Consider the following 120,508-nt stretch of genomic DNA (forward strand, 5'->3'; position numbering starts at 1 on the left):
CATACAAAGGGCATCTGCAAGAAAAAATGTCATATGATCACATATCCTAATATTCTTTCAGCAGTACGACCTATCCCACACTCTGAGACACTCCTGGTTCCAGTTTTCAATGGTTTTATTTCTTCTAAGGATGAAGAAAGTGAACATGGTGATCAAGTGTATTTTGATAAGATGCATGAGGAAATGGTTGTAGAATCTGAAGGCATCTGACTACTTGATGCCAAGTAGTCATTAACCCCTCAGCAGTTTAGCCAACCTGAATTGAATGACTTAGTAAGAATGACATAAAAATTGTCCTTGACTTTCTGAAGTATGAGGAGCATAACTGGATCATTTGTGTGGATCTTAAAATGGTAAATTTCCTGCTAGGACAACAGAGAGGTTTCACAAAGTATCCTTGCTTTCTGTGTTTGTGGGACAGCCGAGCTTGGGAGAAACACTAGACACAGAAGGAGTGGCCGAAATGTGAAGCTCTGGAAGTAGGGATGCAAAATATTGTGAATGAACCTGTAGTTAATCGAGACAGGATCATTTTTCCCCCACTTCACATCAAACTTGGCTAAATGAAGCAGTTTGTTCATGATTTGAATAGAGAGAGTGAATGCTTTCAACATATTATTTCTGCTTTTCCTGCCTTGTCTTTTGAGAAGATAAAAGCAGGTGTATTTGATGGACCTCAAATTTGAACCCTCATACGTGATGAAGAATTTGCCAGGAAGATGAATAAGGAGGAGAAAGCAGCATGGCAGTCTTTTGTGGCAGTTACAAAGAACTTCCTTGGCAACAAAAAAGCAGAAAAATATGAACTTCTGGTTCAAAGGATGCTGTTGGCTTTCCGTGACATTGGATGTAACATGAGCATTAAGATTCACTTCCTGAACAGACACCTTGATAAGTTTCCCAAAAATCTTGGAACTGTTAGTGATGAGCAGACTACTGCTGGAGCATCAAACAAGATTGTCCTCAACAAGTACACAAACGCAAGAGCTACAAATACAAATTTTTGCCTGAATAAAATTTAAATAAGTTTTTCCCAAATTTTATGACTAAAGTAAGTGTTTTAATATGTTCTATTTTGAAAATGTAGACAAATTCTGATGCAGTCATATCTTTTAGTGTATTAGTGTATTTACCACATTATATAAATTATTATATTTTCACAAAGATGATGCTCAAGAAGACATTCTACTTCATTATGTTAAACTAAATGTTGAAAATTTTACAGTAAGATGAAAACCTAAAATCTTGAATTGCAAAAAAACTGTAGCTTAAAAAGAAAAACTAATGTCAGATTTGAGATCAGCACACTTGAATTAGTAAGAACAAGTGTTTTTGTGGATTCAACAAAAATTTTGTTCCCCAGTGATATGGGTCCTTTTACTTTTATAACTTTATGAAACTGAAGTGTCAGTTGTCCAGCACAAACAGATTGAGAATGTATGTATAGTTTTATTCAAACCCTCAACCACATGGTATAATCTTGAGGTAGCACTTGCATCAGTGAGAAACCACTGTGGGGTCTCCAGGGCCATCTCAGATAGGCATCTATACTCAACAGAGTTTTTGGCCCTAATCTTTCTTCAACCTGATGTGGTCTTTGCCACAGCTGATATTCTCTTTACTCTTTAATCCTAGTTGAACAATACACGTGGATTCTCTCTTGAAATGTCAGAGTGTGACATTTTGTTTGTTTAAAAAGGTTTGTTTTATGTGTGTTTCCTAATATTTCTCTTATAGTGAACATGTTAAACTCACAGTCCTGTGCTGCATCTTATCACAGACCCCCTTTTAAAAGGCTACACATAGCAGATGTTAAACTGTCAGTGATTGGTTTAGGGGTGGACACATGACCTGCTTTCTGGCTAGGATGTTGAGGCTTTGACTGACTCTAGAACTGAATCAGTTCACTCCTTTACTTGTGAGTTTCAGATTCTTTCTCTGCAAAAGGTGGAGATTAATGACAGCCTCTGGCAGGTTTGTGGTGCTGAGGCTTGACAGACTTGAGGTATGTAACAACATCAATGTATTAAAAAGAAAGGCCGGAGGTTTGAAGTGTAAGCAAGTATACCATCACCACCACTTCACCTTTTACATTTTCACTTAAAAAGTAGAATCATATCATTACAGCTTTTCTTGTCTAAATCTTATCTCTAATGTATTGTGGGAAAGTTTTTGTTTCTGTAAAGTGGGAGTAAAAACCTAAAGGCATGTTTTAAAGCATTTTGAGTGTTGAGAGTTTTATGACACCCCCTCCACTTCCCCACATGTGGTTTGACATATTTTATAGTGCTATACATTTATTCTTTCTCTCTCTCTCTCTCTTTTTTTTTTTTGTGGGAGAGACAGAGAGAGTAAGAGAGAGGGACAGATAGGGACAGACAGACAGGAAGGGAGAAAGATGAGAAACATCAACTCTTCGTTGTGGCACCTTAGTTGTTCATTGATTGATTTCTCATATGTGCCTTTACCGGGGGGCTACAGCAGACTGAGTGACCCCTTGCTTGAACCAGAGACCTTGGGCTCAAGCTGGTGAGCCTTGCTCAAACCAGATGAGCTCATGCTCAAGCTGGCGACCTCGGGGTCTCGAACCTGGGTCCTCCACATCCCAGTTCGACGCTTTATCCACTGCGCCACCGCCTGGTCAGGCTATTCTCTCTTCTTAAGCCACTGACTTAATTTTCATCAGAACTCTGTGTTTTTCTTTGCACTTATATTTAATTGGTTTAAATAATTGACTTCATCATATGATTAGAAAAGTACAGCTTGCATTCTCTTGGGAACAGATCCCACTGAGTTAATTCACTTGGTGAGAGGAGAAGTGAATGACATACTACCAGTCGTGACTGCTCAGCAGACCCTCGGCACCTGTCAAGAAATGTTGTTACAAAGGACCGCACAGAGTAAGGAAGTTAGTTAGGGGCAGGTCCGTTAAAGGAGCCTCTTGTGTGCCAATCAAATATATCCCCTTTAAAGTGGTCCTCTAGCACCTGGCTGCTCAAAGCGTGGTCTGGGGACCAACAGCATCACCTCATCTGGAGCAGAAATCAGGATCTTTATTTTAACAAAAACTTAGGTGATTCAAAATCACGGCAAAGTCTGCAAATCACCGCTCTAGATGCATGTTAGAGCCATTGTTCTTCCCACGGCACACACTCTTCCTTCCTGGGCCCCATCTACTTTTGAACTAGGTACAAAATAGGTATGTCATAAATATGTGATAATCTCGTTCTGAAAAAAATAAGAAATCCTGTTTTGGTGGAAATTGCATCCAGAGCCACTTCATGGGTCACCCAAGGAACTCAGTTTCATAATCTTTGTATGCTTTTCTGCTTGCTGCTATAATAAAGTACCACACACCCAGTGACTTGAAAAACAGAAATGGATTCTCTGACATTTCTGGAGGTAAAATCCAAATTGGTTGCACTGGGTGAAAGTCAAGGTGTTAACAGGGCTGGCTCCCTCTTAAGTGTCAGAGGGAGGATCTGTTTGTGTCTCTTCCAGGTTCCAGATGACATCTGCACTACTTGGCTGGTGGGTCCCTTTCTCATATGACTCTAACCTGTGCTCCTATAGTCATAGCAGTCTCCCTGCCTCCCCTTCACAGAGCCCCATGTGATTGCTCTGGGCCACCCGGGTAACCCAGGATAGTGTCTTCATCTCAAGATCATCCTGTCTGTGGATGAGGGGCCTGGGGTTCAGAAATCACAGGGACCAGTAACCCATACTTCATAAATCCAGGCTTACTGGGTACCTCTTGGTACCTGGCTCACATCATCAACAGAATCACCTGATTTTATTCCCAAACTCAGCACAAGTGATGTCAGGATAGTCCAGAGTTGTTCAGTTACCTGTTATGTTCACTGATCCAAAGCCCATGCTTATTTTGAGAAGGATCTTTTTCAAGGTTCTGCAAAGACCAGAGTGATGGTTTTGCTAGATCAAAGCCCTAGCTACTTCCTGTGCACTATCAGCTGACTGATCATTTCTAGAAATCACACACCCAGACAAGGAAGGTCCCATCTTTAAAAAATCACAGGAGTTAGACACAAATGCTGTCCTTTGGCAGAAGGTATCCTCAGAGACATGTTACTCTGACAAGCTGCCAGAATAAACTGTGGCTCAAACATTTGGTGGGCAGAGCGATGGAGCTGGGACCGAATAGCGATTGCAGATGCAGAAACATTTCAAGCAGGGTTTTATAAAAATAGCTTCTATACTTGCCCTGGAAGCTTTGCTTTCTACAGAGATCAAATTCCCCTCAATTATGTGGCTATATTCACTTTGTTACTGGAATCGTCCAAAAGGGTAAGCTCTTTGTGCACAGGACCGCAGTCCGCTCTCAGCATTTCCTCACCTCCCAGATTCAAATGTCCCTAGCAAGGGAGGCAAACTCTGTGTGGTTTAAAAAACTGTATGCTATTTTCTGCTATGCTCCCCACCCCCCAGGGGTTTTGGAATATTTGAAGGTGACCCTAACAGACTCCTCTGCTTGACCAATATTATCTTCAAAACTGAAATAAATTTTGTAGAAATCCACTTGTACTCACAGAGGTGACTGGATACAGAAACACTTAAGACGCCCCAGACTCCAGAGCTGTCTATATTCTTGTTCTTTTTTCCAGCCCCATGGGCCTGGAACCACATAGGAAACTTCTTGGGGACAACTTTTCCTAATACTGTTTCTACATTAACATCAGAAAGAGTTACGTTTCAAATGAAAACACATACAATTTTTCATTGCCTTGGCTACTTAAAATTTCATTAACAAAGCATTTTTTTTTTTAGAATAATAGAGGAAACACACTCCATTTATGAAACTGGCTCAAACTTACCTCTCCTTGTTGCCATCAGAACTAACAATCAGAAGTTAATTCCTTGCTTTAATTTGATTTTTATACTTTATTTTAAGGATTATGTTGTATATTTCCTAAGTTTTACAACAACTCATGGACAAAATATAGATTTCTGATCTGACCTTTAAGCACATTTCCTCTCCAGTCCTTGCCTCAGTTTTCTTATCTGTAAAATGGGAAGAGTAATATCTGCCCTATTTAAATACAGAATGATGATGAAAGTCATGAGAGAAAGATAGATTTGCAGTGGGCGTGATAGGCAAGGGTTCTCTTTGCCAATGTGTGGAATTAGTTTCCAGTGAAGTTATAGACCCTCCCCCAGCAGGGTCTGGCTCTTCTCTGTGTAATTACTCAGTGTGAACCGTGGGTTTTCATATCACTGGTAATATCAGCTGCCTTTGTCACTTCCTGTTCTGGCCATGCCCTGCTGAACACCTTGTGATCTCAGGGGAGTAGAAGCTGGCTGACGGAGCAGTTCAGGTTTGGCTTAAAGATACAGTTCTTGAACTGTTGGATTCAATTCCCTCTCAGCATGACAAATTTCCTTTATTTGGGTAGCTCACCACTGCCCACAACACCACTTCCTTGCCCGTAAAATGTCCAGGCCGATAAAACCGGTGTGTCATTGTTTGCACTTGTGCTGGGGCCACTGGGCAGGCAAGAACGAGCTCTTGAAACCACACCACTGGTTTGTGGTCCAGAATCAGCCCCCCACCCCACCCCAGCACCTCAACACTGCAGTGCTTTGTGGGCAGACATCTCCCTTTCTCACTCCTTTCTGTGCCTCTCTCCAGTGGGCCCAGTGGGCTTTGTCACTTGATAAGCCTTTTGAACAAGAATGGCAGGACCCTTCTGTTCCCTAGGTTGGAGCCAATACAGCATACTTTAACCTGTTAGCCATTAGCTTACTTTCTTATTAAGTCATATGAAATGGAGCTTGGAGGGCTCTTCAGGGCACACTACTTCACCCAAATGAAATTTTCTTCTCTAACATGAAAAAAATTTTTTTTCTTAAGTGAGAAACTGGATGGCAGAGAGACAGACTCCCATATGCTCCCCAACTGAAATCCATCCAGCAAGGCCCTTACTAGGCGATGCTCTGCCCATCTGGGGCGTTGCTCTGTTGCTTGGCAACCGAGCTATTTTAGCTCCTGAGGTGAGGCCATGAAGCCATCCTCAGTGCCCAGGACCAACTTGCTCCAACCGAGCCATGGCTGCAGGAGGGGAAGAGAAAGATAGAGAGAAAGAAGAGGGGAGAGCGTGGAGAAGCAGACAGTTGCTTCTCCTGTGTGCCCTGACGGAATCAAACCTGGGATGTCCACACACCAGGCCAACACTCTACCATTTGAGCCAACTGGCTAGGGCCCTCTAACATTTTTAAAGAACTTGCTACATGCCAGATACTGACTTTGAGTGTTTTGGATGTATTATCTCATCTGATCTTATCAGCTCTATGAAATAGATATAATAATTACCCTCATTTTGCACATGAGAGAAGTAAAGCTTAGAGATGTCCATTAACATGCCCACCAGCAGCTGAGGAAGCAAGACTCAAACCCAGGGCATCTGTCTCCCAGGTGAACCCTAGAGTGCTCCTCACCCCAGCTCCAACTCCAGACCCTTCCACAGTATGTGAGTGGTCAAGGACAACTATGTACAGCACTGTGCAAAGGATGTGTGCAAACGAGCTAGTGTCACCTGGTACAGATGTCTTAGGCAGATGGTCAACAGGTGCCCCGTTTCCCCATCTCTAGCCTGGGGGGAAGTGTGTTGGCCTGGGGCTCAACTGGGTACAGCTGGGCCTGTGCTCCAGCTGAAGAGCTCCAGCAAAGGCATCTCTTTGCTCTCCATTTTTATGGGGCAAATGTAACTGGCTATTATTTGCACTTGAGCTGGCCACTCCAGCGCTCATTTACATGCACTGGCTGTGGTCGGTAAGGCATGTGGAATAGCCAGCAACTTCCATGACTCTGGCCAGGCCTTCTGGGAGGCAGTGGTCATAAATGAACTTCTTATAGTCAGAGCTTCCCAGCACATGACAAAAAAGGGTGTTTATAATCTAACAGTCTGTAGTCATCCATTCAGTAGAGGTGGACTTCATGTCCTGAGAATTTGTTCGAGAAGGTGAAGCCCTACATTCAGAAAAAGGGGTCTGTAAAGTTACTTGTGGGCCAGGCTAGACCTTCAGGGGGTTGATTCCTGCTTACTTAGCTGTTAGACAGTGCAGCTCTGTGTCCAAGATTCCCTGTTGACCTGTCCTTGGGGACAGTTGTGTCCTAGTGCTGGTTGGGGTTGGCTGTGGGTGTGCTGTAATAGCTGCCACATCCATAGGCTCCTTGGGGTTTTTCATTCCAAATGCTTTTCTCAGAAGTGGGCACACAACATAATCAACTGCTATAGAATGTTTGCCTGAAACCTATGTACTCTTGTGGATCAACGTCACCCTGTTAAATTTAATTTTCTAAAGAAAAAGAAAATAAAAAGAAGACGGCTCTTCAGTGGAGCACACGACACATGTATGTCCTCGAGGAAGGGGACAATGGGTGCCCACTGACCCTCCCGCCCGTGGCCTCAGCTTGCACGAGTGACAGCCACTGTGTTTTCTCTGGCAGAGTGTGCTGTTGTGGGATGAATGGCACCCAACTAGACACACAGAAAGGGGTCGACAGGGTCCTCTAGGGTAGAAGATAGTTCTGCCCCAAGGGCAATAGCAGGTCAGGAGAGAGGGTGACCACAGTGTCTGCGGGCCAGAAAGCTCCCTGAGAGAGTGGGCCACTAACCCTAAAAATGATTGGTGACCTGGTGGCCATGCTGTCAGCTCTCAGAAGCCACGTGTGTGGATTACCCATGTGGGGGTATTGGGGCCATGTGGCTGCTGCCTTCAGTCCTTTGATGCCTACTCATAGCTGTGAAGGACTAGGGGAAGAATGGAATAAAAGATGTTCTCAGGGAGAAGGTGCTGTAGAGATATACCTTGGAGTCTTGTGGGGCAGGAGTACTAGGCTCCCTGAGACCCATACCATAAGCATGCCTAGACAGAATCAATACGCAGCTGAGTAAGGTCAGTGACAGGCAGTAGAAGGTTAAGGCAGAGCCTTTTGTTGTAGAGGTGGGTATGCAGACTGGCCAGTGCAGAGAGGCAGACCCAACCACTTTAGTCTTGCGCTGGACTCTCAGTGAATGAGTTTACATAGGCGTATGGGGCAGACAACTTCCCAGAGGCTCCGAAGCCAGGTTGAACACCTCTGCCAGGACCGCCAGCACCGCTGAGCTCAGCTTGCCTTGGCGTGGACTGTGAAATCCCAGGCAGCGTAGGGACAGCTCCTGGGTTCCATCCAGGAAAGAGTTAGGTCAGAGAAAGGGTAGTGGAAGCCCAGAAAGAGAAAAGTGGTGAGCTGAATCTGCTGTGAAAGCCCTTCACCTGGGGCAAGATGGCTAACAGCTTTTTTGTTGAAGGAGAAATGGAGGAGTTTCTCATTCTTAATTGTGGGGAGAATAGTGAAAGCCTAAATGGGAAAGCCAGGCTCAGCAGTCATAGGAGAACCCAGGCTTGTGTTCAAGGCCAAGAGAACAAGCCTGGGCTTAAGAGAGCCTCGAGGCAGCTGTCCCAGGTGAGGGAAGAGGTGGTCAGCAGAGGGAGGGTGTTCTGGTGGACTTGCTCACCCTGGGCTCTGGGCAGCCAACCCAGGCCTCTAGACCTACTGTGGGACCAATTGTGAAACAGAATGCTCAATAACTAACCTAAAACCTGGGGGTGGAGCTGTGGAAAACTATAAGAATAGGCTACGTTTATTGGGAACCTCCTTGTGGCTGTTTGTATACAGTTGGGACTGAGTAAGAAGGGGCAGATAAAAGCCTAGAGCAGCTATGAGAAGGTTGGGGATCATCAGAGCATGGTCAAGGGGGGAGAAGGGCAAGAAGAGTTCCCTTTTGCTCTAGGGCTCCCTCTAGGGATCAGTGAATAAGCCCCCACCCCCCACTGGGTCTAAGGACTTGGAGGAGAAAGAAAAGGGCATTGAATCACGGCATCTTGACCATATCAATCCATCTTTGTGGTCTGGTGTGAGCCAAGTGCTTGGGAAATCCTGGTCTGGAGGGGCACCAAGGTGGCCATCATGAAGCCCAGGCTCCCCTGTTGTGGGGAGACTCCTGGACCTCTGAGAGATGGGGGACGAGAGGTTATCCTGTCACCTCGTGGCTTACCTGGCCTGCTGGCCTGGTTGTCCTGCAAGTTGTTCTGACCTGTCTTGGGGGTTAGTGCTCACAGCTGCAGGACACTTTAAAAAAGCAGTATTAAAAGGGTTTGGGGGAGGGGGAGCTGAAGGGGGAGGAGACAGGCCCTCCCCCTGCCTACAGGCAGTCAGTGTGGAATGGATACAAACTGAACATATAAATGTGGCTTGGTGATTTTACTAACACACTCTCTGGTCCTGAAGGTCACCTATGATGGCAAGATGGAGATTCCTAGAGCTTATTGCTCAAAGAAATGAATAAATAATTCGGCTCACTTTGGAAGGAGAGAAAAAGCCCATTTGGTAGGGCACGAACATGTCCGACATTGGGCTGTGGGAAGGGTGGGGTAATCGTCTCCCTCCTCCAGGCACAGCAGAGCTATACCCCTGATTGGTAAGCCTCCGAGGTCTGTGGGCAGAGCTCAAGCTGAGCAAGACCATCTGATGAGTGACCTAAGGAGTTTTCTGTGTGGCTGAGAAGCCTGGCTTCCCTCTTCCAGTGAGGAAGGTTGAAACCCTCCTGGACTCAGCATCCCACTGGACTGGGGTCCCCCACTCTCCAGGTGATAGAGAGTTGATAATTCCCCCAACTGCCATAAACCCCTGGCCTGTCATTCAGACTGCTTGACATCTGAGCCTATAATGTTCATTTCTCCTGGGCAAAACCTCTCTCATACCAGCCCCATAAAGGGGAGAATAACCCTGGGCATCCCTGCAGTGCCCAGCCTCTGCAAGGTGCTGAGAGAGTGGGGTGCACATGGGGGACCATACAGGTTGTCACCGATTATACTGGCTGATGTTCCTCCTGAGCCACATTGGGGAACCAAAAAAGCATAAGGCCAAAGAAATGCCTTTATAAATGATCTAAAGAACCATCTCCACTTATATGTTTACTAAATATCTTTAGCTCACTATGTGTCAACCGCCACCCCTCTCCCCAGCCCGCTCCTTCCCGGCCTTTCCTGTCTCAGCAACAGGGAATCCATTGCTCCATTTCTTGGAATTTCACTTGGTTTCCTCACACCCCTCTTCCAATCTATTAACAGAGTTGAAAGGACTGATCCAGGATCTCGGCACTTCTCAACAACTCGCTGACTATGACCAGAGCCTGTGCTGGTCCATATGGTGTTGCTTTTGTAAAATTTAGAAAAACATCGTCCCCATGATTAATGGGAATTCAGAGCCTTTGTGCAGAAAAAGGTGCCCCTTCCTCTAGAGCAGGGGTCCCCAAACTTTTTACACAGGGGGCCAGTTCACTGTCCCTCAGACTGTTGGAGGGCCAGACTATAAAAAAAAACTATGAACAAATCCCCCCACACACTGCACATATCTTATTTTAAAGTAAAAAACAAAACAGGAACAAATACAATATTTAAAATAAAAAACAAGTAAATTTAAATCAACAAACTGACCAGTATTTCAATGGGAACTATGCTCCTCTCACTGACCACCAATGAAAGATGTGCCCCTTCTGGAAGTGCGGCGGGGCCGGATAAATGGCCTAGTTTGGGGACCCCTGCTCTAGAGGGATGTGGCCCCACATTACGCTCTGGGTCATGGCTAGGCTCCAGCCCCCTGGGAGCCTGTGCGCCGGCCGTGTATCAACGGCACGGCCGTGGGCGGCGGCGGTGTGCTGGCTGCTCCGCACTGGTGCAGACCCACTGTCCCCTCTCACGTGCCCTGTTGCACTGCCTGCTTCAGCTGAGACCCCTCTTCTCATCTCTTTTGGTCCTCGACATGGATGCCACAGTGATCTAAAAGCACAGGTCAAGTCAAGTCACTCTTCTGTTCAAAACCTCACTCCAAGTAAAAGCAAATCATGGACAGGCCCTAGAGAGCCCTGTACAGTTTGTCTCCGGTGACATCATCAGGTCTGTTCCGAACAACCTCTTCCTTCTTTCCTTTGCTCCAGGCTCACGGTCTCCCCGCTGAGAGTGGTCCTTGGCTTGCTCCCACCCCTCATGGGGCTGTTGTACTCACTCTCCCTTCTGCTTGAAGGTTCTTTCACAGATATTTACCTGGCTTACTCCTCACTTTCTCCAGGTCTTTACCTAAATGTCACACTGTCCAACCATTTAAAACTGGAGCCACCCCTTCTGAATCCTAGAACTCTTGATCCCTTTCCACAGCACGTTCACTTTTCTCCATGGCACTCACTGTCGAACATATCACACTGGTTTACTGTGTGTATGTCTGTTGCTTCTCACTAGAATAATCCTCAGAAAGCAGGATTTTTTTTGTCTGTCTTGCCTTTGGCCATATTCCCAACTCCTAGAACAGTGCTTGGTACGTAATAGGTAAACGGTTTATTTGACATTCATGGAGTAAACGAGTGGCAGAAAGCAGAATGAGCACCTTATGTTGAATCATATAAAATTGTTCTTATAGCTTGAAAGCACTCAAGTATCAGCAACCTCACCTAATATAATGTAATCTGTAAGAGTGGCTCAAAGGAGGTATTATGGGGGGAGGGACACTTGCCCCTGATTTGCTGTGGTTCTTTCCTGGTTATTATCCTTTGGAAACAAATTTTTCATTTAGATAGACATTTCTCTCTCTAATCCCATGATCCACAGAATAGCTTTCCTCCAGGAAATAACCAGGGAATTGTTTGGTACTGTGAGGGATAGAAAAGCTTCCACCCACAGCTCCTTTCAGGGCTCCTAAAACTTTATTTCCAGTCGAAGTTCTGGCAAGCCCAGCATCCAAACAGCAGGCGAAGGTACCGGTTGACCATCGGTGCTTTTCACATTGTATTCCTCACCAGTCATTTTCACAGGCCTTCATCGATCTTGTCCATGCCAAACCTGTGGAGAAGCCTGTGGACCAGCAGCAGGCCAGTACGACGAGCTGCAGCATAATTTATCAGGCCAACCTTCACACCATACTTTGGCAGATCATGAGCATAAGCTGTACAAACCATCACATCTTCTATGTGCACATAAGTAATCTGACAAATGATATCTCTGTTGGTCACACTAACTATCACTCTGTATTTGGGTGTGTTGCACTTATTTTTATCCTGGATTACCAGTGTTTCTGGACATAGTAATCAGTTTTACCCTCTCATCGTCTTCTAAATTTCACTTGGTATCTCTGGAAGTAGGCCTTATTTTTCACAGCTTTAACAAATCCCATCATGTGGAGCAGAGAAACGCGTCTGCAGCTCTCGGCAGCCCCCACCGCAAAGCTCCGGTGGGGGTAAGGGCCGGAGCCCGTGCACGAGTCTTTACATTTACTTAGTCCATGTTCCCACATTTCCACCTCTAGGAATTCACCTGGGGGTGCGGAGGGGAAGAATGAATTAACCTCGATATGTATAAGAATATTATGAAAATTTGTACACATTGCAAATGCTCAGTGATAACAGATTTGTTGGTTATATTTGGCTCTCACCATATAATTAAAAACCATGAAGTCCTTCATAATGATGTTTTAGAAAATGTTTCATGACATCTGTTTCTTGGTCAAGAAAACTTAACAGCTTATAACATAACATACACTATTTTTTTATTTTAAAATACATGCATATGGAATGTAATGTACAGTATGGTGACTATAGTTAATAAATAATATGGTACTGTGTACATAAAGTTGCCTAAGGTAGAGTGGATTTTAAGGATTCTCATCATACACACAAGAAAAAGGTAACTGATAACTCTATGAAGTGATGATGTGTTACTTGCCTTGGTTTTGGTAATCATTCTGCAATGTATATGTGTATCAAATTATTACATTGTATACTTTAAATATACACGGGGTCTTTGGTTGCAACACAGTTCCTTTCCTATCACAGTGATGTACCCAAATTTTAATGTAAGTCAAAATACATCCTATCCTAACACAAAGGGAACACTTGCACTTTTAACAGTCCAAAATGGCGTAGGTAAGCGTGCTGGGAAACGACAACTCCCTCACTCGTATGCTGTATTACTGCGTATTCTTCTGCCAGACACAACCAAACTAGTTTGCCTATGTAGTTCGTAAGTATGATGCGAGTAGCGTAAGCTGAAACACTCATGTCTCATTTTTTAAAAGTTTTTATGGGAAGGAGCATCATAAACTTGAAACATCATATGTCAAGACTGTTCTAACCCGAGGACCTCCTGTATAAAATTACACTCTTCAATTATTCTTTAATAAAGTTAAAAAATACATATAACTGTATATGCATACACATACTACATATGCACGCAAACAGAAAGAGTAAGAGAGATGAAGACTGGGAATGAGAAAATCTTTCTTTACATATTAAATGGTAACAGTGATTTTTATTTTTTTAATGCCTATTTAAAAGTTATACAGACTTCTAAAATGGCAAAAAGAACACAAAAAGAGATGTTTAAAAAGTCCTCCAATGACTGTCACTTCAGGGTAGAGTCCAACCCCTCAGCCCAGCGGCCCTGCCACCTCTGCAGCTCCCTCCTCCAGTCTTACCCCAGAATCCTTATCCACACACCCTTCCTGGTACTTCCCCAAACGGACTCATTATTGTAGCAGCTGTCTGCTATTTCATCTGCCCGAACAGCCTCTTCCATGCCCCCACCTTGCTTCCTGCCTGCCTGCTCTCTCCTGGGTCCCCCTCCCTGGGAAGCCCTCCCTGGCCACTCAGACAGAACTTGCCATTCCCTGCTCTCTCCCTACCCTGCGCGTGCACTACTTTTGTACCTTGAACAGCATCGCTGTTATGTTTACCCTTCGCTCCCATGGCTCATTCCAGGGTTAGGTTCTTAATCATCCTTGTTTACTAACATCCAGCATAGTCCTGGAGAAATGTTTATGGAGTGAATGAATAAATAAATCTGTCTACTGAGCACTAGGCTCACGCACCTGCCGGACATCTGTACTCAAGTCTCTAAACACAGCATTCCCTCAGCTGAGCCCAACATCCTCTCTCTGGGGCACTTCAACACCCTCCCCACTCCTCATCAGCAGCCCTTGATGTTGTGCACTCCCCGTCTATAGGACTGTAGACTCCAGCCCTCAAGGGACTGGAGCCAGACAGTGTGCATCTCTTTTCCTCCCGTAGAAATTCTCCGGGACTCTAAGTCCTACCGCCTGAATGGCCCTTGTGCTGTTTTCCCTTCTTTCCCTGCACACTGCTGCAGAGCTTCTCCCTCACGCGCACTCTCACCTGGGTATCTGCTACAGCCCCATCATCCCGACCCCAATAAAAACCTCGTTGGCTTCTGTTTCCTCTAGGGTAAAGTCTAAACCCTCCACCAAGGCTTACCAGGGACCCTGCCCCAGCCCAGCCGTGTCTGTCTCTTCAGCTTCATCTCTCCTCCATCCCAACCCTTTCATCCTTTCCAGAAGCAGCCTGATGAGTTCTTTCCTGCCTCTGTAACTCTTGAATGCTGTTTGCTTTGGTTGGAAGACCTTTTCCGACCTCTTGTTCCCATAACTCATTCATTAAGCCTTAATTTAAAAGACACTTCCTCCAGGAAGCTTTCCCTCATTTCCCAAGTCCTAATTAGGTCTCTCTTAAATAAATTTCCATAGCTCCCTACACTTCCCCCACCATAACCCTTCTCATGCTGTATTTACTTGTTTACTTCATTGTTCGCCTCTCTCAACAGACTGTAAGTTGAATGTGAGCAGAAACCAAGACTGTTTGCTTATGAACATTCCTCTCATGTCCAGCGAATTTAAGTCTTTCCTCAAGAAATGGGTAGCATTCAGTAAGCAAACAGATGAATGAATTTTTTTTTCTACTTTTGCTATTGCAGATGCTGATTCAAACTTTGGGATCAGACGAAGACATGGAGTTCTTCGTTTTCTGAAGATCAGAAGGAGGGGAGCGGCACTGCGTGGAGAGCCGCCCTCCACCCCTCACCAGGCAGCTGGCTGACCTTCAGTGGGCAAGGCCTTTCCAGGGGACCTTTTCATCCGATTGCCTTTCCAAGCCTTCACAACCAACTTCCCCATCAGTCATGAGTTTTTCCAAGTCTTACAGGAACCTACCCTAAAGAGTAAAGGAAGTTCTCTATATGTTTCCAAATGCTACCTTCAAAATATTTTCAGAGTTCCTGAGTTAAAGGTCCCAGGACTGAAACCCCGGATGGGGAAGATGCCACTGGGCTGAGGCTCAGGATAGCTACCTACTGCCCCCAACCCAAGTCAGGATGGGAAAAAGACCAGTGGTGTTTGTGTCTGGCAGTCACTAATGCTGAGGGGGGGGGGGTGCTTCACAGTCAAGTTCAGAGGAATCCAGCACCTCTGGGGAGATTGAAGGGAAGCTGGGAAAATGGTTGGTGTGATGGATTGAAATCTTGACCAGCAAATATTCACTGCCTTCTTTCTCCCACCCCCTCAGGGCTGTGTATACTTCCTTCCTCACTGACTTTGGACTTGACCAGATGGTGTGTGTTAACCACTGGAATATGAGCAGACATGTTATGACCAGAGGCTTAAGTAGTTCTTCCTCTTACATGCTTTTCATTCACAATGAGAAGAATATGCCTCAGGTCACCACTGTTCTTCAGCCTGGTCTCCTGGATACAAGCTGTGGACATGTTTAGTTTGAGATGGCTATTAGATATCTGAACAGATATCTAATATGTATGATTTGGGACCTAGGGGTGGGGTCTGGGCTGGAAATCTACCTTGGAGTTATCAGCAGATATATGACAGTTAAAGCTTTGACACAGACTCACCATAGTGTGGGTATGAATGGAAAAGAAGTCCCTGCGTGAGTCTTGGTTTCTGTTTTTGCAGAGGTCAGAGAGATGAGATGGCAGCAGCAAAGAGAGAGAGAGATGGAGCAGCCAGAAAGGCAGGCAGACAGTCAGGCCAGGGAGGGGTTCTGGAGCCAAGAGGAGGGAGGCTTTGGAGTTGGAGGCAACAATAAAATGTGTCCAAAACTGAGAAGTCAGAGATGACGTGGAAAATCGAACAGTGGGTTTAGTGACAAGGATGTTGTCGATGTCCTTGATAAAAATATATTCTGTAGAGTCATAGGGGCAAAAACATCAACAGAGGGGATTCAGGAGACAGTCATAGCTGAGACATTTGTAAACAGAGACTATTCGTACCAAAGCTTTGCTCAGAAATGAAGGAGAGAAATGGTGCTGTCAACCAAGAGGAAAGTGGCATCAAGAGAGGTGTTTTTCTTTTTCTCTTTAATAATGGGATGAATGACAATAAGTTTGAATGCCAACCAGAATGATCCAGGAGAAAGAAGAAATTGATGATACAGTAGAGGCGGAGTGACGGCAGTCGGCGCATCCCCTGGAACGGGGAGGGCGCTGGGCGTGCAGGCTTGCATGTGGGAAGGTGGGCAGATACAGTGGTGGGAGCCTGCAGACATTCTCTTCCAGCTGCAACAACTTTCTCAGTGAAACCGGAAGCCAGGTCATCAACAAAGGGTGAACACATGGGAGGTGAAGAAGAAAGTATGACAGAGTCGTCTAGCAGAGTCCAAAAATGAACGGACGAAGGATGTGTAGCTTGTGTGATAGCTAGCAGAGACTCTTTTACCTACCATCCAGTAAAGCCTCATGCCAGCCCTAGGAAGTAGGCCATATCATTTGCCTGATTTACAGATGAGGAAATTAAAGCACAGAGTGGTCAAGGATCTTGTCCAATATCACACAGTAAGAAAGTATGAGAACCAAGATTTAAACACAGTTAGTCTGGGTCCAGGCCCAAATACTTAATCACTAGGTTAGGGTGACTCAGTTAAACATATGAAAGCCTGTCACGGAACTGAACTAGTAAGAATAAGGGTTGACTTAACATTTGTGGTGCAGCCACTGTGTGTCAAGCTCGGTACTAAATGCCTTCACAGCTCTGTGCAGCCATGGTCATCATCAGTCCCACTGCTGAGGACATGGGGGCCCAGAGAGATTCAGTGGGTTGTTAAAAGCTGCAGAGCTAGGAAGTGAAAGAACTGAGTTTTGATCCCACGATCTGATTCCCAAACCCACACCCTGTACACAATGCCAAAGAAGCATTTTAACATGTGAGAGCGTCTCTGGTCTAAAGCAAGCATCTGGCTAAATACATCAACCATTCCTACAGCAGGCTGACGTCACTTGGAACCTTTATCCTGAGCAGGTGGAGAACTTACATGTGGTCCTCATAGCAGGAAAATTGTAACAGAAGGTAACTTTGGGGGAATGCTGGTTGTCTGACCAACCATTTTTGGATGCCTGATCCATTGGGTGAAGAGGAGGGCTCAGAGGTATATGGAAAGAGGCTTGGAATTGGAATTTTCTTTTACTTTTAATCAAAGCCATAGCCTTACATCACAAGAGCGCTTGTTCTACTTAGGCAAGCGTTTCCAAAAACCATTTTCTTAAGAAAAAGTGCTCATAATGCATCATCGACACTGAACAGCCACCACTTCCTCAAATGCAAGGAAGCAGACAGTTAAAAAAAAAAAAAAAGCCAAGAGGCAGCCGTTGTTTATCACGACCTCGCCTCAATGAGGCCTGAGATTCTTTCAAATAGGAGCTTTGCTTCCCATGACGCAGGGCGAAGTGTCAACTGGGATATTTCTGCTAAAACTGAAAGCAAGAGAGGCAGGGTGCACCCTTCACGAGGCACCAGCCCCTGGGGGCTGTGGGTGAGGTCTGGTGGGGGTTAGGGTTCCAGCTCCCAGTCACAGATGATTGGACATTTCAGCTGAGCAAAAGGAGGACACGCACTGGCAAATCAACCTCTCAAAGCCAAGATCGCCTGTGAAGCCATCATAAAGGGGAACACACACACACTGCAGGCAGAGGGACAGCTCGAACTGGCGAGCAGGGTGCCAACTGAACCGACTGCTCACCGGAACCAGCAGCAATAATGTCTCTGAAGTTGCCAAGAAACTGGGATTTCAACCTGAAAGGAGAGGCTGGGAAAATAGGTATGACTGGTGTCTTTCCGCTGTCTCTGTGGTTCTTCTACTTGAGCACCCACCATTTGCATGTCAGTCTGCAGAGAGCATGGTTTATCTAAAAAAGGGATCTTGACAAATCCAGGTTTGGGGGAACATTTGCATTCAAGTTGATCGGTGGTCGGCTCAAAGTTCCCAAACGCTGCAAGGGGAGTCTTTTTTGTTTGGAGGTGGCAGTAGAATGGAGTTCCCTGGTTTGTGGGATCGGGGTTACTTTGGATGGGTGAGGTCTACAGATCACACACAAAACCGTGAGTTTTTCTCTCTTTATCATGGAGGCATTGTTTCTTCCTCTTTGGACATTTACCCATATTTTGATAGTAGCACAGAGAGTGTAGTCCTTTGAAGTGTTTGACCTGTGGTTAAACTCAAGGTAGCCTATTTTGTGAGCCCATCGGATCTCCAGGTCCTCTCTGTGGATTTGGGGTAGAGGTGGGGCTGTTAACTTGCAGTCAAAAATAAACAATGCAGACAAGACAGGAACATGGAGACATTTGAAAGTATAGTATAATAAAGACAACTTTAGTTAAAGGGACAGGATGGAAGGGAATTCTTAGATCGTGGAGTTGAAAAAGAGCAATACACTTTAGATTAATTATCTTAAGGGACGCTAGTTTGTTTTCTGAGTTGTCTGGCCTTTAATCCTTAGCTCTTCTCATTGATGAAGATAGTGACATATTGATTTTAATCTGTGATATAATTGTTATCTTGAGTTTCTTTCTATGAGTTTCTTCTATTATTAAATTGATCATTGTAATTTAGGGTAGATCAATTGTGCCAAAAGTGATTCCCTGGGTTTTATATTTCTACCCATATGGTGAGATAACATCCTTGATATTAGACAAGAATTAAGGTGTTTCTAATGGCTTGGAAAAGGTTTCCTTGGAACAAGGTTTTGATTTGGTCTTCTAATGGTGCTTAATGTGATGCTAAAACAAACAATCCATTGCAAAATCACATAACAGAATATTAATACATAGGTCTGAGAAAAGATTTGAAAGAAAATTGAGAGTAATCAGAGAAGTCATTTATCTTGGTAACCAGGGAGGATTGGCAGTCCTCACCAAGCTAGGAACCATGGCATGCTAATGTTGGTCCAAGAATAGGTGGTGTGTGTAACTCTTATATAAGCAAGAGATTCTTCTCCTAACTACTGTTGACACAGATGTATTTGGCTAATTTACATTCTATTATATGTCATATAAATTTGTTTCTAGAAGTAGAACTTCTTTGGTTCTGTTCCTTGAAAGTGTCTTGCTTCTGTTTGTATGGGGTCATCCTACCCTCTCACCATTCGTGTTTGACAGGTCTTACCTTCTGTTTAAAAACGAGAAATGTGAGACAATTGATGACTAGATGATTAATTTATTAAAGGGTTAAATGATTGTTTTCTAGGGATATAGGAAATTACCACATTATCTCTGAGACCTGGAATTAGGTTGTGTAGATTTCTTGCTTTCTTCCAATGTTTCTTAAACCATGGTCCCCTGGATAACCTGTAACATAGTCATTAAAGTTCTTGTCTAAAATGCAGATTCTGAGCACCATCCTGACTTGTGAAATCAGAATGAGGGAGGCCCAAGCTTCCACAGTTTAACAAGCACTTACCCCTCCATCCCACCAGATAAAGAAGTCCTGTTGTAGCAGCTCTGGTCTAAGTTAGCAGACTCAGAGAGTTACCATTCACCTAGAATTGAGCACAGTGCCTGGTCCTGGTGAGCCCACAATAAATATTTATTGATGAAATCAATGACTGATTGTCAGCAGATGATATAATTTACTACTTACTATTTAATAAGAAATAATTGCATAATAAAATATAAAGGAGCCCTTGTCATTATCCATGTCATTTATAAGTTTGTCATTCTGAGAGATTGGACTACAGTCAGAATACTATCAGTGTCACATAGATGAGAATTCAGATTCTAAGCCGAGTCCTACAAGGGGAGAGGCTCATCACTGACTCAGCCATAGGACCTCAGTCCCCCCTACAGAACCTTGTGTCTAGATGTGGCTTAATAATACACGGTGTAGCAAAAGTAGGTTTATAGTTGTGAGTACATGAAACCCAGAGTTTATTCTTGTGTTTTATTATTTATTATTGTTGTATTATTTTTCATACTTACAACTGTAAATCTACTTTCGCCCCACTATGTATGTCAAAGAAGCTCACTTCTATTAAGAAGAAATGTGGAACTGGGAGTCATGTCAGGGAAGCCAATGACCTATGGTTTTTCAGCCTGAGCTAGTGAGGAGAAGGTCAGGACACTATGGGTATTTTGGGATGGGTAGTTATTAGTAATGATGGCTAACCTCTGCATTATAGCATGCTAGTGCATCATTGACTGTTACCCACTAGGTGATAATAACAGCCTTCTACCACCACCATTTGTGACAAACGGAAATGTCTCCAGACATTACCAGATGTCTGAGGAGAGATATCTTCCCTAGTTGAGAACCACTGGAGTAGATAATCACCAAAATGGTGTGACTTTAAGGACACTTGGGAGTGAAACCCAAATATTATTATATGAGTCATTGTCTAGGTCAATTTTCAAGAGGTTCTTACTAAGGTAGAACTTCAGGGGGATGGGTAGCAGCCCGGGGATGCGTGGTTCAGCACTTGCTTAGGAAAATAGCAAGAAACTGATCTATTATGTGGCCCAGAAAAAGGCCCCAGTTTTTTGTTTTTATTTTTGTTTTTGTTTTTTCAATTGGTGCCAGTTTACCCCAAAACTTATAAGTGCTGAGCCAGGGCTGACGTGAAAGTGAGTCTCTGAGAGCTGGGGAGGGACTCTCTGCTGGACTTCCATCTCAGAGAGGGGGGTGGGTGGGTGGGGTTGAGGGGGGAGGGAGGGAGGGAGACAGAGCCAACAGACTTGACTTGAGGTGCCACCAAGAGCACACATTTTTTCTGAGCCTTTATCATCAATTTTAGTACAACAATTAAAATCAAGACAGCCTTCCACCGCTTTCCCACTGTTATTCAAATCTCTTATTCTTTCACATATTTGTCTTTCTAACTCCATTGTGAACCCTGGAGGGAGGTTCCAGGACACAGTACCCTTTCTTGCCCTGTCCAGGGGCCTGACATCCCATGCCTTGCACATAGGCGCTCTATTGACAGGGTATAGACCATCCAAGGAAAGTCCTCTTCCGCCTGGGAGTGTTTAGTTGAAAGATTACTGGGAGAATTTCAGGACCACCCACATTGTATTCAGTCACACTGAGTTTGCAGCCACTTTGGAAACAGTTTGGCTTTGCTTGGTGAAACTGATGATACACAAACTCTAAGAGGTGGGCACTTCACTCTGGATCCTGTCCCCTGGGGAAGCTATTTGTGTGTGTGACCAGAACAAATGTGTGAAGTTCCTTAGACGTGTTGTTGTAATAACGGAAGACAGAAAATAGCCCAAATGTCCATCAATAACAGAATGGGAAAATAAATTCTAGTATCTTTATAAAATGAAATGTTAATGAGAACAAAAACTAATTAATGATAGTTGTACATTCAAGTGAGATTGAATCACAATTGCTTAATATTGGGGAGAAAAGAGATATCCCCAAAGAGCAGAATGGGATTCAATTATATTCAGGTTAAAAGTGATATGTGTGTTTGGAAAAACTATAAAGAAAATTGAGTTGACTAATATAAAATTCAGGGTGGTTGTTAGCTCTGGAGAGAAAAGAGGGGGGAAATGATGTGTTTGGGAAGCTTCGAAGGTCCCTACTCTCGGTGACAGGTACATGTGAGTTTATTTTATTATTGAATGTAAAATGAACACAGACATCAACATGTAAATAAACTCTCAAAAACCTGGGAGAAATGCACACAATTTGTTAATAGTACTTAGCAATGGGTGAAGGGTTTATGGGTGAAATATACCCACACACCTAGGTATCATTATTTTATAAGTATTTTTCAGGTTTTCTATAATGAACAAGTATTAACCATTCTATACCCAAAGCTAAAAGGAGTTTCAAGGTGTTGGCCAGGCACACTGGCACAGGTCTTACAGGTGACACGTGCTCCCAGCAAACAGCTGCAAGGCCTGGACTGACTGCAGAGGTGGGAACAAGCCAGAACCCACACCTGGTCATCTGTGGGCTCTCTAGGCCTCCAGGCCCAGGATATAGTGGGGTTTTTTTGTTTTTTGTTTTTTGGAAGAGTGACATAGCCCCACAGTGACCAGGTCAGTCTGCTTGAGCATATTTCTTGCTTTATCTGAACACTGGAAGGCAGGTCCCTCAGGTTAACGATCCTAAGACCATGCAGCCCAGGGTGAGCTGGTTTATATTCAGCGTTCAGCTTTGCAAAACTTACAGTGTGTTGATTTGGTCTGGCCTGTTGGCTACAGCTGAAGCTTTTGGACTCCCTGCACAGCTCCTGGTCCCTGATGCATAAAAGTCTCCACATGTGCAAGCAGGGTCAAGGACAAGAATGTGCCTTCCTCAGACAGTGAGCGTCCACACAGGGGGTACCCCCTCAAGGTCCATACCTTCATTATTTCTTGTCAAGTAAAAATATCTGTCCCCCTGTTGTCACCGGATTACTTTTAGTCATGAATTAAATTCTTTCCAAAAGGTGCATGTCTCTAACTGGCCAGGGTGAGAGCCTCCTAGCCACTTGGAGGACAGGGACTGATGTTATTTTAGACTTCAGGAGAGAGAGCCATCTTGAGTGAGGACAGGAAGTCAAAATCCTGTTTTCTTTCTCTTTCTTTCTTTCTTTCTTTCTTTCTTTCTTTCTTTCTTTCTTTCTTTCTTTCTTTCTTTCTTTCAGAAACAGAGAGAGAGTCAGAGAGGGGAATAGACAGGTACAGACAGACAGGAATGGAGAGATGGGAAGCATCAATCATTAGTTTTTCATTGTACATTGCGACACCTTAGTTGTTCATTGATTGCTTTCTCATATGTGCCTTGACCACGGGCCTTCAGCAGACCGAATAACCCCTTGTTCGAGCCAATGATCTTGGGTCCAAACTGGTGACCTTTGCTCAAACCAGATGATCCCGCGCTCAAGCTGGGGACCTTGGAGTCTCGAACCTGAGTCTTAGGCATCCCAGTCCGATGCTCTATCCACTGAGCCACCATCTGGTCAGATAAAATCCTGTTTTCTTGATCACTCATGGACAAAGTACAGCCTGTACTTTGTGTTAGAGGGGGAGCTAAAGTGCCTTGGGTTGGCTGATGGAGGTGAGCCCAGGGTCCTGTGCACGTGCCTCTGCTGAGGGTTCTGGAGTGAGGTGCCACACGGTCCTGCCTGGTAAACATAGCCACAAGGACCCTCCACATGTGGGAGTCTGCCATCGGTGGCTTCCGTTTATAAAGCATGCACACAGAGCATCTACTGGGAGAACACAGAGACACCACTGTCCCCTTTGGAGCTGGAGCACAGTTCTTTGAGCTAATGAATGCCTGCTCCAGGGGTGTTAAAAGATCCTAGGACTAGTTGAGAAGAGTGAGTTGGTGAAGATGTTTCCATCACACACAAGACTGACAGGAAAGCAGTGTAACTTCTCCCGAGGCAGCACTGCAGTTGGCTGCTGGGACACAAGAGGAGGGAGACTGTGAAGAGCTGAAGTGAAGCCCCTGCTGTGGCCACAGTGACTGAGACCAAAGGGCGCGGTGGAGAGCCAGGAAAACACCACGGGAGACCGGCGGGGAGCCCAGGGCAGTCGGAGTGATCCCATCCAGGCAGTGCTGCGTAAATTTGTAGACTCCCCAGACGGGAACTGAGATATGGAAGTGACAAGGAGAGAAAATAATTTCACATTTCTTGTCTTATGCTTTACTCATCACCATTTTTCTCCTTGTAAGTCCCCCCCTTTGAACATATTTTAAAAAACCTAAAATCATCTTACGAAAAAGAAGTTATACCCATAGAGCTGGCGGTCAAATATACAGGTATCTCTGCTCTCTGTTTCTGCAGGGCTACAGGCTAGTGGGGGCACACACAGGGCAGAACATCCCGCCACGGAGCCCCGCACTGGCTGAGAGCAGCGTGGGAGCCCCGGGGGTGCCTCTGAGCCGAGCTGGCCCTCCGCTGTTCTCATCACTGCATTTTTGTTTTTACTTTAAGATAGACGTGTATGTTCTTCTGTGAGTCCAGGCCTTGCCATTTTCTCACACTGGTTCTTCTGGACACAGTCTCTTTCTTTCTTTGGGGAAGAAAATACTTTGTGATGCTGTGTAGGTCCTCCTTGTGAAGGGATTAAACGGAAAGTCTTTATGACCCTGCCCTGCTCACCTGCCCGCATCTCTTCCCACACTCGCTTCCCTGGGCACACACACACTCACACTCCAGATATCACTCACATCTTCCCTTTTTCAGTTCCTTGCTCTTCCTCATCTGCCTGGAGCCCTCTCTACTCTGGGCTCCCTTATTACCACCTGATTCCTACCCGTGCTCTAGCCTTTGTCCTCTGGGGCTCCCTAAGTCTGTAAATCACTGGAAGGACAGTATAACAATCCTTTCTCAAGCTATTTAATCTTAGAGGCTCATAGCTCTAGAGACTGTGGGCTTCCTTTGAGGTGAGCTAGTGAATACTCCTGAACCTTTTTTTTTTAAATTTAAGTGAAAGGAGGGAAGACAGAGACAGACTCCTGGCACGCACCCCAACAGGTATCTACCCGATGACCCCCCATCTGGAGCCAATACTGGCAACCAAGCTATTTTTTTTTTTTTTTATTCATTTTAGAGAGGAGAGAGAAAGGGAGAGACAGAGAGGGAGAGAGAGACAGAGAGAGAAGGTAGGGAGGAGCTGGAAGCATCAACTCCCATATGTGCCTTGACCAGGCAAGCCCAGGGTTTTGAACTGGCGACCTCAGCAAGCTATTTTTAGTACCTGAGGTGGAGGCTCCAGGGAGCCATCCTCAGTGCCCAGGGCTGATGTGCTCAAACCAATTGAGCCATGGCCGCAGGAGGAGAAGAGAGAGAGAGAGAGAAGGGGGAGAGGAAGGGGGAGAAGCAGATGGTCACATCTCCTGTGTGCCTTGACCGGTAATCAAACCCAGATCTTCCACATGCTAGGTCGATGCTCTACCACTGAGCCAACTGGCCAAGGCCTCCTGAACCTTTATGATATGAATCAACTCTACCAACAGATGGCTTGTTTTTAAATAAAGAAATTTGTCCTTAACCAGTAATATTCAACACCAGTTCTCTAGGCCCTCCATAGAGACAGTAAACTCGAATTGCCTGTAATGAGCAGCACTGACAAAAGATTGTCTAAGGGATGAATTGCTCATTGACGGGAGGGTGGGAGGGGAGGAAGGTGTGTGGTACAGCAAAGAGGGCATGGACTTGGGACCCTTCTGCTGATTTGCAGTGAATCCTGGGGCAAGTTGTTCAATTTAATTATTAAATAGGATTAATAATATGTAAGTTAAGATGAAAATATTTCATGCCCATAGTCCATGTTAGGTGTTCAGCAAACACACAATTCCTTTCTTATAGATAATCTCATTTTCAGCCTCAGATCAAACTATATTACCATGACACCCTCACAGTATGTGTTCACTGAGTTATGCTTATGCCCTCATTTTTTTTTTCATAAAATTTGTTCCCGAGTGTGTTGTAAATATGAGAGCAAGGAATGGACAAGGCCAGCGATTCTCCTATGTGTGGCTCTGAGAAAATTTGTTGAGAATTCAGTGCTAAGAAATACTGTTTCCTTTGAGGGACTGCCATGCTTCCTCCATTCTGGTAAGGCAGTTATGCAACTTATTGTGTTTCTCGTTTTGTCTTGGTGGCCATGAGGCTCAGAGTCAAATGGAAGCTCAGAGCTAAACTGATACTCAGTCACCATGTTGTGATTTCTTTTGCTCTTGAGATAAATGAGTGCCTTGATTGCAAATAAATTTTCTGTTTCTGAAAAGCCCATTTAATCTTTTCTTTTAAGAAGAGTGTGTAAATATATGAATTATATCAGTACACACAGTACACACAACTCCTCAGATATCCTGGGGGTAGATTTCATTCTTAGTAGTAGCAAGTGGACATTACAATTTTTAGTTCATAAATGAAAACACTGTTCTGTGAGCACTGTATGCTTCCTTCTTGGTTTGGGAACTTCAAAGTGAAAGAAGAAGTGCTACAGTATAAAGATTTTGAGACTGAGAGAGAATTTTAAAAATATTTTTAAATAATTGTATAAATTTATTGAAAAGAATTTTTTTACAAAGTCTGAAATAGCTACAACAAAATGAGCCAGCTATATATAGTGTAATAGAAAGTTAGCTTTGGAGTCAGACTGCCTAAATTTGAATCCCACCATCTCTAAGTACTAGCTCTGTGACCTTTCTCTTCAGTTTCTTCATCTGTAAAATGGGCACATAGTACTAACCCACATGGTTATTGTGAGATTAAAGGAGATGATTTTTGTCAAACACGTCACATAACCGCACATTGGGATGTGCTTCATAAATATCAGCTGTCATGTCACCACTTTGGACATTGCTACAATGCACATATGAAATCAATTCCTTCTAACCAAGTCACTGGTGAGAGCAGTGCTAGGCTTTATCTTCATCCAGTTTAGTTATTTCTTTTCTTTAGAGAAATTGTCTTTACAACACCTGCTGATCCACTTTCCTGGCCCACAACCAACTCGCTGCTCTGTGGTTGACTGGCCATGCCTTGTTTCTGCTCCTCTTACCCCCAATGTTTGAATGTGCCGTCCTTAATGCATACAGATTTTATCAATTATGTTTATGGAGCTATAGTAGTTTTTTTCTTTTATTCCTTTTTTGATTTATTTCCTTCCTTCCTTCCTTCCTTCCTTCCTTCCTTCCTTCCTTCCTTCCTTCCTTCCTTCCTTCCTTCTTCCCTCCCTCCCTCCCTCCCTCCCTTCCTTCCTTCCTTCCTTCCTTCCTTCCTTCCTTCCTTCCTTCCTTCCTTCCTCCCTTTCTTCCTCCCTTTCTTTCCTTATTTCTTTCTTTTACCATTTCATTCCTGAATCAGTAAAGTGCCTGACTTGTGGCTTTCTAATAAGAATAATGAGAAGCTTCTGATAAGTTTCCTTGGAGAATGTCCGCTGTAGAGATGTTGCCGTCTCTGTGCTACTATGACGGGAGCAGTTCCTCAAACTTCTTTAACTTAGGATGGGAAGAGAGAGACTCTGGGTTGTACGTCTCCTGGAAGACCCACTCTCCTTCCTCCTTACTGAGTGGCCATTTCCTCCGAGCGGCTAACCTCTCCCACTGTCACAGATTCCTCTGGCCACTAAAGTGAAGTTGAATGCTGTTTGGGTCTCACTGGGCTCAATGTTTAATGTCTGTGACCACTTACACATGGGTTACAGCAGCAGACGACTAGTTTTTATAATTTTTTTTGGTAAGAATACTGCATGTGGCCTGCTATTCATTTTCAGATCTTTATTTTTATATATAATTGTGAGGAAACAACAGAACCTTTGAATGAGACCGCCATCTTCCTGGGCCTCAATTTCTGCTATTGCTGTGCAAGGGCTCTTGTGAATGCACCCTTCCCTTCCACTGTCCTTCCACATTTCATTCTGTGCCTTTGGTCGTTTAGAACCCAGAAAGCTGTAGCTGATGGGGGGAGGGGAATCTCACCGTGCGCACAACCCGAGGTTATGGTAATGATAGGCACAGACTACGGTTGTCACCTCAAGTCCATTCTCAGCCAAGATCCTTTGTGCTTTGTTCTGAGACCATTCTGCCTTCTTGTCATTTGGCACTGATGTTTTTCTGAGCCATTCCCAGTTCTCCACTCAGCTAGGGTGAGCAGTCATCCCAATTTGTCTCAGACTCAGGGGATTCCTGAGACATGAGACAGTATGGAAACCAGGGAAGTCATGTTGGCTCTATATCTGAGAAAACCAGATATTTTGAGAAAATAATGCCATCATTGTGATAGATGCTCTGTATATCTGCTAAGTTGAATTTCCAGTGAGCTCACACAGTTTAAGGTAAAAAAAAAAGTGCAATTATGGGGAAAAAATTTAAAACCTTAAATTGTTTTTTTTTTCAATACCTAAGTCAGAAGTCCTTTTAAATTCTTTCTTCAGTCTACCTGAACCTACCATGTCAGTTTCCTCCATCGGTGCTCATGATGTTTTTGATTCTCGCTCATACTTTCTTTGGCAGGATTGGGAGCCACACCTGACAGGTGCTTCTTTTCAGAATCACACGAAAGTCCCTGCCCTGTGGGATCTATGCCTGGCCCTAGGTTTGCCATTCTACTTTCTGATTTTCTTTTTTAACTCTCCCACTCCCTCCCTATCACCATGGCTACCACCACCCACCTCCTCCTGGAAGCGTTCCTGAAGTGCTCAAGTAGGATTCCTCCCTCTTTCTTCTGTGGAATTATACTATACCACTTTGCTCATTTTCCTTCTATGTTCGTTGACACATACTTTTTGAACACTAGGCTCAGGATGTGAGAAGATAAAAAATATTAAGCTCTTGATCTCAAATAACTAAAAGTCTCATTGTAGAGACACTCAGAGGGAAGCCAGGACTCTCCCACTAAAGAGAATCAGTTCATAAGTGATGCCATTGCAACTGTGGCATTTAAAAAGCTTAGTAAGGTTTGCTCTGTAACTAACGTTTCCTTGCCCCATGTGAGCTATATCCTCTAAATATATACAAGGGGCAAGTTTTAACTGGTTAATTAAAGCCTGTACTATCCAAAACAACAACAACAAACCCAACCAGGTTTCCAATCCCAGATTGCTATTCTGATTAATGGCCAACAGAGGGCGCCCACAGACAATGTACAGTAGTTGTATTTCTACTGATCAAATAGGTCTGTTTCCCGTGTTTCTCTGAAAGCCCTGGATTTAACCAGTTTGGGATTAACACAGTTATCCTCATATCCATCATTCTGTGGTCTCAAATGCCCAGCGTTATAATGAAAGTGAGTGATGATTTAGTCATATTTGTGTCTTTACAGATAAAAAGTGAGGTTTCTTGAAAGAAGATACACACACATACACACATCAACTTCACTAAGGAGTCAGACATGAGTGTGTGTGTGTGTGTGTGTGTGTGGGGAAGTCAGATAAGCCTGGATTTGATTTCCAGCTCAGCCTATAATCAACTCTTTGAATTTGGGCAAAGTAGCTTAAATATTTCCATGTCTCAGTTTTCTCATCTGAAAAATGGGAGCAACTATCCTAACCACTTTATAGCCTTGTTATAAGAATCAAGTAATGTGTGTAAAAGCCACTTAGAAGACACTTAGCATAGTGCCTGGCCCAAATTGTTGTTTGTTGTTTTGTTATTGGTAGTATTTCTCCTTTGATGGCCTCCAACACGACTTCCGCCAACCAGCTCAGATGCTCATACTCATGATTAAACCTTATCATCCCTGTAATTGGACCATCTCTGAAATCTTGTTTTCAGACTTCCCATGCTGTGACCACCAGGCACTACGCACCCAGCTCACTCACTCCAGCCATTCTTTGATCTCAGTGAGCTGCTGCTTCTCTGGTTCTGTGACTATTTCACTATCAGCCATCGATTATGTCCTCTGTGCGTGGGTTCTTCATTCTGGCATTGCTGGACTGCTAAAAAAAACACCCTTAAAACCCCTGCCCCTCCTTTCTCTGCCATAGCCAGTTGTTTAAACTCATGCTCTGCCCTTTCGGTGCCTGTGCCTGGGCAGCTGAGCATGGCTGGGGACAATCAGGTCACTGAGCTTCCTGGACTACTTAAAATTTGTCACCAATCATCTTAGGTAGACATTCAACAGAGCCAGACAAGCCTGCTATGCCTACCTAATAAATTTACTTTCATTTCCCCCAAAACGTATTTTTTTCTCTCCTCAAGGCCTTACCACCTCCTCCTGCCATCATTCTCACTTTTATATCTCATAAAGAAAAATATGTTTAACTGGATGAGAACTCTTTAACTTTTCTGCTACCAAATGCTCTCATCTACCTACATCTTCACCTCCAGTCCTACCCTTAGCGCTGGGCAATGAGGGCCCCGTCTAGAGGTCTACACCTGAGAGGGTCATGCTTCAGCTGTATTCCTCCTCTTCACAGGGCAAGGAATCTGGCCAGGGGGATGTGGTCACCTATTGCCTGTGCTCTGCTTGCCTTCTAGACTGCTTGGGACTATGAAATTCCCTATAGGCCAGAGCTGTTTTCAGGGTCCTCACAAATGTTTTCCTGGGTCCCTCCAATGATCTTCTGCAGATGTTTGATTGCAGGGAGGTCCAGAACACGGCTTGGCTGTTTGAGCTGATGTGTCCATGGATGTGTGTAAGGCCCCTCACTATGAGAAATGGAGCTGGCGGTGGGAATAGAATGGACTGTGGGCGCAAGATGTGGCCTCTATTTCTATTCTTGTCATAGGGTCTCAAATGTCACTGATGGACCTGGTCAATGCTCATTCTGCAGTCAACCTAATTAAACATCAGTGCACGCCACCCTACCAATAAGGTCCTCACCAAATTCACTAGGAATCCATACCTTAGCAAGCCAAGGGGGACTCCCCTTGCTCTTCTCATTGCACTACTCTGCAGTGTTTGACACACAGCCATTTCCTCCTTGAAAGAATTCAAAGGCTTCCTTGACAATGCAACTCCCTAGCTTCCTCTCACCTCACTGGCCACTGTTTCTGAGTCCTCTTTCAAGGAGTCTTCTCATTCACCAGACCTCTTAACTTTGAAGTCTTCCAAGCAAAACTGGCTACATAATTTGTGGAGCCTGGTGCAAAATGAAAACACAGAGCTCCTTGTTCCAAATTAGTAAGAAATTCAAGATGGCGACAGCGGAGCATTAAGCCAAACACAAAGATCGCCTAGGTGTGGGGCCCAAGGTGACTGCACAGTGCATGTCTGTGAAGCCAGCTGTGGCCCCAGGGCTCAGTCACCTTGTCCTCTTCTCTTCATTCACCTTCGCTCACTGAGTGACCTCATCCCTTCCCATGGTTTTAAATTCCATGTGCATTTTTTATGCATTAACTTCCCTGCTGGGATCTAGACTGCTCAACACCTCTACTTGAATGTCTCATTGGCTTCTCTAACCTAGTATGTCCAGCACAAAATTCAGAATGAATTTTCTTCCCAGTCCTCCTGACCCAGTTTACCTGACCCTAATAAAAGACACTAACGTTCGGAAAGTTGCTCAGCCTAAATACCTACAGTCATCTTCCGTTCATCTTTTCTCTCCCACCCTGCATCAAATCCACCAGGAAAAAACTTTCAGGTCCATTACTGATTAGGTCTCCCATCTGATTATTTCCATCATCTCTGATGCTATACACACCATCACTTCTTGCCTGCAATTATTTGTTATCTAGTCTTTCTGCTTCGACTCTTGTCCTGCACATTATATTCTCTGCATTGTGGCTAGACTTAAAATCTTCTAAAAGTAGAAATCAAGTTATGTTATGTCTTGTTTAATACCTTCATAATACCTGAAATGAAATTCAAACTAATGGTCCCTACCTGTGGGATCTGACCCCTGTCCATCTCTCCGAAACCACCTGCCACTCTTCCGTTCCTCTCGCTCTGCCCTTCAGCCGCACTCATCGTTTAGCTCCTTAAACACTCAGTGCTCAAGGCTGCCTTGAGGCCCGCCTGCTGCTCTTTCTGAAATGCCCTTCTGCAACCTCAACCATGGGCTTTTCTTCCACTCCTTTTAGCTTCAGTTCAAATATGCTCTCGTCAAAGACCGTATTATCTCTTCTTTCTTGACCACAGTATCTAATATAGCCCCTCCCACTCCAATCTCTCTTTGTCCCATTCTCTTATCTTATTTTTTATTTTATTTTTTTACAGAGACAGAGAGAGAGAGAGAGAGAGTCAGAGAGAGGGACAGATAGGGACAGACAGACAGGAACGAAGAGAGATGAGAAGCATCAATCATTAGCTTCTTGTTGTGACACCTTAGTTGTTTATTGATTGCTTTCTCATACGTGCCTTGACCGTGGGCCATCAGCAGACCGAGTAACCCCCCTGCTCGAGCCAGTGGCCTTGGGTTCAAGCTGGAGAGCCTTTGCTCAAACCAGATGAGCCCATGCTCAAGCTGGCGACCTTGGGGTCTTGAACCTGGGTCTTCGGCATCCCAGTCCGATGCTCCCTGCCTGGTCAGGCTTATTTTCTTTTTTTTTTTTTTGTATTTTTCTGAAGCTGGAAACGGGGAGAGACAGTCAGACAGACTCCCGCATGCGCCTGACCGGGATCCACCCGGCACGCCCACCAGGGGGCGACGCTCTGCCCACCAAGGGGCGATGCTCTGCCCCTCCGGGGCGTCGCTCTGTTGCGACCAGAGTCACTCTAGCGCCTGGGGCAGAGGCCAAGGAGCCATCCCCAGTGCCCGGGCCATCTTTGCTCCAATGGAGCCTCGGCTGCGGGAGGGGAAGAGAGAGATAGAGAGGAAGGAGAGGGGGAGGGGTGGAGAAGCAGATGGGCGCTTCTCCTGTGTGTCCTGGCCGGGAAACGAACCCGGGACTTCTGCACGCCAGGCCGACACTCTACCACTGAGCCAACCGGCCAGGGCGGCTTATTTTCATTATAACACATTTTGTAACTGAATTTATATCCATTTGTTTGCATGTCTATAGTATCATTCCCCACCCCTACCTCCCAGACTATAAGCTTCTTGACAGCAGAGCTTTGTCTGTTTCCTTCACTTCTAGATCATCATACCAAGAACAGTGTCTGTAGGTGATTGAAATGGTTTGCTCACTTTCTTCTACCCCAGAGAACTGAAATAAGTTAGAATGAGACCAGTGTATGTTTTTTACTGCCTTTATTGGTGTTGAGGAATGGTTTGATCCAGAGAGGCAATTCTATCTTGTGGAGAAGGAAGTAAAACTTGATTTTTGAAGCTCATTTGGAACAGCATGTAGGTGACTGAGTATTCAGCTATTCTGGAGAAAGGTCAGTACCTAAATCACAGAGCTAAGATTTCTGGATAGGGTCACAAGGGATACTTCTTGCTCCTATAATCAAAGTCTTCATGATGTCTGAAAGTCAAGTGTGGCCAAAGAATTTCTTCCCTTAAGACGGAGAGGTCTGGGGAAGCCATGCTTGCCAGCTCAACTCTCCTTCCAAATTCCTCTCTTTAACGTCTTTTAACATCCAGGGGACTTCTAACTCAGGCACGAGGCAGCTTTACTCAGGAAATACAAATACTAAAGTTCTACATTAATGTTTTCATTTGGTCAGTTCATAGAAGTGGGTAGCTGAGATAAGGGTTGAGGAGCAGCAAAGGAAAGAAGGAAAGGAAGAAAGACAAAGGAAAAAAGACAGAGACACTGGATGGAGGGGTCTAGAAAAAGGTGGAGGTAAGAGTGGAGAATGTGAGGTGAGTAGAAGAGAGAAGAAGCTTTAATACGGTTGTGGAGTTCGGAACGACACTCTTCAAAGCCTCACGGTTGACTCACCACCCATCCACCAGCAGTCAAACTGAGCTTTTCAAAACATGTCCAGAAAGTAATTATGCTCTTCGGCAGTTACTGACGACAAAACAGGCTATGATTTTTACTCTGAACTATGTCACTCAAATGTCCTTCTTTCTTTCCCCGCTTTGGAGAGATTGGAAAGTCAAAACTAAGATTTCTCAGACTCCCTTGCAGCTAAGAATTTAGAAATAGATTACATTCTGCCCATTGGATTCACTCATATGAAATGTAGAAGGTGGAAGAGTGTGAACATCTTCTTGTGGCTTTTTCCTGGTGTTGCTGCTGGCACACAGATTGGAGCGTGCAAGGTGTCCAAGAAGCAGAGCTCCAGTGTTCATATTCCAGCATCCTGGGCACAAAGGGCAGTGACAATAGTAACTGTGCTGGGGTTTTACCTGTGGAATTTCCCCAGTGGTGGCCTTCAAGGTGAAGAGAGACTCTGGTTTGTATTTCTCTAGCAGGTGTTCCAGGGGCCCAGTGCCTACTCCTTCAGCTCCTCCAAATATTTCATAAGCTTGTCAACCACATATAGTAATAATCCTTGTAATAATAATAATCCTAATAAGATCATAATCCTTCTAAGGTAGCTCCTACTTCTTGTACTGAACTCTCATTGATATATTGGTTTATGTCACCACTGCAGTTTGCACACAACTCCGTCAATGTCTCCACCTTGAGTGGCCATTCCGTAAACTCCTTCACCAAACACGTCTTCTTCAGAGTCTCTGGTACCACTGCCACCCCAGCAGCCAGGGATTGCCTGGGCAACCCATACCCCTCGGGAACACACTTCTGCAGTTCAAATCTTCTATAAGAATTAAGCGGCCAGGAGGAAAATCTCTGCAGTAATTTTAGCTAACACTTTTGTGTTTCCTCCAAAAAGTCGTCAGGCCAGTGGCCTTTCATTTCTGGTTTTCTCTTTTCATGCAGCCCTTCTATTGCCTACTACTCCTCTTTGCTCTATCAAGTGGCTGATATCCCCTTCCCAGGGCTGGCTGTATGAATGTACAACCCGTGTAGTCACAAGCTCAGAAGGGTTCAAGTTTGGTTTAATGCTTTGCTGCTGCCATCTTGAAAGTCACTAATTTTTGGACAAGGGGACTCACATGTTCACTTTGCAGTGGTCCTTACAAATTACATAGCTGACACTGACATTCTTCCACCTTGCATCCCAGGAACTGGGTTACTGTTGAGCCAGTCCTCAACCTCAGGACCTCTTCCTACACCAAAAAGTGCACACCGGTCCTCTTAATTCTATCTTTTACAGTCTCTCATATCGGCCTACTTGTCTTATCTGTGTTTCAGGCCCAGATTACACTGCAAGCCTCCTAACCATTGTCCTGCTTCCAGTTTTCATGGCCCTTATTTGATTTTCTGCAAAGTCCCCAGTATTGCCATGTGTTGATAGTTTTGCTGGTCAGAACAATTACTCCAGGACTCAAAGAAATCATGAGAAGGTGGAACCAGTTTCTTGAGCTCAACCTCCCTTACCCCTCTTCTAAATCACTACTTTCCCAACTTGGCTGCCCATGAGAATTGCCTAGGCTGGTTTTAAAATATTCTGCTGTCTTGGCTGCACTTCAGAAATACTAATTTTAAGTGGCAAAGAGTGTAAGCTAGGTATTTGGATTTTGATAAGCTCCCAAGTGACCAGATATGCAGAAGCACTGGGGATCTGCTACTCTGAGTGCTGCCTAAATACGCAGTCATAGCAAAATGGCCACTCTTATGTCAAGTTGGAAAGGAAGTCAGGGTGGTGATTCCTGAAATGTTTGATGTTCTGTTACTTTATTTTTGTGGTTACTTTATTTTCAAGTTTTGAAATTTTTTTCTCTCTAATAATGTACATTAAAGCATTATTTTTATTCCAGAGTATAGCTTTGAGTAATGTACAATAGTTTACAACCTAAAAATGATATTGTAGGGTGTGACTGAAACCAAAGGTGAAAAGATTTTACTTATGATGTGTGTGTGCAGGGGGAAGGGACACTAATAACAGTTATTGATGTTGTTTGTTAACAGACCTTTGGAAAAAGGAAGTTACATTCTTTTGCTCCCCAGAAAGTCCAGCTGACATTTATTTCACTTGTTCTGTGTGTTGCCTGTGAAATATTCAAGGACTTGTTTTGGGAATAATATTGCAGACACCAAAAATTGTGGTTTACTTCTGACTCTTTTGATGATTTTCACCCATACACAGTGTGTCTCTTTCCATCCCAAGGGACTAAGGAGGCTCATTCTCACTCAGAGCCCAGAGGAGGTTCAGGCCTTGCTCACACTCACTTGCTGAGTGGGGGGTGCTGGCCTGATCTCAGTCAGTCTTCTCACTCCCCAATGGAGCCCTCACTGACGGTCTGCCAGGGGGTTTGGACGGGAACCAGAGGGGAATGGGAAGGGCTGGAAAAACGCAGGCATGGAAAGCAGGGACCCAGTGTTAAGGATGAAGAGAAAAAAATAGAGGATCCATGGCATGAATAAATATGGGTAAAGAGCCATGGGGCATTTGGCACATCCTAGAAGGCAGTGAGGCCCTTATTATTCTCCAATTAGCGTAGTTTTCTTCTTAACTAATTTCTACCCCTGCCATTTTTCCTTTCTGTTCCAAATAACTTCAGATGGGCTAATGATTATACATATAATACCCAACTATCACCTACATCAGACCTATAGTCAGTGCCTTTTTCTTTGGGTTCTGGATTGGCTTCAGTAAGCCTATAATCCTCATGAAATTGTATAAAAAATAAAAATGATATGTATACACGCAGGCCTTCAAAGTGCTCTGTAATTTACAAAGGTTAAAGCCATTGCTTTGTGTCTAAGCAGAGAACCCTCAATAAGAAATCCTGTGATAACTTGCCCAGATATACTGGGCAAATGGTTACCATTCTCTGTTCTGTCCTTTCTGCCCAAAGAATTTTTCTAGGTATTGTGTGGAGAGAGATGTAGAAGAAAAGATAGGCTGAGTCGGAAATATCTCATGGGTTTCTTAGTCTTTTACTGGCCCAGTCTTCCTGGCTGGGACCAATACAATGCTGACAACTAAATAGGAAATTCCTAGAATTGCTCCTTGTTGCTGAACTGCCTGTTCCTTGATGTATAAACTGAAGCTGACATGGCCACTAGATGGCAGCACATCCGCCAGGGCTGAGGTGATTTGGCTGGCACAGCCAGACCTCTGGGGCTGCTTCTGGTGAGCTGAGCAGGTTCATGGCCGCCATTTCATTAGCTTCAAAATAACATGACCATATGTGAATAAGTAGATGACTGAATTTTGGACTCTTATTGTGTTGGGGCAGGGAGTTACTGTACTTCCTATTATCTCACTTGGTCTTTCTATCATAATGGGCAGACAGCTGTAAGGGGCAAACTTTGGGATTGCCAGAAAGAAGCAAAGCTTACTAACGCTCGTGAAATAAGCCATGCAAAGTGTGGAACATAAGTTATTCTGTTCACAAAAATTAAGGAATGTGCAGATACTCCACTACTTTCAGCCTTTTGTATAGTGTATTTCACCAGTGAAATAAAAGTTGGTTTTGCATCTCATTTGCATAATTGAATAACTTTTTTTGACTTGTCATTTGCTTTTCTGATGTTCTTGTTTAATAAAAACAAAATCAAATGCTTCTGTTTTTTTATCGCTTCTTATTCATGTTGAAATATCCCCTAATTTTAGTGAGCAATATAGTTTTGTGTGTTCAGCAGTGCAAAGACTGCAAACTGCTCTTCAAGAGGAAAGGGAGAAAAAAAGGTTAAAAAAGTTCCATTTCAAGGAGAAACCTGCTCTTTCTCCTGAGGTGACCTGAGACACGCAGTCATTTGTTTCATGGTAGGTTTCCTGACAGAAGACAGTTATCACTTTACAGGGGAACGTAACAGGCCTCTCCGGGGCTGTTCACCAGCTCCTGCTCTCGGAGGGCTCGCGTGGGTGCCTTTGTAACCTTGCCGCTTTGGACAGTGTTGACCGGAGTGGGGTGGACAGCTGAGTCTGCTGTGTCTGTCTTGTTTTCTCTCAGTCTGAGGGTCATAGAGAACAGGCATTTGTACCTGAGCCCTGAAAATTGCAGGGCACTAAGAAGATGGCTTTGAACGCTGTTAAGAGCGCAACATTGGCGAAATCTACTTGATTTTTACTTGTTTGAAGCCATGATATTGTTTTCAATATTTTCTCAGATTTTAAAAAATAATGTTATTCTTTAAAAATTTTATGTGTCTGTATTTACATCAGAGTTTTTCAACCTCAGTATTATTGCCATTTGGGGCCAGACAATTCTTTGTCATCAGGGGCTTCCCTGCTTATTGCAGGGTGTTCAGCAGCATCCTTGAACTTTACCTACTTCGTGTCAGTAGCAGCCCTCCACTTGGGACCACCAAAAATTTCTCCAGACATTGTCAAATGTCCCCTGGAGGATAAAACCACTCCCAGTTGAGAACCACTTTATCTATCGATGTATGTATCTATTATCTATCTATCTATCTATCTATCTATCTATCTATCTATTTAATGTCTACCTACCTATTTATATTAAATCAGTTTAGTTCAGACTCTTTTTTTGCAACCAAAATTTGTTGCCTTAAACAACGATAAAACACAGAGAAATTATGTGAACTGCCCAAATATGAACACAGCAAATTAGCAGCAGAACCAAGACTGGATAGTAAGGCTCCTGAATACTATGCAGTGGGCTTTCTACTACTTGCTATGCGAGAATTCCTTTGTAGGGTCTTTAACCCCACTAACTTGCCAACATTGTGCTATCTTTTATGGAAAACCTAGTACCACTGAAATTAAGAGATGGTGTTTATGGAATGAAACACTCCTGGCTATATTCTCTTATTTGTTTGGGACACCAAAATTAATAATCTGGGTGAGGAGCATGGCTGGACTTCTTTTCACAGAAGTGAAAAAGTGGGCTTGTTGCTGGGGATGCCATGTTCTGACTTTCCCTAATATTTATGAAAGGGATAAGTTAAATGAAGGGAGAGGCACCAGCCATAAACTCCAGGATCTTACTCTCTTACGATTTGGGAAGATTTAGCTTGATATGTTGGTCTTCCCTAGATTCCATGTTTTTTTTGCACTCACACAACTCACCCAAGTCATTGGGAAATGGTAGACACCCTTTTTTTCCATTCAGAACTTTCATTAGCTATGGAAACTTTTGAAGGTCAAGACAAAGTGAGAATGTCAGATGGTTCTGTGTAAGAAACGTGAGCAGATAAAAACAATTTCTTTTGCAGTTGATGCCTAGTAAAATGTATTCATTTTGGTCTGCATTTGGTTTTGCTTTTTCTGAAATGTCATATAAACGAAATCATATAGTTGCAGGCTTTGATGTCTGATTTCTTTTACTCAGCAGAATGCATTCAAAATTCATTCATGTTATTGCTTGCATACATTTTTGGTCCTTTTTATTGCTAAGTAGTATTCCATTGCATGGATATAGCCCTTCATCAGTTGAAAGACATTCAGGTGAATTCTAATTTTTGGAAATTATGAATAAGCTGCTATAAATATGTGTGTGCTTACAGGTGTGAACATAAAATCTCATTTTTCATGGGTAAATTTTGAGTAGTGGACTGCTGGGTCACATGCTTAACTTTGTAAGAAACTGCCAATTTGTTTTCTAAAGTAGCTATACTATTTTGTGTTCCCACCAGCTGTGTGTGAAAGTTCCAGCTGATCTCATCTTTCCCAGTCCTTGATATTGTTAGTCTGTTTTAAAATTTTATTTTAGTTATTCTAAAATATTTACAGTAATATCTCATTTTGGTTTGTCTTATTGTTTTCCTAATGACCAATCACATTTAGTGTCTTTTCACTTGGTGAAGTATCTGTTTAAATATTTTGCCTGTCTTTAAAATCGATTTGTTTTCTTGTTGTTGAGTTTTGAGAGTTCTTTACATATTCTAGATTCAATTCCCTTGTCACATATGTGATATGAAAATATTTGTGCCCAATCTGTGGCTTGCTTTTCATTCTCTTACTGCCTTTCATAGAGAAAAACCTTTTTATTTTGATAAAGTTCAATATCAAGTTTTCCTTTTGTAGATTGCACTTTTGATGTCAAGAGTTGTTGGCAATAATCCCAACCCAGAATAATCTGTAGATATCAAATATGTTTAATAATGTGAAGGCCTCTTTGATCGTCTCATTCAGCTTCTGCCTGCAATGGTTTGCAAGCATTTTCTTTCACTTTTCCTCTGCAGCCTTGCCCATGTGAACACACCCACACACTTCAGCATTACAAACACAGATTTCCTGTGTCACTGCGAACCCTCAGCCCTCCCTTTCCCGGCCCCCTCCCAAAGATCACAAAAGTCACATTTTCCAAAGTATTTTTTTTTTATCATGCAGCGGAAAGTCTTGGAAGATTGGAATAGTCAGTGCTACTTTTATAGCTGAACACCCTGAATCCTCTTTTGCAAAATTATGCAAGTAGGAAAGGCATCTGGAAGCCCAGCTTCTCAGAAATACACTTGTGTAGCAAAACTCATGCTATATATCAACAGAATTTAATGTTCAAGTTAATTATTTTTCTATTTGTATGGAACACGTTCCCATATATTAAAAGAAAGACATGATTTCAGGGGCTGCTCTTAGTCAGGGTACAGTCTCCTCCCACTTCTCTTAGGTCTGATTTGAATTCAGCCATCTCAGTCAATACAATAAAAAAGAAACTAATGCCAGGAAAATGGTGAGAGGGGAAGGGTGGAGTTGAAGGAGAAAAAATAATGATTTATCCTTGAGTGTATGAAGTAAATCCTTTCTTTCATTTTATAACTTTTATGTTAAAATATTACTAATGCTTTTCTAAATGTGGCCCATGACAGTTTGCTATAACATATATTAGTTTTTGTTTGATGAATCTCTATTTAGTGCATATATGGAGTTTAGTGAAATTATTCCCATAACATAAAACCTAACCCAGACATTGTAATTACTTTTCATCTTGAAAAAGTCTCTTATGCTGTATGATGTGCCAAGTCAGAGACACTAAAAAATGGGAGTGAATCCTGTGTGTCATAGTGTCAGTCACAAAGTCACCCATTTGTGGTTCCCCTTCTTTCACTTCCTGTTTGTTCATCTGTGCTTCCTGCTTCTTTAGTTTCTGCACCCAGGACTTTACATTTTAACTTGTCCTCCAGTGACCATCAGTTGAAATCAAATACATGGATAAAGGAAAAAGAAAAAAGAATGACGTTCTGGCAACAAGGGAGTTGGTGTACAGGCTGTGAGAACCATCAAGAAGTGGTCAACCACAAAAAGGCATATTAGGGCTAGGTCTGTGTCTAACCACCAAAGGAGCCCCAGTCAGACAGAGGCACTTTGGTTGCTCACAGACTCATGCAAACTAAATCTTAATATTTTTTTCTTTTTTCTTAGGTAATAAAAAAGCAGGGAGGCAGAGAAAAAGACTCCCACATGTGCCCTGACCAAGATTCAACTGGAAAGCCCCTCTATGGGGCAATGCTCTGCCCATCTGGGGCCGTTGCTCTGTTGCTTGGCAACCAAGCTATTTTTAGTTCCTGAGGTGAAGCCATAGAGCCATCCTCAGGCCCTAGGCCAACTCGCTCCAACCGAGCCTTGGCTGTGGGAAGAGAAGAGAGAGACAGAAAGAGCGAGAAGGAAAAAGGGGAAGGTTGGAGAAGCAGATGGTTGCTTCTCCTGTGTGCCTGGACCGGGAATTGAACCCAGGACATCCATACACTTGGCCGATGCTCTACCACTGAGCCAACAGGCAGGGCCAAAATGTTAACATTTTTTTGAGAACTTTGGGCAATAAAAGAGAAACCTGTAGCCTGACCAGGAGGTAGCACAATGGATTGCGTGTCGGCCAGGTTCAAAACCTCAGTCACCAGCTTGAGCGTGAGCTCATCTGGCTGGAGAGCAAGGTTGCTGGTTTGAGTGTAGGATCATAGACATGACCCCCTGGTTGCTGGCTTGAGCCCAAGGTCACTGTCTTGAGCAAGGAGTCACTGGCTCAGCTGGAATCCTCCAGTCAAAGCACATATGAGAAAGCAATCAATGAACAACTAAGTGCCACAACAAAGAATTGATGCTTCTCATCTCTCTTTCTTCCTGTCTGTCTGTCCATGTCTGTCCCTCTCTCTTTCTCTCTCACTAGGAAAAAAAAAAGGGAAACCCTACATCATTTTTTTCCAGACAGCTGATAAAGTCTGACAGTTTAGAAGAGGATGCAGGATGTCAGCGCAGAATCACAAAGGAAATTCTGCACTCCGCAAAGCCTCACTCAAGTTTCTGTGAAGTAGGGCCTGAAATGAGCAGAACCAGTGGCAACTGACAGAATGTTATGACAAAGTAGATTCTCAATAATTTCCCATGAGTTAGAAATTTTAAGCAAGACAGTGATTTTTAAAATTTTATGTTTCATAAATGATTTCTTTTTTCAAACTATAAAATTTTAAACAACATTGTAAAATTTCACAGCAATAGAAATTTTCACACATTCCACAACTCCTAATTATGTGAAATAGAAATGTTGGAAATTTTTTTGCTATGTAATTTTTTGTTTCTTTGAAGTGTCTCTCTCATCTGTATATAATTTTTTCTTGCACTGCTAAAATGCCAAACACTTGGCCTGATTTCTAACAACTTATGATTCTTCTTCAGGAGTTGAATTTTCAGGAACATAGAATTTTCTCTAATTCCCTCTTACTGGTTACTTTCTTTACCACTTAAGAAAGTATTCTTCTATTCTTGATAATTAATCTTCTAATATAAATCAATGTTGAATTTTATCAAATATAAGTTTACAATCTTTTGAAAATATATGGCTTTTTAGTTCTTTTTTCCAATTCATGTAATAAATAATTTAATAGTTTTCCTAATATTAAACTATCCATTCATTTCGATAGTATTTTAGACATTTGGGCAACATGAGTAACAAAACAGGGGCACTCCTTAAATTTTGTCTAGTGAATGGTCTATTTAAAATGGTCTGTCTTGGGGTGGTGAACACACAGTGCAATGTGCAGAGGATGTATGATTGAATCATACACCTGAAACCTATATAATTCAATTAACCAATGTCATGCCAATGAATTCACTTTTTAAAAATGGCCTTTATAAAATGACTGAGGAATTACACCTTATTTTTCTATGCAGACTGTTCAGCGCCTCACTGCTTCCATTGCGTGTTTCTGTTGTGTGTACTGCTACTGGATATACTTCTTGATCTTTCTTATTATAGCTCTGTTGAGGTACAGTTTATATGCCATAAACTATTTTATTGTATGTGTACAATTCAATGATTTTTAGTAAATTTGTAACATTATACAGCAAGCAGGACCATGCAGTTTGGAAACACTTTTATCACCCCAGAAAGTCCCCTCCTATCCCTTTCTAGTTAATTCCTGCTCTCATGCTTAGCCCTAGGCAAGCAGTGGTCTGCTATCTGTCCCTTAAAGGTTGCCATTTCTGGGTATTTTTTACATATAGGCTCAGTACGCTGTCTTCTGCACTCAACGTCTTTCATGCAGTGTAATGTGTTTGAGGTTCACCACGCGATAGCAGCAGCAGAACTTCATTCCCTTCTATTTCTGAGTCGTGTTAGGCCACAGGCTATCCCACGCTGTGTTTATCCATCCACCAGTTGATGGAGTCCGGATTGTTTGCAGTTGGACCATTATGAATAATGCTGCTGGGAACATTTACACAGAAGTTTTATGGGCACGTGTTTCACTTCTTGTGAATAGATTTCTAGAAGTGGAATTGCTGGGGATCATGGCATGTGTTCGGGTGACATTTTCAGAAGTGACAGTTTAGGGAGAGTAGCTCCCCCTCTGTTCAGGGAGCTTCTTTTTTTTCCTCTTCTTTTTATTCCTTTTTTTGGGATAGGCCCAGGTTAATTGGAAAAGTACCCCCTACTCTCATTGGTACAGTGCTGGTTTAAGAGCCAGGAAGACAAGGCGACCATTTATTTCTCTGGCCAGGCTCTCAGCACCCAAGGGAAGGTGGCAATCACATGCCAAGCTGGGCCTCTGTTCTGTGAGCACTTCCAAGAGGCTCTTGGGGTTTCCATCTATCCTCTGCCTCCAGCCCTGATGCTCCTTTCTAGGAATTGGTGCAGATCTTTCTGGACACCCTCCCCCCCTTCTGAGTCAGCTGTTTCCAAAATATACTGAGTTGTGGGTTGTTCATCTCTTCTCTCAGGTCAGCCCTGCCATCCAATCTTACAGAAATCATTCTGACACGCAGATACATCCTTCCTTCCTTTTACTTTCGTTTACCATTTTCTTTTATTATCGCTGAAGTAATTCTTTGGTCATTTCAACGGAAATTTGGGAATGAAACTGTTATACCATGAGGTCAAACTGTGTAGGATTCCTGTCTGGGCGCTGTCACAGCAACCCCTCATTCTCCCTCTGTCATCCCCACTGTCCTCTTCTTCTCCCCAAAGAGAGGACTGGCATTCCTGCTGTTCTTTCTTGTTGGCCCCAAAGAACCCTTCCCGTTCCACGGGTCCTGTGATGTCTTGGCTGACAGCTCCAAGCTATACAAGCGATACTAGGTCCTTTCCTTCTCTGAGAGCTTTCTCTTTTATTTTCTTTCCCAAATAGTGAACCCCTCATATCTGTTGCCCTTTCTCTACTTGTATACTCTGAATGCATTATGTTATTAGCAGAGAATAGAAGAATTTAGGGAGCTCAGGGGATCTTCTTTAGGCTAATATTAAAATTCACAAACACTCTAATGAGAAGTTTAACACTCCATTTTGTTAGATTAAAACTACCCAGTATATTCCATTTGTCAAATCTGTCTTTCTTAATCAATTAAATTAATGCATTTCTAGAGGTGTATGTTCTTGGTATAAAACTGGAGCCCTGTGTGAGCTGGCAAATTAAATTTGACATGTCACACCTAAAATAGGATTAGTGCAAAACATATTTGGCTAAAAGATGTTTTATAGGTCAATCAAAAATTTTAAAGTTGAAAATGCATTCAAGATGCTTTATTTCCATCCTTTTATTTTACAAATGAGGAAATGAAGGCTCAGAAAGAAAGGCCAAGAGAATTCTGCAGGTGGCTTGTGTCTGAGCTGGAACTTGAACTGGCTCTCCGGATGTCCAGTCAGATGTCCTTTTCACTGCGCCATGCGGCCTGCCTCTCTACCGCAGGGCCGGGGAGCCACATCAAGTGCCAATGATCTATCGAGTTGCGGTGGTAGACAGCAGACTATCACTTCCTCCAACTTTTGTCATTGCAAACACTGATAATCAGCCACTCCATTCTTTCCAGTGAGCCTGTGTGAGGCCTCAGATGTCCTAGATTTTATTCCTGGTCAAAAGGAGCTGTGATACAAGACAAAAATTCTTTACCTTCCTTGGAACCACTGTTTTTCAAGGTGAGGTTGTTCACTCCTCCTTTCCCTACCCTGAGGAATCACACACACACACACACACATACACACACACACACACACACCATCAACATCACTGTTTGAATAAAAGTTGACTTTACAGGAAATGCTATCCATAACTGGAAACACGAGGAGTCCCTCGGTTCTTCCCCTTCATTAACTGATAAAATGACAGTGCCGGGGAAATGGAGGGCAGCGTCTGTCCCGGAGGGAGTGTGTACGTGTGTGGTATAGCATCTGCATAGTATCATTTCTCTATGCTCAGAGGAATAACTAACAGGTCTGGGAATGCAGGCCTGGGAAAATGAGCAAGTAGAAGTTCAAGGCGATAGCTGATGTGTGAAAAAAAGCTTAATAGAACCTATTTTTAAAAACTTCACAGAATCTTGAAAAAGAACATTTTCATTAAACACATATTTCAAACACCAACACAGCATAAGTAGAATGAACCCTTATGTATCTCCATTACTGAAATTTAACAATTATCAAGGATTTTGTCACACTTGTTTTATCTATCCTGTTCTTTTCCTTGTTTCCCCATTTCTTTGCTGAGATATTTTAAAACAAATCCCAGACACTGTAATTTTATTTCTCATGCTCAAGCATGCATCTTTAAAAATGTGAATATTTTATTTTTTTAACCACATTTCCTGATCATACTTAACAGAACTAATTAATAATTTATTGATATTTATCAACTATCCATAATCTAATTGCCTCAATTTTTAAAAAAAATTGTTTTAAGGATTTTATTTATTTATTTTTAGAGAGAGGATAGAGAAAGAGAAAGGCAGAGGGTGGAGCGGGAAGTTTCAACTAATAGTTGTTGCTTCTCGAATGTACCTTGACCAGGCAAGCCCAGAGTTTCGAACCAGCGACCTCAGCATTCCAGGTTGATGCTTTATCCACTGTGCCACCACAGATCAGGCTAATTGCTTCTATTTTTTTTTAATTGCTTCTATTTTTAATAGAATCTTTTTTTTTTTAAATCAGGTTGGAGAATAAGAGAAACACATTATGACTTGCATGCCAGGTCCATCCCACTGCAAGAATTGTTTGTGGTTCACACTCTTAGTAGAATCACAAGGTCAAAGATCACTATTTCTGAAAACCAGTGAAGAGCTTAGGAGTGACATCTGTTGGATGGGTAAATGGCTTATAGCCTATCGAGCCTGGGTGCTTGGTCATCAGTGCCTGTCCTTGAACATGGTTGTGGCCAGGCTGCTGGGGTGAAATACTGGGGCCAGAGAATTCAATTGGTTTATAAAATACAAGTACTTCAGCACTCTAGTGCGCTATTTGTTTATGAATGTTAGTGAGTAAGCAAAACCTCTGACCTAAAACAAATGACTAGCATTGACAATGGAAGTGTCAACACTTCTGATGCCCTCTTGCTTTAGCACACCGCGTCACTGCAGAGCACTACGTCCCATGTCCTGCATGATGCCAAACCCTTCCTTCCATGGATATCTGGGAAGGCAGTTAGCTCGATACACAGTTAAACAGCCACATTATCTGCCTCAATTGCCAAATCTCCACTTCACCTTGTGCTGAGGAATAGGCATCTCCAGGGGGAGTGTTGAGGAGGAAGCGCTCACAATTCTGTAAGCTTCTTGTTATTATGCTTGGCTTCCTGTTATGCAAAGATAGACAGAGGGGGCCGGTGAAGTGTTGCAACTGATAGAGACACACACCCACAAGAAGCCACTGCACTGGAAATAACTAAGAAACACAGAAGCTCCGAACTGTGCACCCCAGAGAGGTGGCCCAGAAAGGCACCTTAGGTCAAGCGAACTTGCCAGAGCACAGAAGACCTTCCAAGTCTAGGAAGAAATGGAAAGCTAATTCTCCCTCACTCTCCCTTCCTCTCTGTCTCCGCCCCACCTTCTCTCTCTTTGTTTCTCTCCCTCTCTTTCTACCCTTCATATTGCTAGCAAGACCACATTTTTACTTCTTCCTGCAAAAGACGTAACTATGAGTGCTAAGTCTCTTTCCAAAGCAGAATTTGCTCTTTTAGGTTGAAATGCTTGCTTGTCAAACAATGAAGGACTTTTCTAGAAGCTATAGGACATGGGAAAATTAAACCTGCTCAAGTCCTGCAAATAGAAGAAGCAGGCATCTAGGGAATAACTTTTAGATATTTCTTTTAATTTGGTTATGTAAATCTGCCTCACTTGAGCGAGTCCTGGGGAAACCTGTGTGATTTAATGTCAGGTGCACAGAGGAAGCCTCTTTGCTGTCCTCAGCCATAGGTTGTTGCTTTCGGCAGGGAGCAAAGTTTTTCCTACCTAAGTTAAAAATGAAACTAAGAATTAAAAAAAATCCAAGAGAGTAGCCCAATTGGTTAGAGTCATCCGAATACGCCAAGGTTGCTGGTTCTCTCCTGGTTCAGGGCACATACATGAATTAATCAGTGAATGCATAAATGAGTGGAACAACAAATTGTTGTTTCTCTCTCTCTCTCTCTCTCTCTCTCTCTCTCTCTCTCTCTCAAATTAATAAACAAAAATGTTAAAATTCCAGGAGAAAAATCACAGGATATCCTAAAGTTTAAATGCCAGGTTTTGAAAGTGAAAAGACATTAAAAGTTCCCTACCCTCCTGGATGGCGGGTGATTTAAAATGGAGGGCGGTTTGCCTTGGAGAGCGGGAAAAGGGATACAGAAAGCAAGACTGGAGTTTCTGAAGTTAAAAGACCTAATTTTCTTCTCTGTGGGCCTCTTCCCAATGTGATAACTGGACAGACAACATCTGCATGTGTGTGCTGTGATGTGTGGGGACAGTGCATGAGTGGGTTGTGGGTGCACTTTTGCAGCGTGTGTGCGAGGGTGTAGGAATCCCCGGTTATGCGGGAGGCGGGGGTGCCGGGCTTCCTGTTTCCCTGTTCCCCAGCAGCTCCCTCTCAGCTGGGGTGGGGCCCGGCTGTGAGCTGCAGTGTGGCCAGCGCATGGGGCCCACCTTGGGTTAGTTTTGTGTCCCTCCCATGCTGTGGTGACACTGGGCTTTGGACAGGATCATTAGGTCTCTTCAAGTGAGCTTGGGCAGAGAGCTGGTAAGACATAGTAGGGCCACCTAAACTGCCCATTTTCCTGCTGGGGTGTCAGCACAGCCTTGGCCATTGGCTTGAGGTTTCAGTGTCATTCGCTGTTCTTTCAAGGCCTGCTGAGCCCTGCAGAGCAGATGCTGGATGGAAAAACATAGCTCAAAGTTGTTTACACATAATATTAAGGCAGAATGGGTGGAGGCGGAGGTAAGTGTCTCACAGGATGGGTTAGGAATGGTGGCTCTGTCCCCTTCCAGGAGGAAGAGTGTTGCTGTCCCTCCTTCACTTCACTCTGACTGTCTAACCCTGTGAATTACTGCACATTGTTTCTCCATGTAGACGCTTCTCTTCACCACAATAGGTGCTTTTCTGGGGCCTGTGTGGCCTAGGTATGGATATTGGGCTTTGAAATCCAATTTCTAGCCTTGTAACTGGGACAGACCACCTCACCTCTCTGAGCTTCAGTTCCTCATCTGTAACATGGGGGTGGCAATATGGCATACACCATAAAGCGGGAGTGTGAGCAGTAAGTGAAACTAGACTTACATAGTGTTCGCATCCTGGCTGAGACATGATAAATGGTAAATATATCAGTATTGACACGGATTGTTATTATGTCAGGAATTATATCTTCTACTGGATCCTCTGCTTGAGGGGCAATAGTGACCATATCTAGACATTCTATAAGTAGGTAAATCGGCCAATATTTATTGAAAGTATAAAATGCCTGATAGTGGCTCACATTTCATTCTAAAATGCTTATTTTATTCACTCAGCAAATATTTATTGGGTAACTGTAATTGGCCAGATGCTGTTCTAGGAAGCGTGATTAGATTGATGAAGAGAGTCTGTAACAACCACTCTCCTTGGGAACCTCCTTTTGATGAACGATTTCATTCCACTCTGATTTTACCAGAAATAAAGGTCTGAGCTAGATGCTTATCTCTCCTTAGCATGTGATGGTTCATAATTGATTGCTAATCCCCCTTCTTCATACAAGAAGAGTAGGACGTCATGAAATGGGCTGCAGTTGAGGCAGCTGTTGGCAACAGGGAGCTGTGAAATGGATTCTTGTGTCAGGGTGCACAGTAAATATTTGAAACCCCACAAGTTCTCAAGTTTGCTAATTTAGAGGTTTTCCTCTATATTTTAAACACTACCCTGTGCATAAGAAACGTCCAATAAACTTTTCTGATTGATTAGTTAAAGAAACAAAAAGGACAAGCTTCTTTGTTAAAAAGAACCCATGCTATCAATCTTTTATTTGAACGTTATTTTCTCTCCATATAATGTACACACACATGTGCGTGCATACACACACAAGCATACACTTCCTCTCTTCATTCCTTCCAATTAACTTTTCTGAGACAGACACTGGAGCGTCCTCAAAACACTAAAATGAATAAGACGTGGTCCTTACCCTCAAGAACCTCTATAACTCCAGTACCTTATAACCTGCAGACATGCAATAAGAGCATAATGATGTTTATTTTTTGAAGCCATGGGGGTCTTCAGCTCACTTTTGTAGTGAACTACATTTTTCTGAGAAAGCTGAGATCAGAAACTCAAATACTTCTTTAGAAAGGACCTCTTGCTTTTGAATGATGCTTTATAGCTTTACACAGCCCCTTGCAGAACACGTGAGGCTGTGTGAGTGTGCAGCATACCAGGGTCTTGGCAGAGAGACTGAGCAGGAATGAAAGCCAGCTGGTGCTCCTCTTGTCAGGCTGATGCCCTGGTGTGTGGTTGCCTCCATCGCTCCAAGACAGAGGAAACTGTTTCTCCATCCAAAGGGTCCACCTTTCCCCATGGGCATGAGATGGGAAGAACTGGCCCTGGGCGTTTGCTTGGCACAGATCAACAGCATCTCTCTTTTTGTTCCTCTTCCAGACAGCAGCCCCCTGCTCCATCCCCAAACTATTGGGGATAATGGGTTTTCTTGCTGTACTTTCTTCCATACTTAGACGTAGTACAAGCTCTCTTTAAAGTCCCAAGGGAATAGTAACCTTTTTCTGCGTGATATCTAAATTTATCTCCATAGCTTCAAAAATTCTTCCTTCAATGCTACTGCCCTCTGCACTTGTCCCTTTCTTTGGTTTCTGAACATCTACTGTGTTACTTTCCAGATCTGAGATTTTTATGTCACTCATATTTCCTGGGTTTTTTTTTTACATCTTTTCACCCCCCCCCCCACACACACACCTTGCTTAATCTATAGGCCTTGCCTGTCAAAACCAGAGCTCTGGGGAAGTCTAAAGCTCTCCACTTGCCCTCACATTTCCTCATGCCCCAAACTGGACTCCCTACCTGTTCATACCCACCTTGTTCTCTAACTTCCTTTTCTGCTTCCATGAACATGTCACCCGGATCTGTGATCTACTTGGGGGTGGGCTTGTTAATCTTATATTCCATAACCCGACCATAACCCGACATGGTTCCTGACCCATGCCCAATGCTTAGCCAATGTGTGCCAAGTGAACGGATAGAAAAGGCTACCTTACCTGAGTGGCTCAAACCCCAAATCTCACAAAAGTCTTTGCCTCCCAATCATCCTTGTTCAGCCAGCTGCTGAAGTCTGGTGGTCCGCCTCACAACTGCTTCCTCTATTCCTTCCTTGTCCACTGCCACCAGCCGAATCCAGTTCTCTGGATTTGTACCTGGAATATTGTACAATGTTCAGCTAGTCTTCCTGTTTTTCTCTTCTCCCTCTCTCCCTTCTTCATCCTGTTCCTCTTTCATCTCTGTTTTCTTTTCTCTCATTTGACATAAAATCAATTTTATACTATAATAATAATGCTAATAATAATAGCTTTCATTTATAATGGCTGTTTTAAGAAGCAGACATTTGCTGGAGCCTGTCCAGTTATCATTAATAATCCTTACAGATTAGCCACCCCTTAAGGTATGTATTATTATCACAATTTTACAGAAGAGGAAATGAACCCTCAGAGATAGAACATGACTCACCCAGGGCTGTGTATGTCAAAGCCTGAGCTCTATTTTACTTTGCCTTTTCTGTCAAGAACTGTGTTAGGTGTTAGAGATACAAGGCTGAGAAAGGCCAGAGCATCAAGGCAGATCCTCTGTCTTTTTTTTAAGTTTAGAGGAGAGGATACAGACTTCCACATGCGTCCCAACTGGGATCCATCTGGCAACCCCTATCTGGGGCCAATGCTTGAGTACCAAGCTATTTTTAGCACCTAAGGCTGACATGGTTGAACCAACTGAGCTATCCTCAGTGCCCAGAGCCATGCTTGAACCAATTGAGCCACTGGCTGCAGGAGGGGAAAAGGGAGAGAAAGGGAGAGGGAGTGAGAGAGAAGCAGATGGACATTTTTCCTGTGTTCTAACCAGGAATCAAACCTGGGTTGTCTATACGCCAGGCCAATGCTCTATCCACTGAGTCACCAGCCAGTGGCTCTTCTTAGAGTGTAGTGAAGAAAGAAGACAGAAAAAGAACCAGGCAGGAAGACAAGTGTTTTGATGTACATATGATACCAGTTAAGAAGGAACAGAGCCCAGGGAGTAACCAATTCTGGCTGGGTTGAGAAGGCTTTTTACAGGACATGTGGCCTGATGTAAGTCTTGAAGGATGAATGAGAGCTTTCCAAGAAGTTGAATTAGGGGCAGATGGGCATGGATGGGGAGAGTATTTCAGCAAAGGGAACAGTATATTGTCATGGATTAGTGCAGGATGGGTACGGAGGAAGAGCATTAAAAAAATCACAATGGACTCTGAATCCCATGTTCGGTTGTTCAACCTTCATCTTTTAGGACAAAGATGTTGGAAAGTCATGAGAGGCTTTTGGGCAGGAGAATAACATGAGCAGATTTATGTTTTAGAAAGACTGTGGCATAAACCATGTTATCAATGGACTAGAGGTGGGTCTGGTAGGAAGGAGACAGACAGGTTAGAGAACTATTATAGAAACCCAGGGAGAGAAGGGAAAGACCAAAGAAGCCAGGTCAGCGTAGTAAGGAAGGCTGGATCAGAAAAAAGAGTTTCTGACTGTGATGTCTCTAGGAATGGGGTAGCCCTCTAGTTTGGTTGGTTATCGGAAAGAGGTCAGTCACAGAACATCATAGAGACCAGTGGAGGTAAAGCAGGCACATTTGTTGGTGCAAGGTAGGGGAATGATGGGAGGTGAGGAGGGGAGACGTGGTGAGTTCCACCAGCAACACTGTGACCTCGAGATTCCTGTGGGGGTATCTGCAGGCAGTTGGACAGATGGGTCTACAGCTCAGGAGAGGAGTCTGGGATGACACCATATAAATTCTTCTCCCTTTTCCAATTTATTTAAACATGGTTCCTAGACTAATGCATTGTTCATATCAACCTATTGAGAAAATACCTTTAGTAGTTCCTCCAGGTTTGAATGAACTATTTCTATCTCACCTGCAATTTCAGAGCCACCTAAGGTAGAATCTAAATATACACAAAATTGAGAACAGAAAGAAGAAATATCTCAAAAGTAGACCTTAGACGATTTTGAGATTGATTATTTTGGGGGGAGAGGTTAGAGGTCAGAAGATGGGAAGATACAGAAAGGAAGTGATGACGCTTTCTCTGATGACCTCTCTGTCTACACTTTCTTCTTTAATTTTCTCTTCCTCCAACTTGAAGCAAAGAACAGCTGACTTCTGCAGGAACAGCATTCCTGGGAGTATGCACCTCTTCCATTTCTCTTCCTTCCTCTCTGGTGCTCTCACTCACTGCACACTAAGACTCAGCATGTGCAATACAAGTATGTAACTTGTCTATGTTTCATCCTGGGCCTCCCATGCTAAGGTATATAAAATGGCACCTTATTATCAGTTGGAGCAAGGTTGAACTTCTCACTCTGCTACATGAAGCCACTTTTTCTCTGAGCACTCCAGCTTGATTTCTCTATTTGATGAAATACTGCCCAACCTTACAGTCTATTTTGTCCCATGTTTAGTAATGATAGCATTCAGATTCTGGGAAGTGCTGAGCAATAGAACTTCCTGTGATGTCTTCATCTGTGTTGTCTACCACTCTAGCCATGAGCCACGTGGGGCTACTGAGACCTTGACATGTGACTGCTGTAACTGAGGAACTGAATTTAATTTATTTTAATTCATTTTTATGTACATTGCCACTCACAATAGCAACTACTGCATTGGACAGTACAATGTAAAGGGCTGTTCTTCCTCTCCCTACTAGAGTAAGGGTGACTTTATGAGGCCCTGTTTCCCCTTCCTCAGAGTGTTCTGTAAATGCTTACAACTACCTCTTGACTGGTCTGCTTGCAGCCCCCTCTCTAGCCCACAGCCTGGTTCCAAAATCCTTCTTGAAGGGGTCGGAACGTGCATTCAGCGTGCAATGACTGGATCACAGTGAAGTTTATCATAGTTATTATTTTCATTATGAGAAATAGCTCTATTAATAGTAACAGATTTCTTTGTTTACTTTATCCGGGAACAAATCACACCCACAAATAGCGACTGTTCAAAGGAACTAATAAGGAAAGTTAGTCAAAACCAAGTCAAGCTCAAGGTTCAGCAGGCTTCCTTCCTTGATATTCAATCATCTCATGATGAGCAACGCTGAGCACGGAGGTGGGAGATGGCCCCGACATAGGACAGAAAGTTCCCCTGCTTAGTCACTGGCTCATTGCAGCCCCAGCTGTCATCTCCCCCGTGTTCTGGTCTAATTTCAGCAGTGTGGAGGTTGTTCTGAGCCACCCATACTCTAACGTGTAACATATGACCCAGTGACCACAATCATGCCACCTACACTGAGAATCATCACAGACACTCAAGAAACACTGGGTGGGTTTGTGGGTGAGCGGCATCATATCTGGAATATAAAAGGTGGTTGGTCAAGGCCTTGACAATATGCAGGCAGACAAGGTGGCTAGGTCTAAGAACATTCGATCCCATACCTACTCCTGTGTTTGCCAGGCCGTTCTGCAATGCACAGATGTTTTTGGAAGGAGGTTTTGTTTTTTTGTGTTTGCTTTTGCCTCAAAAGAGCATAAAACATTTCTCAGTGCTAACCATAGCATAATATCGCAGGAACTCAGTACTTCTGTGCTGAGTTAATTCTCTTTAATCTATAGTGTCCTTTTGGCTCCTGCTCTCCCCATCCCTCTTCTTCAATACTGCTGGAGACCTTTAGTTCCTCCTATTTCCTGAAGTGGGTATAATAGATTTCTGTGGGTCTCTGGACATAGCCCATGAAGCCTGAGTCCTCCTAATCACCAGGTAACACCTGTCTGTTTTCTTCTTCTGTGTGAGTCCATATGGTGATGTGACCACCCAGAAGCCAAATAAAGACTCTACATTATGCCTTTGCTAGGAGGGAAGTCTTCCCTCCCAAGTTGAATGTTGCTTCAGCTTCATGGTTATAAAAGTCACACTGGCCCTGGCCGGTTGGCTCAGTGGTAGAGCATCGGCCTGGCGTGCAGAGGTCCCGGGTTCGATTCCCGGCCAGGGCACACAGGAGAAGCGCCCATCTGCTTCTCCACCCCTCCTCCTCTCCTTCTTCTCTGTCTCTCTCTTCCCCTCCCGCAGCCGAGGCTCCATTGGAGCAAAGATGGCCCCTTGGCCTCTGCCGCAGGCGCTAGAGTGGCTCTGGTCACGACAGAGCGATGCCCCGGAGGGGCAGAGCATTGCCCCCTGGTGGGCAGAGTGTCGCCCCCTGGTGGGCGTGCCGGGTGGATCCCCATCGGGCGCATGCGGGAGTCTGTCTGACTGTCTCTCCCCGTTCCTAGCTTCAGAAAAATACAAAAAAAAAAAAGTCACACTGGGCTGGGCCACACAGAGGCTAGTAAGGTGGGAGGAATCCTCCAGCATCTGCCACAATGCCTCACTCTTCTGCTTTTTGTGTGTGTGTTCCACTTTTCATCTCTTCCTATTATCTGCCCTTTTTCTGGCACAGGTGTGAGTCTTGGCAAGTTACAGTCTCTGACCTAGAGAGACATAGCTGTATACAGTTCTTCACGTCCCCTTTCCTCATTGTATTCCTGCTGAAATCCTCGTTTCCTTCAGATCATTTTCATGGCCTTAGAGTGAGTGATCAGCCCCATGTCTATTTGCTGGGTTACAGATGGATGATCTGGAAACTAGCAGTTAAATAAGGAGAAGGTCTGACAAAAAATTTAACTAGGGTTTCAGGACACACACATGTAAAGCAAACCCTTTGTAATCATGCTGCCAAAAAGTCACCAAAATGTCAAACTACTTTTTACTACAGTGGAGTATATGCACTCTTATAATGATGTCTGTCCAACAGGAGGCTGTTGAATCAAGTATGTCTTGTCCCTTGTGTACAACATAGAATGACCTCTCTGGTCCCTGGTAGGAAGTAAGGGATGACTGCAAGCTGGCACTGGGGAGTAAAGGTATGTGACAAGAACACAGACCCCTTGTGAAGGTCAAGGGAGCCGTAGGTCAGAGTCCTCATCAGATATCAATACAGGGTTGAAAGGCGACATGGGTAAATAGGGTGCTAACTCTGGATACAGTTAGTGCCCTTGGAAGAAGCACTCTGTAATGCCATACAAAATCGTGGCATTTGAAGGTAAGCCATGAACATAAACAAAGGTTGAAAACCACAGGCCTAGAATGAGACAGAAAGAAAAGAATCAGAAGCAATGAGAAAAGTTGTCAATTCAATGCATTAGAGATAGGGATGAAGGAAGAGAGAGAGCTTGATGACGGGGCGACATTTTAAAATAATAAGGGAAGTTCAGGGAGCTCTCAAAGCTGATCTTCACCTCATAGTAGGCAGTCAAATCATCTGTTGATAAAAATGAGTGACATTCTCTACCTTGGACCAGGTACTGTGCTAAGTGGTCTATACTTGTAAGCTTGTTTAATCTCCGCAACAATTTCGTGGAGTAGGGACTGTTATTATCCTAGTTTAACCAGTGAGGAAACTGAGGCACAGAGAAGTTGCATAATGGATGAATGGGACAAGAAAGGAAGAATTGGTATTCAAGCAGGTGAAAGGCAATGTGAGGAGAGTGGAGCTGGCCCGGTTCAGTTGTGGGTGCTCAGGGAACCCACACAAGCTAATAACGGCCTTATAAGATGGAGACTTCCTCCTGTGAGGAGAGGAGTGCAGATGCTGCAGACCGGCCAGAGTGGAGCACAGTGCTAGATTGGGGACACAAGGAGCTCCAGCGTGGCTTCAAGAGCACTGCTGAACTGTCTGGGAAGGAAGGACGGTGAGGTGCAGAGGACATGTCGAAATGGGACCACAGGCAGGGTGATCCATGGCTGTGGAGGAAAGAAAAGGAGAAGGTTGTTTTGAGGGTTGTTCTGAAGAGGAGTGACTGTGGAGACAGGCTGTGGACACCTGGCTCTGATCCAATGACAGGTGGAGCTCTTGTATTAAAATAAAAGCCAACAACACCATGCAGTGGGTTGAAGGGTCTGGATTCAAATTCTGCTTCTGTGTTCTGCTGGCAGATCCGTTTTCCTTTCAAACGCTTGTGTGCTGCCAGCCACACTGGAGGGACAACCTGACTGAAGAGGTAGTGGGCGGCTGCAGGGGGGCCCCTGGTCCAGCAGAAAGGACTAGAAGCCCTCTCAGTGGGTAGGGGACAGAAGGGCACTCAGGGACACTCTGCAGGATAATTTAGGAGGTGCCAGCTTCCTGCATGCCACCTCCACGCCCAGGGGCCGGGGCTGGGGGTGGGCTGGGAAGGATCTATTCGCCAGGGAGGCCAGAGCAAGCCCCTGGCTCCGCTCGCTCGGGGAAGAATGCCCGGCAGCTTCCGGTGCCTGTGCGGCTGCGTGGGACTCGCCCTGAACCCTCCGAGCGAGGCCTTATTTTCTCCTCGCTTGTCAGATACTGACTCCCACGCAGAAAAAAGGAAGCACCTTTTGTCAGATGCTGTGGCCACTTCCTCTTAGAAGTCTCCAGCCAATCTTTCGCTTTGCAGTATGAGGGGGCCGACCTCGGCTGCCGGACTGCCTGTGCTGGGCTGGCTGTCGCCTCCTCCCGGTCCCGCCCGGACCCTGGGGAGCGGGCAGCTCTCCCGGCCACGCGGGGCTTTCTCTGCCACCCACCGGCCTGGACCCTTCGGCTGGGCCTGGCTGGGACCCCGCCCACTTCTCGGCCCCTCGAGGGCTCCTCTCCGCCTCTGCACCCACTCTGCACACTGCTGAGTGTCCCTCGGTCAGTCTGCTTGTCTGTTCCTCTCCATAGCTCGGTCGAGGAGCGTGATGACCGGCGAGCCGATGGCGGCCTTCCACCTGGCGTCCACCCCTAACCCGCTGGAAAGGCCTATCAAGATGGGCTGGCTGAAGAAGCAGAGGTCCATCGTGAAAAACTGGCAGCAGAGGTACTTCGTGCTGAGAGCACAGCAGCTCTACTACTACAAGGACGAAGAGGACACGAAGCCCCAGGTACCAGCCCGGCTGTCTGTCCCCATCCCCAGGGCTCTATCTCCAGGCACCCGGAGGCGGGTGTGCAGCCCATCTAAATCACTATAAATGCACTGGGGCCTTCTTACTGGGACTGGACACATTTATTTGAGAGGAGGTACTCTCTGCTTTTCACCATTTTCTAGATACACAACCCAAGTTGCAAAAATGATGGGGTGACCGTCCTCCAGGAAGCCCCAAGATGAGCACTGTGAAACTTCCTAAACTCAGCTCTGAGTCAAGGCTGACAAAGAGGTCTTGATGGTAATGCCGAGTACCAGGGCTCAGAGAGGATTTGGGTTCAGGGAAATTGATTTGGGGCTTTTATTTATTTGTTTGTTCAGTTGATACTTATTAAGCATTTATTATGTGCCTGATACTGTTCTTTTTTTTTTTTAAGATTTTATTTATTCATTATAGAGAGGGGAGAGAGAGAGAGAGAGAGAAGGGGGGAGGAGCAGAAAGCATCAACTCCCATATGTGCCTTGACCAGGCAAGCCCAGGGTTTTGAACCGGCAACCTCAGCGTTTCCAGGTTGACACTTTATCCACTGCGCCACCACAGGTCAGGTGCCTGATACTGTTCTTAAATAAACCAGTCAGTACTATAGATAAAAATCCCTGCTACTATATGTAGAACTTAGAATATGAGGGGAAAGGCAGAAAATAAACGTTAATAAGTAACATTTTTGTACTTTGTTAGAAAATCACGAGTTCTATGAAGAAAAAACAGAATGGGTTAAAGGGAGGTCAAACGTTTGGAGGAGGCGTTATAATTTTAAGAAGCTGGTCAGAATGATCGTATGAAGAGGGTGACATTTGAGCAAAGACTAAGGAGAAGCAAGTAGGCAGATCTCTGAGGAAAGAGCACTTGAGGCAGAGGTGGAGTGTGTGACGTGTGAGGAACAGTGAGGAGGGCAGTGTGGGACCTGCAGAGCTACTAGGACGCAGAGAATCAGAGCAGATGAAGTCAGAGAGGTGGAGGGGGTGATGGGTTGGGGCACATCGTATGCCCAAGTAAAGACTTGGGTGTTTACACTGAGGGAGATGGGGAGAAAGGGACATTCTTTGACTTACGTTGTAAAAAGATGGCTCTAGATACAGTGTTCAAAAATTGATTCAGGGCCGGAAGGAGGAGGCACAAGGTGAGAGGTTATAATGTCTAGAATCTCAGCGGGAGCTGTGGGCTAGGGGAAAATGATCAGATTCCTGATATACTTTGAAAGTATACCAAACAGAATTTCCAGATGGAGTGAATGGGGCTAGAGAGGGCTTTGATCCTAAATCTTGGGCTTAGATCTTTTCTCCCCACATTACTGATTGCTCATGGCCATCATGGTGCATGAGTGAGAAAGGAGGTGCTATTAACAACCACCCTGGGACCCCAGGTATAAACTTCATCTCTGGGGGCAACCAGGACAACTGATCACCCTATCTAGAGCTCACATCTCTGGGCTTGGCCAGAAAGAACTCATTAGGGAAGACAGACTCTAGAACCTTCTAGAACCAGAACAAAAATCCCAAGAAGGGTAAGTATATTAGAGGTACATGGTAAGGTATGCAAAGAAAGGAGATAGGCATTTTGGTAGTGGACAGTTCTCTTTAAGGATAGACTAAAGGATCTGTGGTGCGTTAGCAGCACTAGTTAAGAAGACCTTCCACTGAGGTGGTGAGTATCCTAGCAGAGGATGCAGAAGGGCCAGAGACCCACCACAGACTGGGTTCTTGCTCATTGTCCTCCTGTGCGTGGTGACCAGGCTTCCTTCACTTTATGAATAATCCAATACTTATCAGAGCCAAGTAACACAGGCTAAGATGTTGGATGGTGGCGACTGGTGCGTTGATCGCTGATGCCGGAAGTTTTCCCGTCACCAGAGAGTGAGGGAGATGGCAACGTGTGTGGGCCTAACAGAACCAGCGGAAAGGACAGCTCAGTGGAATTTACTTCTGTGAGGTGTGAGGGGTGAGAGGTATGTTATCTCTAAGCTTGTGTTCTTTTCCTGGCTCTACCACCATCTGACCATGTAATTATTTAATTTTTTTTGAAACTCCCCCTTTTTTTTTTTCCTTTGGTAAAATGAGACAATCATACCTGGCCTGCGTTTGTCACAGGATCAAAAGCTACAAAGCATAAGTAAGCAAATACTGTTGTGTAAAAGTAGAAACTGGTGTCAAAGGTGAAATAAATTATTAAAGGTTCTGGCTTCTCTCCCATACTTCTGGAAAAGAGGACCCAAAATCCTTTCAGGATTACACTAGCCTGGGGTAATTAGGTAAAGCTGCTTCTAGGATGACAAGTATGGTTTATTTTGTAGGAAATCTCTCTTTTTTTTAGAGCTTTATTTATTTTAAAATCAATTTTAATGGGGTGACATTGATAAATCAGGGTACATATGTTCAGAGAAAACATCTTTAGGTTATTTTGACATTTGATTATGCTGCATTCCCAGCACCCAAAGTCCAATTGTCTTCCGTCACCTTCTAACTGGTTTTCTTTGTGCCTCTCCCCTCCCCCAACTCCCTCTCTCTCCTCCCCCCCACCCTGTAACCCCCACACTCTTGTCCATGTCTCTGAGTTTCATTTTTATGTCCCACCTATGGGTGGAATCATATAGTTTGTAGTTTTTCTGATTTACTTATTTTGCTCAGTATAATGTTATCAAGGTTCATCCATGTTGTTGTAAATGATGCGATGTCATCATTTCTTATGGCTGAGTAGTATTCCATAGTATATATGTACCAAAGCTTTTTAATCCACTCGTCCACTGATGGACACTTGGGTTGTTTCCAGATCTTCACTATTGTGAACAATGCTGCCATAAACATGAGGGTACATTTCTCCTTTTGAAACAGTGCTATGATGTTCTTGGGGTATATTCCTAAAAGTGGGATAGCTGGGTCAAAAGGCAGTTTGATTTTTAATTTTTTGAGGAATCTCCATACTGTTTTCCACAGTGGCTGCACCAGTCTGCATTCCCACCAGCAGTGCAGGAGGGTTCCCTTTTCTCCACATCCTCGCCAGCACTTATTCTGTGTTGTTTTGTTGATGAGCGCCATTCTGACTGGTGTGAGATGATATCTCATTGTGGTTTTAATTTGCATTTCTCTAATGATTAGTGATGTTGAGCATTTTTTCATATGCCTATTGGCCATCTGTATGTCCTCTTTGGAGAAGTGTCTATTCATTTCTTTCGCCCATTTTTTTTTTTTTTTTTTTTTTTTTTCTGAAGCTGGAAACAGGGAGAGACAGTCAGACAGACTCCCGCATGCGCCCGACCGGGATCCACCCGGCACGCCCACCAGGGGCGACGCTCTGCCCACCAGGGGGCGATGCTCTGCCCATCCTGGGCGTCGCCATGTTGCGACCAGAGCCACTCTAGCGCCTGAGGCAGAGGCCACAGAGCCATCCCCAGCGCCCGGGCCATCTTTGCTCCAATGGAGCCTTGGCTGTGGGAGGGGAAGAGAGAGACAGAGAGGAAGGCGCGGCGGAGGGGTGGAGAAGCAAATGGGCGCTTCTCCTGTGTACCCTGGCCGGGAATCGAACCTGGGTCCTCCGCACGCTAGGCCGACGCTCTACCGCTGAGCCAACCGGCCAGGGCCTTCTTTCGCCCATTTTTTGATTGGAATGTTTGTCTTCCTGGTATTAAGTTTTACAAGTTCTTTATAAATTTTGGTTATTAACCCCTTATCAGACGTATTGTCAAATATGTTCTCCCATTGTGTAGTTTGTCTTTTTATTCTGTTCTTATTGTCTTTAGCTGTGCAAAAGCTTTTTAGTTTGATATAGTCCCATTTGTTTATCCTGTCTTTTATTTCACTTGCCTGTGGAGATAAATCGGCAAATATTTTGCTGCGAGAGATGTCAGAGAACTTACTGCCTATGTTTTTTTCTAAGATGCTTATGGTTTTATGGCTTACATTTAAGTCTTTTATCCATTTTGAATTTCTTTTTGTGAGTAGTGTAAGTTGGTGGTCTAGTTTCATTTTTTTGCAGGTAGCTTTCCAATTTTCCCAACACCATGTGTTGAATAGGCTGTCTTTACTCCAATGTATGCTCTTACCTTCTTTGTCAAATATCAGTTGTCCATAAAAGTGTGGGTTTATTTCTGGGTTCTCAGTTCTGTTCCATTGAACTATATGCTTGTTCTTATGCCAGTACCATGCTGTTTTGAGTACAATGGCCTTGTAGTATAACTTGATATCCGGAAGTGGGATACCTCCCACTTTATTCTTCCTTTTCAAGATTACTGAGACTATTCATGTTCTCTTTTGGTTCCATATAAATTTTTGGAATATGTGTTCTATATCTTTGAAGTAAGTCATTGGTATTTTAATCGGTATTGCATTGAATTTATAAATTGCTTTGGGTAATATAGACATTTTAATGATGTTTATTCTTCCTAACTATGAGCACAGTATTTGCTTCCACTTGTTTTTATCTTCCCTGATTTCTTTTATCAATGTTTTATAATTTTCCAAGCACAAGTCTTTAATCTCCCTGGTTATATTTATTCCTAGGTACTTTACTTTTTTGGTTGCAATGGGGAAAGGGATTGCTTCCTTAATTTCTCTGACAGTTCATTATTAGTGCATAAAAATGCCTCTGATTTCTGAGTATTAATTTTATATCCTGCCACCTTGCTGAATTCATTTATCAGGTCCAGTAGTTTTTTGACTGAGACTTTAGGGTTTTCTATATACAATATCATATCATCTGCAAATAATGATAGTTTTACTTCTTCTTTTCCAATTTGGATGCCTTTTATTTATTTTTCTTGTCTGATTGCTGTGGCTAGGACTTCCAGAACTATGTTGAACAAGAGTGGTGAAAGGGGGCACCCCTGCCTTTTTCCTGTCTTAAGGGGATTGTTTTTAATTTTTGCCCATTGAGTATGATGTTGGCTGTGGGTTTGTCATAGATGGCCTTTATCATGTTGAGGTATATTCCCTGTATTCCCATTTTGCTGAGAGTTTTGATCATGAATGGGTGCTGGATTTTATCAAATGCTTTTTCTGCATCTATTGAAATTATCATGTGGTTTTTCTCCTTCCTTTTGTTTATGTGATGAATCACATTGATTGATTTGCAAATATTGTACCAGCCTTGCCTCCCAAGAATAAATCCCACTTGATCATGGTGTATGATTTTTTCCATATATTGCTGGATCTGGTTTGCTAATATTTTGTTGAGGGTTTTTGCATCTAAATTCATCGGGGATATTGGCCTATAATTTTCTTTCTTTGAAATCTCTTAATATAATATAATACATTGGATCAATAGGTTGAGATAAAAAAATCAAATGAGAAAAAAACACATAAACCCTAAATTGATGGCTGAAAAAACGTGTTGGGTAAAATCAAATACTTATTTCAGATATAAAAAGTTTTTAGAAACATTTTTAGGAATAAAATGAATTTCTTAGAAAGAATAGTTTACTTTATGTGGATGTGTGTATTTTGATTATAAAAGAGAGCCTGAGCTGTGGTGGCGCAGTGGGATAAAGTGTCGACCTAGAACGCTGAGGTCGCCGGTTTGAAACCTTGGGCTTGCCTGGTCAAGGCACATATGGGAGTTGATGTTTCCTGCTCCTCCCCTTCTCCCTCCCTCTCTCTCTCTCTCTCTCTCTCTCTAAAAATCAATAAATAAAATATTAAAAAAAGTTTAAAAAAATAAAAATAATAAAAGATATATGTGTACATGGTAGGAAATTTGTAAGATGTGCTTTTCAGCACAAAGTAGGAAATAAATTTATCCCATAAGCAAAAGTAGCCAGCCAAGTTCTCACTTCTATCAGTTCTTTTCTATATATGTGAAAACTTGTCTATTCTAAATGCAAAATTGGTATAATATTTCTTAATTAAAAAATTAATATCTTGAATATTGTCCATTATATTGATATATTCTTCTACAATGTAATTCCTAATAGTTGTAAAATAATCTATTGTACAGACATTTTAGAATTCATTTAATTAATTTCTTACTGGAAATTAGTTAAGAAGTTGGACTGATGTTTCTCTATTATTATTACAAACAAGAATTAAAAGGATATCCTTATAGACTTTTCATATATCCATAATTCTTTCATTAAGATAAAGAAAAATCTATTCAAAATAGAATACTTTTATTATTTAGCACTTAACATTGCTATCATTTGACGTTGTTTGGGGATTCACAGACTTTGCAGATATCTAAAATGAAGTGAAAGTTACAGACATGAGCTAAATTCTTAGGAAAAAGTAAAGGCATAATTCTACACTATGTTTCACACTATTCATGATTCTGGATGGATTAAAGACAGATTAAAAAAGCACATAAAAACAAATTCAATCTCAGTAATAATTAAAAACGTGCAATGTAAGCTAATGAGATACCACTGTCCTTTTGTCTAATTGGCAAAGATTTCCTAGACATTTCCATGTAATAGGGACCAGGAATTCTCAGGCACAGCTGGTGGAAATGAAAATCCAGACAATATATCCGGAGGGTAATATGGCTTTTAAAATGCAAACACTTTGACCCTGCATTTCTAGGTTTAGAAACTTAACCTAAGTGGATGATTAACATTGATGTAGATAATTAAATTCACCTGTACAGGTTTTCACCACAATGTTGTTTATAATAGTAATGTGAAAATAATGTCTAGTGGTAGAGGCTAAATTATATCAGGAACTTGTATATAAACACAAATAGAACACAATTCAGCCATTGCTGCCCTAAGTCAATACTTGTTGAAATGGGAAGAGATGTCCATAATATAACTGGTATAACTGGTTTTTTTTAAAGCAGTTTACAACAAAAAATGGTGTGTGTACTAACCTCATTCTTGAGGGCAAAAAATCATGAATGTGTATTTATGGAAAAAGGCTTGGAAAGAAATTCACATAAGTATTAATTGTAGTTATCTCTCAGTACTGGAGCTAAACATAACTCTTAATTTTCTCTTTTTTGTTTACTTTCTAATTTTCCTATGACACAAATATAAATTCATTGTTAATTTAAAAAAGAACACACAGATCCCTAAAATATCCAAAAAGAAGACACTCCCCAAATCTAAGAGCAGTCAGATGAAAAAACCTTTGAATGTACTGATGATGTGTATGTAAATTGGAGCGACCTTTATAGAAAGCAATTTGGCCAGATTTCCATAAAATATCATACCTAATCATTATGGTTTCAAGAACCTATCCAAAAGAATATATGCAGTGCTATTTATAGTGAGAGACATTGGACCTAATGTCCAACAAAGAAGAATGATTACATAAATTATGAAAGGCTCACGATGGGCTCTTGTGTATACACTTTTGGGAACCTTTAGGCTTGATAGAAGGCAGAGTGTGCATTTTTTTCTCTGAGTTCTCAGAAAACTCTGACTAGCTCTCACAGCATAGTGCTCTGTAATTCTATGACCTAGCTTTATATATAATAACTCAGTCCGAAAGGTTCCTTGTTAGGGAGGTTGTTTAAAACAGAATCTTAGCAATTTGCCCTCAAGTCTCTACTACAATGATGGTGTTAGATAATCCTGCCTAATTGTCCAATGGTCTCCTCCTGCTTTCTGTGAACTTAACCACATGATTGTCTATCAGTGGTGTGCTGGTAAATGTTCTGGTGGGAGAGCTGATATGGATGTAGCATTTGCCAATTTCTGTGTTAAGACTCCCACTGTGGCTGATTCAAGGTACTAATGTGATGTCACTGAATGCAGAGTTGAGAAAAAATGTGCCATAGCACACTGTTATATAGAATTTCTACCACTCAGATTAGATGTGATTCATCACATGAACAAAAATCACAGTTAAATATACACTGCTCACAAAAATTAGGGGATATTTCAAAATGATATGAAGCTATAAGAAAAAAGAAGCATTTGCTTTTTTATATTAAACAAGAACATCAGAAGAGCAAACAAGTCAAAGAAAGTTGTTCCATTATGCAGATGCAATGCAAATCCAACTTTTACCTTATTGGTGAAGATGCACTACACAAAAGGCTGAACGTACTGGAGTATCTGCACATTCCCAGATTCACCTAATTTTTGTGAGCAGTGTAGTAAATAATTTGGAAGTGATGAATTCTTAGCATTAGTATCTTTATTTTTAATATTAAATATTTCATTGTAAGTTTAAATAATTTAACTTTTAATAATGACTGTGTTTAACTCAGGCCCTTCCTTTTCTGGGACAAAACCTCCTTCTCTATCACTGTTCCTACCCACCTCACCCCCATCCCACTCTCACTAATATCTTTTTTACGAGTTCCTATTCTTCCTCTCTCCCATTCAAGGCTGTCATGCTCAATACGAGGAAACGGTGTGCCATTTGTCATGTAGGCCTTGGTGTGATTTAGTTTAACGCTGACCATTACTTCTTCCGGCAAGTAAGTGGGACCTGTATATATAAAGCCTCACTTGCAATTCCGGAATCCCACTGAGCAAGGTTTAAATTATAGCTTTCCTGTCACCTAGTTTTGTGATCTTGAATCGGCTACCTAACCTCTCAGAGCCTTACTTCCTCATCTCTCTCTTCTGAAGATTAGATGTGATAATATATTCAGGGCATTTATCACAGAGCCTGTCACCTAATAATTGCTCAATAAATGGTATTTATATATTTTGTATTTTATTTTCACTACTTTGGGATGAAATGGTTTGGGGTATCATATAACAGTTTAGAGAAGCATTTGGGAGAGGCTGGTACCCCCTTTTTCTTTCTTCCCGTTGGGTAGTGCTCCCTACTATCTAAAAATAACATGGCCTTTTTTTTGGATGCCATACTCATGCAGAGTAGCCCAGCAGCACAAAGTCGGGGTCATTTTTTCTGAGGCCATTGATATTAAAAGACGGTGAGGATCATGTAGGTGGAGGTTATTTTTAAGTACTTAAATAAGAGAAATGTAAAAAAAAAATACAGAATTCCCCTTTAAAAACATTTTCCCCCCTTTTCTTCTTTTCCTTCCTTTTCCCTCTCTTCCTCCTCATCCTTCCTTATTTCCCTTCTCCTTTACTTTTTTTTTCCTTCTTTTCTTCTACTTTCTCATTGTCTTAGACATTTTTGCTTTCTAGACACTCAAGAAGCTTTTATTCTTTCAGGCTCCAGAGCTGATCTGAGAGAGCCTTAAGACTCTTACCTCCCCAGCTCCTTGGTTGCCAGTCCTCCTCACTCACAGTTGGTTTAGAATAAAGACACATGGGCCCGCTCAGCTCAGAATCCAACACACCACCTCCAACAGCCAGCGAGGTGTAAATTATGAGTAACTAACTCTGGAACATATTAACTATGTTTCTTCTTGCAGTCACTCAGACTGTAAAGTGTTGGTTTCCTCATCTGCAAAGTAGAAGTGGCAGATCTTGCCGTGCTCTTGATACGGAGCTGCTGTGGGGACATGATGAGATAGGCATGTGGCAATGTATTGTGAATGGTAAAGCATCGAGCATACACATGGAGGCAAGGGTTGGTAGTGATACCCCCTCAGCTCATTCTCCTGTCAAGACTTTGTCCTCTTCTCTCAAAGCACCTAGCTTGCTCTCAGATAGCTTAATCTGACTGAGGCTGCATAGCTGCAGGGCCTCATTCAAAGTCAGCTTTCTTTCTTTCTTTTTTTTTAAGTGAGAGGAGGGGAGATAGAGATGCAGACTCCTGCATGCACCCCAACCAAGACCCAACTGAGTACCTCCAACTGGGTCTGATGCTCTGCCCACCTGGGGCCACGCTGCAACTGATCTACTATATTTTTAGTGCCTGAGGCAGAGGCTTCACAGAGCCACCTCAGCACCTGCGGCCACCAACTTTGCTCCAACAGAGACATGGCTGCAGGAGGGAGAGAGTAAAAAGGGGGAGGGAGAAGGGAGGAGAAGCAGATTGTTGCTTCTCCTGTGTGCCTTGACCGGGAATTGAACCTAGGACTTCCACATGCTCGGCTGATGCTTTACCACTGAGCCAACAGGGCCCAAAGTCAGCTTTCCATGCACTTCTCCACCTCATTGCTGTCTTACCTGTTGTATAGCTCAATGTTAGTTAATAGGTGATAAAATTACTGCTCATCTTAAAGGCCTGCCTTTTGATCTTTCAGGGTTGTATGTATCTACCAGGAAGTAAAGTCAAGGAGATTGCCACAAACCCAGAAGAAGCAGGGAAGTTTGTCTTTGAAATCATTCCAGGTAAGCAACAAAAAGTGGGATGGAGGAGCATTATGTTGCCATTTTCTTCTGGATGCTAGAAGTCAAAGATTTGTCAGTGAGTCTGTCAACAACTAACCAACCAACCTAGTAAGAATGGGTAGTAATTCTGCATATCTTAGTCAATGAGCCTATACTAGCAAGTTCATTAGCGAACAAGTGAACTAAGTGGGTGTGCATTTTGCTCAACATTATGCACTTCATAAGCGTGGACTTGGAGCCAGGTATCCCACCAGGCACTGGGACACTGATCAGGAAAGTACATCATCCCTGCTCACTAAAACAAGTTCCATCTAGTAGGTGAGTGAGACATTAAAGTTAACAGTTAAACTATACATTGAACCACGTGAAATTGCTACTTTCGCAGGTGGAAAGTGGTCGATAGTCAACAGTGTCCTATGGTTCAATGTGACCTAATTAGCACATGTCAAGTGCCGTAACTCACTGACTGAACGTGTGAGCAGCACACTGCAGGGTGCTTTTCTCTACCAATAGTTACTTTCTCTTCCTGGAATGCATCTGGGGGAAGGAGGATTTGTCTTGATTGATCTGGAGGGGAGCTTGTTTGTGTTCTGTGACTGTCCTTCTGAGGCTGCTCCTCCCTGTCCCTTGCCCCTTGGCCAGCCCCAGTCCCGCTGGAAATCCAGGACTGCTCTCAGTTGTGCTACCAGGCTGGTGCCACCACACCGGCACAGCAGGGAGCCCCATGCCCCTGAGCACCCCTTCCCTTCACCTACCCCTTATGACTCACACAGGCAGCTGTGTGCATAGGAAGACTGGTGGAGAAGGCAGCATAGCAGGGAGGTTAGACATGCCCAGCTGGGGGCCATCCTACCCGGGTCCCAAACCTGGCCCTGACACTTACTATTTGTGAAACTGTGATCAAGTTATTTAATTTCTCCCCACCTCTGTTTCTTAATCTGTAAAACAGTAGTGAGGATTAAATAAAGAAATATATATATATATATATAAAACACTTGGGCCTGACCAGGAAGTGGCGCAGTGGATAGAGTGTTGGACTGGGACATGGAGGACCCAGGTACAAGACCCTAAGGTTGCCAGCTTGAGCCCGGGCTCACCAACTTGCACGTGGAGTCACTGGCTTGAGCGTGGGATCATAGACATGACCCCATGGTCGCTCGCTGGCTTGAACCCAAAGGTTTCTGGCTTGAAGCCCAAGGTCTCTGGTTTGAGCACAAGGTTGCTGGCTTGAGCAAGGGGTCACTCGCTCTGCTGTAGCCTCCCCCCCCCCGCCCCATCAAGGCCCATATGAGAAAGCAATCAGTGAACAACTAAGGTGCCATAATGAAGAACTGATACTTCTCATCTCTCTCCCTTCCTGTCTGTCTGTCCCTATCAGTCCCTCTCTCTGTTGCTGTCAAAAAAAAAAAAAAAAAAAAAAAAAAAGAAAAGAAAAGAAACACTTGGTACAGTGCCTGGTATATAGTTATGTGTTTGATATTTTGGGAAGCACTAAAGGAAATTATAATGAGAAGAAAATCCTAAAACTGGAAATGGTTATTAATAGAAAACAAAGAAAAACATTAGAAAAGAAAGTTCAGCTCTTCCCAGGGAGCCCCTCATGGGCACTCTCTTGCTTTTCTATCTTCCTTCTCAGAGGACAGGTTTACTTTATCAATTCTCCTCTCTGGGAAAACCCACCTGTTTTCCACAGGCTTCTTTTGTTCCTAGGATCCCTTCTGAGTAGTCCATGGGATGCAACCAACCTCCAGGCTCCAGCTGCAATTCACCGTGGTGTTGCATCAAAAACCCAGTATCCTCAAGGATTTCTGTGCTAGGGTCAGATGAAGACTTGTTCTCTCATTCTCACTACATTTGCACAGTCTTCTGTGCTGCTGGGGGAATTCTTACACATCTCTGTCTCTCTCTCTTGCACACACACACATGAGTCTTATCAAGACAAACAACAATTGTAAAGCAATAATAGGTAGGAAACAATTTTTCTGAAGGTGCCATCATTTCCAAAGCTCCTCCCAACCGAAAGTGAGACAGCCCTTCAGGTTACAATGCAGAGAATTTTCAAGTCTCTCTTTTTGTCATCCTCTTGTGCAAGATGATTCTCAGGGGCCATTGCTGGCATAAGAACAGACCTTCCTAATCAGGGTCCTCTCTCTGTGCTCTCCAGCATTAGTTGCACAAAGACCACAGAGAAGACCTTTCTTGTAATTATGTTTTTCTTTATTTAGGACAGGAAAATATTTAAGGCACATTTCTCTCTCCCTCCTACCTCTAGCAGAAAAATGATCTGTTCTCCCACCCAAAGGGGGAGAGAGATGATAAGTGAGTTATATCTCTGTTGCATATGATGTTGTCTTTAAATCTCACACCTCCTTATCAGATGTCATTTATTTACTCAACTATGTTACTGACCACCTCTATGAAACAAGCACTATTGTAGGAACTGGAAATCCAGGAAAGAACAGAATAGCTTGTAAGCAGCCTATGTGGGAGGAGACTGAGAAAAAACCAAATGAATGAGTAACTTGTATAGTTTGTATAGTTTTTATGATAGAATAGTGCTATGGGAAAAATTAAGCAAAGAAGGAGAAAGTACTAGCTGAGGTGGGGATGGCAGTGGTTGATTTGTCATTTTAAGTAGAGCAGGCAGAGTAGGCATCATTGAGAAGGAGACCTTTGAGGGGGGTTCTGAGGGAGCTAAAGGAAGGAGTCAAGTGCCCATCTGGAGGAAGAGCATTCCAGGAAGGGGAACAGTCGTGCAGAGTCTCTGAGTCTATTTCACATGTTCAGGAAACATCAAAGAGACCAATGTGGTTACAGCGGAATGAAGACAGGAAAGAAGAGTAGGACATTCAGTCAGGGGTGAGCACAGATTTTACCGGCATGTGCAAGCAGTTGTAAAAAGTTTAGTTTTTATGCTACAAGGGTGAGAAGCCATCGGGACGTTTTGAGCAAAGAAGTGACATGATCTGACTTTTGAGCTGAGACTGACAAGGGACTTGGACAGGGCAGGGAGACCAGTGAAAAAACTATTGCAATGATCCAAGTCAGAGGTGGGAACAGTGAAGGGGTGAGGAATAATTGTTTACTGGATGCATTTTGAAGGTGGAGGGGACTTCGTTTGATGATGGATTTGGTGTGGGAAAGAGTGGTCAAGGTTGACCTCAAGGTTTTTACCTCAACAATGGGAAGGACGCATTTGCTAAGATTCGTGCTTGTAGAAAGTTTTGGGGGTAAGATCAGGGCTTTATGTCGGGATGTATTAAGTGATTGCCTAGATATTAATGATAAGGAAACCAATGTTTAGGATAGTTTAGTTAGTGCTGTGAGAGAGGTAAGGATAGAATGTTAAGGGATTTAGAATAGAGTCTACCCATTGAATTTGAAGTGGGAGAAAGTATTAAGAAAGGGTCTCTAGAGAAGATGACATTTGAGTTAGATTTTTGAAAATGAATAGGAATTCCTTAGGTAGGGGAAGAAAGAAAGGGAGTCTTTTCTGACAAGGACACAGGTTGAACAAACTTTTTAAGTCAGAGAAAGTATGCCTCTGATGGCAGAGTTGCTATTCATGGACTTTGTATTAATGTTAAGCAATTTTCTCCAAAGACAGCCCAGCTTAGCACCTCAATGGGCCCAAACTTAAATTTTTTATAGGTCAACAAAAGATTTTAAAATAACCTTTTTTCTGGTTTCTTGAACCTGAATTAATATCACTGTGCCTCACTTTAAAAAAATATTTATTGATTTAAGCCTGACCTGTGGTGGCGCAGTGGATAAAGCCTCGACCTGGAACGCTGAGGTCACTGTTTCAAAACCCTGGGCTTGCCTGGTCAAGGCACATATGGGAGTTGATGCTTCCTGCTGCTCCTCCCTTTCTATCTCTCTCTCTCCTCTCTAAAATGAATAAATAAATAAATTTATTGATTTGAGAGAGAGAAAAAGAGAGGGAAATATTGAATTGTTGCTCTACTTATTATGTATTCATTGGTTGATTCTTGTATGTGCCCTGACCAGGGATCAAACCAGCAACCTTGGCATAGTAGGGCAATATTCTAACCAATGAGATATCCAGCCAGAGTGTGCCTCACTTTCTTTACCTTTTAGGATGACTTGGTATATCTTGTCACTGGGTTCTGACCAGAGGAGCAAGTCCCTGGAAGCCTTGGCCACTCAGAAACATCTTGAGAGCTGGATGTTTCTCAATGTGGTTGTCATGATCAAACTAAAGGATCTCCCAGGAATCAGGGTAAATTGAAAAGGTGTGTTCCTAACAATGGAGTAGATTGGCATGTAGACATAGTGGGGAAGGATACCAGATAAATTTTGGCCAAGGTCAAATTTGAAGCAATATGGGCTATTGGAAGGAAGGAGACCAGTATCCTTCCTTGGCCTGAGTATGGCAGTAACTTACTGGTTACAATGAGCAGGTACTTTTGCATTTCTGGACTTCAGTTACATTATCTGTAGAGTGGAATGATACTAGGTCAAAGGAATATTGTCATTTCTATGATATGAGACCTTTTGCTTCCCATTCTTCTTTTGGAAACACCCAGGTCTCAGGATGTTCCTGAATAGCCAGGGCTTCCATGAACTGACACTTCTGGTCAGAAGAGCTGATGACCTAATGATAAGACAGATTCAGAATTAGGTCAGCACAAAAGGTCAAAGAAGGTGAAGCTGGGTGACATAAGTTCAAGAGATCATAACCAATGGGAATGTGAAAGTCTTTTGTTTTCCTGCAAGAAAACACAAGTTTGGACACAAATGTAGTGCTCCAACAGACTCTCTTTTAGGGAAATGCCCTAAATGACATTGAGAGAAGAATGGGGTGATGTCTACAAAGACACTTTGAAATTTAATAGTATCTTGTAATGGATTGCTATTATATTCTTGTTCTTCCTAAGACCCATGCTTGATGCTCTCCTCCTTTCTCTTTTCTCCTTCTCTCTCCTTGTTTCTCATTTTTGTCATTTCTCTCATTCTTTCTCTTGGTCTCCTCCCCTACCATCCCCCCAACCTCTATCATTTTCTCCACCTCTTTGTCTTTTTAAGAATACCAATTCAAGAAACACTACACAGGCTTTGGCCAGTAGACTCAGTGGTAGAGCATCAGCATGGCGTATGGAAGTGCTGGTTTGATTCCCAGCCAAGGCGCACAGAAGAAGCACCTATTTGCTTCTCTATCCCTCCCCCCTCTCCTTTCTCTCCATCTCTCTCTTCCCCTCCTGCAGCCAAGGCTCCATTTGAGCAACATTGGCCCAGCCACTGAGGATGGCTCCATGGCCTTGCCTCAGGCACTAGAAAGGCTCCAGTTGCAATGGAGAAACCCTCCAGATGGGGAGAGCATTGCCCCCTAGTGGGCATGCTAGGTGCATCCCAGTCAGGCGCACATGGGAGTCTGTCTGCCTCCCTGCTTCTCATTTTAGAAAAATACAAAAAAAAAAGAGAGAAAGAATCACTACACATATCTGTTTATAATCTGTGTTTTAAGTAAAAATGGTAAAAAAGGTCCTAACAAACTTCATTTGTCCATGAAATATGTATTGAGAACCTACCATTTGCAATGTCTTGTGAAGGCAGAAGAGCAGCAATCCTGAAAGAAGCACCAATTTTGTGAGAAAGGCACACATATGTTTATTGTCTCTTCTTCCTGAGTTGCTGTTCCCTTCCCGACCCTCACACTGAGTTCCAGGGTAGCTTAGGAAAGTACCCATGACTGACATGTTGAAATGAAGTCTTCAAATTTGTACGAGCTGATCCTGTATTCTCTAATACAAAAACTGCCCATGAATTTCCTCTTCCTTTTCGGTAGCAAATGGCTTCTGTCCTCCATGGGAGCAGCTCTCAGCCCAAGTCATCCTGATTGCAAACCATCATGGTCAATACAGTGTGTCCGTAAAGTCATGGAGCACTTTTTTTTTTTTTGTATTTTTCTGAAGCTGGAAATGGGGAGAGACAGTCAGACAGACTCCTGCATGCGCCCGACCGGGATCCACCCGGCACGCCCACCAGGGGCTACGCTCTGCCCACCGGGGGCGATGCTTTGCCCCTCCAGGGTGACCAGAGCCACTCTAGCACCTGGGGCAGAGGCCAAGGAGCCATCCCCAGCGCCCGGGCCATCTTTGCTCCAATGGAGCCTCACTGCGGGAGGGGAAGAAAGAGACAGAGAGGAAGGAGAGGGGGAGAGGTGGAGAAGCAGATGGGTGCTCCTCCTGTGTGCCCTGGCCGGGAATAGAACCCGGGACTTCTGCACACCAGGCCGACGCTCTACCACTGAGCCAACCGGCCATGGCCGTCATGGTGCACTTTTGACCGGTCACAGGAAAGCAACAAAAGACGATAGAAATGTTGAAATCTGCACCAAATAAAAGGAAAACCCTCCCAGTTTTTGTAGGATGATGTGGCAGCATGTGCGCATGTGCAAATGATGATGTAACACGGTGTATACAGCGGAGCAGCCCATGGCCATGCCAGTCGAGATGTGGACGGTACAGAGGAAACTTCAGTGTGTTCTGTAGCACGCTAAATTCGAATCCGTGACTAAAGTGCAACGTGAATATTGGCGGGTTTATAATAAAGCACCACCACATAGGAATAGCATTACTCAGTGGGATAAGCAGTTGAAGGAAACTGGCAGTTTGGTGGAGAAACCCCGTTCTGGTAGGCCATCAGTCAGTGATGAGTCTGTAGAGGCTATACAGGATAGCTACCTAAGGAGCCCTAAAAAATCTGTGCGAGAGCCCACATCAAACTGCACTGAATAGGTATAAAACTGGGAGAGTTTTCCTTTTATTTGGTGCAGATTTCACATTTCTATCGTCTTTTGTTGCTTTCCTGTGACCGGTCAAAAGTGCACCATGACTTTACGGACACACTGTAGTTTGTCTATAGAATTAGAGCTTCAGCAAAAACAATAAAGGTGCACAGATCTTTAGTGCCACTGAGGATAAGTAGATAATGTTTCTGTGTTGTTTGATTGGTTGTTTAATTAAAGAAAGGAAGCTCTTCAGGTTCAGTTTCTCCTTGCTTCCCCCTGAGCCAGCCCCTTACCACTTTAAGACCTTCATTAGTGTTACTTCTTCCTCCAGCGTCATGGGACCAGAGTCGCACGGGACAGGACTGCTATGTCCTCATGGCCAGCTCCCAGGCAGAGATGGAGGAGTGGGTTAAATTCCTTAGGAGAGTTGCTGGCACACCCTCTGGAGGTAAGGACCCTGATGTGTTTCTGGGCAGGTGTATGTAACATCTTAGGGGTGGGGAGGAAGTGGCTCCAGACATGATCTTTCCTTGAACGGTGCTCAAAGAAGACCAGAGGACAACTCTGAAGCCATGCTCATGGTCAAGGCTTTAGCTTTTCTCTCCAGGTGACCTCAGCTGGAATCAGTGAACCCAGGATCTGGGGTAAGGAGGCATTTCTGTGGCCCGTGACCTCCCCAGTAGGGGCAACAAGAAAAGAAGTGACTTGGATGGGACAGCTAAACTCAAAAGTGCCTGCCTCAGTCATCCTGAACAGTAGCAGTCTATTACAAAAAAAAAAAAGAGTAACATGGTCTCACTACCAATTCCCCAGTTCCCAAACAATATTTTTTATTGTGCTAATTCAACTGAGATGAGGTTTTGATTTACTAAAGCTCTATAATATGCTATTCAGCCTGCATAAGCTTAGCTACTACCTTTCTTATTGCCCTGGATTGTGAAAATGTTGACATTTTCTGTTTTCCCCAGTCCAGTGCTTTAGGCTATCTGCATTCAAGGGTATTGGATGTTGCCTTATCATGCACCTCTATTGAGTCAAAATATTGCCTGTGTGCTGTAACCAGTATCTGTGTCCCACATGGTCCTTGGCTCAGCCTTGCCACAGGGAACTGCTGCACTCTGTCATATCTACATGGGGATTTCTTCTTTCCCCCTCCCCAAGGCCACTGCCCTGAGAAGCAAGTCAAGCAGAAGTCCTCTAGGCAGGGGAAAGTTCAGGGGAGGAGAAAGAAGAGTACAGAACTATTTATTCATTCAAGAAATGGGGTTTGGCTCTGATGTGGCATTTCAGATGTTCTTTAAGCCCCTAATTGAACCCACATATGGATCTCAGGATGAAAAGGCATTTGAAGACAGCTGAGTCCAGTCTTAGTTCCCAGGAAGAGTCAGACATTTGTTCTTCCTGTTTGTAAATCAGGAAGCTTTGGTCTTGAAGAAGTAAATGGTGTATTTGTCCATGGAACCCAGCTGTGAAGGAGCAGGGAGCAGGGCTCCTGCCTCTGTAGGTGGCTGTCTTGCACCATAGCAGGTGCCACTTGTAAAGTGCCCCTTGGGTCTGCTAGATAGGCAGGGCATGCACCCTCAACCATTGGGAAGTCTCTGAGAATATTGCTGCTGCCTCATTTTAGCCATTTGTGAAAGCTTTCTATGGCTTTTTCCACCCAGAACCTGCCCACTGCTCAAGACCTTTACTACTACCGTCCTTGTTGAGGTGCCCTCCTGTCTTGTCTGAATTACAGTGTTTTCAACAGAGCAGCCAGAGTGAACCTGTTAAACCTGTCTGTCATATCAAGGTTCTTCTTCACTCAACACTGTCCAATCGCTCCTTTCTATCTCAGAGGAAATGTCAGAAGCCCTCTAATGCCCCACAGCACGCAGTCTGCCCCCCCATTACCTTTGCCCTTGGTTTCCAGAGCCCCCTCTTATGCTCATTTCACTCCAAACTCACCAGCCTCCTTTCTTCTCCAAACACCTTAGAAATGTTTCTGACTCAGGGTCTTTGCACTTGCTGTTTCCTGTGCCTGGAATTCTCTTTTCCCTGGTAGCTGTATGGTTGAGACTCTTGCTTTCTTCAGTTTTTTGCTCTGACATCACCTCAGTGAGCCCGCCCTTGGTCACCTCATTTGGCTTTGAACCCCTTCCCTGCCCAACTCCCAGCCCTCCCGATACCCCTTCCTGCTTTGTTTTCCTCTTGGCGTTTACCTTCTTCTGACAGGCTAACAATTCTACTCATTTGCTTTGTGCACAGTTGGTCTCCTCTCACTAGAATGAGTGTCAACTTGGCAAGAATTTTTTCCTCTGTTTTGGGCAGTGCTGTATCCCAGAATCTAAAAGTGCCTGACACAGTAGGTACTCAATAAGTATTTATTAAATAAATGTGCAAAGAAATGGTCCCCTCTTCCCATAGCAACACTATGTTCTACTCTCCTGTTCTCTCCACTTTGTTAGATGACTACCATCTTACTTACAAAATTATTCGGTAAGTGGGTGGCTCCTTCTAGAATGATCTTCCTCCAAGCACATTAATAGTGAGCTTTAGCTAAGTTCTTTAAGATTCATAGACCCCTTAAAATACTCTATAAAATCTTTGGATGTTCTTCCCAGAAAAACATTCAGACAAACCAGTTTTGAATTCAACTGCAATATGTGTTCAGACTCCTGTTGTCCATCTATATGCCCCAAGTAATGAATCACAACTTTAAGTTATAGAAGTCACTTGAGTGACCGTTCTGCAGAACTAAGGCCTCTTCCTGCCCAATCCCCTTCCTGTCTCCCTTCTCCTCTGATGGGAGAGACAGCTCACATGGATTCCACAGCACATCGCTGCTTCCCCTTGGCTCCTCCTGCCTTGTGGCTGGCCCTGAGCGTTCCTCTCACCTTATCTGATTCAGGAACCATTACCAATGTGGGTGCGTCTGTGTTTCCTACACGTCTGAGCTACCAGCTGGGTGTCCTACAATTTAACTCAGTTCTGACACTATCTACCCCAATATATCATCAGATTTCACAGGTTAAGGGTTCAGGTATACAAGACTGATCTCAAATACAACACACTTCAGATGCCAATCACAAGTCCAGATGATTACTTGTGCTTCTGGATGACTGATTATAGATCAGAGGTTTCCAATGACCTTCTTGGATTTGATTAGGTTGCTAAAGCAGCTCATAGAACTCTGGGTACCAGTTTACTTACTAGATGACAGTTATTACAAAATGACATAACTCAGAAATAGCAAGGTAGAAGAGATGCATAGGGCAAGGTATGGGAAAAGGGGCGTGGAGCTTCCATGCTCTCTTCAGGAGTTCCTCTCCTCACACCTCCCTGTGTTCACCACCGCCAGAAGTTCTCTGAATCCTGTCCTGTTGGGTTTTTATGGAGGCCTCATAACAAAGGTATGATTGATTAAGTCATTGGCCATTGGCAATTGATTCAACCTCCAGGCCCTCTCTCTTTCCTCGAGTTCTGAGTTTGGAGGGTGGAACTGAAAGTTCTAACCCTCTAATCACATGGTTGGTTCCACCAGCAACTAGCCCCCTACCGTTAGGTACTTTCCAAATGACAAAAGATACCTTTGTAACTCTCATACAGGAAATTCCACTAGTTTCAGGAGCTCAGTGCCAGGAAAGAGTCAAAGCCCAAGTATATATGTCTTACTCTCAACCACAATATCACGCGTAGAGACAGCACCTTCCCCAGAAGCTCTGGGTGTAGTTCTAGGCTCTGCCAGTTTCAGTAGGAGAAAGGAAAAAGAGGGGATCACATCTCCACTTCTAGCGACTTGTTCCCAGGTGCAGAGCTACCTGTTCTCTCCGAAATGTTTTCTCCTTTTAGTAAGAGGGCTCTGCCTTCCCTAGATCCCCACACTGAAGCCTGGTTTCTGTCCTGTCCCCAGAGAGCGGGCAGTTCACACTGCACATTGTTACTCAGTGGGAACATGCTCTGCACTCTTCCTCAGGAGGCTGACCATCTGAGGTTGTACTCAGGCCCTCACTCGGGGCATAAACACTGCAACTGTACACAGCTCTGCTTGGCCTGACCAGATCATAGACCCTGGGGTAGGTCCCAGGTGTTAGGCCCCCTTGTGTGCTTACCAACACTGGCCATAGAGCACTTAAGAACTGGATTGTTAAATGCCTAGATTTCCTTGCTTCCTCTCATTTTTTAAGTTTTCTGTGTTCTTCAGAGCATGATTTCACAGTCTGTAGAACAGTTTAGCTTGCGGGAGTGTGCTGCTCTGTGACTCATTGTTATTCCATGTGTTCTGGTTCTTTCTCTCTAGCTAAACTGAACATTAAGAAGGAACATTTTTTCTTATTTTCACTAATTCTCTCATTCCCCTCCCCACAGATCCTAACATCAGACAGATACAAATTTATTCATTTAGTCAACAAATGTTTCATGAGCATGTCATAAGCCAAGCACTAGCACCAATGGTACAACAGTGAGCGAGGGAGACAGACAGACAGAGAGAAATACAGAGAGTAAAGAAGAGAGAGAAGAAAGAAAAGACAAAGTCCTTTCTCTCAAGGAGCTCACAGTATAGTAGAAGACACAGAAATTAATTCTAGAAAACTATAAAATTACAACTCTAAAAAGTATCACAAAGGAAAAATTTGTGAGAACATGTGGGGGAAAATTGTGTTTGACAGGAAATTCAGGGAAGCCCTGAATTAGCAATGATTAAGCTTAAATCTGAAGAGCCAATAGAGGCTAACTAAGCAGAAAAAGAGGAAGAGAAAGTGTCTCAGTCAGAGAAATAGCATGTGCAAAGGTCCTGTGACAGAAATAACAGGCTCTGGAGTGAAAGGAAGGTGATAACCATGGAGACAGTCTTGTTAAAGTTGTTCTTCATTCAAAGGTGGCTTGGAAGAGGGTGGTGATGTTGTAGATGAAGAGAAATAAATAGGTTTGTGCAATACAGGTATTTCAGAGGTAATATTGCCAGGACATGAGAGGGAATTCAACACGAAGGAGAATGTGTTATTTAAGATGAGTCCTCTCTTCCTGGCCTGTGAGTGAATGGAGAGATGAATACTTGGTTTGGCAGCATCACACTGCCCAGGGCCTTTCTTGGCAATCCTCCCTATTCCTACCTATCAGGGTTCCCCACCCCCACCCCCACCTCCATCTCCCACTCCAGTGATGCCAAGAATCCATTTCAGGTCTCCTGGGCCTGTCTGGTAGGGTTGCTGCACTATTTGCTAAGTCATCTCAACAGGAGGGGGAGAATCATCTCAGTTTATCCAGCAACCCACCTCCAAGACGGTTCTCTCTGAAGGCTTGCCTGAGCCACCTGCAATTGCGAAAGCGTTTCTAGGGAAGGGTGGTCTGGCTTCATCACGCTAAGTGAAATCCTGTGTTCCTGCCAGAGGCTTTGATATATGGGGCAATGCTGCTAAGGGCTTGCGTGAGGAATTTTTTTTAACCCACCTCCATGGTATCTCTGGAGTGGCAGTTGACAATTAGCTGCTAAGTAAAAGGAGGCACTTATTTTTATTGTGGGCCCTGACGGCTTTATGTTCCCTCTTTCAAAGCCAAGAGTCATGTGTGTAAAGGTGAGTGGGGAGGGGAAGTGGTGTGGGAAGGAGGAAGGGAGCGCCTGGGGCAGGTGCCTGCAGATCCCAGCGCTTCTGGGCTGGAGTCAGAACCCGAGCAGTATTTACAAGCATGTGCTGGTCTGAAAGCGAGAGAGGGTGGTTCTTCCAGCCCGGGGAGGAGGAAAGGCTCGAGGCCGACCCAGCAGAGGCTGTGATTCCGTGCCCTTGCCTGCCCCATACTCCCAGGATGCCGCAGTGGGAAACGGGCTGTGGCTTTCCCTCCCTGGCCCTGCTCTTTGGCTGGAATTTCAGGAAGAAAGCCTGCAAGCTCCGTAAGAAAGGTATTGTTTCCCTATTCTGTGATTCAGTTCTTCCACTAAAAGACACTTGCCCAGTTCTGTTTAGTCCCTCTCTTGCCAGGGGTGGGGAAGCTCCCGGAGCCGTGGGAAGCAGGTCCCGGGCTTGGTCTGGCCGACAGGGCGGTGCAGAGAGGTAGAGGCAGGAGCGGGAGAGGGGCGGGGCTGGCTCCTCTGGTGACCTGAGGTGCGAAGGGGCACTTGTCCCGAACCCAGGGGTGTTTGGGTAATGATAAGGAAGAGACCAGGTTAGAAAGGAAGCTAATCCTTCCATTTTCATCTCCCAAACCAACCCTATGTTCCCGGGTTCTTTTAACAAAACTGGGGAGGAGTCTTCAGAAGCGAAGGCTGGAGGATGGCCTGGGAGCAGAGACTGGGCAGCTCTCCACCACTGTCTCCTAACGCTTGAGACTTGATGATGTCTGAAATTTCTCCCAGGCAATTTTATTCCACTGACTTTAAACGGAAGGAATTAAATCACTGACTTTAGAATCATAGGGCCAATGCAACCTTGGACACATCTGAGTCTCAGTTTCTCATCTGTAAAATGGAACAGTAGTATCTACTTCCTATGGTTCTTATGAGGACTGAGTGAGAATGCATGTGAAAACACGTATGAGTATTTTGACATAGAACTAGCTTAATTAAATTTGTTAATAATTATTATGACATTATAGCCAGCTAATCAATTAAAATTTGTATCTTTTGAGACAGACATGCCTCTGTTCATGTTGTCTGGCCAGCCATGAGGAACAACCTCACGTGAACGAGTGGCTGGCAGTGGGGAGAAAGATCAGTGAGCAGGTGCGACCTAGGAAGATGTGGCACAGAAGGAGAAGCCTGGGTTTTGTCCCTGGTGTCCTGGGGGTAGAGAATGGTCTTCTTCTTTTTCTTTTGAGAGAGGCAGGAAGAGAGAGAGACAGGAACATCGAGCTGCTCCTGTATGTGCCCTGACAGGGGACTGAACCAGCAACCTCTGAGCTCCAGGATGACGCTTCAGAGCTGTCCAGGCAGGGCTTAACTTTTATGGAATTTCTATGGAGATAGAGAGGAAGGGAGAGAGAGGAGGGAGAAGAGAAGCATTTGTTGTTCCACTCAATCGTGCATTCTTTGGTTGCTTCCTGTGTGTGTCCTGACCAAAGATTGAACCTGCAACCTCATTGTTTTAGGATGAAGCTTTTAACAGACCGAGCTAGCCGGCCAGGACTGAAAACGGTCTTTGAGTGTCTCCCACCCAATCTTCTGTCTTCCTCTTTCACTAGATTCTTTTTCAGGTTCGTTGGGTCATCTCAGTTCATCTGTGTCCCTGATCTAGGCTATTTCATGTTCATCCAGGATCAGAGGGTGGCAACCAGGACCTAGAAGTCAGAGGCAGGTCGGACTCAGGATTGGGTCTCTGTAGTTCCAGGATGTTTTGTACTCCAAACTCCGCATATGCAATCTGAGATGAAGAGTGACGAAGCCCAACCTAGACAAACAAAAAAGGGTATAAGAAGGGACCCTCTTTTTTATGTAAGAAGGGACCCCGTTGGGCCCAATGTCTCTAGAGCTTGTAGTGGTTATGTCTTGTTGGAGAGAATAGCTTTGGCTGAGTTGCAGGCTAGAGATGTAAAGTTTGGTATGGGTGGTATTAAAGCTGCAAGACTATGATGTGTATGTGTAGTAAGTAAAGAAAAGCTGGGACACTCTGACATTTAGAGGACAAGGAGAAAAGAAGGCGTTACCAGAGGAGGCTGAAAAGGAGCAGCCAATGAGATAAATGGAGAACTGAGAGAATGGTGGGCCACAAGCCGTGTGAAAATGTGTCTCAGGAAGGAGGGTGATTTGCTGTGTCACATGTAGCTGATAGAGTAATTAACATGAAGACAAAGAATGTGACCCTAGGATCTGAATATGTGGACGAGGCCATTGATCCTGACAAGTGTAAGTATGAAGAAATGCTAATCAGTGTGTGCTTGGGAGAGACAAGGCTGAGGACAGGGGCGATTGGAGATGACAGGTAGTAGCAGCTTGGTGCGGACTGGTCCATCACATGCCGGCTCTGTGCCAAGAGACAAAAGTAGATGATGAGCCAGACAGTCTGTCGGCCTTGAGGAGCCCACAGTCCAGTGGAAGAGAGAGATGTTTAAATAAATCATTGTAAGTGATTGAATAGTGGTACATACAGGGAGCCCTAGGAGCACAGAGGGGAGTGATCAAGTCCCTCTGAGGAGGAGACATCTGAGCTCAGGCTGCAGGAAGATCAGGTTTCTAGGTGGGGAGAAGGAGGAAGGACCTTCACTCCAGAGTTTCCAAGAGCAAAGACTGTTTTTCATTCTTCCTAGTATAATCTCCAGCTCCCAAAGAGGCTGGCCCACAGCAGATGCTCAGTCTCTATTTGCTGAATGATTTGTGAATTTCAGTGAAAGGAATCTGCAAGAAGAGTTGCATAAGAAACCGTTAGAGTACTTTTGAAAGTAGCAGCAAAGATAAAGAAGAGAGACAATTCAAAGTGTATTTTAGAATGTACTGATCTATCTGGAGGGGTAGAGGGGTATTGCAGATAATTCGAACACTCACACTTTTGCTAATTGGGTTAGTTGTGAGCCAGTACCTTATATTAATAGCTTTGCATCCTCAGTGCCTAGGAAAGTGTCTGGTGCTTGATTGCTGGATCAACTGAATGCTATGACTGTGAGGAAAGCTACAGGAGAAGGGGTGATTTGTGAATGTTGGGGGCAGGATGAGAGTGAGATTGGAGAAGACACTGGGAGAACTGCCTTTAGATGTTGGACTTATGGAATAAAGGAGAGAGAGAGAGAGAGAGAACGGCAATAAATCATGTGGATAGAGATTTAGTGATAGAGAGAAATCGGGACCAGATATGTGGATTTTGAGTTACCAGTTGTAGGTGATATTCAAATGTATGGAATTGTATGACCTTTCCCAGGAGAATGACTAGAGCGGGAGAACATCTGAGCTGGAATGGCAGGAAATAACACAGCAGATAGGGGAAGGGGCATAGTAAAGGAGACCGTAAAGGAGCCTACAGGGATGTAGGAATAAAATGAGAGTGGATGGGTTTGTAGTCTCATGGAGAGAAAGTTTTGAGGAGGAAGAAGAATCAACACCATTAGAATCTTCAATGAAGACCAGACTAAACATAGGTCAGATTTGATTTGCCCATTAGGAGGACACTAGAAATTTTATTGAGCAATTTGGGTGGAACGATGCAGTCTGATTAAACCAGATGGGGGTGGGTTGAAAGATTGAGGAGTGAATGCTAAGGGAAGAAGTCAAGGCTGTGAGAGTGAATGATTCTTTCAAGAAGTAGATACATTTTTAGTTAAGTATATTGGCAAACAGAAGAAAGGAGAGTATCGGTTGTTTGAGACCTAGGGTGGGAGATTTGTCTTTAATAAAACAGCAAATACTTAGACTCATGTAGACTCTTTAAATTGAAGGAGAAAATTTTAAGATAAAAAAGAGGAGTGAAATCCTGGAAGAGGTGAAAAGGGAAGGAACCTATAGTTCAAGAAAACATCATCTTAGATGAAAGCACAGGGTCCTTTCCTTCCTCTGGGAGAGATAGGCAGACTGACGGAAGGATGGGAGGCAGCAGCTGGAAACGAGGGAGATCACTCATGATATCTTCATTTTGGGGAGATAAGGGAAAGGGGAGACAAGGTCACCTGCTGAGACAGAGAGGAGAGGGAATGGCGGTGAGCTCAGGGGGAATGGTGAAGTTTTGGAACCAAGATCCTACTGAGATTGGAACACAAATTTCCATGATCTGTTAGGCAATGTTCCCTCGTGGCTCTCAGTGGCTGAGGAAGGCGTGGAGATGGTAGCGGAGATGGGCAAAGCGGAGATGATGGAGAGAAGAGGGGATCTGGGAAATGATGATGGTACTGGGGAGTGACACTGAAGTGACTGACAGGGAAGTATGGGAGGGAGAGAGAAGGAACACAGGACAAGGCTGGTAGATTCGGGGAGGAGGAACGTCAGAGGACCCTCAGTGCAGAGGGGAATAAGAGGGAGCTTGATTCCAGACCAGCTGCAGAATGGAGCTTCTGCCTGGGGACCTCAGAAATGCAGCTCACATTTGACAGTCCTGACTTCTCTGCCATACATTATCTTACTGTGTTTGGGAGATCTTTTGTTATGGGCCCAGTGGGCCCCTTGAGTTCAAGTCTCAGCTGCACTGAAACACATCCGCCTCTCCCTTTGAAGTGCTCCTCCATAGACCCCTCACAGGGAATTTTACAGATGTCTTGTGGTCTATATTTTAAGTCAGATTATTTCAATTGTTTCCTTCCACTGTGGTGAAAATATCTCTCCAGCTCCTTTCACAGACAAATAGGAATCTAATTCTATACTGTATTGACATTTTCTAATTGTTTTTCATTATTTTGCATGGGGTCCTTTCGTTTTCATAATGTAGTGGTAACTGAGCACAGTGCTCCCTCGTCTGGATAGCCCATTCCCTGTGGCAGGGTACTTGACAAACGTTAGCGTGAAGCTGGATAGATCTACTGAGCAGATCTCAACTAGTGTTTAAACTAAATAAATGCCAAAATTATCATCAATCATAGAAAGCATTTTCTTGAAGGTGAAATAATTCATTAAGTAATTTGGCAGAATTTTTTGACTCTCTACCTTGTGCCAAGTCCTATGCTAAGCTAAAGACTGGAGATAAAAGAGACCATCCTCATATTTCTAGCACCAGGAAGCCCACAGTCTTACAGAGGATTCTGGGACATACAAATAACTATGGCACAGTGTGGAAGGGATTGAGATATTTGAGAAGGATACAGGTACCCAGAGTAGGACAGAATCTCTCAGGCTGGGGTCAGGAAAGGCTTAGCACAGGTGACAATATTTGAATCAGGCCAAGGAAGACGAACAGAAGCCCAGTAGGCAGGAAGGGGAGAGATGAACAGGCTGGGCAGTGAGAAGAGATCACCCAACAGCATGAAGACTCAGGAGCTCTAGGGGCTTTGGGAACACTGGGGTGAGGTGCCTTGGGGGGCATGTCAGGAAGTCAGGCCAGAAAGGTAGTTGGGGGCCAGGCTGAATGGCAACCTAACGCCCTGGGTTTCAAACTTTAGGTACAAAAAATATTTAACCGATCTCACTGAAACCAATAAAACAGACCACAGCCCAGCAGGTCTGGTGGGGACTGGGGAGAATGGAGACCCCCTGTTCAGCTGCACCTAGATCCCATGCCCTGTCTCTCAAGCATGCGATATGGTGAGGGAAGGGCTTCAGAAGAACCCCAGGACTTTGAGGGGTAATCTGAAAAACACTGCTGTGGCAATTTGTGAAGAAGTAGATGCATATTAAAAACGGGGGTGGGGGGAAGGGGTGTGCTCTCCCTGCCAGGAGCACGCCTGCGTCTTTCCTTCCCCTCTCTAATTCCCCTACAAGTGTCCATCTCCTGAACTCTAAGGTCCCCAGGAGTCTTGCAACCAGCGAGCAATGGGCAGCGGCATCTCGTCCCAGGCAAAGCCCCTGAACCTGTCTCCAAGGCCCCCTTCTCTCTGACTTCCCAGAGTGTGCTCACTTCTTTCTCATAAGGTTTCTAAGGAGCCAAACCAGCCCTACTGAGTCTCTCTCCTGTTGCTTCTTCTAGTCTAGGCCCTTCCTTGTTTCACTCTCTCCAGCTTTAGTAAACACATTCCCCAAACTAAAAAAAAATACAGGGGGAATGTGCTCAGGTTGACAGTGGTTTAGACAGGTAAGAAGCAGGAGAGCTCTGAACGTGTTAGAAGAAATGCGGTCACAGGTGAGAGAGGAGGTCCCTTCGCCTGGCCTAGGGCAGTGGGCGGGGTTGGAAAGGGCATGGGAGATTCAAGAGCTTATTCCAGCTCTTCACAGGTGGAATCCACATTAATTAGGGACTGGGTTTAGAGGACTTAGCAGAGAGAGAATCATGGGGAAAAGCAAAGGGCTTTGGGAACTGATGTCCATGGGTTGAAGTGGTCGGTGCCATAGAGACCTAATTATAACAGAGGGACACTCAGACAGGGCAAGGGGGAAGCCATGACCTGTCTTCTGAACCTCCAGAATGCAGAGGGCTTGGGCCCTGGTGGGAAAATAGTTAGTAGCCAATGACTAGCCTCATTTATAAGCTAATCTTGTTACACTGCTGGGGCGGGGGAGTCCAGAGCCAAGTGCTGACAGGGGAGGGTAGAGCTGTCCACACATGCTTTGCTGGAGGCACTGTCATTTGGAACAAGATTTTTGGAAAGCAATTTGCATACCATCGAGTGATAAAAATGTTCAAACCACATGATCTAGTAATTCTACATGTGGGACTTTGCCCTAAGGAAATAGTTCAAAAGAATAAAAAAACCTATGTTCATCCATCCAAATGTGAAATAATTAATTAAACAATTAATTAGAAGTAACACATTGCAGTATGTATGTTCCAGGAACTCAGCTAGGCGAATGAATTTGCTCTCCATGTGCTAATGTTAATAATGATAAAACGTAGTAAACAACCTAAATTATTGAAAACGCCAGAATGGTTGAATGTACTTTGAGCCATCTATGCACAGACCGTTATGCTTTAATGCTGTGTGACACAGCAGAGTGTTCAAACGGCCCGCTTGCCGCTGTGCACACCCCCTTGCACGGACCGCCCGGGCTCGAATTCTGACCGCACCGTGCCCTGGCACCTGCCCTTGGCAATCGCCCATGCCTCTAAGGCTCAGTGTCTTTAACAGTAAGGTGAGTATAACAATAACACCACATCATGGGATTGCTCTCAAGAGTAAACGAGAAAAGATGATCAAGGTGCCGAGCACAATTCTCAGCACATGAGCACTCAGTAAAGGTGACTCTCTTTTTAAAATATGTAAAAATGTGTGTCAGTAGGAAAAGACGGACAGAGACTGCCCCAATTTCCAGCCCCAAATTTAGAGCCTTGGGAAACATTGTGGTTGATTCATTTCCTCTATTTTGTTTGGTATCATTTCCCTAAAACCTTTAAGGTCATAGGAACACAGAAAATCAAGAAATAAGCAAAGCACTCAGACCTGTCAGCAGAAGTCAGTGATGAGCGGGTCCTGTTTTTCTCTTCCCAGCGGTGTTTGGCCAGCGTTTGAATGAGACCGTGGCCTATGAGCAGAAGTTTGGCCCACACCTGGTGCCCATCCTCGTGGAGAAGTGTGCTGAGTTTATCCGCGAACACGGCCTGAATGAAGAGGGCATCTTCCGACTGCCTGGACAGGACAACCTGGTGAAGCAGCTCAGAGATGCTTTTGACGCAGGGGAGAGGCCCTCCTTTGACAGGTGCACTGTCTTCCCCTTACCTGCCCCTCTCCCTTACTAAGAGGACCTCCCTCTTCCAGCTGAGCTGTGGAACTCACGCAGACACTTCCTAGAGCTCTGGCTCACAGCACAAGGAGCCTTTTGTTTCTCTCATAATTTAGAATTTGGGAGCCTGGAGCACAATTAGGAGAATGTGGTGATTGATTACCTGAGAGACGAAGTGAACTAGGATAGAGTCGGGAGATGTTCAGAATATAGGAGGATGGGAAGTGCGGGGTGGGGGAGAAAGCAGGGTCCTAGCTCCAGGCCCAGCCCTTGGAGCAGGTGAAGACCGTGGAGCTGAGTTGGCCACACAGCAGACTTGGGTGGTGGAGAATACACCATGTCTAGACGCAAGGGCCCCGATGGTCTTCCTCAGCTTTCCTAGAGTGGTCAGAGCCATGTGTCAATTTGGGGGAGCACAGCACTAGCCAACTCTAAACCTAGTCCTGAGCCATTCCGGAGGGAGTACATACTGACAGGTTGGCAGCCTGCTGTTTTCCGAGTCTCCTCCGTGGAGGACGCCCAGCCCGGTTTGGGGTAGATCAGCTGTAGGGATGATTCTCACCACCATCCCCGTCCGGCCCCACCTCCTCCAGCCTCCCAGCCGAGGCTTTCTTGTCTGCCATGCTCAGCTAGTACAGCCACAGCCCTGACGCTGCATGTGCTCTGCCTATTGTGTAATATTTGTCTTGGTTGCCTGTGTGCACTTGTCCTGCTGGCAAGAAAAAACCATTGTTCTTTCCAAATCAGCAGCCCGTACACCAAGATTTAGCAAGAAGGGCCTGTACACTATCTAGCTTCCAAAGGTTGAAATTCCTTTCTTTCAAGTTCATTTCGGACTGAGGAGCAGGGCTGACCCTGGGTAAAGGGCGGACAGCTGGGTGCCATGCTGTGTAGACAGTCTCACTGCTCACCTCTCGCTCTTACATTGACCACTCTCCCTCTGAAGCATCTCCAAGGCCCATCTGTTCCCACTCTCATAGTGATTGTCTTAGTTTGGACCATCATAGGTCTGTCTTTGCTGCCCTTGGCATGTAGTAGGTTACTTTAGCAAGGGTGCTGTATTTTCACAGGAAGGCAATGGGTGGAGTTGTTGCTACAACTATAGCAGATTATGGGTATGAAATTTAAGGACCTTGGCAGCACCATAGACTGCTTCTCATTATCAGCCTCCTGTTCAATTAAGCTTGACACTTTTATATTCAGTTTTCTTTTTATGTTTTTAACTAGCTTTGAGTTGATCAAAAGATATAAGTGGGTTGTTGCAAAAGCAATGTGAAGTCAGCCAAGGGGAATGGAGGTGATTTCAGGGGTTTGCCAAATACCTGCCCTGGGCTGGGGCTTAATGCATCTATAAAATCTGCGTGGGTGGTCGAGTCAAAGTCTTTGATGCAAGACATATTTGGGGCTGGAAGGAAGAATATTGTCGTGCATCTCCACCGCCAGAACTGAGGGGCTCACACATCCAGGGATGGGAAGGTTCTTCAGGCTCTTCCCAGGACTGACTCCTGGGTCCACATGACTCTTGCAGGTACTCATCTAGACCCTCTCCCTTGGTCATATGTGCAGTCTCACCACAAGTTCCCCAAAATTGCTTCACTAGAATGAAGAAGAACAAAGGTGCTCTAATTTGGTAGATGCTAGTACAGGTGTGTCTGGCTCTCACTAAAGGTATAAATCTGATTTTTAAAATCTGTCCAATCTCTACTAGGCTGGATAGAGCCCAGCCACAAAGCTGATACAATTTCCATAGCTATTACTTCTATGAGAAACACACAGAGATGTGCGGCATTATAAGATCAGTGCTTTAGGAAAGGGTGGACAGAGCCATCTGAGGGGCCTTGGCTAATCTCTGGTGAACCAGAGGTTAAACGCAGAAGCTACCTGGCTCCTGACTTGCTCTTAGCCCTTGATTTAGAAAATTATTTAAGGATGTTCCGTCAGGTTGCAGGAACAGCAAACGCAGGAAATACCATGCTGGAAAGGTAGACGATAACAATGATATCTAAGTCAGCCCTGCCCCAGCGGGGCACAGGTATTAAATAAAAAATGTACAGAAATAACCATCTGATTTTCATTGAGTTAAGTGCTAAAAATAAAAAATAGATGGTACTATGAGAATTTAGAATGGGGCTTTTGACATGGTCTGGTGGGTTTAGGAAGGTTCCCAAGAAAGTGGCATTTAAGCTGAGACACAATAAAGAAGCATGAGGAGTTAGCCAGGCGAAATAGTTATCATCCCCTGGTCAAATGAATCGGGCAGCTTTCTGTGGATTTGTCTTTTGAGATGATTTATATAGCTCACTGTGTTGTTTGACTATTCCTTTGAAGTATCTATACTGTCATCTATGCTGTTTTCGCGTTTCAAATTCCTGTTTTCTAAACTTGTCACGGGTGTGTTTTGAGTGCTGGGGGCTGTGCCAGGGGGGACAGTGCATGGAGGATGAAACCCCGGAGGCAGGAGGCTAGAGAGGAGGTTGAGCAGAACCCTGGCAAAGAAACATCGTCTTTCTGAAAGTGTGAAGTGGAAGGAAGGGAGCGGCACAGAGGGATTCATGTGACATTTGGATAATAAAATTGAGGGAATTTGGGAGATCAATTGGATGTATGGTGAGGGAGAGACCCCAACCAAATTGAAGACCCTGGATGCTGATTAGGATGCTGATGGTCTGAGATGTAGGGACATTAGGAGAATGCTACTCCTGCAAGGTGTCAACTGGTTGTCTTTTTGCCACTTTCTTGGGAACTTATTGTGTATTTTGACAAGAGGGCTTTGCCCAGGATATTTTTGGTGGTGGCTCAGCAAGGGCGTCTTCCCCAAGAATCCTCACCCCTTGGTTTCCTGAGGGCAGCCATGGAGCAGAGCCCTGTGCCGGCGGAGGCGTGGACTTCACAGGCTCTGACGGGGAGTCTTTCAGAAGACCGCTCCTACCGCTGGTGTCAAAAATCATTTAAAAAATATTTACACAAAATGCCAAGACAGCGCTTTCTAGTCTAGTCCTGGTGTTCTTGTTTCTGCTGCCTCCCTTCTTCTCCTCCTAACTGTCCCATCTCTCATCCAGGAGGTATTTCCACCCAGCAGGTTTGGTTCTATATTCCCAACTGCTGAGACACTCATTATCTGAACCTCTTATCACAGCTTTCAAAATCCTACCAGGACTGTCTTTTAAGAACACCACTTTTTCTTGATATAAAATAAATCAATATTTCTTTACTAATGACCTTCAAGTATATGGTCAATTCAGACTCATTTTCCCTGTGGAATAAATGCACAGCTCCGTAAACCAGGGGTCAGCAGACCGTTTTTAAAGGGCCACCTGTGAAATATTTATGTTATATGGGCTCGACCATCTCTGCTGCAGCTACTTCATCTCTGTTCTTTTCCCAATGCAGCCGAAACTACACAAAAACAAGCGTAGCTGTGTTCCTGTAGCGTTCATTCATGGATGCTGAAATTCAAATTTCATATGCTTTTCATATGCCGTGAATAACTTCTTCTGAGTTATTTCCCCAATCATTTAAAAATGTAAAACCCATTCTTAGCCAGCTGGCTGTACAAATACAGGAACTGGGCCAGATTTGGCTCCTGGGTCATGGTGTGTCCACCCTTACTGTAAACCAGAGAAGCTGAAGAGCCTGGGTCTCTGTCTACTAATCAAGTGATCAGATGAACGATGTCTCAGTTCTTGCAGCAGGGTCTCCTGCCCACACCCTCTATGCTGATATGCATGCCGCATGTCCCATGCTGCTGTAACTCCTTGTCACTCTACAGATCTTGTCTGAAGAGTCTGCTGTGGCTCCTCAACTCTACATTAAACGTCTTTCCACATTTCCATACGATCCCATGTCCTGGACTCCCTTGTCGTGGTACTAACCACACAGTATTGTAATGACTAGGTCACCAGCTCTGGGGTTGGCTCAATGAGACCAGGGGTCCTGTATGTCCTTTGGGTTCACTGCTGACATATCTTGCACCTGGAGGTTTCTTTCGATGTTTGTGAATTGAATTAATGATTGCATAAGTATCTGAATGAATCCCAGAACTATTTTAAGGCTCTGAAGGATCAAATAGATCAGTGGACCATGGATATAAAGCAGTTATCACATGAAAAGTGAGATGCTAAATACAGAATAAATTGTGAGGTGCTAAGTGACTTGGAGGAAGAAGAAAGCAATGAAGATTAAACTGTTGAAGGTTTAATGAGAAAGCAGACCTTGAACTTTCCTTTGAGGCAGTTGGGTAGAACAGATAAAGGAAAAAGTGTTGGGAGTTATTATTTCATAAAAGCAATTGGTTGAATGTACCTTTATTAGACTCTGCTCCTCCGAAAAGCTCCCCTTTGAAACCTGGGATTCTATTTAGTGGATCACCAGGGGGGAGGCGTGGAGACTTCTGGAGTTTTGCTTTCAAAGGGCGTTGCTCATTTTCTTCCAGAGATACAGATGTGCACACGGTGGCCTCCCTGTTAAAGCTCTACCTCCGAGACCTTCCAGAGCCGGTGGTTCCCTGGAGCCAGTATGATGGGTTCCTGCTCTGTGGGCAGCTCATGAATGCAGATGAGGCCAAGGTTGGTATCTCATTGGCGTTAGGTGTCTTGCTTGGAAAGAAGGTGGTGGTTATTGAGCACACTACAACAGCAGTTCTGGGGATTCATACCTTTTGTTGAGATACTTGGTCCAACTGGAACTTCCTTGGCAACAAGAGGCAAACAAAGCCGATCTGAGTGACTGCCTTCATGGGATGTAATAACCCAATAAAGAATTGGACCATAATCAAACACCCACAAGTCACTTTAAAATTAGTAAAAGAAGGAGGATGCACCTGCAAAGAGTTTAAAGCAACATGGCCTTGTTGAGACTCCCTGGGACACAAGGTCAGGCTGACTAGCTGGGAAAGCAGGTGAGAGGTCAGAATGTACGAGCTTTGTGATGACCACGACTGTCAAACAAGGTCCTACGAAAAACGCATGTGCCAGAGAGAAGGAGGACAGGGAGCTTTTCTTTGTTCTTTCAGCCTCAGCTGCCTGTATGTACTATAGTTCCCTGTGGTAGCTCCTCTTCTTGTAGTTTTGTGTGTATTTTTCAATAACTTTTTGTTTTAAAATAACTATAAATTCACAAAAGTTGCAAAAAAAGAGATAGTATGGAGAGGCTTATCTTTTTGTTTGTTTGTTATCATGCTCCCTTCCCGGTGCTACCCTGAGGCCAGGATTGTTCAACAACTCATTCTCAGAATAATTGTTTGCTTAATAAATGCTTGAGATGCAACACTCCAGTAACACCCAAGCGCTACTTCTACACAGACACACCAATTATGTTCCAGGTTCTCACCGCTGGCGAGGGAGCAGGCTCATTTACTGGTGTTCAAATCTCTTTCCAGGCTCAGCAGGAGCTGATTAAGCAGCTTTCTCTCCTTCCTCGAGACAACTACAGCCTCCTGAGCTACACTTGCAGGTAAGGTTCCCCTGGTATCAGCCTCAGAGTTTTCAGTCCTGTCAGTAGGAAGTTACTGGATAAAGAAAGAGTGTCTCTGTGAACTCAGAGATTCTTGTTCAGACCTTCAGAAGGTCAACTCTGCATAGCTTCTACGTAGTTTCCTGTATCTACAAGATAATTTAAAGGATCCCCTGAAAATCTGATCAGCACATAAAATGTACATGCTTCCTCCTCAGACCTTCCCTAGTTCTGCCCAGTCCTGGGGCATGCAGTAGAACGCAGAATCTTTATAATGTTTCTAGAAGGATCTCCCATCTTCAACTTAGTGCCCCAGGGACGTGCACTCCAGGCCACCCTTTCAGCTCCCCCTCCTGAGGACCTGCTGTGTACCACCTCTGGGGCAGTGTGTAGCATGTGCATGGACCCAGGTCTGGCCGAGTTGGGAGCCTGAATATCCATGCTAGACAGGGCTAAAATTCATATTAACTTCTAAAAGATAATTTGTTTTTGTTTCCACATTACAAAAAGTGATATGTGCTTGATTTGAAAATCAGGAAAATGCAACATTCTTTTAATAAGAAATAAAAGGCCCTCACTGGTTAGCTCAGTGGTAAAACAGCCCAGCAGGTAGATGTCCTGGGTTCGATTCCTGGTCAGGGCACACAGGAGAAGTGACCGCCTGCTTCTCCCCTTTCCTTCTTCCCTTCCTGTAGCCATGGCTCGAAGGGTTCGAGCAAAGTTGGCCCTGAGCACTAAGGATGGCCAGGCCTCGCCTCAGGCACTAAAAAAATGACTCTGTTGTGGAGCAATGGAGCAGCGGCCCAGACAGGCAGAGTATCTATTGTCTGGTTTGGGTGGATCCCGGTCAGGGTGCATGCGGGAGTCTGCCTCTGCCTCCCTGCCTCTCACTTAATAAAATAAATAAATAAGAAATAAAAATTATTTACAATCTACTCCTGTAACAAAAATCACCATTAACTCTTGGGCTTTTTCCTTCTGGATGTTTCTGTGATAGATTTTTACAGAGATCAATACAAATGTACTAAAACAATTTTTATACCAAATATATATATACACACACATACACACATATATTTGTATTCTACTTTCTTTTTTGGCTTAATGCTCCACTGTGAGGATTTTCCTATGTTATAAAATAAGATTATAAATAACTTCATGATATTCCATCACGTTTCCTCATTTGAACATTAGCATTAATTTGATAATTTCTCAGTATTTGGAATTTTTGTTGGGTCAGCCTAGTCATTTAAAAATGGTTTTTAGAAAAAATATTTAGAAATTCCTTTGTTGATCTGTTTAGTTTTTAATTGAGAATCTGAGAACAGTATGCCTCAAATGGGTAGGATTATAGTAACAATTAATTGTTACTTTTGTTAACTATTGAGCACCTGCTGAGAATTTGTGGTGCATGGTGCTATACTCAGAGGATGAGAGCAAGGGAGCGCTGTTGATTCCCAACTCTGTGATTTTCCTCTCTAGAGACTTGGGTGGGATGGGTGCAGAGAGCCTGGGATAGAAGCTTATAGAAGCAGGACAAGGGGCAGCCGAATATCCATTTTGGTCCTTATAGTCTCCTTTTAGCTCCCTGAACTGGATCCTGCCTTCTACCAATGACTCCCCTCCCTGCACCCAACCCAAGCCCACCATTGCAGCTGGGCAGGACCCTCCTGCTTTCTATTCTTCCTTGATCTTGAATCTTTCAGGCTGAAGCTAAACTCTTGTAGGAAGAGCAGGCTGATCCCATTCCTGAGGTCAGGAGGAGAGTTGGGATCCCTCTGAGATCTGATTGGTACCTGGAAGTACTTTCTTCTGGCAACTTCTTATTTCCTACTTGGGGATTTCCTGGCTGTCCACAGGTTCCTACATGAAATCCAGCTGAACTGTGCTGTTAACAAGATGAGCGTGGAAAATCTGGCTACTGTGATTGGAGTGAACCTCATCAGGTCAAAGGTAGAAGACCCTGCTGTGATTATGAGAGGTACGCTGGTCCTGTGGTAAGGCAGACACAGAGGAACTGACATCAGTGACAACTCTAGCCTTATGTTTTAGCCAGACATGGATTAAAGTCGGTAGAGGCCCGGGGAACAGAAGAAAATATTTGGCCCCTTAAAAAGAGAGAGGTAGGGAGAATAAAAATACATGTTAACCATATTTTTAAATAAATAAAAAATATTATGTACTATTAATGTTAAAATTTCACATATGAAACCAAACTTGGTGTCATTAGAAAAACTGTAAAGTTGTGGTCCTGTGGTGCCCTGCAGAAGTCGGGGCCCAGGGCATGTGCCCATTGCGGCCACCATTAAATCCACCTCTGGTTTTAGCACTGATCTGCACCTTGCCATGAATTTTCAGCTGATTATCTTGTCTGAACTGTGAAGTAGGCAGGTCAGGAATTATTTCCATTTTCCAGATCACAGCAGAGGTTAAAGATTTACCTAATGGTTGCACAGTAAGGCCATCATGAAAACAGCTAGTGTTTCTTAATCTACTATTGTTTAAATACCTATAGCCAAAGAGAACAAACAAGTTTCATTATATAAGTCAACTCACGAAAAGGCTACTTGTAAAGCTATGTTGAAAAGGCTTCTGAGGCTGTCTTAGATCAGTGAGCAAAAGTCCTGCCAGAGAACCAGAGAATGCTGGTGTCTCATGGATTTAGGGAAGCGATATGTGGGACACATATTCACTATGGGTGCAGTAAGAAATTGGATGTCATTCTGAAAACCACGTTAGTTTTTTTTGTTTTTTTTTTCTGTTCAGTTGCTAGTTTCCTAATTTAAGACTGATCTGATGGTGTGTAGGCTGAAAATAACCTTTTTCTACCTTAATCCATATCCTTCTTCTACTCCATCTCTTTTACCACAATCTCCTATCCTAAGCAATGAAGAAGGTTCATAGGAGGAGCAAAATGAGGTCCTTTAGGGTCCCTGTGGTTTCAGAGCTACTTTTGGAGACATCCCCTGGATAGAGACCCTTGAGGACTGCCTGCTCCTGCCCCAGAGTCCGGCACTGCAGATACCTTTTTTCTTTCAGGGACGCCTCAAGTCCAAAGAGTGATGACCATGATGATCAGAGATCATGAAGTCCTCTTCCCCAAGTCCAAAGATGCACCCTTGTCACCCCCAGCCCCTCAAAATGACCCCAAGAAGCCTCCGGTGGCTCGAAGCTCTGTGGGCTGGGATGCCTCTGAAGACGCCCCGATTTCTAGGACAGACAGCTTCAGCACCATGGTAAGGTGCAGCGATCCTTCCTCCTGCCCCCTGACTCTTCCTTCCACCCAGGCCGTTTCGGGTAGGAGCTGCTCTGGTGGGCAGCTTGGGGAGTTTGGATGATGCTGTGGCCGTGGACATGGCTGGCACAGACTCATCTGAATGCATCTTGAAAGCTTGGACTCTCTTTCAAAATCTACTCTCTGTTTGCATCCTGGAGGTAGAATTAGTGATCTGTGTACCAATCAGCAGATGAATAAGCAGTGGGTCTCTTCACCGAAGCCGCTCCTTAGGAAAAACACTTTAAAACAAAATCTAGGGAAGTTCAATGGGGAAAAAGATATACCACCTTATAAATGCTTTAGTGAGGGTTGTTGAGAATTCTGGCTCAAAGTTCAGATAGAACTGGTTTCCTGCTAACCCATGAAACGTGATTTCTTTCTCAGAGGATGTGATGTGTTCGTGTAATATTTCTCATTCCCTGATAAGCTGTCTCAGCAATGTCAACCCCCTCATTTGTACTAAGGGGCTAGGGCTCACGTTCCCAATGTCAGAAAACTCTGCAGACTCTGAGATTTAGATTATTTGAGGGCAATGATTTATAAAGGTCAAATATTTTTATATATTTATAGAAACAATTTTTCTAAAAAAAATAAAAGAACATGTGAACTTTATATAGTAGCCTAATTCTTTATGTGTGACCAATACATGAATTTAAAATTTGGGGTTGACCAGGTAATATAAGTTACCTGTAGTACTTTTAACCCTGAGAATGATTAAGAAAGGGGAAAAAAGTAGGCAGTAGTAGGGTTAGTGATATTTTTTAGGTGCTATCTGGACACAATGCATCTTACTAACACTCAAAAATGAATATTTAGAAATGCTCATGCCTCATATGATGGAATCACTCTGGCCGTCCTTGAAACTAGCCACTGTTATGCTCATTTCATGGGGTCCTGCTGTTGATTTTAACAGTATGGGAAGCTATGGGCAGACATTGTGCTGGGAAGTTTAAATAGATTACCTCTGCAGCCTTCACCATAACTCTGTAGTGCAGAATTTATCACGTATGTTTTTTATCTGAGGACCTGAATCTCTGGGAGGTTGACGAGATGGCCCAAGGTAGCAGCACTAGAATGTTCCAGAATGAGCTTTAGATCTTATTCTCACCTCAAGACCCAGGTAATTCTGACTCCAGAGGAGATAGCTAAAGCAATTAATTAGCTGAAAGGGTTAGGAGAGCTTCAGTCCTGATTTTCTGATTTTAATTTAGGGCTCATTCTCTTTTTAATTTAACTTAAAAATATATAATATATAAACATGGTTGAAAAAAAGAAAAAAAGAAAAAAAAAGAGCTCCACTGAGAATCCTGCTCCCACTTCTATCTCCACCTACTCTATCCTTCCCTGCCTTTATTAGTTTCTTATTTATCTTTCCAGTGTTTTTTTATGAAAATATAACCAGATATGAATGTAAATTGTTATTTACCTCCCTTTTTACACAAAATGAAACATAATCTCTCCTCTCATGTTCTCTCTGTCTTTACACACACTCACACACACACATACACTCACACTCACACACACACACTCCACTCTATATCTTGAATTTTCCCACTTAATGTATAGACTGGAGACCTTTCATACCAATACACAGACCGCTAACTCGTATGACTTCATGTTTTTAGCAGGTCTATAGTGTTCCACTCTGTACTTGTACCATAATCTACTTAACCAGCTCCCATAGATAAACAGGTTGTTTTCATTCGTTGGTTCTACAAATAAGGCTGCAATAATAACCTTGACCATGCTTCATTTTGTATGTAGATGTATTTCTGGGATAAATTCTCAGAACTGGGATACTGAGTTAGAAGGCAAATAGATTTGTAATGTGTAATTTTTACTAAAATTATCAAATAAATTTTGTGTCATTTTATACTTCTCCCAGCAATGCATAAAATAACCTGTTTTCGTACAGTTTCACCAACAGAGGTGTGTTGTAAAATTTGGGGCATTTGGGGGGTGTCCTTTTGATAGGTTAGAACTGATATTCCTGTAATTTTAGTTTGAGTTTCTCCTATTATAAGAGAGTCCAAACACCTTTTCTTCTGTGTAAGGGCCAACTGCATTTTCCTCTATAAACTGTCTTATCTTGTCTTTTGCCCATTGATTGGTCTTTTTCTTCTCAATTTTTACCAACTTTATATATTAGGCAGAATGTGATATGCATTGCAAATATTTTTTGCCAGTTTGTCATTCCTTACTTGATTTAGTAGATAATGATTTCTTTGTTTTAATTTTGTTCTTTTTAGTTTTTTTTTTTTGGGGGGGGGTCATGCCATATAGGTTCAATTGATCAAACTTTCCTTTCATAGCTTCTGGATTTTGAGTTATAGTTAGAAAAATCTTCCCATTCTAAAGTTATTAAAGACTCCTGGTTTAGGACTCTTTTACCACAAACATACAATGTTTTTTGCCAGTGCTTTACCCTGGAATATGTATTCCTTCAAGTACAATATCCTTTTAGAAAGAAAATGCCAGTTAGATAATCAACTAATGTGACAAATGAAGAGATAGATGGTGTTCTAGGTAAAACTTTCATAGGTGTGCAGCCCAGAGATACCTTCTTTCAAGCTTCTCACTCTTTTCTAGGGAATATGACACATGTGGGGAGAACCCATGTAACATTTGTGGCCGTTTTATCCTAGACCAGCGACTCAGAAGCAGCCAGCCCCACTGGACAACAGCCGAGTGACGAGTGTCTAAAAGACAGTAGCAAAGCTCCCAAGGAAAAGCCAGGAGATTGGAAGCTGCAGTCACGGAAAAGGACTCAGACACTCCCTAATCGGAAATGTTTCCTGACAGCAGCGTTCCAAGGTGCCAACAGCAGCAAAGTGGAGATCTTTAAAAATGAGTTCTGGTCACCGTCTTCGGAGGTGAAGGCAGGGGAAGGGCATAGGAGAACGATGTCTCAAGGTGTGGCAAATTTTTCTGACTCCCAGAGGACTTCCGCCTATGACAACATCCCTGCCCAGCCAGGGTCCCCTGGGAATGAAACGGGCGCACCCTCTTCCTGCGCCTGTGACTCCAAGAGAGATACTCTTTCCAGCCCAAACTCTGAAACTGGGCTTGGGACAAAGAACTCTGGAGGGGAGGAACTTGAATCTTTGCAAAGGATGGTCCAGGAGCTGCGAAAGGAAATAGAAACACAGAAACAAACGTTTGAGGAACAGATTAAAAGGTCAGTCACATACAGAGGGGAGCTGCATAGCTTCCATCTTTAGAAACAATAAGGTTGTTCTCATCTGCCCAAGAGGTGACATTATAAACCTCCAGTTTAGAGAATGCAGCAGTTAGGCCTAATAGGGAACAGGGTAAAGGGCATCATGAGATGACTACATTAGTGAAAATTCTACTCTTTAAATTGATTTCATGAAAAGTTACATAGCTTAAGTAGCTTAATCAACTATTTCCAAATAGTGATTCTTTGAAGATCAACATATCCTAATGAATTAAGAGGAATTTAAACTTTTTTTTGTATTAATGTGATTTATCCATTTTGAAAGTACTTACTGAGCACCTATTGTGTGGTAGGTAGCATCCCAGATATTGGGCAATAGCACTGAACAAAATAGGAGTCCCGATGCAACAGAGCTTTCCTTCTAGCAGTAACAACAATCAATACAAACAAGTAATGAAATATATGCTCTGTGGAAAATGCCATGGAGGGAAATAAAGCAGGGTAGGAGGTGGGGGTTCAGGAAGGGGGTTCCAGTGTTAAACAGGGTGGTCAGAAAGGCCTCACTGAGAAGAAGGCATTAAAGTAAAGAACTGGAGAAGAGGGAACAAGTCGGGTCTACATATAAGGGAAAAGCAGGCCAGGCAGAGGGAACCAGAACAGCGGAGGCCAGGGGAGGGGAGTGGGTCCGTGTGTTCATGCACACCAGGCACTGGAGGGCTAGAGCAGGAGGGAGTGACTGACAGGAGAGAGGGCAGAGAATGCAGGAGGCCGGAGCACACATCAGTCATTTGTGGAAATACAAGACTTGTGCAACACCTTGGCAATGACCAAAGCAGTCCTGGAGAAGACGCCACTGTACTCAAATATAAGTGTCATTGACAAGGTAGGGAAACAGCCAGCTGCCACCAGGCCGGCCACTCCTCCTGAATTGAACAGCCTTCTGAATCCACCGGCAGGGACCTCCCATCCTTGGCAGCGGGAGAAGTGACAGTCCGCAGTGCCAAAGCTTCATGCTTCAGACACAACTTTCCAGGCAGTCCCCAGAGCCATCGTCTGAAATAGGCAATGGTCCCATTTTACAGGGGAAATGGGCTTCAGGAAGGACAAAAAGATCCCTGAAAATTGCACAACTAATCATTGGTGAGGCAGGGATTTGAACCTGGGTCAGCCAACTCCCAAGCCCACTCAGATCTTACTTGAAATCACTGGTCAGGAGCTAGCAGTGTCTCATTTAGATGCTTCTCAAAGCACAAGGTGTATGGATAATTCAGAGAAGGAAACGAGATTTGAAATGGGAGGGCCAGAAGAATGAGACTAGTTTAGCTTCAAGAAGTAAAAGGCAGTGGTAGACAAAGCTCTGAAGATGGGCCATTAAATGCAGATTGGGACAAAGCCCTTGAAGACGGCACTCAGGCAGGGGTTCAAATGGGAGCTCAAATCTCCTTATAAAATTGTCTGTCTGTTACGGGAGCAGGGAGGCAGCACCTCTCAGAGTGAAATTCTGAAGTCAATCTCTAATCGCGCAACCTTCCCACAGGCCTGAAGTTCCCTCTTTTGGCTTAAAAAAATGGTATGTGGACTCAAATTTCTAGGAGTTAATTCAGCTCAGCCTGGCAGGGGGGCACCTGGGACTAGACTAGGATTTGGGCCAGTAACAGTGAAAATTCTCTGGGTTCAGGACTCCAGCGGATTCTCCACCTGGAGCAGGACTCAGAAGTGAGGGTGGGACTCCCAGGACTGCTGCTCTCAAAGGGAGGTGCCCTGGACTTCTCCAAATCTTGATCCCTAGGAGGCCTTAATAAGAGAAGGTGCTGGTTGGTACTCACCACTGAAGCCGGTTGAGGAGGCACTCGTGTGTACAAAGGTGTTGGGAATCTGGAGTATGGATGGGGCTTCAGCAGTCGATCAACATCTTTATGAACAGGACTGATGCAAGGTGCTGGGGTGTGTGTGTGAAATATACCTAAGTAGACATGGGCCCTTCTTTCCAAGACTATTATCTGGTAGAAGATACAAAACGTAAAATGACGTGAAAAACAACAATGTGGCCCTGGCTGGTTGGCTCAGTGGTAGAGCGTCGGCCTGGCGTGCAGAAGTCCCGGGTTCGATTCCCAGCCAGGGCACACAGGAGAAGCGCCCATCTGCTTCTCCACCCCTCCCCCTCTCCTTCCTCTCTGTCTCTTTCTTCCCCTCCCGCAGCCGAGGCTCCATTGGAGCAAAGATGGCCCCGGGCGCTGGGGATGGCTCCTTGGCCTCTGCCCCAGGTGCTAGAGTGGCTCTAGTCTCAACAGAGCGACGCCCCGGAGGGGCAGAGCGTCGCCCCCTGGTGGGCAGAGCATCGCCCCTGGTGGGCGTGCCGGGTGGATCCCGGTCGGGCGCATGCGGGAGTCTGTCTGACGGTCTCTACCCGTTTCCAGCTTCAGAAAAATACAAAAAAAAAGAAAAAAGAAAAAAAAAGAAATACAACAATGCAAGAGATGTCACAAGATGGTGTTTAATGACAAAACAAGGGCTCAGACCTGCTCTGGGGATTCAGGTTTCCTAAGAAGTGCTCACATGGGGGTTGGGATGTGAATACTGTATTCCCCCATGTATAAGACGCACCTTTTTTCCCCCCAAAAATTTGTGGTCTTAACAACTGGGTGCATCTTATCCAGTGGTTGTAGACATTTTTACTTGCATTTCCCGCTTTTTCGTGCTTGTTTTTGCACTCATTGTTGAAGACAGTGATTCGTCATCAGACACAGAGGAGGACAATCTAATGGACGGGAGTTTTGACAGTGATGAGGAGTTGTATGAATTTTATGATGAATGAAACTTGAGTTCAATAACTATGGAATACATTATTTTTCAAATTTCGGGCCCCCAAATTAAGGTGTGTCTTATACATGTGAGCGTCTTATACACGGGGAAATACAGTGAGTGGGACAGGTAGGGTCTGGGTCTTGAGATGTGGAAAGGAGAATGGACAGAGGAGGTGGTGAGCAAGGGTGAAGGGGGAGTCTAGAAGTCACACCCAGTCCTTTTATTCCTTTTTCCATTCTTGCAGCCTTGAGAAGGAAAATTATGATGTCTGGGCTAAGGTGGTGAGGTTCAATGAAGAACTGGAGAAGGAGAAGAAGAAGTCAGCAGCCTTGGAAATCAGCCTCCGCAATGTGGAGCGCTCCCGGGAGGATGTTGAGAGGAGGAACAAAATCTTGGAAGAAGAAGTCAAGGAATTCGTCAAATCGATGAAGGAGCCCAAGATCGATGCATGAAGGAAGGTCCCAAAAGTACAGCAGAGGGAGCCCGCAGAGGCCCAGCGCTGCTCCTTTCTTCTTGCTACCCAGTGGCTGGGGAACAGAATTACTCCCTAAAAGCAGAAGACATATGGGGGGCAAACATCACATTTCCCAGTAAATAAATCAGTGGAATTTGCAGGAAGATAAGGGTGAGCGGGGACATACGTGGACATGTATGACTGCCTGAGGCTGCATTCAGGAAGATTGCGTCATTATTCCGTAGTGGTCTCAGGCTGAGTGAAACGGAACCTTCCATGGCTGGATGACTGTGTCCAATGGAGACATCTGATGCAGGTCACATCCCACGACCTGGGGGACCGGCTGCACCCAATTGAGGATGGACTGTGTGGGACAATTCACCTAGTCAGATGGCCTCGGGGCATCGCTGAGACACAGGGGCTGAAAACATTTTGGGCTTTTGAGTGCCTGGGATGGTTTTGAGGGGTTGCCCCTGCGGAAGCCAGAGCCCCTTCAACCATTTCCACAGTGACACACCACTCCCATCTCCTGGTGATTGGGAACCCAAAATTATTATTAGACTAAGAGAAAATGAGCAAAACACTGTATTTATGAAAGCAAAATCAATGAGAAAATTATATTTAAATAAAGCAAAAAAAAAAAAAAAAAAAGAAAGAAAAAAAATAGGGCTGTTGATTCATGCACCTCTGTGAGAGTTAGTAAAAGGTCCCCTTCCCCGGGCAGACAGGCCAGTCTCCAGGCACGTGGCTTGCTGAGCAGGACGCAGGCTGGATGCCAGTCCTTCCTTGCCTTTCAGTGGCCATAACATGGGGCGGACCCACTCCCATGTGATTTCCTTAAAGGTTGGTTGGGGAGTTACACAATAACAATCATAATAGGATATTTTTTTCTTTCACCAAAATACAAGATTTCACCCTTCAAAAGGACATGAGGCACTAGACTTTTGTAGACAGCTGACTTTTTCTTCTACATTAAGCCAGCTTGGCAGAGGCCCCTGGTGAGGCCCCAGACTTTGCTAGGTAGGATGGTAGAGTCTTTAATGGATTTCTAGTGAGGTGGACTCCAAGCTATTTTGACCATGTACCCCATTAGTAGAAAATATTTGCGCATACACCTCCTAACTTAAGAAAATTTATGTATTTATAAATTATATATGCCCTATTACTGTATTGCTATGTCACTAGTCACAAAAATTAGGGGATATTTTATCGCTTCATATTCATTTTGAAATATCCCTTAATTTTTGTGAGCAGTATATTATAAAACAGATACGGAACATAAATGGGATAATCAGATACAAAACAAATATAGACAAATGTTCTCAAGTATGCTTACAGCTCTGGGGACCAGTGGCCCAATTTCCCAGCAGGTACACCCGCACTAGGTTTCTATGTGTCATCCTGCTGCTCCCATAAACGAACTATCGAAGCACATGGTTTAATCAGTGGCTTGAAATCTGTGATGACCACAGGGAAAGGTCAGCCTTTCCCAACATCTGTGTCTCCTTCATTTTTCCTTTCCTCCCTTCATTTTCTCCTTTTTTCCCCTCCTCTCTTTGTGTTCTTCACTCTCGTTAGTTTCCCCCTGCTGGTGGCCATGACATACTGCTCACAGAGTGAAAAGTACAGATGGGGGTGGGAAGGAGTCAATATTTCTCAGTCCTGCTACTGAGGCCCTGATCCACTCACCCCCAGCCCCTGAGGACCAGACTGATGGAAAGCGGGGCGGAGAACCCCGAGGACATTCTCTCAGAAACCTGCTTGCAGAAGATTGGGAGGCAGAGGGAATGATTTTGGAACCTTATTAAGTAAAGCAATAAAATACTTGATTTGCTGGGGTTTACTTTTTTTTTAATTATAAAGTAACAAACACCTGATCCACATTGATGAGTGTGTGCAGTTCTGCCAGGCCTGTGTTCCCTCCTGTGAGTTCCTCACATTGATTCTTGGGGTGCTAAAATCTTGAAGAAGGAAGTAGCTGGCATCACAAATCCAATGGGAACAAACATTTGAAGGTGCAAAGAGGGAGGCCTGGAGTCTGTTGTTGGGAGGTCCATGTTATAGGACCTTGCTGGGTCTTGGAGTGAGAGCTCAGGCTGAGTGGAAGGGCCACGTTGAAATTTCAACTCCCTCCTGGGCTTGTGATGCCTCTGGTCCTGTCCCTCCCAGTGGAGTGAGATAGCAGAGCTGCCCTTCCAGCTTCAGAAGCTGGAGTGTCACTTCCTCTTCCTGACCAAGAGGGAGCCCTGCTTGCTTAAGCTGTCACCACTGGTTCCTATGCCACCTCCCGTAAAAGAGAAACACAGAAAAGAGTTTTTCCAGGACCCTAGGACCTCATGAATCCAACAAAGAGCCAGGAAAGAAGATCTGGCATCTTGTGAGCAATAAACTGTATTCAATGCCCAAAAAGGGTGTATATGAGATGCATGACAAGGTAGCTTCATCTGGACCAAGGTGCCAGTTTCTGGAAAGCAGAACGCAGAGACTGACTTATGTCATTGGTGCTCTGTTGGGGCCCCACCTTTACTTTCAAAGCCCTTCCATGGGCAATAGCTACCAAATCTTCCTTTTTCCAGCCGCCTACTCCCTTTACCTTACTCCTTCTCTACGTGCACAGAGACTGAGAGCCTAAAAAGGTCTGCAATATGCACTTTAAAACCCCTTGCCCTCTTCCTACTAAAATTCTTCATTTCCCTTAAAACCTCAAGCATGGCACATAGTAGGTCCCTTTCTCTTGAGTTTGGGATAGATGTGATAGTTTTCTAGTATGTGTGTGCACTGGAGAGGATACTGTGCATTAAGGGGTTGGCTGGGATGATTCCTGTCCTGGCTCATTCACGTTGCTATAACAAAATGCCCCAGACTAGAGGGTATTCATTTGTCACAGTTCTGGAACCTGGAAGTCTAAAACCAGGGCCAGGTGAGGGCTGTCGTCTAAGTTGCATAATTGTCCTTGTATCTTCACATGGTGCAAGAAGCTAGGGATCTCTGTAGGGTCACTTTTATAAGTCACTAATCCCACTCACAGGGGCTCCACCTTTATTATTTATGAATTGCCCAATGGCCCCACTTCTTAATATCATCATCTTTGGGGATTAGGAGTTCCACATTTGAATTTGAGCAGTGAGAACAAACACTCAGACATTGCAATTCCCTTTCAGTGGATTTTGGTCAGAGTCTGAGGCCTGGAGAGACCCAGTGCGACATTATTAGTACAGAGCCTGCTGCATAGGATGCAAGCAATAAACATTTTTGTTGTTGTTTTGACCGATTCCTTAAGCTACTGAGCGGGAGGACAAGCAAGGAGCAGCAGGGCGCAGAGGGCGCTGGCTGCGCTCCCCCGGCTAAGACAGGAGGATGTGCATGCGCTGTCATCGTATAAACTTCCACATTCCACCGCTTCCGCTGCAGATACCATCAGAGGTCAGGCCATGTGCTTGGTGGGGAGCAGAGAGAGCACTCAGAGGCTGGCCCTGCAATTCAAATGGACTGCCTCTATAAAAAGCTCATGAAAACCTTCATCCTGTTGGGGAAGACGGTGGAAGGATGTTCAAGAATGGAGATGCAGCTGCCTCTCACTCGAGGGCCCAAGCTGGCGGTTGGCCAGCATCCGAGAGGGCTGCCGAGTGACTTCAGACAAGGAATGTGCAGAGAAAACCAACACAAATGTGCAGTGTCAACATCTATTTTCTCTGATTCTTGAAAACTATCTTAGGATCATAGAATAACAGCCCTACAAGACACCCTTGAGCTTAACTAATCTAACCCATTCATTTCATGGCTAGGAAAACTGAGGCCCAGGTACCTAAGCTGAATTGCCAAAGCTCACACAGCAATCAGGAAGATAATTAATTAAGTTTGGGTGATTTTTTGAGGGCTCCTTTAACCCAGTGGTCCCCAACCTTTTCTGGGCCACGGACAGGTTTAATGTCAGAAAATATTTTCACGGACTGGCCTTTAGGGTGGGATGGATAAATGTATCACGTGACCAAGACAAGTGTCAAGAGTGAGTCTTAGATGGATATAATAGAGGGAATCTGGTCATTTTAAAAAATAAAATATTGTTCAGACTTAAATATAAATAAAACAGAAATAATGTAAATTATTTATTCTTTCTCTGCAGACCGGTACCAAATGACCCACGGACCGGTACCGGTCCACGGCCCAGGGGTTGGGGACCATTGCTTTAACCCATTATTCAGCGTTTCTTGTGATTCTTGTCTATTATCCAAGTGTCCTTTCCTCTAGATCACAATTAGAAACCCACTGAATGTCAGTGGCTGTGTGACTCCAGAATGTAGACGGGTTCACCTCTTGGTCACACCAGGGCCTGCCTTCTGTGCCATTTTCACCTAGTTGGTGTTACTGATGCTGTTCTAAGACAGTGGTTTTTAGTCTTGGCTGCAACAATAGAATCACCTCCTGAAGCTTTTAAAAAAAATGCTGATGCTCAGATCTCACCCCATATCAATAGGGTAGAATCTTGGACGGGTGGGTGGAACCTAAGAATTTTTTCCTTAAAATTCTTTTTCTGTTAATTTTAATATGCAAACAGTAGTAGTAAACACGATTTTAAAACTGCTAAAGCTGGCTCAAGTTCCAACTAATGACACTATGAAATCTACCTGCTCCCTTCTCACATGTTCAATCAACACAGCTGAACTCCCGTCCACCCTACCTGCAGACTTATCACGTGTTCACTCATTAAGGATAACAGATGCCGAAGAGATAGATAATTGATTTATTTTATATACCCATTCTGCAAAAGGGGAAACTGAGCCTGTCAGTGATACCCACAAATCTCAATATAACAGTTAGTCAAGAACAAATCCATGGAACTTGAGAGCTGCTGGAGTGGCTCACAGAACTCAGAAAACCCTTTTACTTAATAAATTACCACTTATTATAAATAATAGAACTCAGGAATGCCAGAGGGAAGAGATGAATGGGGCAAGACATGGGGAAAGGGATGTGGGCTTCTGTGCTCTCCTGCATGGCCATGTGTTCACCAACCTCAAACTCTCCGAATCCCATCCTTCGGGGTTTTGTGGAGGCTTCATTGCAGAGGCATGACTGATGAAGTCACTGGCCATTGGTTATTGAACTCAATCTCCAGCTCCTCTCCCCTCCCTGGCAAATGACAAGACCAGGGTGTGGACCGCTGAAGTGGCCCAAATGCTTGCTATCTACTTTTCCTGGCATTCCCATTTATATTGTGATCTCTGTTTTTCACTAGTCTCTAGCTCAATTCATATAATTTAAATGCATCTGTAAAGTTAAAAGTCCTACTTGTTTTAATAGTAGTAATTGCTCACATGTATTGTATGATGAATATTGCCTGCCAGGCTGGCCTAAGTGCTTTATTTGTATTAGCTGTGTTAATGCTGACAAACCCCAGAGCTAGACAGCAGTATCCCTGGGTTATAGTTAAGTAACTTGCTTCTGCTTTTGCCTTTTACTGTGACTCTGCAAACTGTCTCACATCCAGAGGAAAACCTTTTTTCTGATAGCCCCTGGGGTTGCAGATGGAGCTGGGCATGCTGGGGCAATGCTAACACTTCATACAATCTCCAGTAATTGGGAGAATTGCTTGTCTGACAAATTGGCTTTTGGCAAACTATCCTGCATCCAAATGTTTTCAGCGTGGCCAACTGGAAACAGATTTACTGGAAACCAAGTAAAGCGTGGCAGGGGTGGGGTGTGGGGGGGGCATAGCATCAGCGAAGTTCGCACCTGACAGGAAAAGAGAGCTACACAGAAAGCACAATGCAAGGCCGAGGCCTCTTCCTGGACCACTGAACTGAAGATCAGAGCTGAGGTGGGGGAGGGTGGGGCAGTGGTTAGAAACTGCAGAGAGGATGAGAAGGCAGAGAGCTCACCATGTGGAACTCTGGGCTGGGTCGAGGGTGAGTGCCTCCTGCCTCTGGTCTGCCATGTGCAGTTGTAGAGCTGGGGGCATGAGCAAGCTCCAAGTCCACTGCCTGCCCTCCAAGCCTTGCACCCTGACCACTCACCCAGGGCAGGGGGCTCTTCCCTCACATAGAGACACTGTGCACAGCACTGCATCAGCCACCGTGAGCACGGTTTACAGCTCACACCAAGCAGACATCCAGGCTGCCAGAGGCCTCTCCGCCAGGGGTCACGGCAGGGCAGAAACAGAGGCGTAGCACTCTGAGAAGGAGGAAATTCAGGCATAGCACCCTTATTACGTGGAACTTAGTAATCACTCAGAGACAGGAGGGATAAGCTATTCTTAGATCACAAGAGATTGCCCAAGAATGGCATCTTGAAAGAGTTCTTTCTTAGTAAGTGAAGCTGTTACTATTATTTTTAACTATCAGTATCACTGATGAGACACTCGTTTTATAGCTAAGGAAGTTAGTATCAAAAAGATTAGTGATGAAGAGAACCAGTAGGCTGCAATCTAGAAGCAGACTTCCCATTCTAAAATTCTCTGGTCTGGGTGGTACATGGTCTAAGTTAAGTTTAAACAGGGATATTACCTTAGGGCAGTTGTTGCAAGTTTGTAATTATTTAGTCTATTCTTCCAGGCCTACTATACATCTAATAGCTCCATCAGGAGATTCTGCCTCAGAAAACTTTGCCTGCCACCAGAACAAGCTCGAGTACCTTCACTCAGTGCAGCAGGCACCTACAGCATGGTCAGGCCAGTGACGCTTTGCAAGTGCCTGCTCCCATATCAGCCTTTATGCACAATGCACCCTGGTTCCCCCAGGCTACCCCAGATGCTGCCCTGTCAGCTGAACGTGTCCCTCAGCCCAGCTTGGCTGCCTTTGGAACCCAGGACACTGCCAGGACAACACTGCCTCAGGAACTTGTACTCAGGGCACGAAGGGTGTTTCCTCTGAACACATGGTCATGTCATTCATTTCACTGGCTGTATAGGAGTCCCTCATAGTCACCTGTGAGACATCGCTTTCTTCACCTGTAAGCTGGAGAAATGGTGACAACTATCCCACCCACCGCACAAGAGTGATGCATGCGAAATAGCCACACCAATGCGAGCTGTCAGCCTGAGAAAATGGGCTGTTACTGTACACAAAGTCACTATGGGGAGTTTTAAGTACTTGAGCCAAGAATGGGCTTTCACAGCTTACACAGACCCTTGCTCCCTTTCTGTTTTCCAGTAGCCACGTTCACACCAAAGCACTTGGTGTGGAGGAAATGTCTGGAGATGCAGGCGCCAGACTCATGCCTTCAGCAGGAAGCCTCATGTGCTAAGACAGAGGGTGAACTGACTTTAATGTATTTATCTTTTCACATCACTTAGAAAGCAATCTTTCTATTAAAACAAACAAATAACAAACAAAAAAAACCATTTTCCCCCAAATGTTCTTTAATAGCCATTTGAAAACCATTGTTTCCAAACAGCCTAAGGTGGTGAACATTTAATACCATTTTCTATTTATATAAAGACTCCAGAGTTAGAATTACCTGTATCTGAATTGCACTTCTACTCTATGAAACAATACTATTTTAAATTCTGCATCATAATTAAAATGATCAGAAAACCCCCATCCTTCTTGTATTAGTTTTCTAGGGCTTCCAGAAAGAAGGGAAGTGTATTTTCTCAATTCTGGAGGCCAGAAATCCAAGATAAAGTGTCAACAGGATTGGTTTCTTCTGAGGCTTGTCTTAATGGCTTGTGGATGACCACCTGTGGGGAAAACAGCTGTGTTAGGCTTGCTTGCTGGTTAACCTGCTGTAAGCACTTTGTGCAATTAGTGCAGGAGCACGTGACAGCACTATTGTAAGGATATAGTGTTTCCCCTCCGGGGTGATGAGATCAGATCATGCCCTGCCACTACAAGGTGTGGTTTGTTTCCTGATCCCTTGCCTTCCACTATGAAAAGCAGGCTTTTCCTTTGTTTTTTTTTTCTTCTTCTTTTGGCTTGCCTGTCTTTGCAAGCCACTAAATGGAATGGCCTACCATTTTCTGGCTCCACAGTTCCTTTACTGTTTGCCCTTTGTTCCTTTACTATGTTCACATAGTCAATGTGAATCTGCAAGGCCACAACCACCAGCCTTACACCACTTTCTCTGTCTTCAGGTGGTCTTTCCTCTGTGTTCATCTGTGTCCTAATCTCCTTTTTTATTTTTTAACTTAAAGAAGGAAAATAAACAGACCCCTGCAAATGTCCTGACCAGGATTCACCTGCCAATCCCTGTCTAGGGCGATGCTCAGACCAACCAAGCTATCCTCAGTGCCTGGGGCAGATACTCAAACCACTCGAGCCACTGGCTGCTAGAGGGGAAGAGGTAGAGAAGGGGGAGGGGAAGAGAAGCCAATGGTCATTTCTCACGTGTGCCTGACTAGGGCTCTAATCTCCTTTTCTTATAAAGACACCAAACATATTGGATCAGAGCCCATCCTAATGACCTCATTTTACTTTAATTACCAACTTAAGGGTCCTATCGCCAAACACAATCACGTTCTGAAGTACTGAGGATTAGGGCTTCAACATATGAATTTTGGAAAGGGACACAGTTTAGCCCATAAAAGTTGGTAACCTTTGTAGTACTGTCACTTTGATATCTGATAAAGTGGGATCCCATCTTTCAGAAATTCTGCATATCAGTAATGAGAAAACATGGGTAATTATTTCATTTTGTTTATAATGTCTTATCAAAGGAGATGAATAATATCAGAAGTCTATTTTGCTGACCCATGGATATGTGTAAAGGGCAACAGGTAGAAAACCTGGCTTTTACTAGTCATATAATTAGACTATTTATTAAATTATTATTACTGAAAATATTTCTATTGGTTATTTGTGATAAAACAGTATTTAATTTGACACCCGAACCCTGTATGCCCGCACTTACACTCACCCAGCTCTATGGTGGTAGATTTTGAGGAGATGCCAGACAGTTGCATGTCCTTTATTATGATAAAGATTTTGCCCCAGACTACATTTTACTCCCTCAGTGACCTGTGCTGGGCCTCGTGGCTGGACAGGGCACCTTTGTACCTGGGCTGGATGTGAACTTGGTTCCTCTATGCAGGGTGCCCCTCGTCTCACCATGCTGACAGTGAGGAAAGCAGACAGAGGAGAAGCTTCGTCAAGGGAAGGAGGAGAGGAGAGGATTTTTTTTAGCTCCGATGTAGAACTTGTCTAAGCCACTCATTCCAGGCTCCCCCACAGTCCTATCTATCCCCCAGCTAGTAGAAGGCAAGATTAACCTAATCGTGTGTGTGTGTGTGTGTGTGTGTATGTGTATGTGTGTGTGTGTGTGTTTGTAAAATGCACACCTCTTGATTCTGAACAGTCCTCAGAAAAAGAAACAAGGGAGTGGTGGAGGTCAATGGTGGGAAGAATGAGGTAACTTTATTCCTCCCTCCTAGTAACTGAAGCTTTGAGATTCAACAATGAAAAGACATCATTGTTTTCTGTAGGTCCATAGAGAACTGCCAGTGTTTGGAGAAATGTCCCCATAAAGGTAAAGATGACATTTTTAAATGCTTCGTGTAAACCATGGTCCTGGTTGTTAAATCCAACAAGAGTAAGGGAAGAAACAAATGGAAAGTCGAGAAATGGTGGTGGTTCACTCCTGCCACTAGTGGGAGCTCTAGGTTCATGCCTCTCCATCAACCCCAGCCCATAAGGTAAGGGTATTTTTGGTGTGTGTGTGTGTGTGTGTGTGTGTGTGTGTGTGTGTATGTGTTAAGGGTGGGGCATGCTTGGACTAGGGCAGTGATTTCCAATTCATGTGTCATAAGAATTTTATAACATGCAATACCTGACTATTTAGTCACAGGCACTGACCTCTTTTCCCTTACATTGTCAAATAAAAAAATGACAACAGTCAACACAACAATAGGCATCCAGTGTGAATGCCTTGTCTTGAACCATAAATATATAGGTCATATAATAGCACTGTATTTTATTGGTCATATAAGCATAATAAGGTTGCATCTGACTGGTTAATTCTTGGATTGAGAAATCCTTATATACATATAAGTCACTTTGGAGCAAAAAGGGTAGGTAATAACTATTATTATGTGGGTTTTTTATAAATTAATAAAAATTATACCTATATATATTTTGTCAAAGTGGTGAAGACTATATTTTTAGGTGTGTCGTAGAGTTTTAGTAATTAGTTTATATGTGCCATGAGATGAAAAAGGTTGAAAATCACTGGACTAGGAGATGAGAGACTGAGGTCATAACTTTCCACCACAATGTTCTGAGAATCTCATTACTCAGCACAGCTGGCAGCAAGAGAGGCCTGGGGCCTTGCCTCACATCTCCAATATTTTACACATTGTGAGTGTTAAAAATCCAGGATCCGTAGATGAGGGGGAAGGCCCAGAGCAGAGGCCCAGGAGACCAGCCTGCTTCCAGGTTGTAAGCTTCAGCTTGCCCAGGATCTGAACAAAAGGCATCCAGTCTAAAAGCCCCAGACATTCACCCTGACCTAACCTCTAGGGTTTGTAGCAAAAACCTTATTGAAGTAAAGTGGTCTTTCTGGGAGAGCCCCCTCTGAATATTGTCCCTGAGAACTAGGGGTACCAAGATGGTACTGAGGTAGGTATGGGCATCTTTGGCCCCATCCAGATGCATTTCATTGTGACTATTTTTAATGCCTCAGTTTGGGGCATACTGGTTTTCTTCTTTATTCAAGTTATTGTTTTAAGAAGGATGGTGCTGAGTACAATGGAAGCTGCCAGAGGAAACACCTGCAGAGGACCGAGTGGGAATAGAGTGTTCTCTCCAGCCTGAGAACAGGGACCCCTGGCAGCAGGCCAGTTTGACTTTATTACACCAATCAAAGTTTGTAATAATGCATGCTTTGGTGATATGATCTGATTAATATTGGTTGCAACCACTATCCTGTAAGACACATGGGGCACGAAATGCGTTCATCCATCAGGTCCCACGCGTAGCTGAGTTCCTGGCACACAGTCATCGCTGACTCTCCTGGTTCACAAACTGTGTGCCGAGGCACCCTGCTCTGGGAGCTATTGCCCACTTGCAAGGCCACCACAATCTTTTACATTTTCAAGGGAAAACACAGCAGTTCTCAACATCGAAGGGATCCAGGTCAGACTACCAGTTCAAGGTAATCACAGCTCCAGCATACAATCAACTGCATTCCTTTCAGTGACATCAAAAGCTATTGAAGTGGGGCGTTTGGTTGCTGCTGTGATAAAAATGCAAGCATCACACAAAAATCACCGTGGAGTAGAAAAGGGAAGTAGCAGTGACCCAGGAGGTTCCCAGCTTGGATAAATCGTGCAGTGCCCAACAAAGCACACATCCCATTTGTGATTATAATTATCAATATTTTTTAATAAAGTTCATGCTTTATTGTGTACGAAATTGGAAAAAAGCTTACACTATCACTTTCCTTTGAGAGCACCTTCTATGTTGTTTAAAATGAAATAAAAACTAATATTGCTTTTATTTTGATGTATATGTAGTTTTTTCAAATAGCTATTAAATTATTAAGACATAAATGCTTACTAAGTCATTTAGATTTAACTAGTAAGTAAATAGTGTCATTAGGTATTCTTTTTGGACCAAGGACACCATGGACCACTTAGAAACTAAGGGCCATGAACTAAGAAGGTTTAGGAACCACTGGCTTAATTAAAATTTGATTGACAGACTCAGGATCACAATTCTGTGCCTCATTGCTTTGCCTACAGAGTAATTCAAAATGAACAAAAAACACCCTTGGCAGAAAAACATCACTGAATTTCTGTTTTGCTTCACAGAATAGATGGTTCTACCACTGAGCCTGCTTGTTGAGCATATTACTGTTTATTGAATACTTAACCATTAGCCAGGCCCTAAGTTTTTACTTATTAATATTTTAACAGACACACACCTAATCCTCCCAGCAATCTTTTGATGAAGATTGTTCCACAGAAGAAAAACAGCCCAAAGAGGATGAGTGGTAACTACAGTATTCAAAAGCAGGCTGGTTTATATAACACCCATTCTCTTAATAATATCATAATGATGAAGATAATGATACATTTTGATAATCTGTCATGATTAGTTACAATTTTAGGTAATTATAGGTTTTTTTATTTTTTAACATTTATTTATTTATTCATCCAACAAATATTTATTGATTACTTACTATGTCAGACACTGTTCTGAGAGCTGGAGACCATGATACATGTGATATAAACTGCAGTGCAGATGATACAAAAATCATTTTAAGTATTGGTCTTAAGGGCCCTAGCTGGTTGTCTCAGTGGTAAAGTATTGGCCCAGCATGTGGATGTCCCAGGTTTGAAGCCCCAGGTCATAGAAGTGACAATCTGCTTTTCAACCCCTCCTTCTTCTCCTTCTTTCTCTCTTTCTCTCTCTCTTACTTCCTCTCCCACAGTCATAACTTGATTAGTTTGAGCACATCAGCCCTGGGTGCTGAGTATGGCTCCATGGAGCCTCTACATCAGGTGCTAAAAATAACTTGGTTGCTGAGCAACAGTCCCAGATGGGCAGATCATCACTACCTGGTAGGGAGCTTGCTGGGTGGATCCAGTGCACATGCAGGAGTCTGTCTCTCTGACTCCCCTCCTCACACTTAATGAAAAAAAGTATTGATCTTAGGGTAAATTTGAAATTCTCAAAAGATGTCCCAAGTTGTACCCTGTCACTTTTGTGTACCTTGTACACATAGCTACACATCTCCAGGGGAGCTCAATTTCAAGGACCATGGAATAAATAATTGAAAGTGTTATGTTTCTCAACTCATTCTTGCTATGAAAGAAATTTCTGATTTAGGAAGTTCACTTGGCCTCTCTGGCTTTAGCTTCCATGTTGAAAATAAGAGGGTTGAACTGGATGAATTCGAAGCCATTGCCAGCTCTAGAGATATGTACATTTAAACATTTACAGAGTTGAAAGAGACCTTAAAATTATCTTGCCAATTCCCCATCAAGTACTTAAATTGGTCATTGGTAGAAGCTTCAGGAAGGAGTGGCTAAGTTTCCAGGCTGCTTGAACATAGAAATAAGAAACACAGACCCAGAAGCTTCACTAGAATGTCTGTTTGGAGATATATAAACACACAGAAGCTTTACCATGAGGTCACCTTCCCCTTCTCTCTGAAAGGCTGATGAAATATGCACATCTGGGCCTTGGGTGGGTAGCTCATTGGTTGGAGTTGGGTCAGGGCACATACATTAGTCAACCAATGAATACACAAATAAGTGGGACAACAGATCGGTATTTCTATCTCCCTTTCTCTCTCTCTCTCTAAAAAAGAAAAATCAATCAATAAAAAAATATATATACACATCTTTCAGAATTCTTCTCTCAAAACTTCATTAATCAGATAGAAGCCAAGTTGCAAATAGGTACACAATTAACCTTAGAAGCAAGTAACTTTGCTTTCTTGTCTGCCACAAATTTCTTTTCTTTGGTGATGGGAAGGTGAGACTTCTCTGGAGCCTAGGGGGAGGTTCTGCAAAGAACAGAATGCACAAATCGAAATCGTACTTTTTCTTTCTGGAGGAGGAGAAGGAAGAAGATAGATACAGCCTTTGCGCGAACTGCCAAATTTAGAAAAGGAAACACTCCTAGGAGTCAACTCCAAACCTTTTCAGTTGCTTCTATGAGTAAGTCTGGTCCAGAGTCATCTCTTTAAAATATGGAGTTGCCTTCTCAGTGCTCATTGCAATTTTGGCCTGTATCTGTGAGAAGTTCATTGCTAACAAAGACAGTTTCAGATCAGCCTCATTTAAAAATGTGCGTTCCAAGCCTCCCAAAAATCAGAGGAGTGCCAGCTCCACTGGGCTTTCCTTTGTCTTCACTTAGGACGGACATCAGAAGGGATTCCTGAGAGCTCTGTGCTGAAGCCATGCAAGGTTACAAGAATGCACTTTCTCCTGTTATAACCAGCATCCCACGTGTACACATAAAAGTATAATAAGGTCAGCTTTATGTTCAGCCTTAGGGGAAAAGAAGGAAGAAATTAACAGGGAAAGTTGAACAAAATATCAGTGGAAGGGAGCAAGGCTTCCTGCCTTCCCTTAGTATCAAATGGACATTTATTGCTTCCTTGCCCTTTGGCACTCATTATTCCAGGCACTTTGTGTGCATTAGCATTTTTAATCCTCACAAGAGCCTATAAGGTAGGTGCTTTTAGCCACTCTGCCACATTGGCCCCGCAGGAGCAGGAAGAAAGCGGAGCTGGCTGAGGGATGATCGCACGGCTGTCTGTAAACTTGGGAGACTAGGGAAAACATCACCCTTCCTTCCCACACCTCTGGGCAGCTGCGCAGGTGAGTGTGCACAGCGCTGTTCACTGTGAGCAATTTCAATAACCTTAAGTTTGTAAATAATGTGGCTAAAAGGATGTAAAATTTCTGTTTCCATTTTCCCCTTCCTGCCCCTACTCGAGCTCTTCTCATTTTGTTACCTGCCATGTCACTAGACTGAAGAAGTAGTCACAACCATTTGTCCAAGTTAAATATATTTATGTCTACAACACCTAAATAGGTGTGTACACATGTATATAAAAATAAAATTTAAATATGTTAAATGATCTTAATAGAATTGGTTTCAAAAGTGAAAGAAAACTTAAAGTTTATTTAAGCCAACAGGCCTAGACTAGAGGCGTTATCACCCTCCAAAGGGTTCTCTTGGGGTTCTAGGCGTGACTGATCTGAAACTGTCCACAGTGACTGAGGGCGGAGTATGGCACTCATCATATTCAATGGAAGAGCCAGGGATGTTAAGTATCCTAGAGCATGACGGATAGTCCCTCATAACAACAGAATTTTCTGCCTTGAATGCCAGTGGTTTTCCCACTAATAAACTCTGACTTGAGTTCTAAACTTCCATTTTACAGTTGAGAAACTGAGGCACAGAAAGGTGAGGAAACCTTCTTAAGGTCACTGAGCTACTTAGTAGCATGGTCTGAGGTAGAATTCAGATCCATACATTTCTAGGGAAGGGCTTTTTTTTTTGCTACACCAGAGGGTCCATAGAAGTCACAGCTGTTTTCATAATAATACTAAGACATTATTTGCTTTTCTAACTCCCATTCTCTCACAGTGTACAGTGGGGTTTTCCAGTGGCTATGTAGTAGGTTATGATACTGTATAATAAAATGTGTCAACATTTTAAAGATATGTGAACAGATATTTTTCAAATAACAAATGCATGATGTTATAGAATTATTCCTGGGTAAAAAAATTCTTTAAAAGTACAAGAAGATAAATATGTATAGATTTTAATGTAATCAATCACAAAGAATTCATTGATCTGATTTAAAATTTCTCCTTGCATCCTAACATTTAAAAAATAATCACTCTTTGAGTTTTAGTGTAGCATTAGAAAATATCTACAATTATCTGAACAAGCTATGAAAATATGTCTCCCCTGACCTGGCCAGTAATGCAGTAAATAGAGCATCCTCCTGGAGTGCCGAGGTCATAGGTTTGATCCCAGGGTCACTGCTTGGCCCAGAGGTTGCTGGTTCAAGCCTTGGTCAGAACACATATGAGAAGCAGTCAATGGGTGCATAACTAAGTGAAACAATGAATTGATGCTTCTCTCTCTCTTCAAAAAAAATAATAAAGCCTTCCCTTTCAACTACAAATTTGAAAGTCACATTTTCTTCATTTACTTCAACCAAAACAACATACGACAGTGGGTTGAATGCAGAAGCAGACAGGAGAGTCCAGCTGCCTTCTATTAAGTCAGACACGGAGAAATTTGCAGAATTGTAAAGTAATTCCAATTTTCTCATGATGTAAATTTTGTTTTGGGAAACATATTTATTATTCACAAAAATGTGTTATTTATATTAATGCACAATGAGTTTAACTTTTAAATGAATTAATATATATTTTATTATTTTTCAGTTTAAGTTTATAATATGATAAGTATAAACAGATATGACCCATATAAACATAAGCTCTTGGGATCTTTAGTAGTTTTTAAGAGGGCAAAGCGGTTCATAGGTAGGCATATTTGTACTTTCCAGAATATAGACACTTTCTGGAATTAGATGAAAAGATTAAAAATTTTTTTAACTCCAGACAACTAGTTTATTTTAAACATTGAAACACATGATACACGTGGGCCTAAACTCTACCATGGCCACAATTGTCTGGAAACGCACAGCTGCTGCAGCCAACAACCAGAGCCTGAGCCCTCTGTCGGTCCACAGTCAGAGGACCACCTCGCCTTTTAATGTTACTTCTCTGGCCTCTAGACTATCGAAAAGAACAGTGGGAGCCTCTGATAGTCTAAGAAGAAGACAGGGCTAGGGCTGTCCCAGTGGATGAGATGGCCACACAGGCTCAGCGTGGCATGCCACATTCTACAATCTGGCACTGAGACTTCAGGTTGGTCCGATTTGTCTGAGTACAAGAGCTAGAGGCCAACAGTTTGATCTTTCTATTATTTATTTTAAATGTTGTGCAACAAACAAACAATCCAATAAAAAAATGGGAAGAGGACATGAACAGACACTTCTCCCAGGAAGAAATATAAATGGCCAACAGATATATGAAAAGATGCACATCTTCTTTAGCTATTAGAGAAATGCGAATCAAAACTGCAATGAGATACCACCTCACACCTGTTCGATTAGCTATTATTAGCAAGACAGGTAATAGCAAATGTTGGAGAGGCTGTGGAGAAAAAGGAACCCTCATCCACTGTTGGTGGGAATGTAAAGTAGTACAACCATTATGGAAGAAAGTATGGTGGTTCCTCAAAAAACTGAAAATAGAACTACCTTATGACCCAGCAATCCCTCTACTGGGTATATATCCCCAAACCTCAGAAACATTGATAGGTAAAGACACATGCAGCCCCATGTTTATTGCAGCATTGTTCACAGTGGCCAGGACATGGAAACAACCAAAAAGCCCGTCAATAGATGACTGGATAAAGAAGATGTGGCACATATACACTATGGAATACTACTCAGCCATAAGAAATGATGACATCAGATCATTTACAGCAAAATGGTGGGATCTTGATAACATGATATGAAGCGAAATAAGTAAATCAGAAAAAACCAAGAACTGCATTATTCCATATGTAGGTGGGACATAAAAGTGAAACTAAGAGACATTGATAAGAGTGTGGTGGTTATGGGGGGGAGGGGGGAAAGGGTGAGGGAAAGGGGGAGGGGGAGGGGCACAAAGAAAAGTAGATAGAAGGTGACAGAGGACAATCTGACTTTGGGTGATGGGTATGCAACATAATTGAACGACAAGATAACCTGGACTTGTTATCTTTGAATATATGTATCCTGATTTATTGATGTCGCCCCATTAAAAAAATAAAATTATTAAATAAGTAAATAAATGTTGTGCAAGTAATAGAACTAGTTTTACCTCTAATGGGCTCAAATTATCTTTAGGTGATTGATTAAATGCATTTTATTAGTGATTTCAGAGCTCAGAGTACTAAGTATTCTCCATGTAGTATCTCTTCTTGTTGTTGTTACAGAAATATGGACTACTTCATGAATTTGGGTGTCATCCCTGTTCAGGGGCTAAGCTAATTATCTCTGTTTTGTTCCAATTTTAGTATATGTGTTGACAAAATGTCTCTTTGACGTCACTTGTATGATTATAAAAAAAGCAGTTAAAATAAAATCCCTAACATCCTTCATGCGGAAATCTCTTGTTGTGTTGCTGAATTTTTATATTCAGTTCTTGTTTGTCAAGCCAGTAAAGAAAAGTCACTTCCTCTGGTGTCAGCTGTGAATCCAAAAGCATCTAACAAAGATAAGCAGTTGTCATAGTGAAAAAACAACAAACCTAAAGGTGATGGATCATGGGACTTGGTTACTGTACTTGCCTTGTGAATCCACACTGCCTTCAACCTTTACTCAACTCCACACGTAGCTTTTCAACACCATGTCCTGGGTTGTCTCAAAAGCACTTCGCTTCTCACTTTGCAGCTCCTCCAGTCAATGGCGTTCAACCGCGTTAGTAGATCCTGATGTACTAAATGATATCCTTCAGTCATATCCGTTTGTTAAAAATTGGCTTTTGTTAAAACATATTCATGAATGCTTAGAAAATAACAAAATATAGTCTAGTAAGAT

General features: G+C 43.7%; 1 protein-coding gene, 1 non-coding gene and 1 pseudogene across 4 annotated transcripts; 1 reads left to right on the top strand and 2 right to left on the bottom strand.

The window, feature by feature from the left end:
* Window positions 1-11,596: 11,596 nt before the first annotated feature.
* LOC136329859 (large ribosomal subunit protein uL18 pseudogene) lies at window positions 11,597-12,246 on the bottom strand (annotated as a pseudogene).
* A 5,341-nt stretch (window positions 12,247-17,587) lies between these two features.
* Window positions 17,588-104,377, top strand: ARHGAP25 (Rho GTPase activating protein 25). 3 transcript variants are annotated; one of them, XM_066267296.1, is made up of 11 exons: window positions 17,588-17,939; window positions 56,961-57,160; window positions 67,247-67,334; window positions 74,420-74,536; window positions 87,052-87,259; window positions 91,716-91,848; window positions 92,661-92,734; window positions 94,594-94,715; window positions 95,774-95,970; window positions 98,657-99,189; window positions 102,239-104,377. In XM_066267296.1, the coding sequence occupies exons 1-11, from the start codon at window positions 17,879-17,881 to the stop codon at window positions 102,444-102,446; spliced, it is 1,941 nt and encodes a 646-aa protein (XP_066123393.1). In that variant the 5' UTR covers window positions 17,588-17,878; the 3' UTR covers window positions 102,447-104,377. The 3 variants fall into 3 exon arrangements, with proteins under 3 accessions (XP_066123393.1, XP_066123394.1, XP_066123392.1); XM_066267295.1 differs by lacking the exon at window positions 17,588-17,939 and adding an exon at window positions 18,123-18,220; XM_066267297.1 differs by lacking the exon at window positions 56,961-57,160.
* Window positions 104,378-119,902: 15,525 nt separating this feature from the next.
* Window positions 119,903-120,005, bottom strand: LOC136332718 (U6 spliceosomal RNA). Its single transcript, XR_010730877.1, has one exon. It is a non-coding gene; the product is annotated as a U6 spliceosomal RNA (small nuclear RNA).
* Between the last annotated feature and the right edge of the window lie 503 nt (window positions 120,006-120,508).

This window comes from Saccopteryx bilineata, chromosome 3, assembly GCF_036850765.1.
Source record: "Saccopteryx bilineata isolate mSacBil1 chromosome 3, mSacBil1_pri_phased_curated, whole genome shotgun sequence".
Taxonomy (NCBI): Eukaryota; Metazoa; Chordata; class Mammalia; order Chiroptera; family Emballonuridae; genus Saccopteryx; species Saccopteryx bilineata.

Bases quoted from the DNA above. Each gene is read 5' to 3' on its own strand.
- ARHGAP25 (XM_066267295.1), top strand. From the start codon at position 18,151: ATGGAGTTCCCTGGTTTGTGGGATCGGGGTTACTTTGGATGGGTGAGG. The intron at 67,335-74,419 runs GTAAGCAACAAA...TTCTTCCTCCAG, and splicing joins TGTCTTTGAAATCATTCCAG to CGTCATGGGACCAGAGTCGC. The intron at 95,971-98,656 runs GTAAGGTGCAGC...GTTTTATCCTAG, and splicing joins CAGACAGCTTCAGCACCATG to ACCAGCGACTCAGAAGCAGC.